This window comes from Meles meles, chromosome 19, assembly GCF_922984935.1.
Source record: "Meles meles chromosome 19, mMelMel3.1 paternal haplotype, whole genome shotgun sequence".
In the NCBI taxonomy this organism is placed as follows: Eukaryota; Metazoa; Chordata; class Mammalia; order Carnivora; family Mustelidae; genus Meles; species Meles meles.
The window spans coordinates 58,566,282-58,694,336 of record NC_060084.1 but is presented as its reverse complement, the minus strand read 5'-3'; the positions used below and the strand labels follow the sequence as shown (position 1 = coordinate 58,694,336).

The 128,055-nt window shown below is 47.7% G+C and overlaps 6 protein-coding genes and 1 pseudogene across 14 annotated transcripts; 3 read left to right on the top strand and 4 right to left on the bottom strand.

Moving 5' to 3' along the window:
* The first annotated feature begins 11,621 nt into the window (after positions 1-11,621).
* On the top strand, positions 11,622-12,744 carry LOC123930641 (vomeronasal type-1 receptor 1-like). The gene is given in 3 exon segments (XM_045986833.1): positions 11,622-12,107; positions 12,109-12,190; positions 12,407-12,744. Coding segments are annotated over 3 exon segments (888 nt in total). The 5' UTR covers positions 11,622-11,639.
* A 4,755-nt stretch (positions 12,745-17,499) lies between these two features.
* Positions 17,500-25,657, top strand: LOC123930639 (zinc finger protein 599-like). The gene is made up of 4 exons (XM_045986832.1): positions 17,500-17,570; positions 18,308-18,434; positions 22,883-22,972; positions 25,055-25,657. Exons 1-4 carry the CDS (start codon positions 17,500-17,502, stop codon positions 25,655-25,657), a joined length of 891 nt encoding a protein of 296 aa, XP_045842788.1.
* Positions 25,658-38,412: 12,755 nt separating this feature from the next.
* Positions 38,413-48,486, bottom strand: LOC123931133 (zinc finger protein 773-like). The gene is made up of 5 exons (XM_045987939.1): positions 48,370-48,486; positions 47,432-47,470; positions 45,415-45,541; positions 44,814-44,912; positions 38,413-39,641 (listed from the first exon to the last, which is right to left on the bottom strand). The coding sequence occupies exons 1-5, from the start codon at positions 48,400-48,402 to the stop codon at positions 38,545-38,547; spliced, it is 1,395 nt and encodes a 464-aa protein (XP_045843895.1). The 5' UTR covers positions 48,403-48,486; the 3' UTR covers positions 38,413-38,544.
* A 4,834-nt stretch (positions 48,487-53,320) lies between these two features.
* Positions 53,321-59,173, top strand: ZNF772 (zinc finger protein 772). 3 transcript variants are annotated; one of them, XM_045987937.1, is made up of 5 exons: positions 53,321-53,537; positions 54,156-54,194; positions 55,599-55,719; positions 56,074-56,181; positions 56,792-59,173. In XM_045987937.1, the coding sequence occupies exons 2-5, from the start codon at positions 54,162-54,164 to the stop codon at positions 57,934-57,936; spliced, it is 1,407 nt and encodes a 468-aa protein (XP_045843893.1). In that variant the 5' UTR covers positions 53,321-53,537; positions 54,156-54,161; the 3' UTR covers positions 57,937-59,173. The 3 variants fall into 3 exon arrangements, with proteins under 3 accessions (XP_045843893.1, XP_045843891.1, XP_045843894.1); XM_045987935.1 differs by having other exon boundaries at positions 55,593-55,719; XM_045987938.1 differs by lacking the exon at positions 56,074-56,181 and having other exon boundaries at positions 55,593-55,719.
* A 79-nt stretch (positions 59,174-59,252) lies between these two features.
* LOC123931989 lies at positions 59,253-59,384 on the bottom strand (annotated as a pseudogene).
* Positions 59,385-69,269: 9,885 nt separating this feature from the next.
* LOC123931130 (zinc finger protein 530-like) lies at positions 69,270-77,448 on the bottom strand. 3 transcript variants are annotated; one of them, XM_045987933.1, is made up of 4 exons: positions 77,312-77,439; positions 73,698-73,736; positions 72,570-72,696; positions 69,270-71,832 (listed from the first exon to the last, which is right to left on the bottom strand). In XM_045987933.1, the coding sequence occupies exons 2-4, from the start codon at positions 73,710-73,712 to the stop codon at positions 70,559-70,561; spliced, it is 1,416 nt and encodes a 471-aa protein (XP_045843889.1). In that variant the 5' UTR covers positions 73,713-73,736; positions 77,312-77,439; the 3' UTR covers positions 69,270-70,558. The 3 variants fall into 3 exon arrangements, with proteins under 3 accessions (XP_045843889.1, XP_045843888.1, XP_045843890.1); XM_045987932.1 differs by lacking the exon at positions 77,312-77,439 and adding an exon at positions 74,964-75,117 and having other exon boundaries at positions 73,698-74,908; XM_045987934.1 differs by lacking the exon at positions 73,698-73,736 and having other exon boundaries at positions 77,312-77,448.
* Positions 77,449-96,893: 19,445 nt separating this feature from the next.
* On the bottom strand, positions 96,894-124,771 carry LOC123931129 (zinc finger protein 548-like). Of its 5 annotated transcripts, XM_045987929.1 has the most exons (5): positions 124,515-124,771; positions 120,379-120,505; positions 104,620-104,661; positions 101,438-101,564; positions 96,894-99,853 (listed from the first exon to the last, which is right to left on the bottom strand). In XM_045987929.1, the coding sequence occupies exons 3-5, from the start codon at positions 104,638-104,640 to the stop codon at positions 98,286-98,288; spliced, it is 1,716 nt and encodes a 571-aa protein (XP_045843885.1). In that variant the 5' UTR covers positions 104,641-104,661; positions 120,379-120,505; positions 124,515-124,771; the 3' UTR covers positions 96,894-98,285. The 5 variants fall into 5 exon arrangements, with proteins under 5 accessions (XP_045843885.1, XP_045843883.1, XP_045843884.1 ...); XM_045987927.1 differs by lacking the exon at positions 120,379-120,505; XM_045987928.1 differs by lacking the exons at positions 120,379-120,505; positions 124,515-124,771 and adding an exon at positions 106,349-106,557.
* Positions 124,772-128,055: the final 3,284 nt, after the last annotated feature.

Below are 128,055 nucleotides of genomic sequence, written 5' to 3'. Positions count from 1 at the left end.
CAGGAAATCCCAAGGACTTTAGGAGATCTATGGCAAGAGTCCATGACAAAATCCCAATATATATATACATACATTTTATCACAGAGGTATATTGTCATTTCAGCCAACCATTATTTGCTTGCGTAAGTTTAATTGGCTAAAGCTACAGCGTTTTGAACTTGTACTTCCTGGGAGAGCTGAGGCACCTACGAGACCTTCATGAACCTGGGCTGCTCCACCAGCCAGGCTGGCCCTTCCTTGCTCCACGGGGAGTAGTCAGTCTGTTGAGCTCAGAGCAGAGACCCTCACTTGCCCTCACACCTCCCCTTCTCACCTCATTAGTGCTCCTTCCTCATTGCACCTTCCCCTCCCGCCCTAAAGCCCCGGACCATGGGACCCTCCCGCCTGCAGGCGCTCCGCCCGCCCTCCAACCCCAGCTCTCTGTTCCTTCCTCTCAGGGCCTATCTCAAAGAAGCGTCCAGATTTTTCCAGCCTAAACCCGAGAGCCAGGCGCGGTCCTTGGGCAGGACTCGGGCGGTCACGACACGGACATCACTGCGCCCGCTTCCGCGGAGTCCAGAGCAGAGACTGCAGCCGCCAGGGCGTCCCCTCTGCTGTCGGCGCTCGGGAACAGTGTGTCCGAAACCCAGCTCCTAAGCTCTCCCGGAAGCCTGATCCTCACACCAGCGCCTCGCCTCAGCGCGTCCAGACCCGCAGGCAGAAGGCCGACGGAGAGTCTTTCCTCCCGTCCCGCTCCAGCCACACGCGTGGCCGCGGGACACCAGCACCACCGTTCCGCGTCCTTCGCAGCCGTCTACCCCGCGCCCCAAGCCCGTTCTCCCCCGGCAGCCGCTGACCGGCCGCACAGCGCCAACCCACCCCGCGTCCCCGTTCCGTACCCCGCCGCCCCGGCTGCCCGCGGCAGACGGCAGTCGGACCCCCAGCTCTGCCGAGGCTCGTCTCACGCGCGCCCGGGGGCTTCGCACCCGCCGGCCCCTTCCTCGCGCTTCCCCCGGAGGCCAGAAATGGGCCCCTGCCCACGAACGCCCGCGTTCTGGGGAGCAGGGCCTGGCAGTGCCCAAGGAGACCCACCCCCTTGGGGCTCGGGCCGGTGAGGTCCAGAGAACACACGCTCTCACCTGAGCCGGGTACGCTAACCCGGCCGTCACCATCGTAACATGCGGGCTCAACAGGGCCAGGGGACGCTCGATAACGGCGGCAGCGGGCAGGAGGCCCGAACGCGGCTCCCCGCAGCCGCGCTCACACCGAACCTCGAACCCGCTCCCGCGCGGGGCACACGTGCCTTCTTTCTGCTCCCCTAGGTTCTAGCTCCTTCCGCCGGACGCAGACTGGGAGCAGCCTTCACAAGCTGCGGGCGGGGAGCCCCGCCCCCTGGCTTTACGCCCTCCTGGACACGCCCACTGTGCGTCCTCATTGGTCAGCGTGGTCAGGAAGCTGGGCGCACAGTCTTCTGGGTAATGTAGTTTCTCTCATCGTGGCTTGCAGCGGGGTGAGAGCTTCCGCCACAGGTGAAGGGTCTGCTGGCCCATATGGAAGGACAAAGTAAAAACACATCAAATAAGAGTCCGCAAAACCTCTTAACCTTAACATAAACTGCCAGTTATCTTATCAGCCAAACATGGGCTTATTTGGGAATAAAAGAATTGTTATCCAGGATGAACAGCTACAGCAAAACCGCCAGCAGATGGACGAAGGAGAGGAGCCCACCTTTATGGAAAAAGACGCAAGTCGGGAGGAGTGTTACAAAGTAGAAGTCCCCTGGGATAAACTGGGAGTTCCGGGTCGAGTGTCTTCTCGTTGGCTGAGTTGCCGAGCTGGGGGGTGAGCAACGCTGGCGTTCTGCCGCGGGGCGTGTAGAGCAATATGCATCTGCCAGGTCAAGGGACCCCTTCCTGTGGGGCCACGTTGAGCATCCGCGGCAGCGCCTGGGAGCGCCCGGCTGAAACCTCCTCTCTGCACTCTAGGGAGGTTTCCGTTACTAATTCTCATAGGTACGTGTGTGTAGAGGGGGATTCACTGAGCTCCTGGATCAGCAGCTGTGACTTGAGAGATCTGAGTGACTGAACGTAGATTGGTTTAGAAAGACCCTCCGCTGGTGAAGCGGGCTTACCTGTCCCGGCTACGAAGGGGGAAGGGGTCAGAGGAGGAGGGTGTCAGGGCATATGCTCCCGACATTTATACCTAATTGATTACTTAAAAACTTACACTGAAATTTTTCCTTTAAGCTTACATTTTATAATTTTTAAAACACCACTTAAGGGGCGCCTGGGTGACTCAGTGGGTTAAAGCCTCTGCCTTTGGCTAAGGTCATGATCCCGGGGTCCTGGGATTGAGCCCCGCATCCGGCTCTCTGCTCTGCAGGGAGCCTGCTCCCCCCACCCCCTGCCTGCCTCTCTGCCTACTTGTGATCTCTGTCAGATAAATAAATAAAATCTTAAAAAAAAAAAAACCCACCTAATATTGAAAAGAGAAATTTGGGACGTAGCTAATAGAGTAAAAAAATGTAACAGGGACGGGCCTGGGTGGCTCAGTGAGTTAAGCATCCAACTCTTGATCTCAGCTCAGGTCTTGATTTTGGGGTTATGAGTTGAAGCTGTTTCTTGGGCTCCCGACTGGGCATGGAGATTAGTTAAACACACACACACACACACACACACACACACACACACACACACACACACACAATAGACCTAGGACAGTGAAGTAAACTAACAAAAAGGGAAAGATTTGTGATTTTTTTGAAAGAAACATCATAAAACAAGTTTAAAGCTCTTTTAGGGTGCCTGGGTGGCTCAGTGGGTTAAGCAGCTGCCTTCAGCTCGGGTCATGATCTCAGGGTCCTGGGATCGAGTCCCACATCAGGCTCTCTGCTTGGCAGGGAGCCTGCTTCCTCCTCTCTCTCTGCCTGCCTCTGCCTGCTTGTGATCTCTCTCTGTCAAATAAATAAATAAAATCTTTTAAAAAAAATTCAAAGCTCTTTTAAAAAGATTTTATTTATTTATTTATTTATTTATTTATTTATTTGAAAGAGATCACAAGTAGTCAGAGAGGCAGGCAAAGAGAGAGGGGAAAGCAGGCTCCCTGTTGAGCAGGATCCTGGGATCATGACCTGAGCTGAAGGCAGAGGCTTTAAAGCACTGAGCCAACCAGGCACCCCAATTTAAATCTCTTTTTTAAAATAACCTTAAATCTAAAACACTTAGGTAAGAAGATGTAGTCTGGGAATTAATAAAATTTGCTCATATAAAAGTCCAAATCAGACTCCAATAAATCTGAAATTGCTGTAGTTACTGATCATTCCAGCACTTAAAGATTTCAGAAAGACAAATCCAATAAAAGATTATGATATTCCCATAATCATAGGGTGTTGGGCAACAAAGGGAGGATCCAAATTAAGTAACTCCTGCTCTTACAAAGGGCGACATGAACTTCCCCATGAAACAAGTTCTCCAGGAGCACCTCCATGGCTCAGTTGGTTAAGTGTCTGTCTTCAACTCAGGCAATGATTCCAGGGTCCTGGGATCAAGTCCTACATAAGGCTCCCTGCTCAACAGGGAGTTGGCTTCTCCCTCTCCCTCCCCCCTTCCCCCTGCTCATGCTCTCCCTCTTTCTTTCTCTTTCTCAAATAAATAAATAAAATCTTTTTTAAAAGATACAAACATTATTTTACTTGTTTTTGTTTTTTTGATTTTTTAATTTCTTTTCAGTGTAACAGTATTCATTGTTTTTGCACCACACCCAGTGCTCCATGCAATACGTGCCCTCCCTAATACCCACCACCTTGTTCCCCCAACCTCCCACCCCCCACCCCTTCAAGACTGTCAGGTTGTTTTTCAGAGTCCATAGTCTCTCATGGTTCATCTCCCCTTCCAATTTCCCTCAACTCCCTTCTCCTCTCCATCTCCTCATGTCCTCTATGTTATTTGTTATGCTCCACAAATAAGTGAAACCATATGATAATTGACTCTCTCTGCTTGACTTATTTCACTCAGCATAATCTCTTCCAGTCCCGTCCATGTTGCTACAAAAGTTGGGTATTCATCCTTTCTGGTGGAGGCATAATACTCCATCGTGTATATGGACCACATCTTCCTTAACCATTCGTCCCTTGAAGGGCATCTTGGTTCTTTCCACAGTTTGGTGACCATGGCCATTGCTACTATAAACATTGGGGTACAGATAGCCCTTCTTTTCATACATCTGTATCTTTGGGGTAAATACCCAGCAGTGCAATTACAGGGTCTAGGGAAGCTCTATTTTTAATTTCTTGAGGAATCTCCACACCATTCTCCAAAGTGGCTGCACCAACTTGCATTACCACCAACAGTGTAAGAGGGTTCCCCTTTCTCCACATCCTCTCCAACACACATTGTTTCCTGTCTTGCTAATTTGGGCCATTCTAACTGGTGTCAGGTGGTATCTCAATGTGGTTTTAATTTGAATCTCCCTGATGGCTAGTGATGATGAACATTTTTCATGTGTCTGATAGCCTTTTGTATGTCTTCATTGGAGAAGTGTCTGTTCATATCTTCTGCCCATTTTTTGATATGATTATGTTTTGTGTGTGTTGAGTTTGAAGAGTTCTTTATAGATCCTGGATATCAACCTTTTGTCTGTACTGTCATTTGCAAATATCTTCTCCCATTCCATGGGTTGCCTCTTTGTTTTGTTGACTGTTTCCTTTGCTGTGCAGAAGCTCAAAATTATTTTAATATAAGAGTTTAGGGGCGCCTGGGTGGCTCAGTCTGTTAAACCTCTGTCTTCAGCCCAGGTGGTGGTCTCAGGGTCCTGGGATTGAGCCCCGAATTGGGCTCTCTGCTTGGTGGGGAGCCTGCTTCCCCCTTTCTCTCTGCCTGCTGCTCTGCCTACTTGTGATTTTCCCTCTGTCAAATAAATAAAAATTTTTTAAAAGTTTGCAGTAATTTTTCTATGCGATTAGTGCAAGTCATGAATTTAAACAAGAAAACAGGGTGCCTGGGTGCTTCAGTTGGTTAAGGGTATGCCTTCAGCTCAGGTCATGATCTCAGAGTCCTGGGATCGAGTCCCGAATGGGGCTCCCTGCTTGGGGTGTCTGCTTCTCCCTCTTTCTCTGTCCCTCCACCCAACTTGTTCTCTTTCACATGCGTGTGTGCTCTCTCTCTCAAATAAATAAAATCTTTAAAAATTAAAAAAATAAAATCTTTAAAAAATAAAATAAGAAAAGAGTGTCTGATTGACACTCTTGGAATTGGAATTGAATTGGAATTCAAGTTCAAAAATAACAGTCATCTATAAAAGTTATAGAGAGGGCCTCCCATATTTAGATTCCTCCTGCAAGACTGGGCCGTGGTTGTGCTACAGAACATTGGAAAATGGCTGCTAAAAAATAATCGTTCAGTGCTAATATGTATCCAACTGGTTAAACTCCAGTTTTCATCTCTGCTCTTAATCATACAGAAAAATTAATTTCAGATAAGACTTCAATAGAAATATATAACTCTTGCAAGATTGTGGAAGAAAACATACTTGTAAAATTAAAGAGAAGGAGCTCTCAAGCCAAATATAAAACTTATCAAAAGATATACACAAACTATATGAAAATAACGGGCTTCCATTATTAAAAAATGACAACATAAAAACTGAAATAAGACAGGTAAGAAAATACTGACTCATCTACAAGGACACCTGGGTAGCTCAGTCAGTTAAGTGTCTGCCTTCAGCTCATGTCATGACCCCAGGGTCCTGGGATCAAGTCCCACATCGGGCTCTCTGCTCAGCGGGGAGCCTGCGTCCTCTTCTCTCTCTACCGCCTCTCTGCCTACTTGGGATCTCTGTCTGTCAAATAAATAAATAAAATCTTTAAAAAATTTTTTTGAAAAAAAAAAAAGAAAAACCAACTTCTTCTCCCAACTTCAAAGCCATTGCTATGATCCAGCTACAATCAGCCCTCCCCTGGACTGTTGTAGTAACTTCCCCTGGAGTCTCCAGATCACCTCAGGCTGCCATTCCATGACTGACTTCTGCCCCCATCCCTCAATTTTCTGTGCCCAGCAGACATAATAGAGACCTGCAATTCATTTGCTGAACACCCAACTCATTGTCATCCCTAAGTGTCTGAACACACTGGTTCCTACAGCCAAGTCACCTTTCTTTTCCTCCTCCTACTGGTTGATTATTGCCCCAGAAAGTGAATCCTACTCCCGACCCCACCTCAGCTGATGGTGTTTCCATTCTTGTGGTGCTAGACCCAAACCCTGCAGTCATCCAGCTCCCAGAGATCTAGAATCCAACCACCTCCTCCACTTCCATGGCCCCCTTTCTCGTCCAGCAACCTTCAGCACTGTTCCAGACTACTGCACTTTTCTCCTTCCTCACCCCCACAGTTGGTTCTCCATTCAGAATTTCCCAGAGGACTTGTTCATGATGAGTCAGATCACCTCCTTTTTCTGCTCCAAATCTTCTGTGGTTCCCCAGACCCTCAGAACAGAGGCCCGACTGCTTAGCCAGTAGTTCCAGTACAGGATCCTGCCCCCACTGCCCTCTCAATTCCTACCAGATATAAAGCAGACATGATTCCCTGAATACTATCCACTCAGCCTCGCCTCCAAGCCTCCAGACACTGCTCCCCATCCCAGGAACAATCTTTGGCTTCACATTGCGCTGGTCGCCAGAAATGTGGACTTTATCATATAAGCCCTGAACTGGATTCAGGATTCAGGAATCCAGGCCAAGGACAGCCTTCAAGGTCCCCACAGCAAGAAGTGCCCGCTAGAAAGGTGAAGAGGAGCCCATGAAACCACTCTCCCTCAAACAGGGACCAGGCAGGTGGGGGTCTGGGGGAGGGAGGGTCAATCACAACTTTAATCCATCTCAAATCCTTGATCTTTTTATCACCTGTACCCTGTTCTTCCTGTTTCTGTATGACCTTCTAATGCACTGTGTGACTTAGTATCACAGGTGCATTGTTCCCTTTTTCATTAACTACAGAATAAATTCCAGGATTTCTATTTATATTTTGTGTACTGATATATTCCATATGCCGAGAAATGTGCCTGAAACCCATAAACTACACAATAAATATTTGTTAAAATACTGAACAAATAAGCACCCCCACAATACCCTATTTATTCACACAACTCTGGATATACTTTCTTCCTCCATCCACACTGTTTTTCCCTGCAATTTCACTGTGCTCAGTGCTCTCAGAAATGAGAAGGAATTATCTTCTGTAAATAGAGCCCTCAAACTAAGACATTTGATCAAACTCTTTCTTTCACTAGTTAGATAAAAAGGTATTCTTCCACATTCCATTAGGACGAAATTATTTCTTTTTTTTTGAAGGTTTTATTTATTTGACAGACAGAGATCACAAGTAGGCAGAGAGGCAGGAAGAGAGATAGAGAGGAGGAAGCAGATTCTCCTCAGAGCAGAGAGCCTGGGAGGGGCTCGATCCCAGGACCCTGAGATCATGACCTGAGGTAAAGGCAGAGGCTTTAACCAACTTAGCCACCCAGGCAACCCAGGACTAAACTATTTCAAAAGTAGGTTCTCTCCATCTGTTTCTGCCACCCTTTTTTTAAAAAAGGATTTTATTTATTTATTTGACAGACAGAAATCACAAGTAGGCAGAGAGGCAGGCAGAGATAAAGGAGGAAGCGGACTCCTTGCCGAGCAGAGAGCCCGATGCCGGGCTCAATCCCAGGACCCTAGGATCATGACCTGAGCCGAAGGCAGAGGCTTTAACCCACTGAGCCACCCAGGCGCCCCACTGCCACCCTTTTTTAAACAAAAAAAATTTTGAAGATTTTATTTATTTTAGAGAGAGATCACACAATGTGGAGGGAGGGAGAGAGGGAAAAGCAGACTCCCTGCTGAGCATGTAGCCTGGTGTGGGGCTTGGTCCCAGGACCCTGAGATCAAGACCTGAGCCAAATTCAGACACTTCCCTGACTGAGCCACCCAGGGGCCTCCCCTCTGTCACTCTTAATGGATATCCTATTGGCACTTTTAATAGCTTTCAGAAGTCTTTTGAAATCCCCAATTTTTTTTTAGTTATTTTGGGATTAATTAGAATTAATCTCTACTCCCCATGCAGACACTGTCACTGCACTTACAGGTGAAATGATAATCACTTCCCGGCAAGCACATGAGATCACAGACCAAACATTTATCTCTATGTGTCCTACTGAGACACTTCACAGATGCCATGGTGGCAGTCCTTGTCCTGGGAGCAAACCCAAACTGTGCAAACAGCTTTTCTTTCCAGGTAGGTATCATATTCTTGGAAAATACCCACATCAGGAAATCCAGGATGATTCTTTTAAACATTGGCCTTCTGAGCTCGTAGCAGGGGTGGCAAATGTCTTAGGTAGATGATAGATAATAGATATACAGACCCATAAGTGACAGGTAGACAGATAGTAGATAGATGGAAAGATGATAGTTGAAAAGAGAAAAAGAGAGAGAGAAAGAAAGAGAGAGAGAGAGAGAGAAAGAAAGGGTAGATAAGATGACCAAACACATACAAAGTTTAGGAAAGGCATTTGCTGAGGAAACCAGACGCATGTCACCAGTCTCGTCAATCTGCCTCAGGGCTGCCCAACATCTCCCCTCTCTCCTCAGTTACATTGTTTTGAAACTTCTCTCAGTCGCTTCTCACAAAACACAGGGACCAGAGCAGCGTCCAGTCTCAAGGCATCAAGACACAGGCTGTGAGTAACAACCTACAGAAGGTGAGCCCCCACTCTGAGGGGACAGCTAGTGTCTGTGTGACTTTTGCTGCCGGTGTGTGCGCACATGGTTTTGTGTTCTGTTCTGTTTTGTTTTGAGCAGGGGTATGTTGTGCTAAAATGGGGTCTTCAGGGACGCCTGGGTGGCTCGGTTAAGCAGCTGCCTTCGGCTCAGGTCATGATCCCAGCGTCCTGGGATTGAGTCCCACATCGGGTTCCTTGCTCGGCAGGGAGCCTGCTTCTTCCTCTGCCTCTACCTGCCACTCTGTCTGCCTGTGCTTGCTCTCTCACTCTCTCTCTCTCTGACAAATAAATAAATAAAATCTAAAAAAAAAAGAACTGTTAAAATGGGGTCTTCAGTGACGTGTCTCTAAATTTCTGTCATCAGTGGAAGACTGCTCACCCTGTTTCTCATTTAGACCAGTGAAGGGCTCGTCTGTCTGTCGTGTACAGAAATGCAAATATTGTGTAAAGATAAATAGGGCGAAAAGCTTGTGGGGCTGTGAGTAAAAGAATAACTAGGGCTTGAAATCTCAAAGTGGATATGTTATCCTGGAATTTAAACAGTTATCAAAGTGCCTCGGTTGTCTTGTTGTCAGACTAATCTGACACTCTCTACCCTCCAAGGACTGCCCTGTGGACTGACCCATTCCTGTATTTCTCTGTCTCTTTCTCTCTCTCTGCCCATAAAATCTCTGAGCTACGGTATGATTGCACCCAGATATGCGTTCCATTTATAAGACTCTTCTTTGTCAAGCAGAAAAAATCAATAATATTCTGACCAGACACTGTCAGAAGAGCAAGAGGCAGTGAATTCAGAGCCTCCCCCAGGCTCCACAGAACCCCTACGATCGGCAGAAATAATGAGTCTTTATTGCTTTCAAATTGCTGAAGGTCCTCAGGGGCCAGTGAGATGTGTAGCTCAGCAACGTTGTAATTGTCAGGTTCTCAGTTTTGAGCAAACATTTTAAATTCCCACAGCAAATTTTATTGACACATGTTTTTATCATTACACTTCATTTTGTGATTCTTCTTGAAGATGATACCTGGTTCTTTCTTTATCCCTTCTCTTATTTTGCTTCACTTGTCCTTGTTTTGTAACTGATGTTCATTACACTAGTGATTTCCTATATTTTTCATTTCAACCTTAAATGGTGTTATAACATTATCATTTTCATATGGATATTTGTAACGAATCCATGTATGGGTAAAATTTAAGTAAATATTCACTATGAGTACTAACTCCCCCTCCCTCCCATAATCCTCAACTCTTGGAAAGAACATTACTGCTTGGGGTGCCTGGGGGGCTCAGTAGGTTAAGTGTCCACCCTCATCTCAGGTCAGGATCTCAGAGTCCTGGGATCAAGCCCCACACCGGGCTCTCTGCTCAGAGGGGAGCCTGCTTCTCCCTAGACCTCAGCCTGCCATTCCCCTTGCTGTGCTCTCTCTGTCAAAGGAATAAATAAAATCTTAAAAAAAAAGAAAGAATATATCCTGGAGAAAACTCTGTAGAATCAGTTCTGCTATGATGCAATGCTTATGCTCCTGAAAACCATCGTGATATACAGGATCCAAAATAAAATCGCAGAGCTTATTGGGACACCAGAAAATTCTATCAGTAAAATATAGAAAAGAAGGTAGAAGCCTAGTACACAGAGCAACGCAGTTTTGCACATTTTAAGTATTTAAGAAATACACAAATACTGTAATAAATATGACACTTTACTTTAAAAAGCTGAAATTTGCATGTGGATGTCAGTGTCAGAAGGATTATGACTTCTGAGTTATTGTGAAGTGGTGGAGAGCAATGGGCAAAACAGGTGAGGGTAATCAAAAGGAACAAACTTCCACTTACAAAATAAATAAGTCACGGGGGGCAGACAAACGGTATGGTAATCAGAGTTAATAATATTGTATTGTACATTGGAAAGTTGCTAAGAGAGTAGATCTCATAAGTCTCATCACAGGAAAAAAAAATTTGTAACTATGTATGGTGTCGATGTTAAGTAGACTTATTGTGATCATTTTGCAATATATACAAATATAAAATCATGATCTCACTCACCTGAAACTGACATAATGTTGTATAACAATTATACCTCAGTTTAAAAAAACCATGTAAATAAAATCAGGCAGAAAGGGGTAGCACCAGATGTGGGTGTCTGAGGCATCCTGCACAGTGACCTGAGACTGGTAGATGTTTTAACTGCTGAGGGCAGTTTTCTGTATTTATCCAGTCTTTCCAACAGATGAAAAACACCCATAAGCAGATATAAAATTTGCTTTATGCTTACAATGTTTCCTAATTTCTCAGTCATGTTGGAAAAAAGACTGAAACAATACTGACTGCCTCACTATACAGAGACCTCCTGTCTTCCTCACCACAGCTGTTGAGAACTGCGGGCAGTCGTGCCCTCACTCAGTCACCCAGAAATTTACAGGTGGGCACTGATGTTATTTCTTTTGTTTGTTTTGTTCATTTGGCAGAGTTTTCTTTCTCTTCCTTCTTTCCATTTTAATGGATTTTATTTTTTCATTGAAATATATTTGACATAACATCGTGGGAGTAAATGTGTACATGTTAATTTGATACATTTATATATTGTAATATGATTGCCATTGTAGTGATAATTAGCACCTTCATCATATTACATAATTATCCTTTCATTTTAGTTGTTGGAATAATTAAGTTATAGTCTCTCAGCAACTTTTATGATTATCAGAGGCTATTTTTAATCCATTCATCAGTGAATTGCTTTTGCATACACACCAAAAAAGCATAAAATGTTAATATCCACTTAAAGTGAGAAAATAAGTTTTAAAATAAGTGCTGAAAAATACTCTGCATAGTGTGGACAAGACATTTATTTCTGATTTTTTCCCTCTCATTTTTCTGGCTTCAATTAAAATCAGCCCCTAGATACTGATGCAATGGGTTCTGGCAAATTGGAATTGGGAATTATCTTTGTCATTCACACTGGCGTTGGGATCCTAGGAAATTCATTCCTTCTTTGTCTTTACACTTTCTCTTTGCTCACTGGACACAAGTTGAGACCTACAGACTTGATACTCAACCAACTGGTCCTAGCCTACTCCGTGGTCCTTATTTCCAAAGGAATCCCTCAAACAATGGTAGCTTTTGAATCCCAATATTTCCTGAATGACGCTACCTGTAAATTTATCTTTTATTGTTACAGAGTGAGCACTGGGGTTTCCTTCTGCACTCTCTGTCTCCTCAATGGCTACCAAGTTATTAAACTGAACCCTAGTATTTGTAGGTGGGTGGAACTCAAGATTAGATCCCCAAAGTTCATTGGCTTCTGCTGTTTCCTCTGCTGGATACTACATCTCTTGATAAATTCATTTATTCTTGTAATAATGAATGGTCCATCGAATAGCAAAAAATCTTAGTGTGAGAAATAATGGACAGTGTTCCTGGAATGAGAAATTGAGATTTAAAATATTAAATATAGTCACATATTTTTTCCCTGACTTTTTTTTTTTTTAAATTTTTTTTTTTTTTTAATTTATTTGACAGAGAGAGAGATCACAAGTAGGCAGAGAGGCAGGCAGAGAGAGAGGAAGAAGCAGGCTCCCTGCGGAGCAGAGAGCCCGATGCGGGGCTCGATCCCAGGACCCTGAGATCATGACCTGAGCCGAAGGCAGCGGCTTAATCCACTGAGCCACCCAGGCGCCCCTTTTCCCTGACTTTTTGAGTTTGGGCTTCATGGTGTGGGCTAGTGGCTCCATGATCTACATCTTGTTCAGGCACAAGCAGCGAGTACAGCACATTCACAACAGCCGCCTTGGCCCCAGAACGTCCCACGAGGCCAGAGCCACACACACCATCTTGGTTCTAGTGAGCTTCTTTGCTACTTTCTATGCTATTTTGGCGGTTTGGATGATTGTGGTTGCAAATCCAGGCCAGTGGAAAGTGAACAGCACTGTGCTCCTCTCATCCTGTTTTCCAGTACTCAGCCCCTTTGTGCTCATGGTCAAGGACACTTGAGTCTCTCAGTTCTGCTTTGTCTGTTAGGGCAAAGACAAACTGTTGTCCCAATCTGGTTTCAGTGCTATGAGTCTGTTGTAATAGCATTTACTCATTCATTTAAACACTTGTGAACCTTTTATTAACTACTGTGTGATAGAAAATTATGATATCATGGCTTATAAGGCCAGGAAAAGCCCCTTGTCTTATAACAGAGGTAAAAATGAATACCACATACTTAAGTATACAAAGATTACTTACTCTGTTAGGATCTTCAAAGGAGAAATTCAGAGAATTTTGAAATAGTGTAAAAGAGGGGCACCTGGGTGGCTCAGTCGGTTAAGCATCTGACTAAATCTCAGGCCATGATATTGGGGTCCTGGGATCAAGACCCACATGTGGGACTCCCCGCTCAGTAGGGAGCCTGCTTTTCCCTCTCCCTCCCTCTCTGCCCCTGCCCCATTCATGCACACGTGTGCGCTCTCTCCCTCAAATAAGTAAATAAAATCTCTTTTAAGAAGTTTAAAAAAGTAGGAAATTTCTAAGTTTAAGAAATTTTGAGAAATCTCTCACCTTGGGTCTTACAAAAATACATGCAAGGGTTTTTTAAACATATTTTTTAGTCATAATTGAGTCCAGTTCTTTCTGACAGAAAGAAAATCACCTGGAAAAGATCCTCTGGAGCCTCAAGGGATTGCGAGAAATCCTGCGTGTTCAGATTGTCAAGAGGTGGGGGCTCCTGGGTGGCTCAGTGGGTTAAGCGACTGCCTTGGTTCAGGTCATGATCCTGGAGTCCCGGGATCCAGTCCCACATCAGGCTCCCTGCTCAGCTGGGAGTCTGCTTCTCCCTCTGACCTTCCTCCTCCTCATGCTCTCTCTCTCTCAAATAAATAAAAGCTTAAAAAAAGTAGATTGTCAAGAGGTGGGGAGAGCAGTAGACTATGAAATTAGAAAGAATGGTGACAGAAGGTTCTGAGTGAACCCATAGGACAGGCCAAGAAACCTGAACATTTGTTTAAAAAAAAATAACAGGTCAGTATAGGAGTTCAAACTGTGGGTAAAAATTTCAGCTCTCCTTATTTAAAATTATTAATAATATATTTAATTTTAAATTTATTTCCTTAATTAATAATTCTTTAAATATTATTACAGTTTAGGTGTGCCTGGGTGGCTCAGTGGGTTAAAGCCTCTGACCTCAACTCAGGTCATGATCCCAGGGTGCTGGGATCAAGCCCTACATCGGGCTCTCTGCTCAGCAGGGAGCCTGCTTCCCCCCGCCCCCGCCTGCTTCTCTGCCTACTTGTGATCTCTGTCTGTCAAATAAACAAATAAAATCTTTAAAGAAAATAAATATTATTACAGTTTAATTGCATCAAAAAGAATAAAATACCTAGGAATACATTTGACATTAAAATCTATAAGACATTGATGAAAGAAATTGCCATATCCATTGATATACCATCTCTAATTTCAAATCATTTTATGGTGTCTATTCCCAGTGATTCCCAGTTCTTCCCTTTTCCCTTTCTCTTATTTTTGCTTTTTAAAGTTATAGTCCTATCATATATTTTTATTATATGTAGTGATTTCATAAATTTAGTTTTGTTACTGTTAAATTAAAATGACTTTTTTCCCTATAAATATTTTGAGCTGACTCATCCCTATACAATGTTAAAGTGAATATTCAGACTGACACACTATCCCTCTTCTCCTTCCTCATCTTCTCAATCCAGGGTGGGAATGCCATCTACAACTGATGAAGATTCTTCCAAAAGGTTTATAATTTAACTACAAATACTGTGCAGAGTCTCTCTTAAATCCCCTCTGCTTATCTTCCTGTTGAGAAAACTTTTCCTCTGAATTCCCCTCTCAGAATTTACTAACCATTTCCCATGAATCGCATAGGATCTCTGCCAGTGGGGTCAGTGTTTTCACCTCCATCAGCTTCCACTGAGGAAGTAACAGTGGCCCTGAGTCTTTCTTCTTCTTTCCAGCCCTTGACACAATAGCATCCCTTTCCTGATACATCACACCAAAGCTGTGATAGTCAGCCAGCGCTCAGCCCACAGGTGAAAGGGCAAGGGAAGGATCAGGGAAACGAATGGTCACATGAAAGAAATGGAGTCAATTGTGGGAATTTAAGAGGTCAGAGGTGATCACAGAATTAAGTGCTGACATCTCTTATCAGTGGCTGTCCTTGATTCAGTATATCACCCCGGGTTTGGGAATTGTATTGTGGATTTGGAAATTATTGTGCTGCCTGGACACCAGAACTGGATTTTCGAGAAAGGAAAGGAGATGGAGGATGTGTAAGTGAGGAAGGTGAATATTCAGATATCTGATACTCCTTCTACCAACCTTCAGAAGTCAGGCTGGTTTCTAACTCTGTTATACGGCAACAAAATTTTGTAGTGTAGTGACTGTAATTGGGTGTCCAGTCAACAATGAGACTATGTATCCCTGGCTCAGTTCAGTGAAAACCAGTTTATAGTCCTGGAGGTCCCTTCCAAGCCTGAGAAATTCAGCTCTCTCCCATTTAGCATATTTCTAATGTTAGGAGCTCAAGTACTAAGGAGGAAATAGAATCATTCTCTACCTAATGGTACACATTCATTCTTGTTTGTGACTTCACCTTATAGAAGAATCTCCCTTGGGCACCTGGGTGTCTCAGTCAGTTAGGTGTCTGCCTTCAGCTTGGGTCATGACCCCAGCCCCTGGGACTGAGCTGCACATCAGGCTCCCTGCTCAGCGAGGAGTCTGCTTCTCCCTCTGCCTCTCCCACAGCTTGTATTGTCTCTCTCTCTCAAATAAATAAATAAATAAATAAATAAAATCTTTAAAAAGTAAAAGAATCTCCCTGTCTCTAGGAGACCTATCTAGGGTGGGATCTTGCTTCCTCAAGAATTAAGATTTTCTTACTTCCTTTACCTGCGTTAGAGGTCTCCTTCTCTACCCTGTGCTTTCTCTGGACTTGCAATGAGCCTTCCAGGAAACATGGGCTGCAAGTTAGCAATCCATAGAGTGCTTTCCTATTCGTAACCAGCTTCAGAGTCTTATATTACTGCGCTAATAGCAATAATGATTTTCAGACCCTTCCGTATTTTAAAGACCATATTTTAAAAACTGTATATATTGTCACCCCTTTAATCTTCATTCTTACTTCGCAATCCTTGAACAGCCAAGACACTCAAACCATGTCATTTCAAAATCACCTGGGCAACTTGTTATCAACACAAATGCTTAGGTCCTTTCTTACCTCAGTCACATCAGGGCTTCTGTGTTCTTATTTCTCCAGTGATTCTGATGTACCTTCAAGTTTGAGAACACCAGCACTAGGAAGAAATGCCAAAATTAAAGAACTACCTAGTGTAAAACACAACCATTAGAGATCCACCACAGACATAAAGTCACACAACAGAGAACACCACGTCCCCTGTTCATCAGGGATTGACCAGAGAGACAGGCACTCCCCCACAAAGAGAGTCACCATCACATTCTAACCCTCCTCTAAAACTGCAGAGCTTTGTTCATATCAGGACTCATTTAGGCAAGTTTTCTTGATTTTCCTTGCTCATCTTATTATGGAAAATAACCTTTAATATCCTGGATATACTTCACATGATTAATATTTTAGGTTTTGACCACATGTGTCCTGTCTGAGGTTGGGTTTTGTAGAAGCGGAAGCTGGCACAGGGTTCAATGATGTGTGATTTATTAAGGAGAAATTATCAGGGAAAATGGAAGGGCAAGGACTGAGAATGAGGCAAGGGAAGGGGCCACACAAGGGTTTGGCCTCATCTGGCATCTACATCAACCTGATCTCCCATACAGCTCTAGAGTGTAAATGACACCACAGGTGGTCCTAGTTTGAGACATAGGAACAAGGAACACTCCTTTCGTCAAGCAGTATTTAAATACTCCCCAGCTAAACCGCTTCTGTATTTACTTTTCTTAAAACACTGGACTTAATTGCAGAAATCCATATATGAGACATTTTGCCTTGTGGTATCTCTGAACATTAATTTCCTCTTCTGTTGAGGAGTCTGGATTGCAGGCTATGAGCATTCTAGAAATCAATCTATCAGTAAATCAAAATGCTGACATTTTTTACCAAAAAAAAAAAAAAAAAAAAAGAGCTCTATATTGAAATGTCTACAGTCAGCCTCATTTGGACGTTTAATAGATTCTAAAACAAAATGTGTTCAAAAGTGAGATCATACTGTTTCCAAGCTCCTCCATCTGCACCACCACCACCACACCTCCCTATCTCAGGTAAGGACAAATCCATGCCTCCACCTGGGACACAACTCTGGAGTCCTCCTTGACTAAGCTCACACAGAAGGTGACCAGTGTAGGAGAAGCCAACTTCTGATCTGAGGACGCAGATCAGTGTAACCATGATCATGTGAAACTTCTCAGGAAAAAAAGGTCACGGGAACGCAGGGCATCTTCTCAAGGTGGGTTTTTACTGAATTGATGTTAATGCACAGCAGAGGCGGTTGGTAACATCCTGCATAACTTTTGCTGGTAGACTAAAACCGGTAGGGAGCAATTTACTTTCCACAAATGGGTTTCAGAGACAATTTCAATTTCCCCGGTAGATACAATCATTGCAATTACAGCAAACAGATGGAGATCAAGAAGACCCGCTCATCCCGGGGTTCATATGGTCACTTTCTACACACTCCAGACCATGACCGTCATGGTCACCATGCCAATGGAAAAGGAAACTTGGCAAATACCTCTCCCTTTCAAATAGACCTCAGGTGTCACACCGCTGAAAGAAACAGGTTACGCCTCGGAATGCGGAGTAAGAAATTCCCCATTGGTGAGATGGTGCTGCTCGCTGGCTGGAATAGGGATTCAGTCCGCGAGTACGCAGGCAGGGGAAAAACGGATTTTCGGAGGGAAAAGGAGACAGTGCTCTCGCCGCGTGATGTAAAGCTGTCCGAGAGTCCCCCTCTCCCCTCCAACTTGAGCCCCAGAAGCGTTTTCCCTGTCGTCCCTGACCACTACTGCATCCCACAGAACTGACTCTCCAGCTTCAGTATCCCTGGAACGGAAGAGCAGCGAAGGCCGCGGGTTAGCTCTGATCTCCGAGGGGTGGACTCTGCGTGGCGTCACCGTCCGCCGCGTCCTTTTAGGAGCCGGGCACACTTCGGGCACACACGAGACAACACATACAAGCATTCCCCCCAATCAGAGAAGCCGCGCCCCAGAAACGCGGTGGTGGCGGGTTAAGAAGCGAAGAAGCCCCGTCCCACCCCCAGAACCTGGTGACGTCATTTCCCAGAGGCCCTCAGGCCGGCGCCGCGGGTCCTGTGAGGTGATTTCTGGAAGAGCGCCCCTTGAGGCAGCAGGCGGAGCTGCGGGAACCTTATCACCCAGCAGGCTCAGCGGCAAGAGGCGGTAGCGCTGGACCAATCACAGCACAGAGCTGGGATCCCGCGCTCCGCGAGAGCTGCGAGAGCTGCGCGCGGTCCTCGTGGAGGTTGTGTTGGGCTGTCCCAGCTCTGCTCGCGAGGTCGCAGCCTCGGGACCCTCAGTGGGCTTGAGGCGGCGGGCCAGGGAAGCTTCAGAAGAGGCGTTGTGGCCCCTTGCCCTGAGGCAGGGCTGAGGGTGTGTGCGGCGGCTCAGCGGAGCCCTTGGGACCCTCCACGGCCTCCCACCTATCGCGGCATCCGGTCAGCGCACAGGGTCCCGCGGAGGCGGCAGATGAGCGGATGGACCCGGCACAGGTGAGTGGACGACCCCTCCGGCCCTGTGGACCCTCAGCGATGCAGTCCCAGCGCCTCCATATGGAGGATAGTGTTGTCTTGCGTCCCGTTGTGCCTGGGAGCCCGCCTTGTTAGGTTCCCAGCTCTGGACCAGCAGGCGTGGAGGGCTGTCCCAGGCACTTGCCCCGAGGGATGCGAACGCGGGGAAGTGGGGCCGAACTGCGCGGAATCGCCGCTCTCCATTCAGCCTGGTGGGAAGACGGCACCAAGATCGGGGGCAGGGCTGGAATGACAAGCCGAGGAACCGGGCCTCTTTGAGGTTGGCGGGAGCCCTGGAGGATTTGGAGGAGAAGAGGAATGCGATTTGGGTCAAGTATTTTTTAAAATATTTTATTTATTTATTTATTTGACAGAGAGAGAGAGAGAGAGATCACAAGTAGGCAGAGAGGCAGGCAGAGGGGGCGGGGAAGCAGCCTCCCTGCCTGAGCAGAGAGCCCGATGCGGAGCTCAATCCCAGGACCCTGAGACCACGACTGGAGCCGAAGGCAGAGGCTCAACCCACTGGCGCCCCAAAGCACTCCGCAGCCTCCCTGTCGGGAAATCGAACCCGGTCTCCCGCGTGACAGGAGGGGATACTCACCACTATAGTAACAAGGACTGGCTCTTGGGTCAAGTCTTAATAGGCTTCCTCTATATGTGGAGGGGAGAGGAGGCAGGGACGGCAGGAAGGAGGCTCCCTGCAGCCCCCACATAGTACCTGGAATGCTCTGTTCCCCATGTCACCCTCAGCCCCCTCATAGTCGCAGCGTGTGTCACAGGTGTGCAAAATGGGTTACAAAGCTGACAGCCTGGGTTCAGCTCCGAGGTCTGCCACTGCACCGTGTGGGACAGTCCGCTTCCTTGGCTGTGAATGTGCCAATTGCAGTTCTTCCCTCTGGGGTCCTGGTGACAGATGTGGGAGGCAGAGTGTGAAAGGCAGCATAGTAAATACAGGGAATGCCCAGTAAATGCTGGTCGTAGCCATTCATTTCTGTGATCTTTGGGGTCCAAGGGAGGCCTTTGCTCTGGTCTTGTCCTCTTGGCAGTGTGGGGAGAGAGAAATGCGGCTTCTCAGAATCCCCCTGTCCTGCTCCATCTGAGTGAACCGAGCTTCAGGAAAGAGCTTGTTAGCAGTGTAGAGGCTTCAGGAGCCATTCTGGCTATGCCCTTCCCAGGGCTGTGACCTTGAGTAAGTCTCATCAGTGCCTTTGTCTTCCATCTCTTGGGGTCCGTGGGAATATCAGCATTTCCTCCCTGTGGCTTGAAGGGGTCAGAGAGGGCATATGTGTGATGTGTGTCCTCCAGTGTCCAACACTGCCCTGGTAGCATCACTCTGGACACTGTTCTCAGGGAGTGGAGCCCCTTGTCGTGTGATGATCTTAGGGGCTTACCCCAGGGGAATCCTGCCCTGGGGTTTCCCCTGTCTCAGGCTTGTATGCAACAGAAGACTAGGGGAAGAAAGCCTAGGGGCAGACTCACAGTGGGAGCAGTATTTTTGGAATCACTCCTTCTCTGCTGGGATGAAAAGGGCCCTCAGGCCCTGGGAGCCAGAAAGGTTACTGGATTCATCTTTGTAATTGCCATCTGTTTATTACGAGTAAAGCGGGCTTGCCACTTAAAATGACAAGATTACTTTTCGTTTATTTTTATGTGAAGAGTAGCTGCATTAAACAGTCAGCGGTGGCAGTGCTGGGGTATGCTGTGGCTTTAAAGATTTTTTATTTGACAGACAGAGATCACAAGTAGGCAGAGAGGCAGGCAGAGAGAGAGGAGGGGAAGCAGGCTCCCTGCTGAGCAGAGAGCCCAACTCGGGGCTCGATCCCAGGACATTGAGATCATGACCTGAGCCAAAGGCAGAGGCTTTAACCCACTGAGCCACCCAGGAGCCCCCATAGTGTGGCTTTAGACATGAACACACAACAGTGCGCAGGTGTCTCCAGCATGTGCCCCCTCCCTTCTTTCCTGCCATTCCAGTGCCTGTCTGCAGGAAGGCCGTCCCCAGCTTTCGTTTTAACAAGGCCCCATCTCTTTGATCCTGTCCTTTCCTCCCTTGGCCTCAGAAATCTTAATGCCATCGGCATCATCTTGCTCAGTTATTTAGTCCTTGTTGGTGATCTTTGTCCAACGGGGGCTGTGATTGCTCTTCGCTGCTCTATCAGAGCCGTAACGGGACCTCGACAGCTAGTTGGAGAATGAGACCCCCTCAGTGGGGTCTTGTCACACTTAGAATCTACATTCGACCACCGCCCCCCTCCCTGCAGCCTGCTGCACCTGTGCCTGCAACTGCTCTGTGTCTTCCCACACGTCTTCCCTTTCCCCCATCTCACGGCCCTGCAGCTACGCCCTCCTCCACTTGCCGAGCTCTTGCTCACTTGCCAGCCTTTGCCCTGGCCGTTTCCTCCGCCCAGGACACGGTCTCTGGAGCTCAGCAGGCATCCTGGTGCATTCCTCAGGCCACTGCTCAAATCCACTTCATCTTTCCAGTTCTAGCTAAAGTGCCCCCTGAAAAATGCTCGGGAACTTGCATTTTTGTGCAGAGTTGAGCGCCAGGTTGAGCCTCCTCAAGCCAGGGTGCTTGAGCAGCAAGGAGAAAAAATAAGAATAACCAAACATGGCTATGGCTGGATTTTACTGAGCCCTTGATTTGCTTTGAGGGACAGTTACTGTGTTTCGTCTCATTCAATTCCCGTCCCTCAGGGTTAGGTGTTATTATCATCCCTGCTTTACAGAAGAGGAACTGGAGACTCAGAGACATTAAGTTACCTACCCAAGGTCACGCAGCTCTGAAGTAGTTGAACATCACATATTGTCCATTAACTACCAGAGCCTGTGTTTCCAACCACAGTGGGCTGGGGAGGCCCAAGGATGACACCTATATTAACCTTTGTGAGGTGGGCAGGGATTTCCCCTACAGGTGAGTGTGAGAACAAGGAGAGCAAGAGGAGCCTTCCCAGATTGGGAAAACTTGTGGACAGAGGCAGTGAGGAGAGTAGTTTAAGGAGGCACCAGAGGGCCTTGTGATTGCCAAGCACCCCCCTCCCATGCCACCTGCTGAGATGTGTCTTGGGAAGGGGAGCATGTCCTGTCATTTGCTGGACGTTCACCCCGCCCTCACCAGGAAACACATCACAGCCAGTCAGAGGCTGCTGCCTTTGTGGCATTGTTCTCAGCCACTTGGGTTCCCTGGTCCATATGGTGTTCGTGACTCAGAGACACATGTTGTCAGGACTCAGGAAGGGAAAACTGAGCGATAGCTCACTGCGGAATCTCCTGGGGCCTCTGAGAAGGCTGGTGGGCCCGAGTCGGGGTGGGGAGATGGCCCAGGCCCTACCGCTCCCAGGATGAGTATCACCCCCTTTTGTGCCTCTTGCATGAGGAGGGTGAGGATGGCTGCCGTCCTCTGTCCTTGTCCAAGGAAGAGTGGTCAGGGATGGCAGAAGTAGATTAACAGCAACTGTTATTAGAACTGCTTCACCTGGGGTGCCTGGGTGGCTTGGTCAGTTAAGCATCTTCCTTCGGCTCAGCTCATGACCTCAGGGCCCTGGGGTTGAGACCCACATTGAGTTCCCTGCTTGGTGGGGAGTCTGCTTCTCCCTCTCCCTCTGCCGCCTTCCACCACCTGCTCGTGCTCTCTCTCTCTCTCAAATAAATAATTTTTACTAAAAAAAAAAAAAGTGCTTCACCTACAGTAGTGGAACAGTGTCAAGGTTACTACAGACCTGGGCCAGAAGGACCTAGGTTCAAATCCTACCTCTGGGGTGTAGACTGGGAACTCTCAGGTGACTCACTGTAGCTCCCTGAGCCTAAACTCCCTGTGATGTGGAGCTGATGATGCCATTTATCTTCATGGTGATGGAAGGGTTAATAAATGTACAGAGCACTGTCATGATCCAGAGACTCGAGTGCTGGCTTTAGGAATGTTTTCCCTTGGATTCTCAAATAACCTGACAAAGTTAGAGAACTATTATACTGACAGGGGAAATCGAGGCTCAGAGAAATGAAATGGCTTCCGCAAGGTACACACCTTCAGAGCTGCAAACATTTCATCCCTTTACCAGAGCATGTGAAGCCCACAGCCCAGGGCAGGCACACAGGAAGGACCAGGGAGGTTTGGCTTGGGCTGCTGCTTTTCTGTTATTGGAATTATCATGATTATTTCCCTGTCCCTCTGATGTCCCAGACCACTTATCATCTGTCCCCATGGGCCTCGTAGGAATGTGATTGTGTCATTCTCCATTGTTTCCACCATGGAGGGCTTCTCTCTCAGCCATGTCTGCCTCCCTCTTAAGTCCAGCTCAGAGCTTAGCCTTCAAGAGGCCTCAATGATTCAGGGCTGGACCTCTGTACACCTTCACCAGACACTAAGTTGCAGGCTCTGGTCCCACCCAATAGCCATAAAGCACATAATGCTACTGTGTTTGACTTTCCAGGCATCAGTGACCTTCAAAGATGTGGTTGTCACCTTCACCTGGGAGGAATGGGAATTATTGGACCTACCCCAGAGGACACTGTACTGGAAGGTGATGAGGGAGACCTGCAGGCTCCTGGTCTCACTAGGTAAGTCTTCTCTTTGCCTCCATGCAGGGACATGCAGCCTCCTTCTTGGTTTCTTCCTGTCTTTTGAGTCCTGGCTGGTGGAGAAGGTCTTTAGAGCCACCTGCCATCCTTCCCATAGTCCCTGCCATGTTCTAGGCTGAGATGTGTCTCCTCTCCCTTTGTCTCCATTGGGAATCACTAAGATGGTAGCTATTCCCTTTCTGATTTGTCAGATTTTTCTTTATATTCCTGAAGCTAACCTTTTACTCATTCTTTGTGCTGCAGTTGTATTCTATTAGACCTTAGCTTTTTAGAAATTTTCTTTAAAGCACCTTTTGACTAAAAGAAACTCGTATTTTATTTAGTCAGATCAATTTATCTTTTATGATTACTGCTTTTCATGTCTTGCTAGGAAGTCTTTCCTTACACCAGGCTCAAGTTACATTCCTTTTTCGGTTGCTTACTAACAGAACTAACTTTGTGTATGACATACAGTAGAAATGCACTAACTTTTTCCTGCATGTGAGTTGCCAGGTTTTTAGCTCCATTTGTTATACAGCCCTTTCTTCTGCCACTGACCCACTGTGCCATGTCCGCAGGCAGTGAAAGCTGTTTGTATCCCTGAGTCTATTTCTGAGTACTGTGGTGTCCTGCTGCTAGTTTTCATTATGGCTCTGCCAGTACCATGCTGTCTCGATGTCCATACTTTCATCATAACCCTAATACTTGGAGGGCAAGCCCCATCTCATTATTCTTTTTCCAGTGACATTCTTGGCCTTTATATACTCTTGCATATAAATTCTAGAATCAGCTTGTTGAGTTTCATGGAAAATCTTGTTATCTGGACTGGTGATGAACTTACAGGTAGATTTGAGGAGAGCTGACAACCTTGTTATTAACTTCTTCATTTGCATAGCTTCTCTTTAATATCTTGAATATTTCAAATTTCTCTAGCTTTTGTCTGTGTTTTAGTCACGTAGCTTTTCCTCACACAGTAGGTTTAATATGTCGCCCTGGCAGGTCCTGCTCACCCTTTCCCTTGTAGATACTGTCCTGGGAGTGGCCGTGGCTGTACTTACTCTCACCCTTACAAACTCTGCAGTCTGCACCCTGTCTGCATCTCCAGCCACATCTCCCCGATCCTCTCATGCTCTGAAGTTCCCTCAGCATCCAAGGTTCTCTCTAGACTGCACCTTGTACATTCTGCCTCCTCTGGCTGCAGCACCCTCTCACTTTCTGTTTGTGGTAAACTCTTGCTTTGTAGGACTCAGATCTCAAGACACCTTCCAGTTGTCTTTCTCTCTCATTTGGGCTGGGTTAGACACCCCCTTCACAGTGCTCCCTGTGACATCCTTTATTAGAATAAACACAGCACATGGTGTCATCATTTACCTCCCATCTGGATAGTGAGGAAGGGATTCTTCTCTGGTCCCTACCCCAAATTCTCCCCAAGGTTGTTCCTTTAAAGATGTCAAGAATCCAAGGACCAGCAAAAAGAAAAAAAAATACAAACCTGAGTTTCAGAGATGTGAAAATCCATCAGGTATCAGTGGCCCTGTTTCCATCTTCTTTTTCCCACTGGCTTAGTGAGTTTGTTCCTTGTATATGTTGGCATTGCTAATGGGCCTCTTTTGTGCATTGGATTCCCTTCAGATGACAAAGCAAAAAGCAATACTACAGAGCATTCTGCTTCTCCACCAGCCTTGTTTGAGGGATGCTCGCCCCACAGGTTACTGACTGAGGAAGACTCCAGTGTTCCCACATTGGGAGAAGCCAGGGAACAAGAAAGACCATCAGAAAAACAGGGAGGGCACATAAGGACAGGGACAGTCCCCTACAATGAATCCCGCCCTGAAAAGGTGAACCCTGAGTGTGATGATTTGGTAACAAGTAAAAATCTGGGCAGAAATGATTTACAGGAGCAAGTCTCTCCAGGAGATGCTCTCCTGGAGTGTGAATCACAATTATCAAGGAAAGATCCCTTGATTCATGGAGGGGGGAAATCCTACAAATGCAAGGAATGTGGGAAAGAGTTTATCAAGAATCATTTCCTTCTTCAACATCAGTGGATTCACACTAGAGTAAAACCCTATAAATGCAAAAGGTGTGGGAAGGCCTTTCTCAAGAAGGCAGATCTCACTGGACACTACAGCATTCACATTAAGAAGAAGCTCTATGAGTGCATCAAGTGTGAGAAGGCCTTCAGCCGCAGGTCACACCTCACAGAACACCAGCGGGTTCACACTGGGGAGAAGCCCTATGTGTGCATCGAATGCCGGAAGGCGTTCAGCCGCAGGTCACACCTCACGGAGCACCAGCGGATTCACCGTGGAGAGAAGCCTTATGCATGCAGTGAATGTGGAAAGGCCTTTGCCCGCCACTCTGATTTTATACGGCATAATAGAACCCACACTGGAGAAAAACCCTTTGAGTGCAAAGAATGTGGGAAAGCCTTTTGTAACAGCTTTTCTGTAACTCGACACATGAGATGTCATTCTGGGGAGAAGCTCTATGAGTGCAGTGAGTGTGGAAAGACCTACAGCTACAGCTCAACCCTCACTACTCATAAAAAGATTCACAGTGGAGGAAAATCCTACAAGTGTAAGAGATGTGGGAAGGCCTTTGACCAGAAGGCAGGCCTCAGTCAACATCAGAGAACTCATACCTAGTTCTTCTTGAAGACACCTTTTTAAAGTATGGCAGTGGCAAAGTGTTTGACCGTAAGGAGAATGTTACTTGGCATCTGAGAGTTCATACCCATGGCTTCCCTGCATACTGCGTATGTTTCATACACATGCAGTTTGTGCTCCGGCTGCAATGTTACCTTTACCTGTGGCTGAGCCCTAGCACTACAGAGACTAGAGGCCAGTCTCCCAAAATGCGACATGGTTCTCAGTAGAGGGACCTTCTTTCCACGCATGAGAGTTCTTTACTGTCACATGACCTGCAAAGAGACCTGGCCTCACTTTGTCCCATAGCAGAAGCAATGTGCTTTGTAGATGAAGGGCCCTCCTCCCTCATGGTCCATTGTCTCCCCCATCTAGCTTTCTGTGTTTCCACAGGCTTGCTGTGCTCTTGCTGGTATGATGGGCAGGAGTCACGAGAACCCCATCCTTCGTGCCCATTAACCCACATGTACCTTGTGTCGTGGAAATACACGGGTGGCTGAGACATGGGCCTTGCTGTCTGGAAGGGAAGAACACATGGTAACACAGAGGGGTGGTGTAGCAATGCTGCCGCTATGACAGTAATGTGTCTGGACTCCTTATGTTGCATAATCAGGGTCAGCACTTAGGCATGGAGGACAGATGTCCATTGGGAAGAGTGGTCCAGTGGCTGAGGGCTTGGGTCCTTGGGACAGTTGGAGTTCTAGCACTTCCAAGCTGTGCCCATCACCATCTGGGTGACCTCAGTCATGTCATTTCCCCACAGGCCTTTCTTGTATAAGTGGGAAGATGTATGTTCACTGTCAAGCATGGACAGAGGAGCAGACAGTACACAAAGGGTGACAGCATGCAGACCCATATGGGATGGAGCAGCCCTGGCCATGTTCAACGATGAGGAAGAACATTTTTGGCAAAGGGAACAGCATGTGTGAAGACATTGAGGCAGGCGAGAACTGGCCTTATTAGAGGAAACAGCTGAATGCCAGTGTGTCTGGAGGAAATGAGTGGTGAGCAGTAAGATGAGAACAGGGCTTGTGGATTTTATTCTGACTGTTCTGGGAGGCTGAGGAAGGGATTCAGCAAGGAAGTAGCATGATCTTGTCTCTGAATTTACCCTTGGCTGCTGTGTGGAGGGTGGACTGAAGAGGGAAAAATTGATGTGGGGTAGAGAGATAAGGCCACTGGGTGGTCTAGGAGTACATTGTCATCGGACTGGCCCACATTGGTGGCATTGTAGTTAGTGGGTAGAAGATGACTTGAGACGTGTTAGGAGGCAGAGCCAACAAGACATGTCCATAATTGGGATGATGGGTGAGCCAGGGAATGACTTTCCCTCCTCAGTGAAGAATGAGCCCTTTGCATCCATGGGAATGTGACATGGCCTGTCCTTGTATTCTAGGTTTTCAGTCAGCACCTAGTTTGTTGATGAGCAAGTGAAGCTGAAGACTCCCTTTCTTGGCCAGAAAAAGGGAGGACTCCTTCTCCCCTTGATGGTTACATGGGCAGTGAATTTGCCATGGCTTTATTTCTCTGATGCTGTGGGGCCCTGGACCTGCTGCTACCCAGATTGGTTGAATTTGCACAGGAAGCCGTGCAGGGCTGGTGAGCACCCTTCGCAGCTGCGCTTCTTACTAGTGGCCACAACAGTGCAACTCAGGGACTTTTTGGGTTCTTGGTTTCTTCCTCTGTGAAGTGGGTGATCTAATATCCTTTGTGAGTCTCAGCTTCATTACGTATGAAACAAGAGTTTTGGCTGGCGCACCTCACCAGGTGATAATGCAGGTTAAAGGATAGTGTTGTAAAGTACCTGGTTTCCGATTTGTGGGGATTCATAAATGTTAGTTGTTGTTAAAATGATTTTCACTACGGTGTTAACCCCTTCATGCCATCCTGTTCCTTTTTTTTTTTTTTAATATTTTATTTATTTGACAGAGAGAAATCACAACTAGGCAGAGAGGCAGGCAGAGAGAGAGGAGGAAGCAGGCTCCCTGTGGAGCAGAGAGCCCGATGTGGGGCTCGATCCCAGGACCCTGGGATCATGACCTGAGCCGAAGGCAGAGGCTTTAACCCACTGAGCCACCCAGGTGCCCCCATCCTGTTCCTTTCTTATCAGTACATGTGCTGATGGGATTTGTTTGTAAAAATACACTGCAGGTCTTGATGACGTCTCAGCTGATTTTAGACCTTGCTTGATCATAGATTCTGGTGACCGTGAGCATAAGGTCTTGGTTCCCCAGCAACCAAAACTAGGACATTCTTTGCCCCAGTTTCTTTCCCTGGTAGAGATGGGGTGACTGAGGGTGCCAGAGAATGTTAATTGTTCTTTGAAGAGAAATTTGAAAACTGTCCTTGAAATTTATTAACGAAGATTAAGTATCTTGTGAAGAGGAGTTTTAACTATCAAAAGGTACTGACTGCTAATTTAATTTATTTCATACTTACCTAATGTAATATTTTACATATTTGGGTTTATATGTCCTCTTATTTTGTGGCTTTCTTTGCCTCACTTGGTCCTTAAAAAAACCTCTTACAATCCAGATTTTTTTTCTTAAATATAGTTTAAAAAGCTTATTCTGTTTGTTATTGTTTAAGCTAAAATTTATAAACACTTAAAACAGTATAGCACAGACTTATTAATGCTTTTCCTTTTTCCCAGGCAATATAAGGGACTTAGAAGATTAATATGTTCTATCTCATTATATGTGTTGAGATTATGAATCTTAATTCTATCAATCTGACTCCACAAGGAAATGTTATTCATGTTTAATTCAAATAATAGGCAGATGTACCAATCCACATATGTATTCCCCTCTTGGGTCCTCATTCCTTCTATCACTGTAAATATTTCTTTTTTTTTTTTTTAAGATTTTATTTATTTATTTGACAGAGAGAGATCACAAGTAGGCAGAGAGGCAGGTAGAGAGAGTGAGAGGGAAGCAGGCTCCCCGTGGAGCAGAGAGCCCGATGCGGGACTCTATCCCAGGACCCTGAGATCATGACCTGAGCCGAAGGCAGCGGCTTAAACCACTGAGCCACCCAGGCGCCCCTATCACTGTAAATATTTCATCTAAGATTACTTTCCATAATTCTTAAGTATAACCTGCAGGATTTTATTTTGTGTGTATTAATCTTCCATTAAGTTCCTCATTTTTGGTTTGAAATAATCTAATTTTGTATTCTTTCTTGAAATTTTGACATATATAGAACTCTAGGTTGGCATGTTTTTTTTCTTCAGCAGATCCTTGAATGGGTCCTTCCGCAGTGTCACAGAACAATAATTATATAGTGACAACAAGTAACTCACTTTGTGTATGGTCTTAAGAATAGAAGTATTAGGCATATCTGGCTGGCTCAGGGTTCTCGGTTTGAGCCCCAGCTTGGGTGATTACTTAAGATTACTTAAAATCTTAAAAAAAAAAAAAAAGAATAGAAATACTAACATTAAGAAGGAGGCATGGAGGGGCGCCTGGGTGGCTTGGTGGGTTAAAGCCTCTGCTTTAGGCTGAGGTCATGATCCCAGGGTCCTTGGATGGAGCCCCACACCTGGCTCTCTGCTTGGCAGGGAGTCTGCTTCCCCCTCTCTCTGCCTACTTACGATCTCTCTCTCTCTCTCTCTCTCTGTCAAATAAATAAATAAAATCTTAAAAAAAAAAAAAAAGAAGGAGGCATGGAGTTTTGGGTTACCACCCAAAGGGTAGTAGTGCTGAATATGTAGGAAGAATAATAAAATGGATATCTGATGAATTGTACGAGGAAGTGGGTAGATGCTCTCCAATCCGGTTTTCCCTTTATGGACACACAGCTTCATCTACATGAGCCATGTAAATGAGTTTTGGGCAATGAAATACAGGCAGAGGTTATTAGGCAATTATATCTTCATTATGCTTTCTCATTTGTGTTCCTCCACGGGATATCTTCTCCAGCGTCTGTGATTTCAGTTTGCACACACCTTCCCAGGATTTAGCTGTAGGTTCAGGCATGGACTGGGGCCCTTCTGGATGCATTTTTAACATATTCCCGTGTGAGGTTAATGCTACTGGTTTGGGAGGTACTGGATTAGAGCACCATTTCATGTTAGTACACAATGATTCTGCAAGTTACCTTTATACCGCCTATTTTTAAACCTCTTAAATATTACTTTTTGTGTAGTATTGTTAACCATAGTAATCATGCTGCACATTTCATCCCCAGGGTTTATTTATGGTTTTTAAGTATAATTTTTTCTTCAGAGTCAATTGAGGAGGCTTTCTTAAGGCCAGTAAGGAGAAGTCTCCCATTACAGCTCAACCAGGATGGGGCGTTCGCCCGAGGTGGCCCCACGGCCCCTGCGTTTGGAGTCCTAAAGCAGTACTTTGCACGGTCCCTCGCAGTGCTATGTATGACAGTACATCCACAGCAGTAGTGTGACGGCCAAGGTTGTGGGGACTGGGGAGGGCCCAGCCCAACCTGGTCACGTGCAGGACAGAAACTACATTGCCCAACAGGCTGTGCCCTGTGCGTGGCGGCCGTCAGTCGCCCAGTAACAACCCGGCAGGGAGGCGTCCCCCCATCCTGCCTCCGAGGAAGTGGGTGCGGACATTCCCATGGCGTCATAGAGGCTGGGGAGGGGGTCTGTGTCTGTTTGCTGATGGTGGGGGGAGACGGGAAGGAGAACAGGACCACCCCAACCCCCACGCTTTTGCGTGAGCTGTGCCAGCCTGGCCTCCCCCAGGCCCGCACCGGTCTCCAGCCGTCTGGCACCCGCGGCCTTGGGGGCCTTTTCCAGGAGACCGGCTGAGGCCGCGAGTGCGGTGGGCGGCGGTCATGCCCCGCCTGTGGCCCGGCACAGTGGGAGCGGACGCAACTCCAAGGGCCCCAGCGGCCCCTCCCAGCTTGCGTGGTGGGCTGGGAGCGGGTGAGTGGGTGCGGGCTGTGGGGACCCCTCGCCCTCCCGGTCCCAGAGGCCTGATATAAAGGGTCCCGTGACTTGGAGCTCCTCGCTCTCCCCTGTGCCCGCCTGAGTTTGGGCTCCTGGAGGTGAGTGGTGGTTGGCCCAAGGCCCTCATCTGAGACCAGGAGCTGGCCCTGTTCTGGAACCGCAGGATACCGAGTAATGTTTTCCCATCACTAGAGCCAGCACACACATGAGCTTGGATGTGGCGCTGGGCGGGTCATTCCGCGAACACGCGCCCGCTCGGTGTCCGATGGCTCCATGCGACCCGCTCCGTGTCTCTGACTGCTCCGTGTGAGTTCACAATTGTTCTGACTCCGTGGAAGACGCCTTTGGCAAGTTGACAGGGCGGTGTGGAATCTAGATGCCTTTGGGTGATGCGGAGTTTAACAGCATCATTTCTTACATCTGTTAGCGCAGGGCATTCTTTCACTGATTTGTAAGCTGTTGGTTTTCACAGATGCCCGAGGCAGGCTGAGAAAATTCCCATCTAACCCTCACTGCAAGATTTTATCACAGGCTGGGTTTGAGTCTGTGAAATGCTTTCACCAGTCTTCGATGGCTTTCATTTTCCTGGGAATAAGTGTAGGGGCCTGATTAGGCAGAGGAACTGTAAACCCCGGATATAGGGGCGGGCCAGGCCAGATAGCCGTATTCAGTCAGAGGGGTGTGCATATATTAACTGTGGTAGGTTGAAATCCGATTGGCCACCTGTGTGTGGGCGGGGCTCAGCCACCTCTATAAAAGATGGTCTGTGAGACTGGATAGGGGTTTTTTTGTTTTTGTTTTTTCTTTTTAGCAAGAGCCCTGCACCACCGCGAGCCGTAACATGAGCGGCGCCGCCCCGTGCACCGCCTCGTGCACCAGAGCAGCAGTTCCAGCGGCGCCTCCTTGAACTGTAACATGAGTGGCGCCGCCCCGTGCACCGCCCAGAGCAGAAGCGGTAGCGGCACCACCCGGTGCACCACCGCGAGCGGCAGCAGTAGCGGCGCCACAGCGAGCGGCATCGCCCCGTGCACCGCCCAGAGCAGCAGCGGCAGCGACGCCACAATCAGCGGCATCGCCCGTGCACCAGAGCAGAAGCGGTAGCGGCACCACCCGGTGCACCACCGCGAGCGGCAGCAGTAGCGGCGCCACAGCCAGCGGCATCGCCCGTGCACCAGAGCAGAAGCGGTAGCGGCACCACCCGGTGCACCACCGTGAGCGGCAGCAGTAGCGGCGCCATAGCGAGCGGCATCGCCCGTGCACCAGAGCAGAAGCGGTAGCGGCACCACACGGTGCACCACCGCGAGCGGCAGCAGTAGCGGCACAGCCCCGTGCAGCACCGCAAGCGGCAGCGGCGCCGCCTTGAGCTGTAACACCAGCGGCGCCGCCCCGGTGCACCACCGCGAGCAGCAGCAGTAGCGGCGCCATAGCGAGCGGCATCGCCCGTGCACCAGAGCAGAAGCGGTAGCGGCACCACCCGGTGCACCACCGCGAGCGGCAGCAGTAGCGGCGCCATAGCGAGCGGCATCGCCCGTGCACCAGAGCAGAAGCGGTAGCGGCACCACCCGGTGCACCACCGCGAGCGGCAGCAGTAGCGGCGCCATAGCGAGCGGCATCGCCCGTGCACCAGAGCAGAAGCGGTAGCGGCACCACCCGGTGCACCACCGCGAGCGGCAGCAGTAGCGGCGCCATAGCGAGCGGCATCGCCCGTGCACCAGAGCAGAAGCGGTAGCGGCACCAACCGGTGCACCACCGCGAGCGGCAGCAGTAGCGGCGCCACAGCGAGCGGCATCGCCCGTGCACCAGAGCAGAAGCGGTAGCAGCACCACACGGTGCACCACCGCGAGCGGCAGCAGTAGCGGCACCGCCCCGTGCAGCACCGCAAGCGGCAGCGGCGCCGCCTTGAGCTGTAACACCAGTGGCGCCGCCCCGGTGCACCACCGCGAGCAGCAGCAGTAGCGGCGCCATAGCGAGCGGCATCGCCCGTGCACCAGAGCAGAAGCGGTAGCGGCACCACCCGGTGCACCACCGCGAGCGGCAGCAGTAGCGGCGCCATAGCGAGCGGCATCGCCCGTGCACCAGAGCAGAAGCGGTAGCGGCACCACCCGGTGCACCACCGCAAGCGGCAGCAGTAGCGGCGCCATAACGAGCGGCATCGCCGTGCACCAGAGCAGAAGCGGTAGCAGCGCCAACTCCAGCGGCATCGCCCCATGCACCGCCAAGAGCAGCAGCGGCAGCGACGCCACAGCGAGCGGCATCGCCCCGTGCACCAGAGCAGAAGCGGTAGCAGCGCCAACTCCAGCGGCATCGCCCCGTGCACCGCCCAGAGCAGCAGCGGCAGCAGCACCACCGCGAGCAGCACCGCCCAGAGCAGCAGCGGCAGCGGCGCCACTGCGATGCCACGAGCGACGCCACCCTGAGCCAGAGTATCAGCAGCAGCACCGCCGCAAGCAGCCACGCCGCCTCAGGCAGCGCTGCCATCAGGAGCAGCCTCTCAAGAGCCAACGGTGCAGCCATGCCGGGAGTGGGTCTGTGGTACAGTGAGGGTGAGGCAGGGAGCCTCCAGGGGGGACCCCAGCGACTGGGAGGTGGTGGTCCCCAGCAAGACTCGGGCACCTACCAGTCGGTTTGGTTTCTAATGTAGTTTGGTTTCTAATGCAGTTTGGTTTCTAATGTAGTTTGGTTTCTAATGCAGTTTGGTTTCTAATGTAGTTTGGTTTCTGATGCATGGCGCGAAATAAAACTTTGCTTGATTTTCGCTTTGTGTCAGTCTCGTTCCTTTGATCATGGACCCTAACAATAAGGACTGTGTTAGACTCCATTATTAGGTCCTTCTGGCATACCTGATGAACCATACTAGGGTATGACTTACTGGGGCTTATATATATGCATGGGAGGGTTCAATTTGCTAAAATTTTGTTAAATTTTTTGACTCCATTAGTTAACATACAGTGTTATATTAGTTTCAGGTATTCAATGTTGTGATTGCACAACTACACACGTCACCAAGTGTTCATTTTAAGACATGCACTCCTTAATCCCCCTCACCTGTTGCCCCTATCCCCCACCCCCCTCCCCTCTGGTAACCATCAGTTTATTCTCTATTGTTAAGAGTCGTTTCTTGGTTGTTGTTGTTTTTTCCCTTTTGCTTGTTTCTTTCTTAAATTCCTCATACGAGGGGAGCCTGCGTGGCTTAATTGGTTAGGTGTCTGCCTTTGGCTCAGGTCATGATCCCAGGGTCCTGGGATCCAGCCCTGCATCAGGCTCCTCACTCAGCAGTCTGCTTCCTCTCCGTCTGCTCCCTCCTTGGCTTGTGCTCTTTCTTGGAGTTCTCTCTCAAATAATCTTTTTAAAAAAATTCCTCATGAGTGAAATCACATGGTAGGTCTTTTTCAGAGTGACTTATGATGCCTAGCATTATACTCTGTCTCCATCTATGTCACTGCAAATGGCAAGCTTTCTTTTTGATGGTTTAATAGTATTCCATAGCATGTACCTATACCATATTTCCTTATCCATTTTCCAACCTGCAGACAGTTGAGCTGCTTCCATATCTTTGCTATTTTAAGGAATACTGCTATAAACATTGGGGTTCATGTATCCCTTTGATACATGATACATCCCTACTGTTTTTGTATCCTTTTGGTAAATATCCAGTAGTATGATTGCTAGATGGCAAGATAGTTCAATTTTTATATTTATTTTTTTAAGGTAGTTCTATTTTTAACTTTTTGAGGAATCTCCATACTGTTCTCCACAGTGGCTGCAACAGTTTGTATTCCCACCAGTTACCTGAGAACTCCTTTCCTTCTCATCCTCTCCAGCACCTGTTGTTGCTTGTGTTGTTTAGCCATCCTGACAGGGCCAAGGTCGTATCTCATTGTAGTTTTGATTTGCTTTTCCCTGATAAGTGATGATAAGTAGCCTTTCATGTCTTTCTTGAAGATTTGTGTGCCTTCTTTAGAGAAATGTCTATTCATGTCTTCTGCCCATCTTTTAATTGGATTGTTTTCTGGGTGTTGGATTTGGTAAGTTTGTTTTATAATATTGGATACTAACCCTTTATCGGATGTCATATGCAGATATCTTCTCCCATTCTGTCAGTAGCCTTTTAGTTTTGTTGATTGTTTCTTTTGCTCTGCAGAAGCCTTTTATGTAGTTCCAGTTGTTTATTTTTGCTTTTGTTTTCCTTGTCTCAGGGGACCTACATACAAAAAAAGTTGTGTTCTCTTTATTCTTTATTAGCAGGTTTTTTTTTTTAAGATTTTATTTATTTATTTGACAGACAGAGGGTCATTTACGTTTGAAGCCATTCTTTACTCCTCCCCCCTCCACATACACATTTCAGGTGTATGTTGTCATATTTACTAGTTTTGTGTTTCCTACCCTCATACTGTCACTTTTGATCTTCCCTTTCCAAAGAGTCCCCTTTAATATTTCTTGCGTAACTGGTTTAGTGGTCATGAACTTCTTTAGTTTTTGTCTGGGAAACTCTTTCTCTCTCCTATTCTGAATGATAGTCCTGCTGGATAGAGTATTCTTGGCTGTAGATTTTTCCCATTCAGCACTTTGAATATATCCTACACACTCCTTTCTGACTTGGAAAGATACTGCTGAAAAATCCCAACAGACTTATGGGGTTGCATTAACTGTCTTCTTTTGTCTTGCCACTTTTAAAGTTTTTTGTTGTTGTTTTTTCGGGTTTTTGGTTTTTGGGTTTTTTTTTTAACCACTATATTTTGCCTTTTTAATTACAATATGCCTTGGTATGGATCTGCTTTTGCCGATTTTGTTAGGGGTTCTTTGTGCCTCTGGATGTGGATATGTTTCTTTCCTCAGATTAGGGAATTTTCTTTGTTTAAAAGATTTGAGAGATGACAAATGGGAGGAGAGGGAGAAGCAGGCTCCCCACTGACCAGGGAGCCTGATACATGTGTTGGTCCCAAGCCCCTGGGATCATGACCTGAGCCAAAGGCAAACACTTAACCGACTGAGCCACCCAGGCATCCCAGATTAGGGAATTTCCAGCTATTATCTCTTCCAATAAGTTTTCTCTCTTCTCCTCTTCTTTCCTCTCCTATAATGAGAATGTTAGTACATTTGATGGAGTTACTGAGTCTGTTCTTGTTTTGCATAATTTTTTCTTTTGTCCATTTTTATTAGTTTCCGTTACTCTTCTAGGTCATTCATTTGTTCTGCTTTTTCTAGCCTGCTGTTCATTGCATCAGGTGTGTTTCTAATTGCATTTATTGCACTCTTCATCTGATTGGTTTTTTATCACCATGCTAAGGGTCTCAGTGATTATCTTCCTCTCTTTTTGGCCCCTCATGCCTTCCGAGCTAATTGCTACAGGTATTTGTTTTCCTGTGCATTCCCTCTGTGAAAGTGTGTCTTGATCATCTCCATCAGCATGATTCTCCACCACATCAGCCATGATCCACTTCTCTCCCAAACCATGTCGCCACACTTCAAAGCTTCTTTGATGTGGCCTCTTCTCTTTTGTTGTGGAGTTTGTTCTGCCAGTCTTCAGGTTGATTTCTGGGGTATTTAGGATGATCATATTTAGTTGTATTTGTGGGATGAGGCAATCTTACAGTCTCCCTACTCTGCCACCATCACTCCACCTCCAAAAACTTTTTGTCATGGTTTTGCTGTATCTATGTTCATGTGGACATTGCTCTGTCATTTGTTTCACTATCATCCATATTTAGTGTCATGTAGTTTTGTGTTCACTTAATTAGCTGGAAAGTGTTTGAACTTTGTTTTGTAAGACTTTGTATGCAGTTGGTACTGTTTTAGCTTTAAATATTGTAGGGAAAGTTCCTACATGTTTCAGGGACAAGCCCAAGCTGAGAGTCACAGAGAAAACAGGAAGATAAGCCCTGCAACCACAAGGAACTGAAACTGTCCAACAACTTAAATGAGCAGAAAATAGAATCTGTCTTAGAGACTCCAGAAAAGAACACATCCCTGTGAACACCCTGATTTTAATTTATTGAGACCTGTCCTGTGTAGGACTTCTGACCTACAGTACTATAACAGAAAGTGTTTAAGCCACAGGTTTGTGGTAATTTGTTAGGATAGCAGTAGAAAGCTAATACATCAGCATTATTCTGTGAGCATTTATTGACTAATCCAAGACTATTTCCTAGGCTCGTGTACTTTCCTGCACAAACATGGAAACAGCCTCTAAGGAGTTCTGGTTCTTTTTACTGAAAACCTGTACCAGTAACTGGGTATGCTCACATCTACTGGAATGTCACTGCTTTCTAGGCTCTTTCAGAAGAGTTAGGAGATATGTACACACATAAGTATTTATACATACACTGAAAATCTTTAAGTACATTTAAATTTACAAAGATTTCACAAGCTTGGGGGCGCCTGGGTGGCTCAGTGGATTAAGCCGCTGCCTTCGGCTCAGGTCATGATCTCAGGGTCCTGGGATCGAGCCCCACATCGGGCTCTCTGCTCTGCAGGGAGCCTGCTTCCTCCTCTCTCTCTGCCTGCCTCTCTGCCTACTTGTGATCTCTCTCTCTGTCAAATAAATAAATAAAATCTTTAAAAAAAAAAAAAGATTTCACAAGCTTGGATAAGGACTCATAAGACGCTAGCATACTCAGATTAGGCTTTAATTTACAAGCAAAGATATAGTACCATAACAGAAAAAGAATGTAATACCAAATGTGCAGTTGCTAACAAATAAAGAAATTGAAATTTATGAAAATTAATAAATTCTGCCCTAGGAAAGAGACTGTTAAGAACTGAAATTTTTTTTTAAAGATTTTATTTATTCATTTGACAGAGAGAGATCACAAGTAGGCAGAGACAGAGAGAGAGAGGAGAAAGCAGGCTCTCTGCCGAGCAAAGAGCTGGATGCGGGACTCGATCCCAGAACCCTGAGATCATGACCTGAGCCGAAGGCAGAGGCTTAACCCACTGAGCCACCCAGGCGCCCAAGAACTGAAAATTTGTTAAAAAGGGGGAAAAAAAAGGGAAAGAAACTCAAAGGCATAGACTGTGAGAAAACACTGGTAAAGCATATACCAAATAAGGAACCTCTATGTAGATTATATCAAATCACAAAACCATAAGAAACTGACCAATTTTTCTAAAAGGAAGCAAAAAACATGACAAGATAATTCACTACAGATGTATAGGTGGCAGGTTAAGCAGAGATAGATGCTCAACACTGAGTCATTAGAGAGACAGGTCACAGCCACAAACTTACTAGAATGGCTGGAGTGAACGGCCCATGTCTTACATACAAGGATCAGCAACGATGTGAAGAAACTGGAAATCTAACACTCTGGAAGGAAATATGAAATGGCATAACCATCTAGAACACAAGCTGGCAAGTTCTCATAAAGTTAATATTTAGATCAGCTTCCTGCATGACAGTGTGTGAGGAGCTTTGCAGGCCTGCTTCCCATCAAAACTGGGGAAATGATAAAAACACAACTTAAAAGTGTCTGGAAATGGTCCTAGGGCATATAGCGAACGAGGAAGCACTTCCTCAAGGACATCTAATATTCAGTGAGAACAGCAAGAGCCAGTCACATTGAACTAAGACCATTCCCTCTCTCCCCACTGCAATGATAAAGGTGGCCACTCCATCCAGACTAGTACAGCCAAGAACACAGGGCTCCCTCTCCCTGGAGCTTCCAGGCAGAGAATTCTCTTCTCAGGAGGCAGTATGTTAGGATATTTGGATGAACAGTGTTCAGCTGCTGGCTCCCTCGTAAGGGCTACTTCCAGAGCTGCTCTCTGTTTTGTTAGGTTGACAAGGAGACTGTATGTGTACTGCACTCCTAAGGTCTCTCTCCAGTCTGAACATTCTGGTGCTCAACAAGGTTAAGCCTTTGGCTGAAGCCTTTCTTCCCATTTACTGTATACATTAGGCTTATCTGGACTGTGAAGTTTCTGTTGCTGAATCAGAGCCAACCTCTGGTTAAAGGCTTGTCCACATGAGCTGTATTCAAGACTTTTCTCCACTGTGAACTTTCTGATGTTGGAGGAGGTTGAAACGCTGGCTAAATGATTTCCCACAATTGCTGCACTCATAAGGCATTTCTCCAGTGTGAATCCTCCGGTGTTTAACGAGACTGGAGCTGTGGCGAAAAAATTTCCCACATTCCCTGCACTCATAAGGTCTTGCTCCAGTGTGAACCCTCTGATGTTTAACAAGGCTGGAATTCTCGCTAAAGAATCTTCCACATTCGTTGCACTTAAAAGGCTTTTCTCCAGTGTGAACTTTCCGATGTTGCATGAGGCTAGAGCTTTGGCTAAAAAACTTCCCACATTCGCTGCACTCATAAGGCCTTTCTCCAGTGTGAACCCTCCAGTGATTAATAAGGCTTGACTTGTGGCTATAGAATTTCCCACATTCACTGCACTTATAAGGTCTTTCTCCAGTGTGAACTCTCTGATGTTTCATGAGGCTTGAGTTAAAGCTAAAAAATTTCCCACATTCACTGCACTCGTAAGGCCTCACTCCAGTGTGAATCCTATGATGCTGAACGAGTGTGGAATTATGCCTGAAGGCTTTCCCACATTCACTGCACGTAAAAGGTTTTTCTCCAGTGTGAACTCTCTGGTGTTGAATGAGGTCAGCATTGCGGCTAAACGATTTCCCACATTCACTACACCCATAAGGCCTTTCTCCAGTGTGAACTATTTGATGTATAAAAAGGTTTGATTTATGGCTAAATAATTTCCCACATTCGCTGCATTCAAAAGGCTTTTCTCCAGTGTGTAGTCTCTGGTGCTGAACAAGTAAGTATTTCTGACCAAAGGCTTTCCCACATTCGCTGCATTTGTAATGCCTTTTCCCAGAGTGAAAGGCCTCCCCACTTTTGGTGCTCCCTTGTGGCTCTCCTCCGCCACAGGTCACCTGATGGTTGAGAAGACCAGAACTAACTGGGAAGTCCGTTCCGCCCTCCACACGATCTTCTGTTCTCAGAGGTTTCTCTCCACAGTGCCGCCTCTGGTGTTGAAGTTTTGCTCTGAGCACCCCTTCTATATAAACACTCCGCACACGAGGGGCTTCCTTGGCCTCCGCTCTACGCTGCCAACCTGAAAGCAAAGAGATGCTGATGAAGTGTCTGCAGACGTGAGTGGGAGGGCGCAGCTTGCTTACAGATGTCTCACACACCCAGTGAACAGTCCATCGTGGTGCTGGCAGAATCAGGCCCGAGGTTCAGAGTGAGGAAGGGCCCACTGTGCTGCGCCGGACCTGGCAAGCTCATGGGTTGGTGGGAGGCCTCAGGAGCAGCGAGGACACTAGAACAGAGTGCGGCTCAGGGAGGAGAGGCCGGGGCTCTGACACACTCCTCTGCAGACGGCCTTCCACAAGGCCGCTGACGACCTGGGAGCACAGTGCAGGAGGGTGTGGGCAGGCCCAGAAGACAATCAAATGCAACCAAATAGCTGGTCTTCAGGGACTATTAAGAATACGTGCACGTGCCTCATGACACATTCTCTGAAAGCTGTATTACGACCGTGAAAACCTCATATTCTGCTGCCTAAACCTCCTCACAGACAGGCCATGAACTCTGCGACCACATATACTAGTGTGATGTGGGCCCGTCACAAGTCCTCCTTCCTACCCTCCCCCTTGAGTGCGACCTAGCCCCATTCACACGCACCAGCGAAATCCCCTCACTCCTTTCTTGTGCAGCCCACCCTGACTCCTCAAGAGGGGGATCGCCACAGGTCCCCTCTACTTCCCCCCGGCCTGGCTGGGCCCGTTCCCTTGGGACTGCCTCCCAGGTGACCCCCCCCCCTTCTCAGTATGCAGGGACGGTCTCTCCAAGACCTTTGAGTACCATAAATTCTGTTATTCCTGTACCTCTCCTGTCGTGGCTGCTCCTATCTTCATGAGAGAATACAAAATGATTTACACAGCAAACAGGATGGCCTATGATGCCAGTCACAAGTGAGGGCAGAGTTAGTAAATGCCCCTTAACTGCTTGGCTTACAAACCGGCTGTCTACCTGGAAAGGCTGGGTGTCGTGCTGGCCTTCCTGTGTGCTGCTCTCGGCTGCTCTGTGCAGCCTCTCTCAGGCACCGCCAAAGCTTTCCACCCTAAACTGTGGCGCTCATTCCCCTAAAATACCCTGAGACTTCACTTCTGGCCAGCCCTGACTCAACAGGGTGCTGGTGAGGAGAGGAAGTGTTCTCCTAGTGCTCCTGTAAGAGACAGACTGGTAGCATTGGGTAAAAACAGTATGAAGGCTCCACTGGAATTGAGCGTGAGCGTGGAAGGGTAACCTCCTTGCAGCCACCAAAGAAACACAGCATATCAGTTGTTGGCTATTAGCTGATCTGTCAGCAGAGGAGGGCTGGGTAGCCCTCAGGAGAGAGAACTCCTGTGGACTCGTGGCACCAGGACTGGGAGGTTTCTCGTGTTCCCATTCTAGTCCATGTTGCCGCTCGATCCTAAGCGGGGATGTGGCATCTCAGGAAGTCTGCCATGGCATCCTGAGAGGGTCGGTGCTGCTGGTGACCCCTGTACTGTGTGTGTCACTGCTGGACCTCCCAAGCCCATGGGCATCAACAGGTCCCATCCCTGGAGATAAATGGCTCAAGTTCTTATGGCCCAGGATCCCAGCATTTCATTCTAGCACCTCTCAATAACTAGAGGAAGTTAGCCAATAATTCAAGAAAGGTAAACACCTTCGAAACCCTTCTGGGTTCTGCTTCATTCCACTGCCTATCAACTCGCCAACTCTGCTCCCAAGGTCCGAGACGGATCCCAAAAGGACATTCGGCCACCACAGCTCTTCTCAACAGTCCATCCCAGCTGAGGTCACCCTAAGAGATGGGCCACAGGAAGGATGCACCCCATGTCTTTCCAGACCCAGCAGGTCAAGAACACAAATCACAAGGAATTAGAAACTGAAACAAGTGACGTCAGAAGACTGGAAATCCAAACTACTCTGAAAGATTTCACACAAAGAGATGGGGGAAAGGCGCTCCCTGGTTACCAGGAGTGCTCAGTACGGCCCTGCAGCTCCTGCTCACAGGCGGCCGCAGAGGCGAGGCAGCTGCCAGCGTTACTGAAGAGGCCTGAGATACATACTTTACTTAAAGATCTTCTGGCCTGACAAGTTTGAATCTCACCTGGCATTTTGGCTGAAGTCACCCAAGGAGGATAGAGGACATCCCAAATGCCAGGGCAGGGGTGACAGAGGCCACAACTTTTGATGCGATTAGAAAAGCTTCAGGTGAGGAATCTGAAAGTTCTACCAGACCTCAGGATTCAGAAGCCCTGCCTTTACCGACTGGGATTTTCACGGCCTGGAGACAGGCAACAGAACCACAAGGAAGCGCTCACGCTCCTCCACAGAAACGAGGACAGTTCGGTGGGTCTGTCCCGAGTGTGTTTTCAATCCAGGGGAGGCCCATTTGTCGGAGTCTAGGAGCTGTTCTTGCAGGTGCCCTTCCCAACAGAGGGCGGCGCTGCTTAATCTCACTGACAGGCTCACACCACACAGGATGGAACTGGTTTCCCGACAGGCCGCGAGGGCTCCCCCTGACTGACACAGTCTGGCCCACCACATGGTCCTCCCCGTGTGCAGGTACCCCATCCCCACTTATGCTACTTAGTCTGCTCCTTCTTTCCCAACTTGCTGACACCCCTACTGCCTCTGGGGGACTCATGGACAACTGAGAGACCTCACGAACTAACTACTAGGCAAGCCACCCCCAAATTACAACAGCTATAGGAACTATTAGAAGAGCCTCACCCTTCTATTACCCACAGGTCTGGTGGCTCAAGGAGCCACTCCACTGGAACCACCCAAGGATGCTTCCAGCTCCAAAATCGGCAACCGCCAAGGCCAAGCCGGTGAGGGTTCAACTAGTCCTCAGGCCCCATCATACCACCCAAGGGCAATCACCCACATACAACTCAACTAATTTCCTGGAACTCTTAGACATCTCCTAACTTTATGGGCTACAAGAGCCCAAGTCACCAACATTCCAAGCAATCCATTCAGACTTAAAGGAGGTACCCCTCTCAACTACTGGGTAATGCCAATAAAACCACTCGTGCCAAAGAAACTGCACTCAACGTCAACATTGCAACGGTTCTTCTTAATTGGCTGCCTGTCACCGGAACCCCTAACGCTTTGCGTTTTCCTGTTATAGAGAGGTGCCACTGATGTCACAGACAAAGCTGGAATGAGCCAAGGTCCCTGGTGTTACCAGTCAGAATCACCAAATGGAAACCTCTGGGGCTGCCCCTGCTGCTGAAGGTAGGAAACACACCACAGTATCCCAGGACCCTGAGATCATGACCTGAGCCGAAGGCAGAGACTTAACCCACTGAGACACCCAGGTGCCCCTGTCCATAAGTAATTTAAACAGCCCAGTTACTGCCCACAGTCAGTACTATCAGGACCCAGACAGGGTCCCCCCAAAGCACCTTGTCTGCTTACACCACCTGCCTTTGTTCCCAATGTACTCACGCAGGATGGCTCCAAATTATAATCAAGTCACCCCCACGGGCTTCTTGCTTGTGCCCCCGAGCCAGCTGCACTTGACAGTTCCCCATGTTAGGTCTCTTACCCTCCTCATGCTAACTACCTCATGGGCACATTATGCTGTAAATAACAGCACCTCAGGGGCACCTGGGTGGTTCAGCCCGTTAAGCATCCGACTTCTGGTTTCAGCTCAGGTCATGATCTCAGAGTCATGGAATCGAGCCTGGTGTCTGGCTCCACGCTCAATGCAGGGTCTGCCTAAGATTGTCTTCCTTTCCGCCACTCGCGCACTCTTTCCAACAATTCAGTAAATCAGTAACAGCACCTCTGGGTTCTACTGCAGCCCAAACTCATGGGTATAGCGCTTTATATACTCTCCCCTGCTGACGCCCAGTGAGCGCATGCACCAGCAGCAGATACCCTGAGGGGCCCCACGGTTCTTTATCCGCCGAATTCTTCCCCTTGGCTATCACACCAGGAAAAACAGGCAATTTTTCATTCCCATCTCATCAGGACCCACCATACCACAGGAGACACCAGAGCTGGCCCCAGGAGAGCAGGCTTTGTCCGACGACATCACGTCATGACTGCCAACCAGCACCTCTTGGCAGCCCGCTCAAGACCATGGACAAAGGCTGCTAAATATTGTCCCTTATGCAACAAGCACGCAAATCTCTAAGCCCAGATGGTCATGGGTAACAGACCAGCTTAACTGTTTACTAGCCAGGAAAGGAGTGTTGGAGCTATTCGGGGAACCTCCTGCTGTATGTGAGTCAGTAGTTCCAGACAGCTAGAAGCAAAGCTATGAAGATTAGGCCAAGAAGTAAAAATCTTTCATAACCTCACACCAAGAGGTACATGATCTGTTTCCTTGGCTTTCTCCCCACTAAGCGCAGGCCTGCCTGTGGCCGGGGTTTCAAACCCTCATCAAAGGCCTGCTAGGACTCCTCTCAGTTGTCACCTATGTCAAAGTTTGCCTTTGATGGGTAGACCTAGCTATTGCAGTCACCTTTTACGTCCCTACAACCCAGGTGGCAAACAGTAGCCATCAGTTAGTATTGTTGAGACATCACAGCGTTCGCTGTATTGTAACCTTTTAAATTTCCTATTTTCCTGTTGCCTCAACATCCCCACAAATAGGCTGTGAGTACCCCGCCCAGGTGACCAGCTTAACCAAGTGATAAGGCTGATTCCTGTCACAAGTCCCCCTTCTTGCCCCCTCCTGTGACCTAGTGACACTCAAATGTTCCAAATGAAATCCACTCACACCAAATCTTGTGTAACCCCCCACCCCAGACCCCCAGGAAAGGCACATGCTCATAGGCCCTCACTCACTCTCTGCTCCCCACTGCCTGCCTGAGCCCACTCCCTGCCTGCTCCCTCCCCTGGGAACCACTCCCCACGCGCACCCCCAGCATGTCATGACTGTCTCTCTAGACCTGCTGAGCAGAATAAGCTTTGTTTCTCCTGAGCTGCTCCTGTGTCTCCTCTTGTGGCCGTGCCTGACTGCCCATCTCACGAAGAATACAAAGGAAGGCCACTGTTGGGGAGCACTGCAGAGGGAGCAGCAGGAAAGAGAGGTGGGGGACAGCCCTGGGTCAGAAATCAGTAGACATAGTAAATGTGCAACTGAGAAAAGATGGAAATTAGCCATGGACTGTGCCTTGGCACCAAATCATCAGGGCCAGGCAGAAGGGTTCCTGGTGTGTCCTGAGCCCATCCCCAAGTTCACACCTGCCCAGCTCCGCCCTCCAAGTACCTCTCAGCGCGGCTGCAGTTAGGACTGCACAGGGAGGCACAAAAGGTTCTCTCCACCACTCCAACTGGGTGACTGCATGAGCGCTGGAAGATGCAAGTCCTGAGGGGAGAGAACACAGGCGGGTCAAAGTGACTACCCCACGGCAGCCCGCAGGAAAGAAAACTAAGTATTACCGGAGAAAGTGGAGGAGACTCTTGCGAGAACAACCCGGGGAGGCAGTTGCCATGTTGGCGCCTCAACTGCTGGGACAGGCACATCCTGTAGGTCAGCCAGAGGAAGAAAGCAGAGCCTAGGGCATGGAGCTGCTGGGGATCTTTACGGCATCCCCAGGCCACAGGGAGGCCAACAGGCTGTGATCCGTTAGGCTGATGAAGACTCTTAATCCCCAAATCCAAATGCGGCTTTGGGGCAGCAAGTACTAGGCCGCTCAAGGAGAGAAGGGGTGGTGAACGCAGCCCAGGCTATCGCGGCACCTACTCCCACGCACAGGGCAGGAAGAAACACCCATGGTGTGGCCCTGGGAAGGCAAGACCTGCCCCTGAGGGAAAGGGGAAGAGCAGAGCCCAGCCCAGGACGCTGCAGTGGGTTGTGAGGACCTTACCCAGAGAGGCCATCAGTGCAAAGTTCTCCAGCATCACATCACGGTACAGGAGTCTCTGGGCTTCATCAAGGAGCCCCCACTCTTCCCAAGAGAAGTGGACAGCCACATCCTCAAAGGTCACGCGGTCCTGTCAAGACAGGAAGGTTGAGCTGATGTGTGGCTTCCTTTCCCGGGACTCTAGGCACCCTCACAAGCGTCCACCCTCCTCCAGAGGTCCCCACCTTAGAGGAGATACCAAGCCCTGGGGCAACTGATGGCTGCTTGCTCCTCACCATCCCAAGAGGCCCTGTGTTCAGCCCTCAGCAGTAACAGGTGCGCAGGTAAATGCCATCTGAGCTCTGGGCCTGCCAGACAATTGACCTGGGGTCTCCTAGACTGTGCGGTCCAAACACAACTAACTTTGGGCCACTGTTCTCCCTTCAGCTCCCAGTACAAGAGCCTGGAGCCATCAGTTTACACTCCCACCCAACATACATATTGCTGTACCACACCTCCCTTCACTGCCACCAGCACCCCCTACCCGACATCCTGCATCTCCCTCGCCTCACCACGTGCTAGTGTGGCACATGCCATCCAGAGGGTGCTTGGAAAATGTAATCAGAATTCCATTCTGTCCCAGAATTCCAATGACCCCGACTGCCAGAGGCAACCCCTCAGCCTGCTTTCAAGGCCTTCTTGCCTGGCCCATATCCTTGCTTCATCCTCAGCCAACAGGAACTACACAGAGATCTCAGACACCCTTGGTCCTCTTCCACTTCGGTGTTGCAAAGGTGTCCCCTCACCTGTCAGTTTCCACTGATGCTTATTCGAAGCCCAAGCCCACTCGTCTCTCCAGGGAGGCCTATAATTGTCCCAGAGGATCCCATTTTCTCTTGAGCTAATCCCCTGGTCTCAACAAGGGTCAGAACAAGAGCCTGGGGATCGCAGAGCTGAATGAATAAGCAGTGGCACCAGCCTCGCTGTCATCTCGCTGCTTTGTCTCTGTATCATCTCATGTCTGTTGGCCCTGCCAGACCCTCTTCATGCCTACACCCTGACCATAGGGACACTATTCTCCCTCCTGGGTCTTTGTGAAGCCCACTACCCCGATCCAGGTGTCCAGCAAGAGACTCAGTCCTCAGCCCCACACTCTCCTCCTTGTCACCTGAAGATGCCCCACCAAATCTGACCCCCGGCTCCGTCCCGGTCCACACACTATCCGTAGTCTGGGTGTCTCCAACCTGACCTCTTCACCTCAACTTCAGACTCATGTGTCCAGATGCCCACCCGACACATGCACTGTGGGTCTCTGAAGCATCAGTTCAACACAGCCCCAACCTGACTCCTAGTATTCCCATGGAAAATGACTCTTTGCACCAACTCTGACATGGTGGTACTTGCCTGCTTCTAGCTACTACGGCCAAACATCGCCGAGTCACTGCTCCTTCCACTTCTCTCTCCCACCCTCCACATCAAAGAGTCTGCTTGCACCTACTGAAAAAACAGATCCAGATTCCCCCACATCCCACCTCCTCCACAGCCACCACTAACACTCACTCGGACAACCGCAGCTGCCTCCGCCCCAGTTTGCTCTCTGCTCTGCAGTGGGAGCAGCTCATTAAGTCTGGACCTGTCACTTCCCTCTTCTGCTCCAAACCTTCCCTGGCTCCTACCGCTCCAGAACAGAGTCCTAGCTCCTGGCTTCCATCAGGTCTTATTTCTGTCTCCTGCTGTTTCCACCAGACATGATGGACCTAAGTTTGTGTGAGCATTCCCGGCCCAGCCTCGCCTCCAGCATCTTCTAACGTTTATCAGTGTAAATGTTAAGGTCTTACAAATGTCATGCCACTGGTTGCCAGAAGTGGGAACCAATCCCTGTAATTTCTGGTCTGGACTCAGGCCCCTGACCTTAGGTGATCATCTTCCAGGGATCTGGGATGGAAGAGTAGGGACAAGGGCAGGCAAAGAGTCATAGAATCCTGCAGCCCACGCAGGTGGGAACTGAATAGGATGAGGATTTGGGATACCCCCTACTTACCTCTGCATGGTCTGGAAGCAAATCTCCAGCAACAGGAACCTACCGAAAAGCAAAGCCATGAGAAGCAGGCAACAGTGTTGGGCCCCAAACGCCCACCCAAGCCCGTCACATCATCTGGGCCTCATCCTCAGAGATGCCCATGACCAGCTGTGTAACTTAGGATAAACATTCAACCCCCGTGTGCCTCAATGTTGTCATCTGTAAAATGGGGATAATCGTGGTGCCCACCCTGTGGGGCCATTACTGGAACTGAATTCTTTCCTAAGTAGTGACTCTTACTGTCCTCATAATAACACCTTTGTCAATATTCTCAGGGCAAATAAACGGATAGGTATTGACAATGTGTTTTGCACATGCCTTTTAACTAAAAGAATGTGATATTTATATGAAGAAAGTGTTTATTTAAACATTAACTGATAGGGGCACCTGGGTGGCTCAGTCAGCCTTTGGCTCAGGTCATGATCCTGAGCCCCACATCGGGCTCCCTGCTCTGATAGATAAGTCCGCCCCTCCACTGCCGTCGGGACGGTCCAGTTCGGGTCACAGCTCTCCAGCAGTCCGTTGTATGAGCTTCCTCCACCCTCCTTACCCCATCCCTGTGTTCCCCCAAAAGTCTCTGAAAACTGAGCAACAGATGGGAGTCATTCCTCTGTTCATAACCCTCCGTGGCCATCAGCGCCCTCGGAACGAAGGCCCGGCCGCTCGGGCTGCCTTTCCAATGTGACCGCCCCCTCTCAGGTTGTTCCGAGGACACGAGGGAGTCCCCAGCTTTAAGACTCTAGCCCGGGCCCCGTACCTGTGCCTGTAACCTCCCCACGCCCCATCACACTGGCCGACAGAAATGTGGCCGCGGACACGAGCGCCTCACCGTCCCGGACCCAGGGGGCCGCTCCCTCCGGGCTCAGCTTGCGCGGGGCGAGCCCGGTATCAGCGCCTACCTGAGCCAGGTCCCTCCGCGCGGCCGCTGCCATCGGACTCTGTGGGCGGACACCGGGAGGAGGACCAGCCCGCGCGACCCCGATCCCTCACCGCTGCCGTACCTCAGACCCGCCTCCCCTCCCGCCACCCCACCCCAGGCAGCCTCCCCAAACCTCTGATCAGAGGGAACGGCCCCCAGGAACCCCAAAACGCCCGCCCCTGAGGCCGCGCCAGAAGTCCCGCCCAGCGCGTTCCGCCGCGAGCGAACGACCGCTTTCATTGGCTGAGCTTGGGCGGCGCGGGGCGCAGCGACTTTCGGGTAATGTAGTTTCCACGGAGCCCAACGTAATGGAAGGGGAAGAACTGGCAGAGACACCTGGCGGGAGAAACCTGGATCAAGAGCTGTCCCAGATTCTCCTCCAGAGACTGTCCTACATGTAGATGTCCCTGGATTCCGGTTCCCCTGCAAAGCTAGTGCTCCTACCGTCTCTCCTTCTGAAGAACTTTAAGAGGGTATTGAGAACCACAACAAAGGGAAAGGGGTTCCTTGTACTGAACCAGTTGTACGTTACCAAATTTCCCTTGCAAGGCGATGCCCAGTGTCAGAGACAGCCGCGGTGAAGCAATGTCTGATGGACGAGAAAAGCAACGCAGTTCTGAACGTAGGCCGGGGGACAGTTGTTCATCGCAAGCGTTCGCCTTCTTGCCCCACCCCGCACATCTGTGCCCTTCCCCTTTTTAAGGGCCCAACGTGGGTGTTCAAGTAGGACAATGGGCCTCAAAACCTTAAGCCAACACGCTTTCAGTCCCAGGTTTTCCTCCTTCATCCCTTTCTCTTCCGTATTCCCACTGCCCTTTCGTCTCCACGTACAAAGCAAACCCCTGCAGGCGGAGCGGACTATAGCTGGACTATTACTGACTCCGGGAAGCGTTGGTAAAAGAAACGCCACCACTTTAGCATGTGCTCTCCTAGCACCTCCCTTGCCCCTGGCTCCATTTCTCTCCTGTCCGTCTTCATTTCCCCAAATCTTCTGTCCCTTTTATCTGTGGGCTGAGCAGTGACCAAATTCATCACTGCCTTGGAATGACTCATGAGTACAAATGATGATGTAGCATTAACTCCTTCCTGAAATTCCCTGGAAGTAGGTGTTAAGTACTAGGGAAAGTACTCTGGAAAGGAGGTGAGGAGTCAGCATTGGAGTTGAGAACATGACATGACAGAGACCCAAGTGACGTTAGTTATTTAGTTATTTAGTTTAGGCCTCGATGTAGCATGGGTTAGGGTGAAACCTAACCCAAGTGTCCACCTGACCCACAGCAAAGCCGATCCCGGAGGTCAGGTATGTCATAGAAAAATGAGAACCGCACTCTCAAACTTTGATCTTTGTAACTCTGCCCCCTTCTTTGTCTTCCTCAGAGCACTATCAAGGTTTCTACCTGAATCTCTGTCTCCCAAATTGCAATTCTAATTGCCCAAGCAAGAGTCCATTCGCTTTACTTGGCAGTGAATTCTTTCTTGGTCAACAATATATACTCCAAATTTTTCCTCTTCTAGTCTGAAAAGTATACATTCTTATTCTATTTATTATAGTTAAGCTAAAAATCACAAATATGTATGTGATACATTTGAGCTGTGAAAATTAGTAATGGGAAACTTCACTAAAATGGAGTCAGGAGGTTTCTGCAGGGGAAGTTCTGACTCCCTCCACTTGTAGTTAGTTGCAGACTCAACAGGAAGAGATGGACTTGATCTTACCTGAGCAGGACCTTGCCTATTGATACTACTCTACTACTCCTGTAAGGGCCTACTTAGCCAGACCGGGTCCATCTCGGTTGAACAGCCATTTTGTTGTTTATGCAGTAAAACTTAAACTGACCCTGCCCCCAGCCCCAGAGGAACTTACTTAGAAGCAAGTCCCAGAAACCAGTAAAATGTGGTCGACCAGTCCCTGATAACAGAGCCCCAATACACACACACCTGTGTGTGGCCAGGCTCAACCACATGGCCTTTGCTCTATAAAAGTTAGTCTGTGAGGCTGGGAGTCCCTTGCTCTCTCTGTAAGAGGCAGCCCCAAATGGTCGGTTTACGGTCGGTTTGATTCTTGATGCTTGGCGCAAAATAAAGCTTTGCTTGACCTTCGCTTTGTATCAGTCTCGCTCCTTTGATCACGGACCCTAACACTCCAGCCATAGGAAGAAATGTTTTCCTCACCCCCCCACCCCAGACAATAGCTCAGCCCATGCAAAACCACCACCCTTTGAACTACGTCTTTACTTCAATGGATGTGTAGTTCATAACAGCCTTCCCAAGTTCCCTTGCTTCTCCTTGAAAAATTCTGTCCATGGACGCCTGAGTGGCTCAGTAGGTTAAGCCTCTGCCTTTGGCTCAGGTCATGATCTCAAGGTCCTGGGACTGAGCCCCACATCAGGCTCTCTGCTCAGCAGGGAGTTGGCTCCCCCCCTCCCCGCCCCGCCTGTCTCTCTGCCTATTTGTGATCTCTCTCTCTCTGTCAAATAAATAAATAAAATCTTTAAAAAAAATTCTGTCTGTCCTTTGTTCCCCAGACTTGCCTATGGTTTTGCTGCAGCCTGTTTGTCCTGGATTGCAATTATCTTTTCCCAAATAAACCCATGTTTTGCTTGTAAAATAACTGGCAGCCTCTATAACTCTGTAAACAGAGTTACAAATACATTTACTTCCCATTTAGAAATATAAGGGATTTATTTATTTTTTTTTAAAAGATTTATTTATTTGACAGAGAGAAATCACAAGAGAGGCAGGCAGAGAGAGAGGAAGGGAAGCAGGCTCTCCGCTGAGCAGAGAGCCCGATGCGGGACTCGATCCCAGGACCCCGAGATCATGACCTGAGCTGAAGGCAGCGGCTTAACCCACTGAGCCACCCAGGTGCCCCAGAAATATAAGGGATTTAGAACATTAAGCAACTAGCCTTCTCTCAGTGAATGTTGTCTGAAGGAATGCTTGGGAATTCTGATGCTGAGAACAAAGGTAAAAGAAAAAAAAATAAATTTCCTTACAACTTAAAGCCCATTAACAAGTCCTTGAGATAGGCAGGTGACCTTCCTCTTGGAACCCAACTGCCTGATGTTAATACTTTGCTGAGGGCAAAAGGCAATCTTAGCTTAATATTATCTTGACCTCCAAGATCCTGTAAGTCTAGTTTAGCATACAAAAATACCAGGAATGTCTGGCTGGTTCAATCGATAGAGTGTGTGACTCTTGATTTGGGGGCTGTGAGTTCAAGCCCCACTTCTGGAGGTTGAATTTACTTAGGGAAAAAAATATTTGTGCTGCCCTAATATGTAAAAATTACTTTAGAAACTTTCTTTATCTCTACCCCACCAAAGATATATGTTAGCAATCATCCTTCAAGCATATGATCCACTTATATACATCTGAACGGTCTTGTGACTAAGGTTTTACTCTGCAGTAATAAATGACCTTTTCCTAATAATAGCTAGCCCTTCAAGGGATTAGTCTGTCAAGGTCCTGGAAACCTTGCTTCCAAATTCCTTAGAGACTTAGGCTATGCATAGCCCTCTCCCAACTTTAGAGTACATAATCAATTACCCCCTCACAAACCCAGTGCTGCTCCTTCTGCCCACAGGTTCTGTCTCCATGTTTTAATTTTAATCATCTTTCTGCACCAATGACGTCTCAAGAATTTTTCTCAACTTTTCACTCCAAACTCCAACATTTGCATATCAATTCCATCATTTTAATTCCATAGGGGGATATATTCACATTTACAAAATAAATGATCATCTATTTTGAAAAAAGATGTACCTCTCTCACAGTCTTGATTCCTTCTCTCATTGCAGACTTTTCATCTGGGATCGCTCTTCCTTGAACTTAAATATTTTGCTTAGAATTTTATTTTCTGTGAGTTTGTTTTCCATTACATTCCTCATTTGGGGCCTCATATAATAATAGTCTTATGTCACAAATTCTTTTTTTTTTTTAAGATTTTTTATTTATTTGACAGAGAAAGACACAGAGAGAGACGGGACAAGCAGAGGAAGTGGGAGAGGGAGAAGCAGGCTACCTGCTGAGCAGAGAGCCTGAGGCTCGATCCCAGGATCCTGGGATCATGACCTGAGCTGAAGGCAGACAGTTAACGACTGGCACCTCTGTCACAATTTCTTAAGAGACATTTTTACTGTGCATAGAAATTTAATTTCATGGTCACTTTTTTCTGCATAGAGACTGTTCTTACTGCCCTCCTGACTCCCAAACGACATTCGGTACATCGCCTTTCTTTCAGACATTTGTAACATACCTACAAGAAATTGAATACATCTCTATGTACAGACTAAGAAATATTATCTTGTAAAAAGGTGCTGCACCCGTGTTCTACACAGTCACTGATTATACACTCAGGAGGAATGACTTCTGAGGTGATCAGAGGCACAAACACTGTGCACGTGCTTGAGCGGCGTTTAATATCCCTCTTCATGTCCACCTCGCCGGGTGTCTGGAGTCTTTGCTCTTCTGTTCCTCACCCTCCATGATGAGGCTTACAAGACTAACTCCAGAGTTGCAGGCTACAAGTTTACTCGATGACAATATTTATTAGCTTCCACCTGAAAAAAATCTGAGAGAAATTAATTTTCTGGTGAGCAGTCTCTGCGTAGAGTCCTGAAATTATATCTCTAAGCATTTCTGTAAACGTGTTACAGATCACCCTTATCGGAAATATGGGAGCTGCTCCTTTAAGGGAAAGAGAAGCCCCGCCTAGTCCTCAAGGAGACGCAATTTCTAGGCGCCGCTAGCTACGTGGCTCCAGAGGCAGCGCTGACACCTCTCGCCAGTGTGGTCGCGAAGGAAACCACGTTACCCAGGAGTCTCCGCGATGCTGGGCCAATGAAGGCTGGGGAGAGGGGCATTTCCGTTGGTGCGGGAGACGTCAGGGAGGGACTTCCGTTCCCCTCTTGAGCGGACATGTTGTTTGTTTTTAGATTAACTACTGGGTTAGTTCCCAGACAGCCGTCAGGCCTGAGTGACACGAGAAGGCAAACGCGAGAGGAGGCGTTGTCTCTCCTGAACAGAGGCGGGCCTGCGGATCGGTTCCTTGCACCTGTCGACCGCTAATGACCCCCCTCCCCTTCGCGGGCCTTCCCCGGTCCGCAGGTTCCGGTGGCCGCGGCCGCGCTGACCGACCCGGCGCAGGTGGGTGCTGCGCCCTCGGGTCCTCGCGCGACCTCCGTTTCTGAACTCCGACCCTCGATGAGAGCCGTTTCAGGGCGCTGCCGCTCAGGTCCCTGTGTCTATAGACTGCAGGGGCGCCCCTGGTTGGGCCCCATTTCTGATCGCAGGTGTGGCGGGGTGTGGAGGGACGTCGCGGATAGAGGGACTAGCATATGCAAAGGTTTGGGAGGCGATACAGACGGAGCATTCGGGAAACCTGGGGCCTTGGTGTGTGAAAGGATCAGAGTGTGAGGAGGACTTAGACTTGCGGTGTCAGCCTGAGCAGCTCTAACGTCACTGTGAGCGTGCTGGGAGCTATGGAGGGTTCTAGACAGGGGGAGACGCCATCTGAAGGCTTTTAAAAGTATTTCATAGGCTGCTTGTGGAACGAACAGACAAGGTTAGGAGTTGAGGCGGCCGATGAGGCACAGAAAGACAGACCTAGTCCGAGGTAACACAGCTGTCAGGTGGCCTGAAGACCTAGGCACAAAAGGTAGGCAGTTAGCCCCGGGTATTTGCGGGGGGGGGGGGGCAGCGGTAGGGGGAAGGCATGAGCTCCTTCGTGCTTGCTTGTCTCTCACAGTCTCCCTCTTCCCACAGGTTCCGATGAACTCAGAAGTCATTATGGACCCTGTACAGGTGAGGGAAGGGTGTCTGTGCTCTCAGCCATCCGACCCCCACCCACCTGGTCTCCAGGATTTGGGTACCATACAACACTCTATTTATACTTTATCGGCTCTTGAGTCTGAGGACCCTGGAGAAGTCTCCAGCCCAGGATTTTGAGCCCAAGCCAGGGATTATAGAGAGAGCTTCTAATTTTGGGTAACTGTTGGAATAAGATGTGGAGAGTTGTTCCAGGTACAGGAACTAACATGCGTATGTATTTGGGGGAGAGATTGAGATGGAAGTTTCCAAGAAACAGCAGGTCTCGCCTGTGTGTGGTAGGAATCAGGAGCAGGTGGCCAGGATTCAGGTCTAGAGTGACCAGCTGACTAGCTAGGCCTCTGTTCTGAGAGTTGTGTAGTCATGGGGGTGTGGAGTGGGGGAGGGAGGTGGTCTGCTCCAGGTTTTAGCAGGCACCCCGTGGATGCCAAGTGGAGAACAGACTGTGTGTGGTGAGGGTAGAAGGAGCTCTGGTGTACACAGGGAGACCAGGGAGGAGGCTGCTTCAACATTTAAGGTGAGCGGCAGGAAGGGATGAGCCAGAGGGGAACTGTGTAGGTGGGAGAAGTGTTGGATCACTTTTTTTTTCATGTGAGAGAGAGAGAACCCCAAGGTTTTAGCCCATATTAGCTGGAAGGGTAGAAGCTCCGTCAGCAGAGATGGGCAGATCAGTGCTAGACATAACTCAGACTGGATATTAGGATTTTAAATTTGTTGCCCATGTGAAGAGTCTAAGGTGTTCCAGAGAACACCAAGTGGAGGCATCAGGTGAGCTGCTGGACACAGGACTGGACTTCTGTGGAGGGGTTCATGATGGAGACATCCAAAAAGTAGCAGGTGGTGTGTAGGCAGGTTTAGGAGGAAGAATGTGCCATGCGGTGCAGTTAGTGAGCCAGGAAGGTGATGGTGGAGGCCAGTGACTGGGTGGGGGGCCAGAGTTGTGAGACAGAGTAGGATCCAGAATTATGTACACGTGCAAAGTAGTGTGAACTGATGGCTCCTGGGTCTTGGTTTTGGGGGCCTAAGGGAGAAAGGTGAGCCCAACTTTGGTTGTGGGGTAGCATGATTTTCGTAGCCCCAGGACAACTGGTTGGCAGGACGTGTGGGTGGGGGATGGGGAGAGCAGAGCAGTCCTGCAGGCTGGGCCCAGAGGTTAGATGGTACCTCTCGGACCGCCTGCCTGTGGTTGCTGTGGGCAGGCACCATAACAAAGGGACAGTTAGGAGAGTGCAAACACCGTTGGCATCCACTCCCTATATTTCCTGAGTTGGGGAATTAGGTAGGAAGAAATGCAGGAGGGAGATCTATGGGGGCCTGGATGGGTGTCCTTGGGAGAGAGGCTACTCATGGACTTGGCTCTCCCCATTGTGGCAGGGACAGGTGAACTTTGAGGACGTGGCCGTGTACTTCTCCCAGGAGGAGTGGGGTCTCCTTGATGAGGCTCAGAGACGCCTGTACCACCATGTGATGCTGGAGAACTTTGCACTTACGGCCTCGCTGAGTAAGTCCCTCACACCCACCCCAGTGTCCTGTACTGGGCTCTGCTGCTCCCCTATCTCCCAAGGATAGTTCAGTCCTTCCTGTTAGCAGAGTTTGTTCTCTCCCTGCCCGGATGCCCTGTCCAGATCCGTGTGCCCGTGTCCCCCAGTTTCTGCCCTCCCTCTCTACCTGACGTCTGCAGCAGCCTGTCTGCGTCAGGAACTGCAGGACCAGAGTGGTCACCCCTGGCTGAGACCAATGAGCTATTTGTGCAAGACCCTACTTTGAGGTTATTTTATAATACTTGGTTTTCTTCTCTGAGTGGTGGGTTACCCAAACCAGTGCTGCCCATTTACCTGTCTTGTCTTCCCTTTAGGAGATGAATCTTCCATGTCCCATGGGGTTCCCTCCCTGGACCTGGGCAGCAAGCCCTGGGGATCTGACTGGGCAGACGTTACTCCAGCCAGAACCGGAGAGGCTCAGGGTGGGTGTGGCCCTGGGGAATGGGAGTGGGGAAGGATGTGATGTTGGGACTGTGTTCCTGTCATTCCCTAACCTCTCTCCCACACTTTACTTTCGCATGTACCCACTTGTCTTATGCTCTGACCTTTGGCCTCTGGCTTTCCCCACCTCTGCATCCATAGCTCACCTGTTCCTCTCCACTGCTTCCTCTGCAGTGCCCCCCAACATTGGCTTTTACTCCGTGTGTCCTGAGATGTGCATGTGCCCTAAACTGCCCTGAGATACCAGCTGCTCAGTGGTAGCTCATCAGTAGTCAGGCTGTGTAGCTCTCACCTGTCCCCCCGTGGAATGTTCTTCCTGGGCTGTACCCCACAGGCTATACCCTGTCCTCCTAGTCAAGGCCTCTTCCATTCCTTTTTACTTTCTTTTTTTCCCCCTTAGACTTTTCCGTTCTATGACCTTTAGATGCCAACTACTGCACGGGAGCCCTTTACTCAGCTTGAGCTTGGGCCTCTTCTTCTGACAGCATTCCTCTGACCTTGATCTTACTTCGGTTAGACACACATATATAATAAGGTCCCCCTTCCATCAGTGTTGATTTGTACTTGTCCTGTACATTTGTCTGCTTTCAGGTTATTGGCATGGAATGGAGGACGAGGAGATAGCTTTTGAGCAGAACAGTTCTGTGGGAGTGTCACAGGTCAGGACTCCCAAGGCAGGTCCTTCTACCCAGAAGGCCCACCTCTGTGAGACATGTGGCTTGGTCTTGAGAGACATTTTGCATGTGGCTGAGTCCCAGGGAACACACCCTGAGCAGAAATCATACATGTGTGGGGCATGTGGGAAACAATTCTGCTTCAATGCAAACCTTCACCACCAGAAGCAGCACAGTGGAGAGGAGCACTTCAGAGGGGGCAAGGTCAGCCCCTTGTTTGTAAACAGCTCCCCTGTCGAACCACTGGGGATCCCTTGTACGACAGGGAAGAGTTATAAGGACTTCCCATCTAGCTCAAATATTTTCCAGCAGCATGCTCCTCATAGTAAATGGAAGCCAAACAGTAACACCAAATGTGTGGGTGCCTTTCACAGTGGACAAAGGCATTACGAGTGCAATGAATGTGGGAAAGCCTTCAGCCGCAAAGACTCACTTGTCCAGCACCAAAGAGTCCACACTGGAGAAAGGCCTTATGAATGCAGCGAATGTGGGAAAACCTTCAGCCGCAAACCCATACTTGCTCAGCACCAGAGAATCCACACTGGAGAAATGCCGTACGAGTGTGGTATATGTGGGAAAGTTTTCAATCATAGTTCCAACCTTATTGTACACCAGAGAGTTCACACTGGAGCGAGGCCTTACAAGTGCAGTGAATGTGGGAAAGCGTATAGCCACAAATCCACACTTGTTCAGCATGAGAGTATCCATACAGGAGAAAGGCCTTATGAGTGCAGCGAATGTGGGAAGTACTTTGGTCACAAATACAGACTCATTAAACACTGGAGTGTTCATACTGGAGCAAGGCCCTACGAGTGCATTGCATGTGGGAAGTTCTTTAGCCAGAGCTCTGACCTTATTGCACACCAGAGAGTTCACAATGGTGAAAAGCCCTATGTGTGCAGTGACTGTGGAAAAGCCTTTAGCCACAAACATGTACTTGTTCAACACCACAGAATTCACACTGGAGAAAGGCCATATAAGTGCAGTGAGTGTGGGAAGGCCTTCAGGCAAAGAGCTTCCCTCATCCGACACTGGAAAGTTCACACTGGAGAAAGGCCTTAGGATGGCAGGGAGTACATGATTTCCCTGTTCCATTAGTGACTGACAGCAGAGAGAAGCTCTGAGATTAGCCTTCTTGAGTAGCCATCAGCCGGAAGTTGAACCTCATACATTTAAACATCCACCCTGAGGAGATTGTTCTGAGTGCAACGTATGTGGGAAGCTTTCTGGTGCAGTGTTGCCCTTTGTAACCTGTCTGGAAGCCTTGCCAGAATTCTGTCACTGCCCATGTCTCTGGAAAAACAGAAAATAACAGCCATGTATGGAATGGCAGAGTCCCACATTGTGCATAAGTCACCCCAACATGTTCTAATAGGCAGTCCTCTACTCCTCCTCCCTTCCCCAGAGGGAATCATCAGTACCTGGAGCCCATTAAAAATCTTCACTCCTTCCTGCCTTCTCCACCACCAGCTGGTATAAGCATGGACACGACCTAACTTGGTCACAAGGTGGCAAGCTTTGTTCTGCCGGCTGCTTGCAGAGAAGGTTTCTGTTTTTCATGGACTTGGTTGGTCTCATTTTGCACTCACGGATTTGTGTAGTCTTCAAGTCACCTACCTTAGGAGTTGTCTGTCTCATGTTCTGTTTTTGCAACAAATGACTTAGTTTTTAAACTATAATTTTGGGAATTCCGTTCACTCTGTGAACAGAATTGGATTCTGCCGCTGTGAAGGGAGGAACAGCTTTTGTGAGAGCACCAAATGTTGCATCTCAGTGGTTAGCAGAATGGCAAACAAGGAACATCTTTCATTTTAGCCTAACTTCCATTACTGCTCAAGGTCTCCTATGAAATACTGATCTTGGTGGGCCTAACCTTTTGGCCTGTATGCCAAGATTTGTGATTACGGTCACCCTGAGCACTGGGCAGTTGTGACAGCCTCTGGTGTATCTGGGGGCAGTATGAATTGGTTCCCTAGTCCCATAGTCTCTTGATGAGAACTTGACCCCTGGGACCTGACAGTGCCCCTGAAATCTATTATTTAATAGATGTCACTGTCCCCTAAAAAGACTAGATAGGAATTATAATTGGCACAGATACTGAATAATAGGGAGTTGGGAGCAAACTACAGGGAGTGTGATTCTAATAAAGGTATATCCACATGTTTCCATCACTATGGCTTTGGTACAAGGTTACAGAAATTCTCAGGATTCCCATATTTGTGTCTCTTATGGCTACAGTCACTGTCAGAGCAATCAGTCAAAGCATTTTCTGCAATAAAATGCACATATTTATAGTGTACAGTTTGATAAGTTTTGATACATGTTTGCACCTGTGAAGCCAAGTTTTCTGATGTGCTCCACAATCCCTCTGCCCGTTACCCATTCCCAGGCAACCATTCATCTTGCTTTCTGTCACAGATTTATTTGAATTTCCCAGGATTTTTTTCAATGAGCAATAATCGCACCTCAGTTAAACCTCATTGGCTACAATACTGCCACTGCGCAAAGCTCCCAGAATTTTTTTATCTGTGGAAAAATTTATGTACATGGGTAACAAATATGTACTCTTCCGTATCTGGCTTTAACTTTGAATAATTACCTTGTGATCCATCAGTGTTAGGATCAGTTCATTCCTTTGCGTTCATGCTTTTTCTCTCATTTTAGAGAAGAAGTTCCAAATCAGGTGATCCAGTAGAGGGCTCACACAAAAACAAAGCTACAGTGTGCAACCTTTTCCTGGACGTGATGTGTTAACTTTCCTGACTTATTCTGTGGGTGACACAGACTCATCCTGGTGTAAAGTGGAAAGGGATTCCAGAACAGGGATAATACAAGAAGGTAGGGGTTTCTAAGAGAATGTCTTGGATAGTGGTTACCACAATCGTAGGCTTTTTTTTTTCCTTTTGCATTTTTAATCTTTCAATGATGAATTACATTGACTAATTTTAAAAAATTAAACCAGTCTTATGAGCCCCGTTTGGTCATAATGTATTCTTTTTATGTATTGTTGTATTTATTTGCCCTTTTTTTTTTTTTTAAAGATTTTGCATCTGTGTTCATGAGAGATGTTTCTAATTTTTCTTAATGCCTGGGTTTAAGTGGTATCACCATAATGCTGGTTTTATACATTACGTTGGTTAAGTATCCCCTGATTTTTAATTTTTAAATTTCAGTTTCTGAAGAACTGGTGCTGTTTCTTCCTTGTTTTGTAGAATTCACCAGTGAAATAATTGGACCTGGACTTTATTTTATGGGAAGATCTGTAATTACAAACTTAATTTTCATAGTGGATCTAGATCTGTAGAAGTTATCTTTTTTCCCATAGAGTGAGCATTGGTGCTTTGTGTCATTCAAGGAGTTCATTTCATTTAAGTAATCAAACTTTTCAAACCATTATTATTTTAATGCCTGCAAAGTCTTTACTGATGCCACCTCTAATCCCTGTGTTAACCTTAAAGATAAAATGGGTTTATTCAGGAGTAGCTGAGATTACAATCTAGGACAAGTGAATTTTATTAAAACCATAGGCAAGTCCAGAGAACGAAGGTAAAGAACGCTTTTTTATAGAGGAAAGGGGGAAGTTGGGAAGGGCTGTAATAAACTAAAAGTCCACTGGCCTAAACTGGGGCTTGTAACTACAGTTTGTTATTAGCTGAGCTGTCACTGTCTCTAATTGGTTGGATTGTTGCCAGGGGAGGAAGAAATCTCTCCTCCTGCCAGGATAATAAAATAGTATTGGCTGGCAAGGTCCACCTCCTCCTGTCGAGTCTGCAGTTGGCAGCTAGCGCCACGCACGAGAGCACCCCCTGCTGGCCGCCTGACCTCATTCTAAATGAGGTTTCCTTCTATTTGCACATTTCCCCCTTTTGATTAAGATCTTTCTTTGAAAGCATTGCCAATCAGTAGTCAGGTTCTTTATGCCTACTGGTTTTGTCCCTCAGTACCAGGAAGGTTGTCATGTCCTATGTTGGAAGCAAAGTTGAAGTGGAAACCAGTTAACGCCACATTTGGGGAATAAGGAAGGTTAGGAGGGAGAAACTCAAGAGTCTTGAAGCATCAGGCAGCATCACCTTATTGGGTGATCATTTAAAAAGATTTAAAAAAAAGGGGGGCGCCTGGGTGGCTCAGTGGATTAAGCCGCTGCCTTCGGCTCAGGTCATGATCTCAGGGTCCTGGGATCGAGCCCCACATCGGGCTCTCTGCTCCGCAGGGAGCCTGCTTCCTCCTCTCTCTCTGCCTGCCTCTCTGCCTACTTATGATCTCTCTCTCTCTGTCAAATAAATAAATAAAATCTTGGGGAGCCTGGGTGGCTCAGTGGGTTAAAGCCTCTGCCTTCAGCTCAGGTCATGATCCCAGGGTCCTGGGATCGGGCCCCACATGGGGCTCTCTGTTCAGCAGGAAGCCTGCTTCCTCCTCTCTCTCCCTGCCTGTCTCTCTGACTAGTTACAATCTCTGTCTATCAAATAAATAAATAAAATCTTAAAAAAAAAACATAAAATCTTTAAAAAAAGATAAAAAAAAACCTCAACAGCAAAATACAAAACAGTTCTATACAAGCCAAAAGTAACAATTTCAAATTCTATGATGGTTCTTTTTATTTTTTCACTTATTTGTCAGAGAGCACAGGCACAAGCAGAGAGAGCAGAGGGGGAAGCAGGCTCCCCACTGAGCAAGGAGCCTGATGCAGGACTAGATCCCAGGACCGTGAGGTTATAACCTGAGCCCAAAGCAGATGCTTAACGAACTGAGCCACCCAGGCATCTCTGTATAATGGTTCTAAACAAGGACCCTAGGTCTGAAAGTGAAATGAAATGTTTATTGGCACTTACGCCAACATAGGGGAGAAAGGGTCTCCCTATGAAGACAAACTCAGAGTGATGTATTCCTCTTGAAAATGTTTGCTTAGAGTGACCATGAGAACAGACTACCAAATACCGCTAGAGCACAGGGGGAGGGTGAACCAAGTGTGCTTGGGAAGAGTGTGGGTATGAACACAGAGCAACAGCAGATGAACTTTTTGCAAAACAACAGAACTTCAAAGATATCTTAAAACTGTACCATTACCAAAAAACGAAACAAAACAAAAAAACAAAAAACCATACCGTTACCTCAAAAAACTATTTAGAGGGCGCCTGGGTGGCTCAGTTGGTTGAGCAACTGCCTTCGGTTCAGATCATGATCCTGGAGTCCCAGGATCAAGCCCCGCATCAGGCTCCCTGCTTGGTGGGGAGTCTGCTTCTCCCTCTAACACTCCTCTCTCTCACGCTCTTTCTCTCAAATAAATAAAATCTTTTTAAAAATATAAAAAAAATTTAGAAACAAATGTGTTCTTGCTAATACAGCCTGTGAGGTTGAAAATTCAGAGACCATGAATTTGGAGATGAATCCGAAGTCAGTCAATAGTTCAGATGAAGGAGACTTCCGAACTTTGAACCTTCCAACCTGTAAGGAAAAGCAGGTGAAAACTAACTTGTCCCAGGGTCACGAGGCTGTTTCTGAAAGGTGCGATCAAAAGATGCTCTCCTGCTTGCCAGGGCTTGGAAAATGCAGACAGGGGGACTGTCTTCCCATTCAAGAAGAAGCTACAGCGAAAAAGGTATGCATGCTTGTTTTGCACATCTTGGGAAAGCTATTATCAGACGTCTGCCTCAATTCCAAGAAATCTTTACTTTCAAGTCACCAGATGGTGTGCAGATCCAGTCAAGGTTTGGTGCTTTCTGTAGAGGTGTCACAGATACCCAAGTCTTTTCCCTGGAGTTTGGTGGCACAAGGGTTGGTTAGCAGTTCCTGACAATGGTCTTTCCAGTGAGGCTGAAGAGTCTGGAGGTGTCTTTTCCAACAGCCCAAATGTCCAGGTTGCAAAGTGTGATGCTTAGGGTCACAGGGTAGTACTCTGAGAAGATTGCTCTACCAAAACATGGTTGTCTTTCATAGAAGTAATTACGCCTCTACATAGTTTTATCAACTGTGGGTCAAAGAAGGCAGGGACCAAGTCCTGTGACTACCTCAAAGGGTAAAAGTCCATGAGTCCCCACAGGGGTGGATGTGAGGTATAGAAGACTTAACAGCCAGAGCCACAGTATTGGAGAGTCTAAAGTTTCACCAATTGAGTCTTAATAAGTGCTGCTAGTGCATTCAGAGGACTGAGGGTTTAAGATGCTGTGCACAATGAAAGTGTAAAACTGACCAAGCAGCACAGAAATGTCAAAGTATCTGACCAGTAAAATGGGTTCCCTGATCACTGGGAAGTCTGAGAGAGGTTTCCCCTAAGGGACAGAGATCTCAGGTCCTGGGATCGAGCCCCCGCATGGGGCTCTCTGCTCAGCAGGGAGCCTGCTTCCGCCTCTCTCTTTGCCTGCCTCTCTGCCTACTTGTGATCTCTGTCAAATACATAAATAAAATCTTAATATCACGCCCACTGAGTATCTAACCCAAGACTGAGCAAATTGCAATTTTTCAATGGAGACTTTATGTCCCTTTAAGGCCAAAAATTTTAACAAGTGGATGCGGCCTTCCCGTGAAGAGATTTGAGAAGGGGACAGAGAAGCAATCATCTTGCAGCCAAGTAGAGCGTGCACAGAACTTTCTGTCATCCAAATCAAGTCTGCAGTTTGTGAAAAGTAAGAGGGACTCTTGAGACCTTGTGGTATGACTGTCCGGGTGTATTTCTGTTCTTTCCCAGCAAAAACAAAATGATACTGGCTGTCCTTATCAACTGGACTACCAGAAGCGCACTGGGTAGTCACAGTGAAGCAGTTTGCTTCCTGTGGGAAGGGGCGCCAGGAGCAGGAGGTCAGGAACAACAGGGTGCTGATCAGGGACAGAACTTACTTGGTTTTCATTGCTCAGAGGTCCTGGACTAACCCCCATCCTTGGCCTTCGGGTTTTCTCACAGTTAAACCAGGAGTGTTATGGAAAATAAGGCAGGGGATAATGAGACCTTATAATCTATAATGGGCTTGATACCTTGGAAGGCTTCTTTATTCATAGGGCATTGATTATGGGAAGGGGTTTTGAATCTTGAAGGGAAGTGCACTGGACTTTGCCTGTATCTGCTGTTTTCCCATGGAGAGGATGGTAGCTCGTTCAAGAGCAAGGAATGATCAGTATCGCAAGTCAGCTAAAGTATAAAAGTATATAAAGTATAAAAGATACCAAATGGTCCTCTAGTTCTCTTGATGGGCTATTTTGATTACGACTGTAAAGTTCCAGAGTTATTCTCCCTTTTGGAGAGAGAGTGTGGCATGATACTTTTCTAAGAAACCGTGACCCAATACATGAATAGGGGCGGACTAACTACAGAGGAAATGGGCGAGTGACTCAAAAGGCCTAGGCAGAAGGGAGTAGGTACAGACACATGAACCTCCGAAGGCTGCTAGAGACCCCCACTATCTGAACTTCTCTAGTTCTCTGATGCAGGGGCAGCGTTACAGCGGGGGGTTAAACATGAGAATGTAGCTCTGGCGTCAATGACAGAGATTCACTCTCAAACCAGAACATAGTTTCTCCAAACTGATTAAGAGGGAGGATTGAGAAGAGCCCCCATAGTTTTTCAAACCCCATCACTGGGAATTTGGAAGACATTCGTAAGGTGGCTAAGGGCCGAAAGCACCTGGAGGACTCAGATTTGTTAAGTCCCCCCCCCCCCCCCGCCAAAATACCCTGGGTTTTTGCAAAAAGAGCAACTAGAGGGACTTCTGTTCAGGGAGTGTCATTTGCCAGGATCAAAAATTGAGAATTTTAGTGGTCTTTCTTTAGGTGACTCATCTGGGATGTGAATGAGCTGGTTTGCCATATTAACTCAATCGAGTGGATGGCTTTCCATTCCGTCCTAGTCTCCTAGGCCTTTCAACCAAAATAGAAAGATCCTGGTTCAATCCATTAGTACACAAAGAGTCAAATGCTACCCAGGTGGATTCAACACCTAAAGGTAGACCAGAATATTCCCAAAAGACAATTTTGTGTTGATTGTAATAGTCTTGAGCAGGTTCAGCAGGTTTCTGTGTGCAAGCCTAAATTTTGTTGCCACATGTCTGCAGGCAAAGAAGATGAGACAGAAGAGAAAAAGAGGCCTTGGGCCGTTTTGACTTCTTTTAATTGTTTGCTTCAGTTAATTGAGAAATAGTATTTTACAAAGAGGCAAACATAGAACCCTGAAAACATCTAGAAGACTTCAGATACCATTTCAAACAGGCATCCCATTCAGGGTTTTATTGTTTGTTTGTTTTAGGAACTGCAGCTTTCTAATTGAATTTTGAGTAAGTAAGTTTGGGGAGATCAAAAGTTCCCCATAATGGCCACTGAAGCTCTAAATTGCTTTTGGTTAAGTCAGTCTGCTGACTCATAAATGTGCATACGAGTGATCATAGTTTTTAAACATAAAACGAGAGTCCCAGTAGGGAGGGGTGCCCTCAAAAGCATTTTGATGACTGGGATCTCATTTCTTAGAGGTTTTTCAGAAACAGTGTTTCAGAGGCTGGTGCAGTTCCAGTGGGAACTGCCTGATGCTGAGCAGGAGCTGAGCTAAGGCTGGTGCAGTTCGAGCCAGAATAAAAAACAAAAAAAGCTGGACTGAAGGCCTACGCACTTCAAACTGGCACAGTTACGGCATGAACAGTCAGAGTTGTTGTGGTCTTCTCTGGATCCCTATTTGGTCCAACAACTCGCCTTAACTTTAAAAATAAAATTGCCACTTATTTTACCAGCCCAAAACGGGGTGGTTATTGGGAAATAGCTGAGAATTGCAATCCAGGACAAGCAAGCTTCAGCAAAACCATAGCAAGTTGAGAGAACAAAGGTGAGAAATGCCCTTTTCTTTTAAAAGAATTATTTATTTGACAGAGATCACAAGCAGGCAGAGCAGCAGGCAGAGAGAGAGAGGGGGGAAACAGGGTCCCTGCCAAGCAGAGAGCCTGATGTGGGGCTCGATCCCAGGACCCTGAGATCATGACCTGAGCCGAAGGCAGAGGCTTTAACCCACTGAGCCACCCAGGCGCCCCAGCAATACTCTTTTATAGAGGAAAAGGGAAGTCGAGAAGGCTGTTATAAACTAAAAGTCCACTGGAGTGAACGGAGTTATAAGTATAGTGGCTTCTCCTTGACTGAACTTGTCTTCATCATTGGCTGGGCTGTTGCCAAGAGAGGAAGGTCTAATTTACTCCTGGAGAATAGTGAAGTGGTATTGGCTTGCGGGGTCCGTCACTTCCTGTTGCGTCTGCAGTGGAAGAATAGTGCCATGTGTAAGGGCTCCCTCTGCTGGCCTCCGGCTCCATTCTAAATGAGGTCTCCCTTTCCTGAGTTCGCGCATTTTACACTGGTGATGTTAATACCTCACTTTTTCTTGAACACTTTCATTATCTCCTTAAAGCACTTGGTTGCACTGATTTTCCTGTTCCATTTTTTTCTAATTTGACTTTTTTTAAACTATTGCCTTTTGCTTTTGTTTTTGTTTTTTTTGTTTGTTTTTTTGTTTTTGTTTTTGGTTTTTTTTTTTTGTAATCTCTTCGCCCAATGGAGCTGGAACTCACCAGCCGGGGACCAAGGGTAGCATACTCTTCTGACTGAGCCAGCTAAGCACCCTGCCTTTTGCTTTTACTGCATTTTATTTCTTTTGCTACTTTTTAACATGGAAGCTGAGATTGTCATTGGAAATCTTTTCTTCCTAATATAGGTGCCTAATACCAAAAGTGGTCCCATAAGAACAACTTTTAGTTGTCTCCTGTAGAACTTAATATGCTATGTTTTTTAAAAGACTATATTTATTTATGTATTTGACAGAGAGAGAATGACAGCAAGAGTAGGAACACAAGACGGGGGAGTGGGAGAGGGAGAAGCAGGCAATCAGGACCCTGGGATCATGACCTGAGCTGAAGGCAGACTCTTAACAACTGAGCCACCCAGGAACCCAATACGGAATGTTTTCATTTTAAAGTCTCTCCCAGCTTCCTTTCAAATTCCTGTCACACCTGGCTCATTTTAGAACTATGTTAGAATTGTTTTATATCAAATATTTAGAATTTTCCTTAGCTTTCTTGTAATTTTTTTTTTAAGATTTTATTTATTTATTTGACAGATGGAGATCACAAGTAGGCAGAGAGGCAGATGGGGTTGGGCGGAGAGACCAGGCTCCCCGCTGAGCAGAGAGCCCGATGCGGGGCTTGATCCCAGGATCCTGGGATCATGACCTGAGCTGAAGGCAGAGGCTTAACCCACTGAGCCACCCAGGTACCCTAATTTATTTTTTTTTAAATATTGGTTTAAAGATTTTAATTATTTGAGAGAGAGAGAATGAGCAGTAGGGAGGGGCAGAGGGAGAGAGTGAAAGAGAAGCAGATTCCCGACTCAGCAGGAAGCCTGATGCAAGGCTTGATTCCAGGACCCAGAGATAATGACCTGAGCAGAAGGCAGATGCTTAATGACTGAGCCGACCAGATGCCCCCAATGCTTTTTTTTAAACTAAAGGTCACATTGATTATTTCATGTGGCTTTGAAATTATCCACAAAGGTGATCCAGAGGACGAGCTGGTAAGAGCAGCATCTTGAGAGTAAGTCTATGGTGGTAACTGTGAAACCCGCACAGTGGTTTGCCTGTGAAAGTTCCAGGCACTTTACAACACACCACCAAAACTTGCATAAGTTTAAGCAATGAGAATTCTTCATGTGTGTTTTCCTGGGTTTATTGGGTACTTTACTCAGCTTTGTGTTTTATTGTGTTTGTGGTAGCTGTAATCTGACACCTATAAACTTGTGACGTAGAACTAGAAACACCTGACTGCTCAGGAGTAAACAACCTAAGAAACCCCGGAGGAGGAGAGAAGTAGGGCTCGCCTGGGGCGGCCTCATGCTAGTGATTATCCCCACCCCTCGAGCGAAATGCAAATCACCTGAACGACAGCGAATACTCCACCCTCCACCCTCCCTGAAGCTGACTCAGTGCTTGCTGAACCCTCCAGTAGAGCCCATAACTGCCCCCTACTCCACGCCTGCCCTCTTTCTGCCATGGTTCCTTAGCAGGCATTTCCAAGTTTAAGTTTTCCGCCACTGCAGCTTGGGCTGATTTGCTCCCATCATGTGTCCTTGAGTGTTTACATTAGTATTCAAACCTGTTTGAGTCTCCACACTGACCGAAGAAGGTGTGCACCCAGCTGCCGGTTCCGACCACCATCACTGCATCATCAAACCCACAGGGACGGGCTAGGATGGGGGGCAGGGGTGGTGGTTCTCTCCCAGCCGGGTTGAAATTCAGTCCACGGAGCTTGTTGGATTGCGTGCGTGTATCCACACACCAGGCTTTTGGGTGTCCCTATGCTGTGCCTGTCTCACAAGTCTCCCTGCAGTATTTGCGCCTCTGTCCTCATACCTGCTAGCGCGCGTCAGCATCTCCCTCTGTCCTCACAAGCCCCTGGCACGAGCTGGATGTGCGGTTGTGTGTCCCACGTCTATTGTGCATCTTTTCTGGCAATGGACATGGTGTAACGCGCGTGTGTGAGTAGTCTTGTACTGGGGCGTCCGCATGCCTCAGTTTCACAAAGTGTCCCCAGGATGTGTGGTCTCCATTGCACAGCTGTCCACCTGAATTACCCATCCCCCCGCGTGAAGAAATACAGGAAGAGGTGTGTAGGTGTAAAAGCAAATTAAGAAGGAAAAGGGAGCTCTCTGTGGTACAGCAAAGGAGACTTTTTCTGCAATATTTCTATAGAGCCTTTCCTTGACAAACAAGCACAAAGAGGAATGGGGACCATGCCTATAAGACTAGAGTGGTGGTGTAGGGGCCCGGTTAGCCAGGGGGAGCCCTTTTGTTGTGGGCTTGGATTGACCCTGCCCCTCCCTGAGGAACTTGTTTGCACACCCTGGGCGGCGGGCCAGCCGGATGGAGACGTCCAATCAGTGGGGCACACATATATTTGCTGTGGTGGGTTGGAATTCTATTGGCCGCAGTATTGCTGCCCCAGCGTGACTGTGCAGCTTTCCCTGTGTGTTGCATTCTCATTGGCCACTGTGTGTGGGCTGGGCTCGGCCACCCCTACAAAGATTAGTCTGTGAGGCAGGTAGTGGAGGAGTGATACGGTCGGGGGCGTGGGGAGCCGCATCGTGGGGAGCAGCCTCCCCCGGAGCGTCATGAGCATCGCCAGGGAGCGGCCTCGCCAGGGAGCACTGCTGCTGGAGCGTCATCATCGGGAAGTGGCCTTGGTTGGGGAGCAGTGCCGCCAGGAGTGTCGTCGTCGGGTAGGGGAGCCATGGGGTAGCAGGAGTCATTGGTAGCAGGAATCGTGGGGTAGCGGGAATCCTCGGGTAAGGGAAGTAGTCGGGGTCGGTGTCCTGGTCGTCGTCGCCTCTTTGTAAGAGATGGCCATATTGTGAGGAAGACAACTGAAACCAGCCAGTGGTTTATTTTTATTGCACGAGCACAGTTTCCAACACTTTTTTCCCCTTCACTAGCACTTAGAGAGCTTACAGGTAGCAAAGTGAGCAACTCTGTAGGGGAAATGTGTAATTCTCAAGCACAGTTGATACATGACACACCTTTTTTTAAAAGAGTTCAATAAATGTGACCATTTCAACTTCATGAGGATAGACCTGGTGTGGACCAGCACATTAGAGCATGAGCTGCTGCCTCTGCCAGGTGCAGCAAGACATTCTATGAGAGGGTTTGTGTGTTCACAGTAAGCTTGTCTGTGACAGCCCCCACGCTGCAAACCAGAAAACCCTTTGTTTTTGAGGGGAAAGGGTGAACAGTGTGTCATCTCAGCAGGTTTATTTAAAGAGTCCCCTGTTCAATGCTGACTGTCCTACCCTTAGGAAGCCAACTGTAAGAGCAGGGAACATAATAGTATTTGCCACTGATGTTACAGGATGAAAATACTGGGACCCGTGGGTGGCTCTGTCCTTATGCATCTGCCTTTACCTCAGATCCTAACTCCTGACTGTGGGGTCCTGGGGCCGAAGCCTGGGGTGGGAAACCTGCTTCTCCCTTTCCCACTTACTCCTCCTCTGTCAAGAGAGAAGACAAAAATACTTTTAGGGCAGTTACCAGCTGTTGCATCTTTGTTTAGTGAATACCTTGGTCGTAACAGACATCATGAAAAGTACATTTTAAGGACACTGCAGGCAAAGTAGGAATGTGGCTGCTCGTGTGGACCGCTGGCCTGCAGTTCCCCTGGTAGGTAGGGGTGAGGTAATAGATCTATGGGTCACAAAAATCACATTCCTCTCCCTTCCTTCAGTGGTCTGGACTTCTAGTTTTGCTTTTAACTGGAGCAGTTGGCTCTCAGGGGCCTGAGAATTTCTGCAAATACCTTCTTATATACCAGCCACGATCCCAGGGACGTATCGGGCATCACAGCCCCCAGTCTCTGCTGTACTGAAAGGGGTTCCCTGATGCCTGGAGTCAGGGAGACCAGTAATACCAAAGAGGGGCATTATGTGTCCTCCACTATGAAAACAAGAGGCTGATCCAAGAAAATACAATTGTCCTCTGAGCGAGACCTCTAGACCTACAGAAAACCCCAACATTTGGATTAGAAGATTAGCCACTTATCCTAGGAGGCTGGGGGGCAAAAAAACTAGAGACCTTCAAGTGCCATGATACCATCCATCCACCCCTGCTAATGCCCACAAAGTTGGTTACACGTGCAGACATAGGTGAGGAAGTCCACCATGCAGTAGTGTTAAACAACAGCCTGGCTCATTCTCCACCTCTGTTGTAAGGCCTTTCTCCTGGATGAACTTTGTGGTGTCGAATGAGGTTAGACCTCCGGCCAAAGGCTTTGCCACATTTGGTGCACTGGTAGGGGCGGGCTGGGCTGTGCACTTGCTGGTGGTGCATCAGAGCAGATTTGAGGCTAAAGAGGTCGCCACAGCTGCTGCACTGATGAGGACTTTCCGCCGTGTGAATTTTGCGGTGCTGAGTTAGTTGTGTGCTCTGGCTAGAAAACTGTCTACCTCCACTACACTCATAGGGTTTTTGTCCGGTATGAACTCTCTGGTGTTGAGTGAGGCCAAAACTTTGGCTGAAGAGTTTCCCACAGTCGCTGCACTTGTAAGGTCTTACTCCACTGTGAACTCTCTGGTGCTTGATAAGGGTGGAGCTTTGGCTGAAGAGTTTCCCACAGTTGCTACATTCATAAGGCTTTTCACCAGTGTGAATTCTCTGGTGCTTGATGAGGCTGGGACTTTGGTTGAAGAATTTCCCACACTCACTGCACTCGTAAGGCCTTGTTCCCGTGTGCACTCTCCGGTGTTTAATAAGGTTGGAGTTGGAGGTGAAGAATTTTCCACACTCCCCACACTTGTAAGGCCGTGCACCAGTGTGAATTCTCTTGTGTTCACTAAGGCTGGAGCTCTGGCTGAAGAACTTCCCACAGTGGCCGCATTCGTAAGGCCTCTCTCCGGTGTGAATCCTCTGGTGGCGCACCAGCGTGGGTTTGTTACTGAAGGTTTTGCTGCACTCACTGCACTCATAAGGCCGCTCTCCGGTATGAACTCTCCGGTGCTGGACAAGTATGTGTTTGTAGCTGAAGGTTTTCCCACACTCGGCGCACTCGTAAGGCCGCTCTCCGGTGTGCACTCTCTGGTGCTGAGCAAGTCTGTATTTGCGACAGAAAGCTTTCCCGCAGTCACTGCACTGGTAGTGCTTTTGTCCACTGTCAAAAGGCTCCACGCAGTTGGTGGCCTTAGGGGGTGTCTCCTGGCTGTGAAGGAGCTGGTGCTGGAGAAGGCCCGAGCTAGCAGAGAAGGGCTTCCCTGACGTGTGGGTGGCACAGCTTTGCATGTTCCTTCTGAGGGGCTGCCCACTACTGTGCTGCTTTGGAAGCTGGTGAACTTCCCCCTGCATGCCACAGGCGGTCTGGCCAGGGTTTGTGTCCAGGCCACAGTCCTGGGCGGGGGCCTTCTGTGACCCTCCTCCACACACGTTCTGCTCAAAGGGTGCCACCGTCTCCACTGCTCCCTGGCTGCCATCTGTAAGCAGAGAACAGTGAGGAGCTCTGAGAGGAGGAAGCCAGCCCACCCCAAATGTGTGTGACAGTGGAATGAGTAACACCAGGGGAGCAGGGCAGGGAGGAGGTAGTTTGAAGGACAGGGCTGTGTCACAGGGAGGCCTCACCATGGCCAAGACACACGGGGGAGGAGGGGCTGTGTCCACAACTCCCTTCTGCAGAAAGGTCTTCTTGTCAGGGCCTTGTACACCCATGCTCCAGCATTAGCGGAAGGGTTCGGTAGTACATAAGCCCACAGGACACATGAAGTGTAGGCTGGTGCTGCAGAGCCTGGGGGGCAGGGGAAGGTCTTTTCTGAGAGGCAAAATGTCAAGAAGGGAGGAGCCTCTGACCTTGGCACCAAACAGTGTTGAGCCTGGGACATGACATATTTCTGGTAGAATTCCCAGCTACAAATCACGTCCTCCCCCATCTGGAATCATGTCCACTTTGTCATATATGTGGTGCTCTCCCAGCTCCAGATGGACAATATGGGATCTAGAAGATGCAGGCCTTTAAGGGAAAGACAGGACCGCTAAGTGGGCAGGACTAGTCCAAGGCAACCAACCCCAAAACCACGTCAGGAAACAAAAGCACCATGGAAACCTTTCCTCAAAGAGCTTCAGACTAGGGGGTGTTGGAGCAATTTGTGAGAGGAGGTGCAGTATGTGTGCCCCAGCCTCAGCCCCTGGACCTTGGGGTTAGGGGGAGGGGCCTTACCCAGTGAGGCAAAAAGTGCGAAGACCTCAAGCATCACATTGCGGTACAAGTGTCTCTGAGCCTTGTTAAGAAATCTCCACTCCTCCTGGGAGAAGTACACAGCCACGTCCTCAAAGGTCACAGAGCCCTGTGATGAGGGACGATAGTTACAACCAGATGCAGTCTCTCACAGCCCAGATTCACTCCCTTCCCTGCTCCTTATCTGCCCTACTTCTCCAGCCTAAGCACTGGTACCCTGGGGGAACAAAGAGACAGGTGGTCAGACACCGCCTGAGAGGCAGGACCCCCATGCCTCTCCTGCAAGACATCCGAAGAGTCCCCACAATCTTGCCTTCCACACATCACCATGCTGGGCCCAGCATTTTCTCAGACTCCTACTCACCAGATCTGGCACCTCCATGGTACATTTGATCCCCACCACTACTTGGCGCATGAAAGTGACTTTTTTTAAAGACCCGATTCATCCATTTGACAGAGAGAGGGAACAGGCTCCCCACTTGAGCAAAGAGCCTGCCATCTACCCTCCACAGCTCTCCTTCCTTGTCCCCCAATGGCAATGCCATAACCCAAACATGCCTCCTCCTGTATCAGATCCTGAGTTCTATCTTGGGATACATACCACATGCCACAGTGTGAACGATTTGAGGACTGTATGCCCAGTTGTCCATTTGTCCCCATAGTTGGGAGTCTCTGAATTATCTGAGACTCAACATGGCCAAAACCTAATTCCTTGATATTCTCAGCAAAAATATGATGGAGTCTTCTGTGACCTGGACAGCCTTACTTTAGAAAACAAATCTAGAGGCACCTGGGTGCGTCAGTGGGTTAAAGCCTCTGCCTTTAGCTCAGGTCATGATCTCAGGGCCCTGGGATCAGTGAAGTCTATTTCTCCCCCTCCTTGTGTGTTCTCTCGCTCATTCTCTCAAATCTTAACGACCTATGAGACCTAGAACACTCCTGTCAATACTGAAACCTCAGTCAACCTTTCACATCTCACCCTGCTGCTTGCCAAAAGTGGGACTCTCTCTCCATATAACCTCCCACCCGGGCTTAAGGGCTTATCTAGAGTCTCTAGACACCAAAGGCAGGAGAAGTGGCAGCAAGAGTTCCAGGACACCTGACACTCACCGGTGCAGGGTCCATAAGTGCGTCTGCTGAAAGCAGAACCTGCAGGAAGAGCAGGGCCATGTTAGTTTAATTCCCATCAAGGACACAGATAAAATGAAACACTTAATTTCAAGTAAAGATGAAAGCTGAAGGGGATAAAAAAAGTATACCAGAAAGTAGAACGTGTTATGGTTATGCCAAAAGCATGTGTGCATTCTCAGGCATGTCCTTCCAAAGTGGGAAAAGGGAGTACAGAGCCCGTCAGGGTTGGGTTGTATTTGAGTAACATCCCTTAGGTGAACAAGCAGCAAGAATAAGGGATAAGGTAAGTCCATGTTTATGTGTGGGTGTGCTTCTGATCCTTCTGTTTTATTCCTTATGATTCTGATTCTTCTTGTGCCAAAAATACATTCCTCTCTCCCTATACTTTCTGGTTGGCCCTAATAACTGTTTAGATATGTGACTCCTTAATCTTCTTTTCCAAGTTTTTCAATAAATAGAGCAGAAAAATATTGCAAATATATTCTCCCCCAGGGCAGACAACTAAACTAGTCACTGGATTGTGCCTCAAAGCTAATCTCTCCACAGAGGTTGTTGCCGGGGCTCCAGCAAAGGCGCTTTGGCCTCCTGCAGTTCAGTGCAGCTGCATTTCTGTTTCAGCTTCAGAGAAAGGAAACAAGCTAGGACCTAAGCTTTGCTCCATCCTCATTATGTAAAGTTACTTACTTTGAGGCATTACTTTCTATCCTTACAATGATTAAACTTCGGCCTATGTTAGCAAAGTAGCTTACCTGAAGTATCCTATCGTTTTCTCTTGTAGTGGTACCAGAGGATGAATCTTGTGGGTGTAGAATATAAAAGTTTATGGTAATTTTAAGTGTATGTTCACAAAGATAAAATTAGTAACATGGCACAAAGATTGATCAGGAAGTGAAAACAGTTAAGTACAGTAATTTTAATAAATCCAAATCACAACTTAAGAAAACTGCATCATTAGACAAAAAGAATCTCCAAAAAAAAGGCAGCCAAAGAAAATATACATAAAGGGTAAGATTAAAGAGAAAAGATAAATATTGACAATATTCATAAGGAGTACCTAAAACCATGTGGAGAAAAGATATCATAAAAAACTGGAGCCAGAAAACTGAAACCCAACACTACTAAAAGATTCACAACAACCAAAGCCATAACCTTTACTTAATACATGCTATTAAAGGATCCCAGGGGGTTACCTGGGTGGTTCAATCCATTAAGCATCTGACGTATTAAAGGATCCCAGGGGGTTACCTGGGTGGTTCAATCCATTAAGCATCTGACTCTTGGTTTCAGCTCATCAGCTCAGGTCATGATGTTAAGGCTGTGATATCAGTCCCACATGAGGCTGCTTGGGATTCTTCCCCTCTCCCCCTCGCGCCCCTCTCCCCCTCGCGCCCCTCTCCCCCCACTTCACATTCTCTAAAACAATTAAGTAAATAAATACATAAATCTTTTTAACAAAGGATGCCAGGATTGGAGGAAATATTCAAAGAAAAAAATAAGAGATCGAGGCAACAAAGCAGGAACAACCTGTATTTTATCATAAAAATGCATGCTTGCTGTTAGTGCTAATATAAAAGAGCTACAAATTTTTGCTAAAATACCTGAGTATGCCAAGTATTTTAGAACATACGAAGTTCTTTCTAAAGTGACAAGGTTACATAAGTAAGAATAAACATTAAACATCACTTTAGCAAGCAAGAGTAATTGTTCCAAAAAACTGGCACAGAATTAGGCTGAAAAAAAAACTAGAGCTCAAAGTGGGGCACCCATGGGTCTTGATGCCTCAGTGGTAGCACAGAGCATTAAAACAGCAGCTTATGGGGCGCCTGGGTGGCTCAGTGGATTAAGCCGCTGCCTTCAGCTCAGGTCATGATCTCGGGGTCCTGGGATCGAGCCCCGCATTGGGCTCTCTGCTCCACAGGGAGCCTGTTTCCTCCTCTCTCTCTGCCTGCCTCTCTGCCTACTTGTGATCTATCTCTCTGTCAAATAAATAAAATCTTAAAAAAAACAACAACAGCAGCTTATAAAGTGCTCTGTGAGGGAAAAGATATTTAGCCCTCCACTTAAATGATGCACACAATAAAGTAATTCCAACTGGACGGGCTCACATGGAAAGACAAAACTTACATCTCTTATGAGATTTTTTTTAAAAATAGATTTTATTTCAGAGTCATCACAAGTAGGCAGAGAGCCCGATGCAGGGCTGGATCCCAGGACCCTGAGATCATGACCTGAGCCGAAGAAAGAGGCTTAACCCACTGAGCCACCCAGGCGTCCCTTTTATGAGTTAATAAAAGAACAGATTTTTCAAACCCAAAGCATCGCAGTAAAGAATCCCAGTACATACAATAAAGGGCTCCTGCAGTCACAAAAACTGAAATGACAAGCCACAGAATTGAGCAAAAATTACACAAACTCTTGAACCCTCCATACTTGTTACAATAAATTATCTAAAACCTTAATATCTAACAAATTGAAATCGTGTATGTAAACAACTCCAGCAAGCACTTTTAAAAAATGCCAATGTCGGGGCGCCTGGGTGGCTCAGTGGATTAAGCCGCTGCCTTCGGCTCAGGTCATGATCTCAGGGTCCTGGAATCGAGCCCCACATCGGGCTCTCTGCTCCGCAGGGAGCCTGCTTCCTCCTCTCTCTCTGCCTGCCTCTCTGCCTACCTGTGATCTCTCTCTCTCTCTCTCTGTCAAATAAATAAAATAAAATCTTAAAAAAAAAATGCCAATGTCATGGTAATCGTCAAAGCAAACTCCGCAAGGCTGGCCCCAGAAGCGGCCGGGGCGCGGTGCCCGCAGAACGGTGGAGATTCGTGGATACTGTGAGCTGCTGCAGGTGTGCAGACTCGAGTCAACTCGAAAGCCAGTTTCTCGAGATCCTGTAAATGGATCGTGGACTCCCTGCGGGAATCCAGCCTTCCCAGGTGCACTAGACCGCGGTGCGCTCGCAGACCGGCAAGCGCGGCCGGAGCAGCGACGCTCGCCCGCGAGCAGGACCCCGCAGGCCCGCGCTCACAGCACACAACTGCGCGGAGAAACGGGCAGACGCAGGGGCCAGAGGGCACCGTAATCCTGTGACGTGACGCACCGCGGAAGACGTACGGAAACTACTCCGCCTCCACGACTGCCACAGATGCTTCCTGGAAACGCGCCCAGGGGGACCCACACAGCGGGCTCCGGCGCTCCCTACAGCCCACTTCTGCGCCGCGCCCGCGCGAGCGCTCCCTGGCAGCGAGCGGTCAGGCCAGCAGCGCGGCCCCCAGCCCCACCGCACGCTCTCGCCTGCGAGCGACCGAACTGGCCCCGCGGCAGCCCAGCCGGCCCGCACCGCAGCGCTCTTGCTACCGCCCGGTCGACCAACAGGCACGCGCCGTAAAACCCACCGGCCGGCTCTCCACGGGGCGCAGCGACGCCGCCAGAGTGACTGCGGCTGGTCACCTAACGGCGCACGTCCAGTCCGCACGGGTCCCTCAGGCAGGTCTTACCTCAACATCTGGAAGACCAGGCAAACGGCGGCCCCAGAACAAAAGTACGAAATTCTAACGCAGCCCGGGCTGGGTGAGGGCCCCGAGAAGCGCAGCACTCACCTGGACTGGAACCGCCACGGCGGCGGCGGGAAGGGGCGTGGCACCTCAGCCTTCAGCCCCGGCGACAGCTACGTTGAGTCTGGGAGCAGCCGGCGCAGCCCGTCTCTCTTCCCGTTACCTCAGGCCCGCCCGGCAAGCCAAGGCTTCCCACCGAAAAGGACAGAACCAGGTTTACAAGATGTCGCAGAGGCCAACGCCGGAAGGCCCGCCCAGATGCCGTCCTCGGGGCGGAAGTGCCTCTCCTTGAGTCCTCATTGGCCCAGTAAAGGGGACGCACAGCGAACTGCCTTCGGGGTAATGTAGTTCCGATGGAGCCAGAGGGTCGCCAGGGGTCTCCATTCCTGACCTCAGGGAATTGTCTGGCCACACCAAGAAAGGCGTTGGGTAGGGATATCTGCAGGCTTTGAGGAAGGGGTGGCGTGGGGCGGGGCTCCAGCTTCTTGGGTCACACCCTGATTTGCATGGAACGTAGTCTGTGCTGATCACAGAAATTGTACTGAGACAGCCGTATGATTTCAGACGTTCCCCCAAACTACAAATGGTCACTCAGACACAAAGTGCATCCACCATAACTGGGATCTAAAATACGGTCCTACTGCTTTTCAAGTACATGTTCGACTGTAACTTCATCAACTGTAGGAGTTTTTCTGTTGGAAACAAGGTACAGGGGCTCAGTCTGTTAAGCATCTAACTTTGTATCTTGGGGTCCTGGGACTGGCCTGCTTCAGACTCCCAGCTCTGGGTGGGGGGTAATCTGCATGACCCTCTCTCCCTACCCTCACTTGTGCTCACTCTCAAATCTCCACCCCCCCCACCAAAAAAAGTAGAGCTGGTGATTATATCCAACTTTCACTCCACGTATTAGATTTTTCTTGGATTCTAACACCTATCTGAAAAGAGCGGGTGACTTTATCACAATAGGGAAAGGGGGCTTATGAGACACAAAAACGGGCTGAAGAGAAACTGGACACCTCACACACAGTTAGCTGTAACGTAAAATGGTGCCAACACTACGGAAAACAGTTCCTCAAAAAAATGACCGTATTACCTTATGGTCCAGCAATTCTACTTCTTGGGGATATATGCAAAAATAATTGGAAAGCCAGGTGTTGAAGAAATCTTCTTTGAAAGTAAAGTGTTAGAAGGAATATTTGTACACTCGTGCCCATAGTAGCAATTATTCACAACAGAGGTAGAAACAAGTCATGGTTTATGAACAGATGAATGGATAGAGAGAATAAATGGATAAAGAAAATGTGCCACACACATACAATGAAATACTGTTCAACCTTAAAAGCAGAAGGAAATTCAGATTCACAAACAAGGTACAGCATGGATTGGATTCTGGGATCAAGCCCCATGTCGGGCTCCCTGCTCAGTGGAGAGCCTGCTTCTCCCTCTCCCTGCCGCTCTGCCTACTTGTGCTCTCTCTCTCTGTCAAATAAGTAAAATTTAAAAAAATACAGCATGGATGAACCCTGAGGAGGATACTATGCTATATGAAATAGAACAGTGGTTTCAAGGGATCGGGGGCAGGGGAAAATGGCGAGTTGGGTACTGGATTTAAGTTTAACAAGATGAGAAGAGTTACAGATACCCATAGTACAAGGTGAATGTACTTCACATTGCTGAACCATACCCTTAAAAACAAGATAAACTTCATGTGATATGTATTTTAGCAGAACTTTTTAAACTTTTATTTATTTGACAGAGGGAGAGTAAGAGAGGGAACCCAAGCATCGAGAGTGGGAAAGGGAGAAGCAGGTTTCCCTCTGAGCAGGGAGTCCGGTACAAGGCTTGATCCCAGGACCCTGGGATCATGAGCTGAGTGGAAGGCAACTGCTTAACAACTGAGCCACTGAGGCACGCCTTTACCACAACTTTTTTTTTTTTGAGGTATTTTTTTTTATTTGTTTATTTACAGCATAACAGTGTTCATTGTTTTGGCATCACACCCAGTGCTCCATGCAGTACGTGCCCTCCCTATTACCCACCACCTGGTTCCTCAACCTCCCCACCCCCCTCAAAACCCTCTGGTTGTTTTTCAGAGTCCATAGTCTCTCATGGTTCATCTCCCCTTCCAGTTTCCCTCAACTCCCTCTCCTCTCCATCTCCCCATGTCCTCCATATTATTTGTTATGCTCCACAAATAAGTGAGACCATATGATACTTGACTCTCTCTGCTTGACTTATTTCGCTCAGCATAATTTCTTCCAGTCCCGTCCATGTTGCTACAAAAGTTGGGTATTCATCCTTTCTGATGGAGGCATAATACTCTATCGTGTATATGGACCACATCTTCCTTATCCATTCATCCGTTGAAGGGCATCTTGGTTCTTTCCACAGTTTGGCGACCGTAGCCATTGCTGCAATAAACATTGGGGTACAAATGGCCCTTCTTTTCACTACATCTGTATCTTTGGGGTAAATACCCAGCAGTGCAATTGCAGGGTCATAGGGAAGCTCTATTTTTAATTTCTTCAGGAATCTCCACGCTGTTCTCCAAAGTGGCTGCACTAACTTGCATTCCCACCAACAGTGTAAGAGGGTTCCCCTTTCTCCACATCCTCTCCAACACACGTTGTTTCCTGTCTTGCTAATTTTGGCCATTCTAACTGGTGTCAGGTTGGTATCTCAATGTGGTTTTAATTTGAATCTCCCTGATGGCTAGTGATGATGAACATTTTTTCATGTGTCTGATAGCCATTTGTATGTCTTCATTGGAGAAGTGTCTGTTCATATCTTCTGCCCATTTTTTGATATGATTATCTGTTTTGTGTGTGTTGAGTTTGAGAAGTTCTTTATAGATCCTGGATATCAACCTTTTGTCTGTACTGTCATTTGCAAATATCTTCTCCCATTCCGTGGGTTGCCTCTTTGTTTTGTTGACTGTTTCCTTTGCTGTGCAGAAGCTTTTGATCTTGATGAAGTCCCAAAAGTTCATTTTTGCTTTTGTTTCCTTGGCCTTTGGAGACATATCTTGAAAGAAGTTGCTGTGGCTGATATCGAAGAGGTTACTGCCTATGTTCTCCTCTAGGATTCTGATAGATTCATGTCTCACGTTGAGGTCTTTTATCCATTTCGAGTTTATCTTTGTGTACGGTGGAAGAGAATGGTCGAGTTTCATTCTTCTACATATCGCTGTCCAGTTTTCCCAGCACCATTTATTGAAGAGACTGTCTTTTTTCCATTGAATATTTTTTCCTGTTTTGTCGAAGATTATTTGACCATAGAGTTGAGGGTCCATATCTGGGCTCTCCACTCTGTTCCACTGGTCTATGTGTCTGTTTTTATGCCAGTACCACGCTGTCTTGGTGATCACAGCTTTGTAGTAAAGCTTGAAATCGGGTAACGTGATGCCGCCAGTTTTGTTTTTGTTTTTCAACATTTCCTTAGCAATTCGGGGTCTCTTCTGGCTCCATACAAATTTTAGGATTATTTGCTCCAGCTCTTTGAAAAATATCGGTGGAATTTTGATCGGAATGGCATTAAAAGTATAGATTGCTCTAGGCAGTATAGACATTTTAACAATGTTTATTCTTCCAATCCAAGAGCATGGAACAGTCTTCCATCTTGTTGTGTCTTCTTCAATTTCTTTCATGAGTGTTCTGTAGTTCCTCGAGTACAGGTCCTTTACTTCTTTGGTTAGGTTTATGCCCAGGTATCTTATGGTTCTTGGTGCTATAGTAAATGGAATCGATTCTCTAATTTCCCTTTCTGTATTTTCATTGTTGGTGTATAAGAAAGCCACTGATTTCTGTACATTGACTTTGTATCCTGCCACGTTACTGAATTGCTGTATGAGTTCTAGTAGTTTGGGGGTGGAGTCTTTGGGGTTTTCCATATAAAGAATCATGTCATCTGCGAAGAGAGAGAGTTTGACTTCTTCCTTGCCAATTTGGATACCTTTTATTTCTCTTTGTTGTCTGATTGCCGTTGCTAGAACTTCTAATACTATGTTGAACAAGAGTGGTGAGAGTGGGCATCCTTGTCGTGTTCCTGATCTCAACAGGAAGGCTGCAAGCTTTTTCCCATTGAAGATGATATTTGCTGTGGGTCTTTCATAGATAGATTTTATGAAGTTCAGGAATGTTCCCTCTATCCCTATACTCTGAAGCGTTTTCATCAGGAACGGATGCTGGATTTTGTCAAATGCTTTTTCTGCATCAATTGAGAGGACCATGTGGTTCTTCTCTCTTCTCTTATTGATGTGTTCTATCACACTGATTGATTTGCGAATGTTGAACCAACCTTGCAACCCAGGGATGAATCCCACCTGGTCATGGTGGATAATCTTTTTAATGTGCTGCTGGATCCTGTTTGCTAGGATCTTGTTGAGAATCTTTGCATCCATATTCATCAGTGATATTGGTCTGAAATTCTCCTTTTTGGTAGGGTCTTTGCCTGGTTTGGGGATCAGGGTAATGCTGGCTTCATAAAAAGAGTCTGGAAGTTTTCCTTCTGCTTCAATTTTTTGGAACAGCTTCAGGAGAATTGGTGTTATTTCTTCTTTGAAAGTTTGGTAGAATTCCCCAGGGAATCCGTCAGGTCCTGGGCTCTTGTTTTTTGGGAGGTTTTTGATCACTGCTTCAATCTCATTACTAGATATCGGTCTATTCAGGTTGTCAATTTCTTCCTGGTTCAATTTTGGGAGTTTGTAGCTTTCCAGGAATGCATCCATTTCATCTAGGTTGCTTAGCTTATTGGCATATAACTGTTGGTAATAATTTCTGATGATTGTTTCTATTTCCTTGGTGTTAGTTGTGATCTCTCCCTTTTCATTCATAATTTTATTAATTTGGGCTTTCTCTCTTTTCTTTTGGATTAGTGTGGCCAGTGGTTTATCGATATTATTGATTCTTTCAAAAAACCAGCTTCTAGTTTCATTGATACGTTCTACTGTATCTCTCGTTTCTACCTCCTTGATCTCTGCTCTAATCTTGATTATTTCCCTTCTTGCATGTGGAGTTGGTTTGATTTGTTGTTGATTCTCCAGTTCTTTAAGGTGTAGAGACAGCTGGTGTATTCTGGATTTTTCAGTGTTTTTGAGGGAGGCTTGGATGGCTATGTATTTCCCCCTTAGAACCGCCTTTGCTGTATCCCATAGGTTTTGGACCGAGGTGTCTTCATTCTCATTGGTTTCCATGAATTGTTTAAGTTCGTCTTTGATCTCCTGGTTGATCCAAGCATTCTTAAGCAAGGTGGTCTTTAGCTTCCAGGTGTTTGAGTTCCTTCTGAACTTTTCCTTGTGATTGAGCTCCAGTTTCAAAGCATTGTGATCGGAGAATATGCAGGGAATAATGTCAGTCTTTTGGTATCGGTTGAGTCCTGCTTTGTGACCCAGTATGTGGTCTATTCTGGAGAAGGTTCCATGTGCACTTGAGAAGAATGAATATTCTGTTGTTTTAGGATGGAATGTTCTGTATACGTCGATGAGGTCCATCTGATCCAATGTTTCAGTCAATGCTCTTATTTCTTTATTAATTTTCTGCTTCGATGATCTGTCTATTTATGAGAGAGGCATATTAAGATCTCCTACTATTATTGTATTCGTATCAATATGACTCTTTATCTTGATTAATAGTTTTCTTATGTAATTGGGTGCTCCCATATTGGGGGCATAGATATTCACAATTGTTAGTTCGTCTTGGCGGATAGTCCCTTTAAGAATTATGTAGTGTCCTTCTGTATCTCTGACTACAGTCTTTAGTTTAAAATCTAATTTATCTGATATGAGAATCGCTACTCCGGCCTTCTTTTGAGGCCCATTGGCATGAAAGATGCTTCTCCATCCCTTCACTTTCAGTCTGGGTGTATCCTTAGGTTCAAAATGGGTCTCTTGTAGACAACATATGGATGGGTCCTGTCGTTTTATCCGATCTGCAACCCTGTGTCGTTTTATGGGCGCATTTAGGCCATTCACATTGAGAGTGATTATTGAGAGATAGGTTTTTATTGACATCGTGTTGCCTTTGAAGTCTTTCTGTCTATAGATTGTTTCTGTATTTCTGTTCAATGATATTCTTAGGATTTTTCCTCTCTTATAGGACCCCCCTTAATATTTCCTGCAGTGTCGGCTTGGTGGTTGCATAGTCTTTTAAGCCTTGCCGGTCTTGGAAACTCTTTATCTCTCCATCCATTTTAAATGTCAGTCTTGCTGGATAGAGTATTCTTGGTTGCATGTTCTTCTCATTTAGTACTCTGAATATATTTTGCCAGCCCTTCCTGGCTTTCCAGGTCTCTGTGGAAAGGTCTGACGTTATTCTAATGGGCTTTCCTCTGTATGTAAGAAGCTTCTTTGTCCTAGCTGCTTTTAAGAGGGTCTCTCTTGAAACAAAATTCCCCATTCTAACGATAAGGTGCCGTGAGGACTTTCGAGAATCTAAAATCTTGGGAGGAAATCTTTCTGCCTCTAGTACATGAACGTTGTTTCCACTCGTGAGATTGGGAAAATTTTCATAGACAACTTCTTCCACTATATCTTCTAGACTTCTTTCTTTTTCTTCCCCTTCAGGGATTCCAATAATTCTGACGTTGGAACGTTTCATGGCATCGTTTATTTCCCTGATTCTGTTTTCGTGGCTTCTGAGCTGTTTGTTCCAGGCTTCCTCCTGATCCTTTCTCTCTATCTGTTTGTCCTCCAGATCACTAATTCTATCTTCTGTCTCAGTTACCCTAGCTTTTAGAGAATTTAGATTGGATTGGAACTCGTTGAGAGCACTTTGAACATCATCCCTGGTGGCTTTCAGTTCTGCCCTAACATTGTGAACATCATCCCTGGTCGCTTTCAGTTCTGCCCTAATCAATTCTGTTTGGTCATCCATGGCTTTCTCCAACCTAGCTATTGCCTGGATAATTGTTAGTCTGAATTCCTTTTCTGACATATTGTCTATGTCGATAGCCATTAGCTCTGTTGCAAAAGGTCCATCCTCTGTATTTTTCTTCTGTTGGGTATTCCTCCTCCTAGTCATTTTGGTAAGAGATGACTAAACAGATGCAGCTGGACTTATCGATTGTGGTGCAGTCAATGTGCACCCTGGAACGCTTCTGTGCAATCAGGATTCCCCACCCAAATGAGAGAAAAACGAGAAGAAAAAGAAATAGAGAAGAAGAAAGAAAAAAAAAAGGGGGAAAGAAAAAAGGAAAAAAAAAAGAGAGAGAGAGATAGGAAAAAAAGGGAAGATAAAAGAGAAGGCTCAGCCCAAATGGGCCACAAGGTAAGATTTGTGGAGTATACAAACAAAAACAGACAGACAAAAAGAGTGATAAAAGTATATGACAAGAGAAAAAAAAATGTATATATAAGCAAAAAAAAAGGGAAGAACCTCATCAGAAAGAACCCCAAGTATAAGGTTTATATATTATCAGGACAAACACAAATTCACAGAAACACTGACAGAAGGAAAAATTGGGAGAATGGTTATAGATTCTCAGTGTGGGTGAGGAAGGTTATTTTGATTCTTCCTGAAGGTATCTTGATGTTTTTGTTAAGGGACTCAACTTTCCTAAGTTACAGGGGGATTAGAAACTGGTTTGCCTATAGGGGTAGCATTGATTGGGGAAAGGGGATTACCTTGAAGTTTAACTCTATATGTATAGTAGAAAATAAAAATTAAAAAAGAATAAACTAGACTAAACTAAGTTAAAATTAAAAAAGAATTAAAAAAATAGAAAAACAAAAAAAAAACACGGGTGTATGTATCAAAAAGTTCAGGTTAGAAGGTTATTAAAGAATTTGATGTACTGGACATCTCGGTGTGATGGTAAATAGGTTAAAAAATTATCTGTATGTATTAAAAAAAAAAAGAACCAGAATATTGGTAAAGAGTTAAAAGTAAAAGTTGTATTTATGAAGTAGTGGTGGTTGTTCTCCTGTAGTCTTTTTTTTTTTTTTCTTCCTTCCCGGTTGGTTTTCTGGGGGAGGGGCCTGCCACGTGGGTTTTCAGACAATGATGTTCCCTGAGTTAGGTCCTCCCGCTCCCCTCAAGGGGGTGAGCTCTTTTTTTTTTTTTCAGGAAACTGTTTTTTTCAGCCTTTTGTTCTCTGGGGGTTTTTATGTTCTTTCATATGCTTTCTCTCGCCTTGACAGCTTTTTGATGGTTTTTGGAGGTTTAGAGGAGAGCAAACTGCACCCCGACCTCCCTCTCAGAGAGAAGCCTCAGACTGTTTTGCAAAAGCTGCTGGCAGAGTCGGTTTTGAGTCACTGTCCCTGAGGATGCAGGAGCTCCTCGTTGTACCCAAAACCAGGGCAGCGGTGGCTGTCTGGGCAGCTCCAGACCGCCAGAGAGGTTCCGAGCAGAGATCACACACTGAGATTTTCCCGCTGTCCCGGGCTGGGAATGTCTGGTTTTACGGCTGCCGGAGCTCCAGGCTAGCGCCTATGAGCACGTATCCCAAGGGAGGGTGTGGGACGCGCGCGTTTCAGGATTGCCGTCTGGCCAGGCTCCCAGCCCCTCACGGGAGCCAGACCCAACTCGTTCTCGGGCGCGCTGGCGTTCAGGTGCACTGGCCGCTCAGGGACGGAGACCTGATTTCTCCGCCGCACTCTCTCTGGCTCCGCGCCAGGGGAGGCTGTCCTGGGTCCGGGGACTTAGGTCCCTGACCCTAACTGCCCAGGTTCCCACTATTACCCCCCCGCGATCCTTTGCTGTTTGTTTTTTGAGTGCTTTCAACCAGACTCCAAGTTAATGCTGGTCCCCAGACGCAGAGCACTCTCGTGTTGGGGTGTTACTTTCCGATCGGTCACCTCTGGTGGCTCCCTCCCCCTTTTGTTTATCTTCAGATATCAGTCGGACGTTCCCAGTCTGCTTTACCTGCCACTGGCGTCTTCTGCTCCTGTAGAGATCCAGACGTGTATAATTCTGATCTCAGGCTGATTTCATGGGTGGTCGGAGTTCTTTGGTAGGTAATCAGCTCACTTTAGGGTACAGGTTGAAATGGCGCCTCCTCCTACTTCCCCGCCATCTTGACTCCCCCCACGACAACTTTTTTAAAAAGTTATTTATTATTTTATTATTAAAAGTGCTACTTTAGAACACACTTTCAGCTGCAATCTTTCCCCTTCTGCTCTACTCATGAGTTCCCATTCTTCCCTAGATGCTGAATGAGGTGGGAGTCTTGGCTAAAGAATTTCCCACATTCCGTGCATGCATTATGTCCTTATCCAGTGTGAATTCTCTGATGCTTAATGAAAGTGGTTTGTACCTGAACACTCCCCCACGTTAGCTGCACTTGTGAAGTTTCCTCCAGCGTGCAATTTCTGGTGACTGAAGAAGTCAGACTTTCTAACAAAGGCCTTGCTATATGCTGAACTCATAAAACCTCGGCCTGGTATATTTTGATGTTAAGTCCACATTTTTATGTAAAGAATTTTGTGTAAAGAATTCCCCCACATTTTATGATGCTGAAGGAGGTGGGACTTTCTGATGAAGGCCTTCCCACATTCGTGACACAAAGGCCTCTCTCCAATGTGACTTCTCTGCTGTTTAAGGAGACGCGAGTTCTGTGTGAAAGATTTCCTGCATTCACCGCACTCCTTCTATGCTACGAACTTCCCTGTGGCTACTGAGTGTGGAGTTGTACCTACAGAGTTTCCCACATGGGCTGCACTTAAACACCCTTTCTTCACTGGGATTGCTAAAATGGTTACTGAGGAGATGCCTGGGGGCTCAGTCGTTAAATGGCTGCCTTCAGCTCAGATCATGATCTCAGGGTCCTCGGATCAAGTCCCACATCCGGCTCCTTGCTCAGCAGAGAGCCTCTGTCTCGCTCTTACTCTGCCTGCTGCTCTCCCTGCTTGTACTCTCTGTCACAATAAATGAATCTTTTAAAAAAAAAGAAAAAGAAGTCTTGATAAAATGTTTACCGAAGTTGTACCTAAAAAATGTCCCACTTCCACTACACTCTAAGGCCCTTTTGCAGTGTGACTTTCTTGGACTATAAGCGTGTCCTGTGGCTGAAGGCTTTCCCAGAGCACTGCACTTACAACCATTCTGTCTGATTTCAAAGGCCTCTCCACTCGGTGTCCCTGTGTGGCTTCAACCCACTGTGAGTGGCTGGGAGCGGGGAGGGAGAAAGACTGGGGAGCCCTCTTCATCCTCCCTCCACGCCAAGGTCTCTGCTAGATACGCTACATGGTTCAAATGAAGGGCTCCCCTCATTTTCCTTGAGGGGAAGTTTCTGTTCTGCTTCTTTTGATGCCACTGCAGTTTCCCCCACAAGTGTGCGGGCCTCGCTCAGGGCATGTTCCATCATGCTCAGCCCAGCGCAAAAGGTCTTTACAGAGCAAGCTACTTGGCTCCCAGGGCTGGGACTTCTGGGTGGGTGGGCCTGGCTTTGGAGTCCTGACCTGTGACCCTCCTACAGAATCACCTTGCTCCAAAGGGGCCTCCCCGTCCTGGGCTCCGTGCCAGCAACCTGTAAGCAGAGAAACGCTTGGAAAGTGCCAGCTGACTTCGGTGGCAGGAGGCGGCCCCCTTGGGAATGTGTCTCAGACACACCCAGGGACGAGGCCACAGGACTGCTGACAGGCGAGGGGGACTCGAGACAGGGACAGGAAGGCCTGCAGTGCGGAGCTCAGCCTGGCAAGCCCCCGTGATGGGAGAGCCCTGACTCTGGGGAAGGACACGAGGGAGAGGGAATTGTGGGGAGGACAGGCGGGCTCCCCAACCCCCTCCTCTGCAGGTGACTTTCAACAAGGCCGGAGCTGCGGGGGACCGCTGAGCACCGACACAAGACTGGGTCCAGACGCAGAAACGGGTGATTGCAACACAGTGGCCGGTGTTCAGAGTCTATCTAAGGATATGTGCAGCCCTCCAAGGAAGCAGTGGAAGGGCAAAGACGAGAGCCCAAAGTCAGAGTGGAAATACTAATGGGAAAGAAAAGGTAAAAATGAGGTGTGGCCACTGTCCTAGGCATCACACGATGGTGGACACAGGACAGAAGCTCTGCATGAGGGCCATATTCCTTTGAGCCTCTGATGTTGCAGAAGTGATGGCCCCCCTGTCTGGTACCCGGGGGCCTCCTATTGGTCAATGTGAGAAACCAGCTGGGCCTGGAAGAGGCCAGTCCAGTCCTCCGGGAAAGGCAGGGAAAGGGAATGGCCAGCACCTCACATCGACTTCCCACGTTCTAAATGTACGATGCCTTCAGAGGAAGGTCTTTAAAAAACAACCCAGTGGGCCCTACATGCGGTGACCAGATCAGTGCCTGCAGTCACTGGCACAAGCAGGCCCCAAAGTATGTTAGCAAGAGGGATGGGAAGGCCTGGGGTGCAGGCACTCCAAGCATGGACAGAGAAGCACCGACCAGGGACGGCTGAGGCAACGGCCCTGAAACCCCCAGGCCCCACCGGAGGCGCTTCTTCGGCCTGCTAGCATGCCAGTCCGCACAGAGCCCAGGCGGTACGCCGCAGATGCCACCAGCACCCGCTCTGCCCCAGTCCTGCATCAGCACACGCACGTCTCCCCGCACCGGAGAGCAGCTCTGTCACGTGTCCCCACCTAACCCTGTGTCACTTGAGCTCAGCTGCAGAGGCCTGTGTGAGGATGTGACAATCTCATAAGCAATCCTGACCTCCTCTCACCACTAGACCTTCATTCAAAGCCCCAGACAAGCAGTGCTTCCGGCTGACTGTATTTCCCTCAACGACTCTACCAGCCTGAATGAAAGGGTCCCAGCAAAGATCATCAGGAAACCTTGCTGCATCCACCGAGGGATGATGGGCCCTGTCCTGCCCTGGTGTCTGGCCTTCCCTGTGGAGGCACCTCAGCATCCACCTTATGTCCACTCAGAAGGCTTTATGACCTCCACCCTTCACCTCATAGGCGCACACCCCCAACACCACCATCCAGGTGCCCACCTGACACACAGACTCACTCCCTCCTTCCCTTCCCTTGTCCCTGGTGCGCTACCACCATAATATAAAGACACCAACCTGAACACCTCCACTGGACTCCAAATCTGGAGCTCCAACAGCCAACTGGACACATCCCACATTCACTCAAAAGACTCTGGAACATTTCTGATGTAGCCAAGAACGGATTCTTTACATTTTCTCTGAAAATCCATTCTGGCTGTGGTCATATAGTGGTTAGTACTCTGTGTTGTGAAAATCCCTTCTGGGGCACTTGGGTGGCTCAGCTGCTGAGCCTCTGCCTTCGGCTCAGGTCCTGATATCAGGGTCCTGGGATCGAGCCCCACATCAGGTTCTCTGCTCAGCAGGGAGTCTGCTTCCCCCTCTCTCTGTGCCTGCCTTTCTGCCTACTTGTGATCTATCAAATAAATAAATTAAAAAAAAAAAAAGAACAGCACCATTCCCTATAGAGGGTTACCTAAACCACTGGGGTGAAAATTAGGTGGGGGAGGAGGAGCCTGGGACATCCCCTACTCGTCGGTGCAGGGTCCAGAAACATTTCTGCCACCACCACAGGAACCTGTGGAAGGAGGGAGGCCATGAGAAATGAGAGCCGTGGCAGGATCCAACAAGCAGGTCCAGACTGAGCTCCTTGGGCCTCAATGCTGCCCCTTACTAACTGTGGGACTCTGGAAAGACTGACCCTTCTGAGTGTCAGCGCGCTTATTCCATAAAATGGGAAGAAGACTGTTTTCCATCTCGTAGGGCTGACACCGATACCGCGCCTACCTAGGACATGCTGCCGACCGGCTATCGCTAGTCCACAGCAGCCATGGTTCTCTGTTCTCAGCGCAAGTGAAGTGGTGCGGCTTTCAAAACTTGATTGTGTATTCCTCCCACTTTTTAAGGGTTTAAGAGGATGTGATACACAAAACTTATATCATAAGGCAATACTGAAAGGTAAGTTAACATTTAAACTAATCATTATTTGGATAAATTTAAGTAATTCACTGTGTTCCTTTCTAACTGCCTGCCTGTGTGTACATATTTGGAGGGTGGCTGCTTCGTGCTCAATTCGGTAACTGTCTCATGCATTCTTTTTTTCTTTTAAAGATTTTATTTATTTATTTGACAGACAGAGATCACAAGTAGACAAAGAAGCAGGCAGAGAGAAAGGAGGAAGCAGGCTCCCTGCTGAGCAGAGAGCCCGATGCGGGGCTCTGAGATCATGACCTGAACTGAAGGCAGAGGCTTTAACCCACTGAGCCACCCAGGCGCCCCCGTCTCATGCATTCTTAAGTTAAAGGGAGGCGCTGACACTACTAGTCCTTAAACTGCAGTCCTCCGAAGACAGCACGCAGGGAGCCCTTGACACAATGGTGGGTGGGAGGTGAGGCAGCAGGGCCTGGACCAGCTGCTCTAAGGAGAAACTATACCAACGCACACCTCAGTCTCCATGACAGGCCAGAGCCTTACCTCACCTAGACCTCCCTTTTCACAAACACAGGCCAGAATTCACCCCACGCCAGGACTGCTCCCCTTGGAGACAGCATCAGGGATATGTGCCCACCTGTACCCTGCCCTCTGGTTTCAGGCCTCCCGAGCCTCACTACAGAGCCCATCTGAAAGAACAACCTTCTCTAAGGGCGCCTGGGGGCTCAGTCAGTTCGGTGTCCACCTCTTAATTTTGGCTCAGGTCATGATCTCAGGGTCCTGGGATTGAGACCCACATCAGGCTCCATGCTGGGCATGAAGCCTGCTTAAGATTCTGTCTCCCCTTCCGTCCTCTAAACAAAACAAAACAAACCAAAAAACCGAACTTCAGATCGTCTTTCACTTCCCTCCTTTTACTCACAGACAGACTGGATGCAGCAAGAAATCCTACTATCTTTATGATCTAATCAAACTCCCATCACATCTGTGCTCTAGTAAATTCTCCTGGATCTATCACAGTGTCCTCCTCATGGGTCTCCCTGCCTCCATTTCCTACCCATTATTTGACCATTTTAAACTTCAAATTTGGATATGCCCCTAACATTAGGTCCCTGGAACCAATTCCAAGAAGTGTGTGTGTGTGTGTGTGTGTGTGTGTGTGTGTAGCAGGGATTAGGGGGAGGGTTCCCTGGGCTTCCTCACACAATACCAAGCAATGTAAAAGGGAAAAAAAGGATTTATTTATTTATTTATTTATTTATTTATTTGAGGGGGTGGTGAGGAGCAGAGGGAGAGAGAGTCTTAAGCAGACTGTGCAGAGCGCACAGCCTGAGGCAGGACTCGATCTTATGACCCGGAGATCAGGACCCAAGTCAAAACCAAGAGTGGGACACTTAGTCAACTCTGCCCTCCCAGAGGGGGCCCACACAAAGCAATTCTTAAAAGCCAACAAGATGTCCAAGCAGCCGATTCGATTCTGACATGATCAGGAAACAGCATCAGAATCACATCAACAGATGAATGGATAAAGAAGACGTGGTGGGTGGGTGTGTGTGTGTGTGTGTGTGTGTGTGTGTGTGTGTGTGTGTATGAATACTATGTAGCCATCAAAAGAAATCTTGCCATTTGTGACGACGTGGATGGAACTAGAGGGTATTATGCTTAGCCAAATAAGTCAATTGGAGAAAGACAACTATCATATGATCTCCCTGATATGAGGAAGGGGAGATGCAACGTGTGGGATTTGGGGGTAGGAAAAGAATAAATGAAACAAGATGGGATTGGGAGGGAGACAAACCGTAAGAGACTCTTTTTTTTTAATAAAATTTTTAAAAAAGACTTATTTGACAGGCAGAGATCACAAGTAGGCAGAGAAGCAGGCAGAGAGAGAGGAGGAAGCAGGCTCCCTGCTGAGCAGAGAGCCCGATGTGGGGCTCGATCCCAGGACCCTGGGATCATGATCTGAGCCAAAGGCAGAGGCTTTAACCCACTGAGCCACCCAGGCGCCCCCCGTAAGAGACTCTTAATCTCACAAAACAAACTGAGGGTTGCTGAGGGAAGAGGGGTAGGGAGAGGGTGGTGGGGTGATGGACATTGGGGAGGGTATGTGCTATGATGAGTGCTGTGAAGTGTGTAAACCTGGCGATCTAGACTTGTACCTCTGGGACTAATAATACATTATATGTTAATTAAAAAATAAAATAGGGGCGCCTGGGTGGCTCAGTGGATTAAGCCGCTGCCTCCTCCCTCTCTGTCTACTTGTGATTTCTCTGTCAAATAAATAAAATCTTTAAAAAAAAAAAAGATTAAAAAAAAATAAAGGCAATATAGCCACTCCTGCTTCTTTTAGTGTCTACATGGTGTGTTCTTCTCCATCCTTTTAATCTATTTAGATGTATCTTTATATTTAAATTGGGCTTCTTGGTCACCTGGGTGGCTCAATGGGTTAAAGTCTCTGCCTTCAGCTCAGGTCATGATGTGAGGGTCCTGGGATCGAGCCCCGCATCGGGCTCTCTGCTCAGCAGGGAGTCTGCTTCCCCCTCTGTATCTGCCTGCCTCTCTGCCTATTTGTGATCTCTGTCTTACAAATAAATAAAATCTTAAGAAAAAATAAAGTGGGGGCGCCTGGGTGGCTCAGTGGGCTAAAGCCTCTGCCTTCAGCTCAGGTCATGATCCCAGGGTTCTGGGATCGAGCCCCGCATCAGGCTCTCTGCTCTGCGGACAGCCTGCTTCCTCCTCTCTCTCTCTGCCTGCCTCTCTGCCTACTTGTGATTTCTCTCTGTCAAATAAATAAATAAATAATCTTAAAAAAAATAAAGTGGGCTTCTTGTAAACAACATATACTTGAGTCTTGTGTTTTGATCCACTCTAACAATCTTTCTTCAGATTGTATTTAGACATTCGAAGTAATTAATGAAATAGTTGGATTACTAATCTAGCACAGTGGTTATCATTTTCTATTCGTTACCCTTGTAATTTGTTCCTATTGTTGTCCTCAACCCTTTTCCTTCCTTTTGTAGTTTGAGCATTTTATGGATTCCATTTACTCTCCTTTTCAATGTAACAGTTATTGTTTTACTTTACTTGTTACTGTATAGGTTACAGTATATATCTACAGCTAACCCAAATCCACTTTCAAATAACACTACCATTTCACAGGTAGTGTGTGTACCTTAATATAACAAAATAATACTAATTCCTCTGTCTCTCCCTTGTGTCATTGCTGTTATTCATTTCATATGTGTGTGTGTGTGGATATATATATATATATATATATATATATATATATATATATATAATCTCCACACACATACATACTTATGTATGTATCTCACGGCCATGCCCTTCTGTGCCTGTAGGTAGTAGTGCAGCCACTGCAGCTGGGTCTCCCGGCCAGGGTAGCGGCAGTAATCCACCTCGTTCACACCTCGATTCTCCTCGGGCCACCAGCTTGTTCTGCTCCTTCTCTGCAGACAGGACCCTTATGATCGTGCAGGCAGTGCTGGACAGAAGGCAGCCTGCAAACTCGTTGAAATGGTTGCCAATGTCGAAAGCTTGGTAGTTGTAGCTGGCATACTCATAGTCAATGAACCGTACGTACATACATACTTAAGTACATACATACATACATAAGTACATACATACTTAAGTACATTATTGCTATTTTTTTTGACAAACTAACGTGTTAGATCAGTTAAGAATAAGACAAATAAGTTATTTTGCCTTCACTTTTTAAAAATATTTTTTGCAGGGCAGGTCTACTAACAACAAATTCTATCCATTTTTGTTTTTCTGAGAAATCCTTTATTTCTCTTTCACTTTTGAAAAGATAATTTCACAGGGTATAGAATTCTGGGTTGGTAGGGTTCTTCTCTCAACATTTTAAGTATTGCCCTCCACTCGTCTTGCTTGCATGGTTTCTGAAAAGTTGGATGCCGTTACCTTTGCTCTTCTAGAGGTGAAGTGTTTCCTTCCTCTGACTTCTTGCAGGATTTTTTCTTCCATCTGTGATTATCTGTAGTTTGAAAATGATATGCCTAGGTGTAGTTTTTTCTTTTAGCATCTTTCCTGCTTGGTGTTCTCTGAGCTTCTTGGATTGGTACCTGAATGTTTAAATTTGGCTACCTTTGGGAGAAATTCTCAGTCACTATTGTTTCAAAACTTTCTTCTGTTCTTTTCATTTCCTTCTGATATTATTATGTATGTTACATGTTTTCAGTTGTTACATAGTCCTTGGATTTTTTTTTTTTTTCGTATTTTCTGTCTGTTTGCTTTTCAGTTTTGACCATTTCTACTGAAATACCCTCAAGCTCATTTCTTTTCTCAGCCATGTCTGTCTGTCTAGTCTACCAACAAGCCCATCAAAGGCATTTTTCATTTTTTGTTAGTATTTTTGATGTTACTTCCCCCCTTCAGATTTTCAATCACTTTGTTTACATTAGCAATCTGTTCTTGCTGTCTACTTTAACCCTTAGAGCCCTTATCATCTTAATGACAGTTGTTTTAAATCCCTGGTCTGACAATTCCAACATCCCTGCCTGTGTGTCTGGTTCTGATGCTCTGTTTCTTCAAATTTTGGTTTTAGCCGTTTTAGTATGTGTTGTAACTTTTTCTTAACACTTGGGACATGATGCACTGGTAAAATAAACTGCTATAAATAGAAGTTTTGCAATGTGGTGGTAACTGGTGGCAAGTTATGAGAGGAAGCATACTATAGGACTAGAGTTAGGTCTGTCTTTCAGTGAGACTTTGCTTCTGGCCTACGAATTTCATACATTTTCCCTAGTTCCAGCACCGTAAGTGGGACAAGATGGCTAGAGTGGTCTGGATTTGGGTATTTCCAAGGCTCTGAAAAATCCCGTTGATTCTTCTGAGAGCAGTCCTTGTTAAGAACAGAATGTCAAGGTATTTTTCAAAATGGCTCCTTTGTCCCTCTCCCTGCACATGAGTGTTTTTCTCTGATATTGTGAGGAAAATTCCCAGACGTGTGATGATTTAGGTTCTCCTACCACAGCACTGGGGTTCATGGAGGAGGGAGGAGGGTCAGCTCCTGGGTTTCCTTCATTCTCCGTTCCTGTTGGACTAATCTGGGGAATAGCAGTTTATCTTGCCACGTCACTTGTCTTATGGACTAAGAAGAGTTGTTGATCTTCCACTATTTTCAGCTTTTTATTTGTCAGGATCGAAAGGCAGTTTCCAGCTTCTTACATGCTGGAACACAAAACAAAAGTCCCTCTCTTCTCATATTTTGTTCTAGGTTCTAACTTGTTTCTTACTAAGAATTTAGAATGTGCATGTCTATAATTATCTAAAACTAGGATCATTTAGATATTTTAAATATCTTCTCAATCACCCCAATCTTAAAATTTTGACTGATGAGCTTTATGAAGATTTTTTAAAAACTTTATTTACATTCTAGTTAACATATATAGTAACATTTTTTTCAGTAGAACTTACTGATTTATGAAACAGAAAGTGTTAAATGTAAACATAAATTTAGATAATATTTTCATTAAATACTTTGTGCCTGTTGAGATTTGACAAATGCAATCAGGGAGTGGAATCGGGAATTGTTTCCCATGTCCCACTCTCAAACTGTTTTCTTTCCATTTCCTATTCTATAATGCTTGTTACTGCACTTCCTAAATTTCTCAATGAGCCACCTGGTTTAAAAATTACATGACAAAAAGATGACCTCAAGCAATAAGAAATCCTACCAGCAGACTGCCTTTGGGCCTTGAATGTCAACACTTCCTGATTCCCAGCCTGTTGGCCTATCCTGCAGATTTTCTACTTGCCAAGCCACCACAGAGGCTTTAGATAAGTCTTTAAAGAAACACATACTCCCCTCTCTCTCTACACATACACCCTGATGGTTGTTTCTCTGAGGAACCTGTTATACCACAGAATTGAACACTTAGCAATAATAAGACGGTAATCTTTATGTGTGTTTTATACAATAACAATTTTTTTAATACCCTAAGAATTTTTATGATACACAGACATAGCTTAAAAACACTAGTAGAAAAAAAGCCAAACAAGAATTTTCTAGAAAGGTGGTTCAGATGGTTCAAAAACTTTTGAAAATGAATTCATATGAAACTGAACCTAAATTTACTTTAAACTTTACTTTCCCACTTTTTTTTCATTAAGATTTATTTATTTGAGAGAGAGAGCCACGGCAAGAGAGGGAATACAAGCAGGGCGAGTGGGAAAGGGAGAAGCAGGCTTCCCGCCGAGCAGGGAGCCTGATGCAAGGCTCAATCCCAGGATCCTGAGATCATGACCTGAGCTTAAGGCAAGCACTGAATGACTGAGCCCCGCAGGCGCCCCTCACTCTCCCATTCTAAACAACTGTGGGAGGCCGCGATAAGTCTTGAGACGAGGACCAAACCAGGCCCTGACTTGTGTCTCCTTTAATGTCCAAATGGCCTAACAAGAGGCTTAGGACGGAAAAGTTGAGTAGCACTGAGAAAGGGTCTGTGCTATGTGTTGTGCGCTCGCCAACGTGGCTTCCCACACGTTTACTAGTTAGATGAGAGCAATTTGGTTGGGGTCATAAACTCTTCACTGGTCCTTGCTGCTCCAGCACAGCTCATAGATGACTCTCAGGTTTGTTGTTACTTCTTGTATCAATACGGAACAATCGGACTAACATCAGCCATTGCCTGCAGGTGTTGATCTGAAGTGGGCAAAACAGGCCTGGTCTGGAGGGTTTTTTGTCACGTAGCAAATTCTTTTGTAACCAGTTAAAAATAGTTACTTTGGCCTCACTGCCCTGAATAAAGTCGGCTCTGTTGGACATCCTCCTCAGTGCTCCTCCTGCCCCCACCTCTTTGTCTCACAAGTCTTTTTCTTTCACCATCCTCTTACCCTCACGTTCCTGGTCGATTTGCCGCACTGGCCGCGACAACAACTCTTTCACTCAGTGATTACCACCTTTGTTGTTATAGACAATGTGGCTCTAACATGTGCCACAGAGCCTTGTTATTGAATGCCATGCTTTTGCACACACAACATGGATAATACTAAAAATACATATATGCACTTAGTGAAAACAGCTATTCAGGAGTTAACTGTAGGATTCCCTTTGTATAAAATTCTAGCAAATGCAAACTGAAGTGCCACCCAGGGCTGCAAGTGGGTAGGGCTGGGAGAGAGAGAATAGGAAAGGGGCTAATGGAAACTACAGGTCATCGTGACTCCAGTGATGCTCCCACTGTGCACACATATACAAAAATATAGTTTACACTTTTAATAAATGCAGTTTATGTCAATACCTCTGTAAAGCTGTTTAGAAGTAAAGATTGCATATAAAATCTGGATCTCCTCTCCCTCTGGAAATAATATAACATCTGGCAAAGCTGTACTGAGTCCATCAACACCCTTCCCTGTATCTTAGGTTTGTCAACTCTGATCTTCTCAAAACTGAAGGAAATGCTCAGAGAAGGAAATGCTGATAAATGGAGAAATCCAGCTAAGAAAAACAAGCCAGTCTCAAAAAGACTGATTCCACTCATATATGGTATCTGGAGCAGTCAAGTTCACAGACATGGGGTATAAAACCACAGCTGCCGGGGGTGGTCAGGAGGGGGCAGAAGGAGCTGTTCCACGGCTACAGTTTCAGTTTTGCCAGATGAAGGGAATTTTGGAAATTAGCTGCATAAATATGTGAATTTGTGGAACTACTAAACTGTGCAACTCAAAGACAGTGTAAACTGCTACATGCACTTTGCCCCAACATAAATGTGAAATGAAGAAGCGTCTTTCAGCAGGTGCCAGGAACAGGTCAGAGCAGATATTTGGCTGAAGTCTTTCCCCCTCTGCAATGCTCTCTGGCGCGGTGTGAACTTCTTGGTGCGGAACAGGTTGGAGTTTGAGATGAACAAAGGCCTCTATTTGTTGCACAAATAGGGTCTTTTTCCATCGTGAATTCTCTGATGTGTGATGAGGCTGGAGTTACGCTAAGGCTGTGCACTGACGGCCCTCAGAATGCCTTCCTCCCGTGACCTCTTGATGCCTAATGAGTGGCGAGCTATACCACAACCATGCTGCACATCCGCTGTCCTCGTAAGGCGCTCCTCCGGGTACTGAGTTTAGAGCGGTGCTTAAAGCTTCACCCTCTTCTCCGCACTCCTGAGTTTCTTTGCCAGTGGAATTCTCTGGTCAGTGGCTTCGAGTTGTATCTCAAGATTTTCCCATATTTATGGTGCTCACAGACCTGTTTTCACTGTGAATTTTCTGGTGATGAACGAGGTGGGACTTTCTAATGAAGGCCTTCTGACATTTGCTGCACTCATAGGGCCTTTCCCCAGTGTGGATTTTCTGATGCTCGACAAGTATATGCTTGTGGCTAAAGGCTTTCCCACATTCGCTGCACTCATAAGGCCTCTCTCCAGTGTGATTTCTCCAATGTTTAATAAGGTTGGAGTTATACCGGAAGAATTTCCCACAGACACTGCATTCATAAGGCCTTTCTCCAGTGTGAACTCTCTTATGTCTAATGAGTCTGCAGTGGTACCTAAAGGATTTCCCACATTCGCTGCACTCATAAGGCCTCTCTCCAGTGTGACTCTGCCAATGCTTAATGAGCTTGGACTTGTACCGAAAGAATTCGCCACATAAGCTGCACTCATAGGGCCTTTCTCCAGTGTGAACTCTTTGATGTCTAATGAGTGTGGAGGTGTACCTAAAGAACTTCCCACACTCACTGCACTCATAAGGCCTTTCTCCAGTGTGAACTCTCTGATGTTTAATGAGTGTGGAATTGTACCTAAAGAATTTTCCACATTCACTGCACTCATAAGGCTTTTCTGCAGTGTGAACTCTCTGGTGTCTAATGAATGTGGAGCTGTACCTGAAAAATTTCCCACATTTGCTGCATTCATAAGGCCTTTCTCCAGTATGAACTCTCTCGTGTCGTATCAATCGATAGTTGTACCTAAAGAATTTTCCACATTCTCTGCATTCGTAAGGCCTTTCTCCGTCGTGGATTCTCTGATGTTTCATGAAGTTAGCATTGTACTTAAAGAACTCCCCACATTTGCTACACTCATAAGGGCTTAATCCAGTGTGAACTCTCTGGTGACTAATGAGTGTGGAGTTGTACCTAAAGAATTTCCCACACTCATTGCACTTAAAAGGCCTTTCTCCAGTGTGAATTTTCTGGTGCTGAACAAGGTGAAACTTTCTAATGAAGGCCATCCCACATTTGCTGCATTCGTAAGGTCTCACTCCAGTGTGGATTTTCTGGTGCTCAGCAAGGACCTGTTTTTGGCTGAAGGCTTTCCCACACTGAGTGCACTGGTAATCATTTTGTCCAGCTTCAAAGGCCTCCCCATGCTCAGTGTCCCTGTCTGGTTTCAGCGCACGGTGAGGGGCCAGGTGCTGGAGAAGGCCTGTGCTGGCTGGGAGGTCCTCCCCGCCTTTGCTGCATGTGAAGCTACTCTCTGCCACGCGAACACTGTCGTTCACTGGAAAGGAAGGACTCCCCTCATCCCTTCTGGAAAATCTGTCTTTAATCTGCTCCTTTTGGTGCCAGTGCAGGTCTGCCCCACGAACAGATAGCTCTTGGTCAGGGTACATTCCATCATGCTCAGCCAAGCATAAAAGGTCTTTCCAGAGTGGGCCACACATCTCCCAGGGTTGAGATTTCCGGGGGGGTGCGCCTGGCGTTAAAGTCCTGACCTGTGACCCTCCTACAGAATCACCTTGCTCTGAAGGGGCCTCCTCGTCCTGGGCTCCGTGCCAGCAACCTGTAAGCAGAGAAATGCTGGTAAATTGCCCCCTGACTTTGGTGGGAGGTGGTGGCCCCATGGGGAGTATGTGTCAGACACACCCATGGTTGAGGCCACGGGACTGCTGACGGGTGAGGAGGCTCAGGACAGGGAAAGGAAGGCCTGTGGTGCAGAGCTCAGCCTGGCACGTTCCCGTGATGGGAGAGCCCTGACTCTGGGGAAGGACGCGAGGGAGGGTCCTGTTTTAGGCCATCTGGGTTGACACAACAAAATCCCACAGACTGGGAGGCTTACAAACAACAGAAATTTATTTCTCGCAGTCCGGGAGGCTGGAATTCCTAGATCAGGATGCCAGCATGGTCAGGTGAGGGCCCTCTTCCAGGCTGCCAACTTCTCACCATGTCCTCACCCAGCAGAAGGGGCTACAGGGCCCTGTGGAGTCTCCTTTACAAGAGCACTAATCCCATTCGCGGGAGCTCTGCCTTCATGACCTAAGCACACCATGAAGGCACCATCTCCCAGCACCATCACACCGGGAATGAGGTTGCAACATATGCGTGGGTGGTGGGGCACAAACACTCAAGACAGAGCAGGTGCCGTGCAGGGAGGAGATGCAGGGTTTTCGAGTCCCTGCTGTGCAAAGGGCCATAGCTGCTGGTGACTGGTGAGCCTGGTGCAGAAAACTAAACAGACTTAGAAATAATGAACCACGCGGACACACGGCAACTCCAGAACTACTTAAGGGTGCGTGTGGACCATGCCATATCCTCAGTACAGCTCAGATGTTGGCAAGCCCTGCTCAGGGAGCAGTGACACGGTCAGGGGCCAAGGCCTGCAGGTGTTAGATTGTGCTGGAAGAAGGATTCGAATTCAGAGTAGACATGAAAGTGGAGAAGAAAAGGTGGAAATGAGGTGTGGCCCTGACCTTGGCATCAATCAGTGGTGAGCAAAGGACAGGTCCACAACTCTGACAGACCCTTCCCTCACTCCCTTGCACCAGGGCCACACACTTTTGAGTGTCTCTTGCCACTAACACAGTAATGTCAGTGACACCTGAAACAGGCCAGCCCTAGATGAAAGAAAGGAAAAGGCAAGGCCAGCGTGCACCGCGAGTAACCCAACATAGGATATCCAACATCTTAAAATTACAAGAACTTCACAGGAGAGGCTATAGAAACAACCCAGTGTGCCCTCAAATTAGTAATTAGGTTGGTGCCTGAAATTTCTGGCACAGGGAGGACCCAAGAAATGTCAGCAAGAGGAATGGGGAAAGCCTGGGGCATCAGGGTTCCATGCATCTAGACAAGGTGACCCAACCACGGACAAGGGCAGTCTGAGGGATCTCCGAGACAAACTTGAACATCTCTGACTTCTGAGCCTGATCGTGCAAGTGCTCCGAGCAGTCCCCCCAGGGACGGGACTGCATCGGGAGAGTGGGTGTGGGGCACACAGCCCAGGCCTGGCACCAGTAACACAGATGCCGGGAAACCGTGACAGGAAGTAGTACCCACAGTCTCGTTGTGGAAAGGTAGAGCTGCCCCTCGACCAAAGGGGAAGAGCAGAGCCCAGTCCGGGACGTGGCGGGGGTGGTGCGGGCCTTACCCACGGAGGACAGAAGCGCGCAGGTCTCCAGCATCACGGCGTGGTACAGAAATCGCTGAGCTTCATCAAGGAGGCCCCACTCTTCTGGGGAGAAACAGATGGCCATGTCCTCCAAGACCACACGGCTCTGCCGAAGTTGGAACATCTGGTTCACGAGCAGCTTCACGTGTGAACCATGCCTCGTGCATTCTCTAGTTAGCTATTCGCCATCCGCTAATCACGCGCTAAACGAACAGCCACATGTGCTTCTCCTTCTCCCTTGCAATCCGGAGCCCACACTGAACTCGCACACCAAGCCCACACTTGCCCCGCCCGAAATCAAGCAGGACTGGGTACCAGCCAGCCAGGGATGCCCCTTCCACCCCACGTACAGGGAAATTACAGAAAATAGTCATCACCAAGCTTCTCACCCCACTCTTCCGGCATTTCTCCCAGAAAGCTCAATAAAGGCTCTGACCTTAGGCGTCCCTCTGCTGGTGTATAACGCCTCCTAACCAAGCCGGGCGCCTGGCCACGTGGCCCTGTACCCGGTGTGCTCCCACCCCCTTGAGAACCAGAGTAAGAACCTCCTTTCAGTATCGTTGGTTTCTCCATGTCGTCACTCACCCACCTCCATAAATTAAACTCCCGTGGGTGCAAGTATGGGATACACTTCTCTCGCCAGGCCCTTATGTCCTTCCCGCACACATCCCCCAGCTCGTCCTCCTCCCTGACTTCCCAGTGCGGAAGAGGTACCAGCTGCTGGTGGCACTGGTGCCTGCTCTCGCCTCGTTCCCACTGACCAGTGAGTCCGGAAGGCGATGTAAGACATGAGCAGCGAAGGGGCAGAAGAACATCATCTAGGTCTGGCCTGAGAGCCAGTTGCCCTGGGGACCCCCAGTCTTGTCTGAGAGGTGAGACTCAGATGCTCAATCCAACTCGGGACTTGTCCCTTTCCCTCAAGCACCCCAAGCCAACCACTCACACTCTGCCTCACCTACACGCCGGTCGTTGCACTCAGCCCCTCTATACAACCCTGACTCCTCCACAGTGACAACTACAGACACGCCCGGCCCACACCACTGGCATCTCCTTCACGACCTAACAGGCCAATACATCCCAGATCTGATTCAGCCCTGGCCCTGCCCCTGAACACTGGAAGTCCCCAAGGCCCCCAGCGCCAAGTCCACCCCCAAGCCCGGTTTGAAGGTCTCCCTACCAGGCCTGGCTTCCGGCGTCATTACCAGCCACCTGCCCATGTGAGGACGTTACACACTCTCGGCCCTTTCCCCTTTCTGTATCGCACCAGCTGTCCCCTAAGCAGTCAGAACCTTCCCCTCTGCTCATCTGAAGGCCAGGCACCCGCACTTCCCCATGCCCACTCCACACGAAGTCCAGCACCATGTCAGGCTGGCCAGCTTCCCCTGCAACATCTGTGCAGGTGCAGTCCGTTTCAGAAGACTTTCTCACTCCTATACCATCTCTTTCTCTCTCCCCATGTCCCCCTCTCTTGCGTGTGCGCGCGCGCACACACACACACACACACACACACACTCAGCTTCCTCAGCTTTGTGATGCCCCACCACCACCCAGGTGCCCAATCAAGACACGGTGGCTGAGTGGCTCAGTTAAGCATCTGACTCTTGGTCATGATCTCATGGGTCATGGAATCGAGGCCCTTGCTGGGCTCTGCACTCAGCAAGGAGTCTGTCTGGGATTCTCTCTCTCCCTCTGCCCCTTCCTGCACTCAGGCACTCTCTGTCAAACAAATCAATCAATCTTTTTTTTTTTTTTTTTTTAAAGATTTTATTTATTTGACAGAGATCACAAGTAGGCAGAGAGGCAGGCAGAGAGAGAGGAGGAAGCAGTCTCCCCGCTGAGCAGAGAGCCCAATGCGGGGCTCGATCCTAGGCCCCTGAGATCATAATCTGAGCCGAAGGCAGAGGCTTTAACCCACCGAACCACCCAGGCGCCCCCAATCAATCTTTTAAAAACAAACAAAACCCCCATTACTCAGACCCTTCACTCTCACTCATGCTCTTCAAATGGCGTCACCCCCGTAACCTAGAGATGCTGCCTCCTCAATCTGACCCACAGCTTCCACCCAGTCCACACCCCAGCCGCCACGGTGCGGTTGTCCCCAGCTTGACTCTATCCCCCGAACTTCAGGACTCTGTGTTCAGGTGCCTACTTGAGGGGCACCAGGGGGGTTCAGTCGGTTAAGCGTCTGCCTTCAGCTTAGGATGATCCCAGGGTCCTAGGACGGAGCCCCGTGTCAGGCTCCCTGCTCGGTGCGGAGTCAGCTTCTCCCTCCCCACTCCACATGCTCACTCTCTCTCAAATAAATATAATCTTAAAAAAAAAAAAAAAATAAAGCACCTACTTGACACCTCTCCTTGGAATCTCTGGGACTTTTGTGACAGACAGAAACTGACTCTTCATGTTCCCCCTGCAAATTCCTCATACCACTGACTTCCTCCGTTTTAGTTCAAGCATCCATCCTCCCTAACAAGGCCAAAAGCTGGGGGTGTCCCTGACTCTTCCCGCTAGCCCGCTTCCTCATCTCCCTTAGTCTCCACATCCCAAAATATGAGCAGCGCTGTTTAACACACATTCAGAAACCAACGGCTCTTCTACGTGCATGGCCACTGGTCCTGGGCAGCCGCCGCCACAACGCTCACCTGGACTGTGGCCAGCATTTCACTTACAACCCCCTCCCGGCCCGTCTGTCTTCCCCTCTGCAGCCAAAGGGAACTTGTTAAAATCTCCAACACAGCGTCCTCCTCTTCTGTTTCAAACCTTCTCTACGTCCCAGCAACCACGAATTAGAGGTCCAGAGCCCCAGCTGTCACTCAAGGTCTGACACCTGTGCACCCCTAGCCAAGCCCAACCTGGTTCCCCATTCTCACCAGCTATAAGAGACCTGCGGTTTCCTGAACATCCCAGCTAAGTCTCATCTCCAAGCATGTGAACATTCTGAATCCTGCGGCCAGGGTCGAGTGCTGCATCTTCCAACACTGGTTAGAAACAGGAACTGCTCTGCATATTATCTAAATACAAGATCCTGGGCCGGGGGAAAGCACATGGTCCTCAGACTTAAGAGAGTGAGAAGGGTAAGAGAAGCTTCAGGACACTGCCACTCTCTGAGGGCACATATATCGGTGACAACCAGGATGGCTGAAAGGTGGGAGCCCTCCACTCACCTGCACGGGGTCCATAAGCATTTCTGCCACTGCCGCGGGACCCTATGGGAGGAAGGAGATCATGAGAAATGAGTAACCACGGAAGGATGTCATGAACTGAGCTGGACCGCCACTCCTGCCCTGCCTTGGAGCAGAGTGATCTCAGCCTGGTGACCCAAGTCCAGCTCCTCCAGAAAACAGCTGCCTCTTCTCAGCCGGGTGACAACTGTTCCTGTCCAGAGGATCAACACTTTTGTATACATTTTCACTGCAAATGAAGTACTAGGGTTTTGAAATTTGAGGTCTTCATTTTTACCACTTTCTAAGATTTCAGAAGATATCATATATAAAACTTTACACTGTAAACAACAGGTAACTTAATGTCAAATCAATTATGAAGTGTTTGTATAAATTTAACTTGCGGAATAGGTTTGTTTTTGTTTACCTCTGTGTACATATTTAAAAGAATATTGGTTAATGAGTACTTAAGCCAATGCATTTTCTTACACGTTTTTAAGGTAACGAGTTGTAGAAAAAGGCTGAGTAGACAGACAAGCTACTAGTCCATACAGCAACAAGACTTGCCTGTTACATAACCCTCAGGGAGCTTGTTGGAGGCCCTCCACTGGACAGCAGCTCCACCGTCTTGCCCTGAGGCGTGAGGAAGCAGTCCCCTATCTGGGACCCTGAGGCTTCATCAGCCTGGCTGACCTTTCCTTTATTCCATTGGGAGTGGTCCTGAGGGTCAGCTGAGCCACAAGCAGTCAACACTAGCACAGAACACCAGCTCCACCTGACGGAAGTTCCTCATCCCAACACCTCCCTTCCTAAAGACACGGGGACAGACCTCTCCTACAGCACATCCGCTCTTTTTTCAAGGAAGCATCAAGGATGCGGACAACTGTCTCCCATGCCCTGCCCACCAACGCTCAGCCTCTGCCTCCCTCACCATCTAGAATCACCTTAGGCCTCGCTCCTTGATTTTGCCTTCAGGCCCCGCTCTGCCGCAGTGCACACCCTCCGCACCCTTGACAGGACAACCCCGCCTGTCCTCCAGACCGTTACCTGCAAGTACTCATGTGTATCTCCATCCGCGGTATCTCAGCATCGCCAAGTCCAAAACCAAACTCGGGATCTCCCGACTCCTACTCCCTGGGCTCGCTCCCCCGCCTCCACCCTTTAGATGTTCAGGCCAAGAAGCCTGGACATGGCCCTTCGCTCGCTACCTCTGCTCACAAGTGTGTGTGGTGCAGCCCGAGATCCCGTGGGTTCCGTTGCGGACTCCACGCAGGATCTCATCGCATCTCCCGCCGCCGCCGTCGCCCCTGGTCCAGCCGCCATCAGAACTGCGCCCGGGGACAGGGGGCTGCAGTGTGTCCTCCGCTGTCTTCGCTCCGGTCCCCGTCCTGCGCCCCCCTGCAACTTGTGACTCTGCGCAGGGCCCTCCCATCCCCGCCCCTTCCGACCTTCCGCTGACCCGGCTGCCCACGCCGCCACTGCAGGCGGCACACCGCCTCGCTCTCCGCTCCCCGCACCCGCGAGAGGCCCGGCCCCGACTCAGGAGCACCTGCCGGACCACACTCCCCGCCACGCCCCACCGCACGGACGGAGCCGGGACCGCACGCCGGGGCGCCCTCTGCTCCCGCCCCGCCGGCCCGGCTGCGGGGAGCTGCGCGGGCGCCCCTCCATCCGGCTGCAGCGCTCCGGGCGGGGGGCGGGCAGCTGGGGGCCCGGGGGTCGCAGCACCCACCTGAGCCGGCGTCATCGGCGCCGCCTCCGCCAACGACCGACGGGAAGAACGGGGCAGGGAGCGGCGGGCGACCGGGCGGGGACGGGGGGAGCCTCGCAGCAGCCTCCGCGGCGGGGACGACGCCTCTCCCCTCGTTCTCTCGCTCCGTCACCTCCGCAACCGCCAAACGCCTTGGAAGCCTTGAACTTCCGAACCCCAGATCAACCAACTGACACGGAGCGGGAACGCCGGAAGTCCCGCCCCCCGGCGCGCACGCATGCAGTCGTCGCTCTCTCAAGGCTTCATTGGCTCAGTCGCCGCCGCCGCCGCGCCCCGCAGACTTCTGGGTATCGTAGTTTCCTCTCTTAGCCGAAGGCCCCCTCTCCTACCTTCGCGGATTAAGCATGGGAGGCCTCGTTAGGGGCTCTGGGAAATGGAGTCCCGTGCCCCCCAACGGGGCGGGGTCTCGCCCGCTCTTAAAGGGGACCTACAGGATTTCTTGGAGCGCAGGCTTGGGAAGTCGCAGACGGGTCGGGGCGCGGTTGCTTCGTATGCTAAGAAGCACCGGAAGCGCCCTAAGGCCACATGTCCGAAGGGACGCACCGTATCTCGGCACCACGTCCACTCACAGCTGTCTGCGACCTTGTCGCTTTTCAAATACAATCTCTGGAGTCCGTTTTAACCTGCGGTCCGTTTGGACCAGGACGGGAAAAAAAGGCTTCCGACGGAGCTGTGGAGGGGAGACGGGGGCCGGACGACCGACCCGAAGGAGGTGGAAAGGGTGACGCTGTGCTTCTGATTCCCGGAAAACGTCCTTCCTGCACGCGGAACCACTCAGTGACGGTCTGAACCCCGCGAGTACTGTTCCCTCAAATGCCACGACTCCATAGCCGAGCTGCCAGTTCCTCTAAGGACTGGAAATCTAGGGCGCCTGGGGGGCTCGGGCATTAAGCGGCTGCCTTCGGCTCAGGTCATGATCCCGGGGTCCTCGGATGGAGCCCCGCATCCGGCTCCCTGCTCAGCGGGGAGCCTGCTTCTCCCTCTCTCTCTCTGCCTGCCCCTTGCCCTGCTTCTGAGCGCGTTCTCTCTCTCTCTAACAAATCAATCAATCAAATCTTAAAAAAGAAAAAAGAAAAAAAACTTACCAAACTCAACACCCAGAGAACAGAAGTCTCTCCAAAGACACACAAATGGCCAAGAGGTATAGGAGAAAATGCTCATGGTCCCTAATCATCAGGGAAGTGCAAATCAAAACCACAATGAGACATCACCTCACACCCAACAGGACAACTATTATCCAAAAAGCAGAACACAAGTCTTGCCAGTGATGTGAGAAACTGGACCCCTTTCACACTGTTGGTGGGAATGCAAAATCGTAGAGGGCTATAGAGCACAACAAGGACATTCCTCAAAAAAACTAGAAATAGAACTGCCATACGATGCAGTAATTCCATTTCCAGGCACACACACAAAAGGACCTGGAAGAAATATTAGCAAGTCCATGTCCACTGCGACACGATTCATGATAGCTAAGATGTGGAGACAAACTGAATGCCCATTAACAGGTGAATGGATGATGAAAACACAATATACACAAATAACAAAATATTACTCAGTTTTTAAAAAGGAAGTTTTGCAATTCATGACAACATGATAGACCCCAAGGAGATGATGCCAAGTGAAATAAGGCAGACACAGTATAAAGACGAGTATTGCATGACTCCACTTAGGTGAGGAGGAATCTAGTCAGATTCATACAGAGTGGAACGATGGTGATCAGGAGCTAGAGGGAGGGGGAAATGAGAAGTTACTAATCAACAGGCATAAAGTTTCAGTTAGGTAATACAAAATGTTATTTTAATCATTGTCTTTGCTGTTAAAAGAAATCCTACATTTCTCATGTTTAACTGTTAGTATATACTGGTTTTTATCTGTTGGAAAACATCACCAAAGAGATATGACCGCCAGTTGTTCTGTGAGCTAGACCGCGGGCACTCCAAGGTTCCTCACCCCCTCGCTGTCCTTGGAATGTGGGTCCTGCTTGTCTTTCTCCCTTCCAGAGACTGCTCCAAGGACACAGCCTTGAGATCATAATGTGGTGCTGAGAACACCTGCACAATGTATGTGACTGAACCCAGTTAAGGCCTCTTCATAAACTTCTCAGATTTGACACGTGGTGCAGGGATCCATTCCTCTTGTTGCTGCCCAAGACAAGCCTCATACTACGTTCCCTTTGCTTATTAAAACAGCCACCTACCAATCTGGACTGGCCTCTTTCTTTGGTCTCTCCCTACCCTCTGCATACAGGAGCTGGTTTCATTTTTTATTTTTTAAAAATATTTTTATTTATTTATTTGACAAAGAGAGATCACAAGTAGGCAGAGAGGCAGGCAGAGAAAGAGAGAGGAGGAAGCAGGCTCCCTGCTAAGCAGCGAGCCTGATGGGGCTCGATCCCAAGACCCTGGGATCATGACCTGAGCCAAAGGCAGAGGCTTTAACTCACTGAGCCACCCAAGTGCCCCCAGGAGCTGGTTTTAGACTACACCTGGGAAAACTCCTGAGAGAAATGTGAACTTGACTACTCATCATTTTCAATATTGAGTGAACAATTGCATACCACCCAAATACCTTTGGAAGGGTAAAGCCAACTCTTCAGAACACTCACCACAAACTGACACATGCATTTTGGCATTTGCTATTCAGTACACATGAAAACAGCATAAACTCCTTGCCTGTTGTTTCCTTTGCTGTGCAGAAACTTTTTAATTTGATGCAGTCCCACCTGTTTCCTGTGCTTTGGTGTTAATTAAAAATTCTTTTCAATACCAATGTCAGGGAGCTTTCCCTTTATGTTTTCTTCTAGCTTTACTGTTTTAGGTCTTTAATTCATCTTTTTTAAAAAGATTTTATTTATTTGAGGGCGGGGGAGAGAATGAATGAGAGAGAAAGAGAGCATGAGAGGGAAGAGATCAGAGGGAGCAGACTCCTCACCAAGCAGGGAGCCCGATGTGGGACTTTATCCCAGGACTTCAGGATCATGACCTGAACTGAAGGCAGTCGCTTAACCAACTGAGCCACCCAGGTGCCCCCTTTATTTCATCTTTAGTTGATTTTGTCTGTGGTGTAAGATATGGATCCAATTTAATTCTTTTGCATGTGGCTATCCAGTTTTTCCAACACCATATATGAAAGAGACCATCCTTTCTCCCATTGTATATTCCTGATTCCTTTGTCAAAAATTAGCTGCCTTTATATGTGTGGGTTTATTTCCGAGCTCTTTTTTTCCATTGGTCTTTGTGTCTGTTTTAGTGCCAGTACTGTACTGGTTTCATTAGTACAACTTTGTAGTGTAGCTTGAAGACAGAAAGTTTGATGCCTCCAGCTTTGTTCCCCTTGGTCAAGATGGAGCTATTCAGTGTCTTTTGTGGTTCCATATAAATTTTAGATTTTTTTTCTATTTCTGTGAAAAGCGTCACTGAAATTTTGACAGGGACTGCATTCAAATATCTGTAGATTATTTTGGGTAGAACAAACATTTCAACATTATTAATTCTTCTAGCCAATGAACATGGAATATTTTCACATTTATTTGTATCTTTGATTTTTTTATCAATGTTCTATAGCTTTAAGTGTTCAGATATTTCACCTCTTTTGTTACATGTATTCTGAACTATTCTTTCTGTCGCTATTGTCAAGCAGATTGTTTTATTAATGTCTTTTCCAGATAGTTAGTGCGTAGAAATCAAAACTGATTTTTGTGTATTGATTTTGTATTCTGAAACTTTACTGAATCTATTTACTAGTTTTTACAGTTTGTTCTGGTACAGCCTTTCACGTTTCCAATATGTAAGATCAGTTCCTCTGCAGACAGAGACATTACTTCTCCCTTTCCATTTTGGAGGCTTTTCAATTCTTTTTCTCACCCAGTTGCTCTGGCTAGGACTTCCCGTACTATGTTGAATGAAAGTGGAGAGAATGGGCACCCTTGTTCATAACCTTAGAGGAAAAGATTTTGGCTTTTCAACATTGAGTATGTTAGCTATGTGCTTTTCGATAGGCCTTTTATAAGGTATACCCCTCTACTTGTTACCAACTTTTTATCATAAAAGGATGTGGAAATTTGTCAAATGCTCTTTCGGCATTTATTGAGATGATCACATCATTTTTATCTCGTTAATGTGGAGTATTACATTTATTCTTTTGCATAAGTTGAGTCATCCTTGTAGCCCAGGGATAAAGCTGATTTCATCATAGTGTAAAACTTTTAAGTTGCTGCTGAATGTGGTTTGCTACCATTTCTTCGAGGACTTTTGCATTTATGTTCATCAGTTTCCAAATATTTAAAATTCAGAGAAAGTTCTGCCTGCACTGTTGAAATGCTATATTGTACACCCAAAACTAGTACAACACTGTATGTTAACGACACTGGAATTAAGATTTTTCAAAAATAGAAAATAAAAAAAAGTTCTGTCTGGAAGTGGAAGACGGAAGTGGGTGTTATTGGCAGAGCTGGGGTGGGAGGGCTTTATTCCTGCTTCAGCCATACACAAGGGGCAAAAACTAAGGCCTGAACTCAACTGTGGAGTTAATTTTAGAAAATACGATTTGAACCTCCCGGAATGAGTCCAACGCATTTGCTGAAACCTCAGCATCAGTTTTGCCTCAACCCGCCGTACACAGTGTTATTTGAGACAAAGCTCTCATGACCCTTACGAGGCTCTAGAGGGTAGGGGTAATTATAGCCAATCTTTTTTCTATACATACTTTCTGAATAACTGCACATATCCTATGGGTGAGTTAGTAGTTAGTTTATTTTTAAGAGTTAATAAACTTAAAAAAAAAGATTTTATTATTTGAGAGAGAGAGAGAGAGCATGGGTGGGAGGAGAGGGTAGGAGGGAGACACAGGCTCCCCACTGAGCAGGGAACCTGACACAGGACTCATCCTGGGACTCCAGGATCATGACCTGAGCTGAAGGCAGTGGCTTAACCAACTGAGCCACCCAGGCACCCCAGTAGTTAATGTTTTAAAGTAATAGCTCTCCTTTGTTCTAAGCCTTCCCTGCCTTGAAGCTCTTGGGTGAATCTGTCTGATTAGACTTTTTTTAAAGATTCATTTATTTGTTTGACAGACAGAGATCACAAGTAGGCAGAGAGGCAGGCAGGGGCGGAGGGTGGGGGGGAAGCAGGCTCCCTGCTGAGCAGAGAGCCCCATGCGGGGCTCGATCCCAGGACCCTGGGATCATGACCTGAGCTGAAGACAGAGGCTTTGACCCGCTGAGCCACCCAGGCACCCCTGTCTGATAAGATTTTCAATAAAAACCATGTCTAAACCTGTGCAGCTGCTGTTTTCCTCTGGAAGCAGTCCTGCACTTCTGCTCAGTATTGAGTCTGAGTGTTTTATTTTCAGTGCACAGCACAGTTCCCATCCTCAGCATATGGCTGGACAGATACCCCCTAGTGGACCATGACCTCATAGGATGTAGTACCTGAAGAGTAAAAGCATTATAAGTTAATTTTAAAAATTTAAAATAATTTGAGTAGGGGCGCCTGGGTGGCTCAGTGGGTTAAGCCTCTGCCTTCGGCTCAGGTCATTATCTCGGGGTCCTGGGATTGAGCCCCACCTCAGGCTCCTGGCTCAGCGGGGAGCCTGCTTCCCTCTCTCCCTCTGCCTGCCTCTCTGCCTACTTATAATCTCTGTGTGTCAAATAAATAAATAAATAAATCTTTAAAAAATAGTTTGAGTAAAATAGTTATAAAGCATGCATATGTTTTATTAAAAACTAGAAAGAACAACAGTAGAGTCATATAAGTAATGATGATTTCAACTCAAAATAACTATAAAATACAAAACGTGAAAGAGCAGGTGGGATGAATAACATAATGGATACAACTAGCTATGAATTAAAATGCTACAAATTCATTTCAGAGGATGCTTTAAAAAAATCTAAAAACATTTTTTTAAAAAAATAAGGGACATGAACATAGAACCTATGAATAAGGAAAATTTAGTGAGACTAATACTTAGAATAATCATAACTAGTCACATTAAAATAAAGCACTTTATCAGAATAAAGGAATAAAGAATAAAGAAAATCTTGCAAGCTGACATGAAAAAAACAGGCCACTTTAGAACAACAATGGGACCGAGTCATAAATTTTGATCAAACCCAGGCGATACAAGTCTAGAAAAATAGCTCATAAAAAATGAAGTGATTAAGCTTTAATTCAAGATGTTTCTGTGCAATATATTCATAGTCAAAATGTCCAAAATGAAGCTATTATGCTAAATGAAATTAGTGATAGAAGGACAAACATATGATTTCTCCTATATGAGGTTCTTAGAGTAGTCAAATTCATAGACAATAGAGATACAAAGTAGAATGGTGGTTTCTGGGGCGCCTGGGTGGCTCGGTGGGTTGAAGCCTCTGCCTTTCCCTTGGGTCATGATCCCAGGGTCCTGGGATCGAGCCCCGCATCGATCACAGCTCGGCGGGGAGCCTGCTTCCTCCTCTCTCTCTGCCTGCCTCTCTGCCTACTTGTGATCTCTGTCTGTCAAATAAATAAATAAAATCTTAAAAAAAAAAAAAAAAAGAAGCTGCCTTCCAAAATGGCTTAAGGCACATATTTAAAAAAAAAAAAAAAAAAAAAGAATGGTGGTTTCCGTGGGGCTGGGAAGATTGTGTTTAATGATACAAAAACATGTTCAGTTGGGGAAACTGAAAAAGTTCTGAAGATGGACGGCAACGTACTTAATACCACATGTGATGGTTGATTTTGTGGGTCTATGAGGCTAGACCATGGCAACCAGATATTTGGTCAGATATTATTCTGGATGTTTCTTTCAAGTGCTTTTTGAATTAACATTTAAATCAGCAGATTACCCTCCGTAATGAGGGTAGGCTTCATCCACTCAAAGGCATTAATAGACAAGCAGTAACTTGCATAAGTTAGAAGGAATTCTGTCTACTGACTGCTTTGGGTTTGCACTGAAATTCTTCCCTGAGTCTCCAGTCTGCCAGGTTACCCTGAAGATTCTGGACTTGCTTAGCTGACATAATCGTGTCACCCAATATTTTTAAAATAAATCTCTCTCTATACAGATGTGTATGCACAGACATACACCAGTTTAGTTCTGTTTTTCTGGATAATTCTAATATGCAACAGAACCAAATACTTAAAAGTGATCAAAATAATAAATTTTATATTATTTTTATCACTATAAAAATGATTATTTAAAATGTTTCTAAGAAATTTTTTTTTTTTAAGATTTTATTTATTTGACAGACAGAGATCACAAGTAGGCAGAGAGGCAGGCAGAGAGAGAGAGGAGGAAACAGGCTGTCCGCAGAGCAGAGAGCCCGATGCGGGGCTCGATCCCAGAACCTGGGATCATGACCTGAGCTGAAGGCAGAGGCTTTAACCCACTGAGCCACCCAGGCGCCCCTGTTTCTAAGAAATTTTATGATGCAAAAATATACCTTGAAAACACTATAAAAAATATTTGAGTAAAAGAAAATTCTAAAACAATGCCTGGGTGGACATTTGTGTAGAGGCAGATGGTTCATAAAGTTTTATTGGCAATCATTTCACTTTTTCACTCTTTGCTCAGTCATTGTTACACTTAAAACTACTTTTGTTGTTTATACATTCATACAGCTCTAACACTTAATACAGTCTTGCTCACTTTGGGGAGTACTGAAACTTTTTTGTTGGTATTTTTTATTATAACATTATAGCCAAATGGAGAGTCCCAATCAAATCTCTCAAATCCCATGAGACAATTCATAGTTTTGTATAATTATTCACAGCAGCCAAATTTTGATGTATTATTTTATGTCCAAAAGAGAAGTTACTTGCTGCAGTAGAACCTATTAATAGGTGAGATCAGGGGAAATTACACATGAAGATAAGAAGTGCAAAAAAGCAGCAAAGTCAGTGACATCTCACCACGCCACTGAGAAGGATTTGACTGCCTGGGAGGGGGGCAGGTCCATAAGTAAATTAATTGCTCTATTTTTGAACTTTAACATGAATCCCTAAAAATTTAGTTTAGCCTTACTAAAATATATTCTTATACAAAATTTCGTGCTAGGAAATATCTAGACAAGAACTGGACTGGAAAATAACCCAAGGGAGTCACTGCAACTGCTTCATGGTGATTTTGCTTTGCTATTTTGTGAAGATTTATATTTAAGAAAGATACCAACTTCTTCCCTAGTTGTAAATCCTGAAGGAATAAAACAAATGCCATGAAAAGACTATGGAAGAGTATATATGGAAATAGGGAAAATATATAGAATATGTGCAATATTTTCAAAACAGAATGAGATGGCAGTCCTCACACAGTGCACAGTAACACCACCAACCAGGAACTTGTTAGAAATGTGAATTCTTGGGGCGCCTGGGTAGCTGGGTGGGTTAAGCCTCTGCCTTCGACTCAGGTCACCATCTCGGGGTCCTGGAATCGAGCCCCACATCGGGATCTCTGCTCGGTGGGGAGCCTGCTTCCCCCTCTCTCTGTGCCTGCCTCTCTACCTACTTGTGATCTCTCTCTCTGTCAAATAAATAAATAAAATCTTAAAAAAAAGAAAAGTGAATTCTCAGGGACGCCTGGGTGGCTCAGTCGTTTAAGTGTCTGCTTTGGCTCAGGTCATGGTTGAGTCCCACGTTGGGCTCCTTGCTTGGTGGGGAGCCTGCTTCTCCCTCTGCCTGCTGCTCCCCATGCTTGTGCTCTCTCTGACAAATAAATAAATCAAATCGAAAAAAAGAAAAGAAACGTGAATTCTCCTACTTCTGACTCAATGAGAACCTTTGGGGGTGGAACCCAGCAGTGTGTCTTCACAGGATTCTGATAGAAGCTAAAGTTTGAGAAGCAGAGCAAAAGAAAAACAAGGATAATATAAGGCCACTGGACATAAAATATTTAAGCTTAAAATTTTGGTGCTAACACTTCAATGGATCCTGAAAATTCTGAATCACCATATGATCCTTATCTCCCAGAACAAGGCCAACTCTTTATATACCCCTCCTCCCCCAAAGTGAATGCAGGGACTGAGATATTTGCACATCAATGCTCAGAGCATTTCTGCCAGAGTATTTCTGGCAAACGCCAGAAGAGGGAAAGGATTCACGTATCTATCAACAGATGAATGGAAAATCAGAAAGTTGCAAATATATGCAATGAAATATTGTTCAGTCTTAGAAAGGAAGTCTCATATATATTATTACAACATTAATGAACCTTGCAAATATGCTTAAATGAGCCAGACACAAAAGGACAAATACTGTATGATTTCACTGACATGATGCACCTAGAGTAAGAAAATAGAAGAAGTGGAAAGTATAATACAGATTACAAAGGCTGGAGATGAGGTGAGGAACGGGGATTGTTTACTGGGCAGAGTTCCTCCTTGGAATGATGAAAAGTTCTAGAAGTAGTGGAGATGGTAACACAATATTGTGAATGTACTTAAGGTCATTTAAATTGTACACTGAAAAATGGTTAAAAGGGTAAATTTTATGTTATATATATTTTATCACATTAATAAAAAAACTGTCAGGGGCACCTGGTGGCTCAGTAGGCCGAGCGTGTGACTCCTGATTTCGGCTCAGGTCCTCATCTCAGGGTTGTAGGACTGAGCCCCCCCGCTGGGCTTCACACTCAGTAGGGAGTCTCTTTGATATTCTCTCTCTACCTCTCCAGCTGCCCCTCTCTCGGCTCTCTCTCTAAAATATATCTTTCTTTTTTTTTAATATTTTATTTATTTGACAGAGAGAAATCACAACTAGGCAGAGAGAGAGAGGAGGAAGCAGGCTCCCCGCGGAGCAGAGAGCCCGATGCGGCTCAATCCTAGGGCCCTGAGATCATGACCTGAGCTGAAGGCGTCTGCCCCCTAGGCACCCCTCTTTTTTTTTTTTTTTTCAAGATTTTATTTATTTACTTGAGACAGAGAAAGAGAGCACAAGGGGAGAGGGTCAGAGGGAGAAGCAGACTCCCTGCTGAGCAGGGAGCCCAAAGCAGGACTCAATCCTGGGACATTAGGATCATGACCTGAGCTGAAGGCAGTCACTTAACCAACTGAGCCACTCAGGTGTCCTTTCTTTTTTTCTTTAATTAATTTTGCTTATTTATTTGAGACAGAAAGAGAACAGGAGAGAGATCATGAGCAGAGGGGAGGGGCAGAGTGAGAAGCAGGTTTCCTGATGAGCAGGAGCTAAAGGCAGATGCTTAACCAACTGAGCCACCCAGGCACCCTAAAATAAATCTTAAAAAAACAAAAAACAAAAAACTGTCAAGGTTACTAAAAACAAGGAAACTGTCACAACCATTAGGAACCTAAGAAGACATGGGGGCTAAATGCAATGTGATATCCTAGAAGGAATCCCAGAACAGAAAATGGATTTTGGTAAAAACTAAGTAAATCTCAATCAAGCATGACTTCTGTTACTAATAATATATGAATATTCATTTATTAATTGAATAAAATGTACTGTATCGATATAACATGTTAACGGTTATATACTATCTTATAAATTCTGCTCTAAATCTAAAATTGTCTGAAACTGTCTACTGAAATAATTAGATAACAAAGAGTGAATAAATTTGGACACTTTGCCAAAAAAGCAATGAAGCACATAAAAAATAGTATCACATGGGGCACCTGGGTGGCTCAGTGTGGTTAAGCCTCTGCCTTCAGCTCGGGTCATGATCTCAGGGTCCTGGGATTGAGCCCTGCATCGGGCTCTCTGCTCAGCGGGGATCCTGCTTCCCCCAATCTCTCTCCCTGCCTCTGCCTGCTTGTGATCTCTGTCAAATAAATAAATAAAATCTTAAAAAAATAGTACCACGAATTATTACAGAAATGCAGATTAAGTAAGACTATGATACACTTATTTTAACTTTAAAAAGACAGGCTATACCTACTGTTGACAAAGAGGTGTTCCAAATGGAATGCTGGTAAAAAGCTGGTGGGAGGATAAAACGGCACATTCCCACTGGAAACCAATTTGACCAATTCTTATAGTTAAACATTCAGCTGTGAGCAACACCCCTTCTCAGGTATTTACGTATAACTGTCGTTCTGGTAGTAGATCAGCAAGAGAAACACACTGTGTCATACACAGCCAATGGAAGACCACTCAGTGATAAAAAGGAATGGACACAACAGGGATATATCTCAAATTAGCTATATGAGGATACACTTTAGGAGTCCATTTATGTAAAAACAGAATGAAAAGCAGCTGTGCAAAAGTAGCCTGTAGGATTCCAAGTATATAGAAAAATAAAAGAAATGCAAATTAGTGTAAAATGACATAAATCGCCAGACTCTCCCACATTCACTGTACTCATAAGGCATTTCTCCGCTGCTAAAACTTGACAGTGTTTAACGAGGCCAGAGCTGTGAGTGAAGATGTCCCCAGATTCGCAGTTCTTGTGAGGATTCTCACATCCGTGTGAACTCTCCATTGTGCAGCAAGACTGGAGTCGTAGCACAGAAACTTCCCACACCTGCTACAGTAAGAAGGCCTTTCTCCACTGTGATCGGCCTGACGTCCAGTGAGCGCGGAGCTGCAACTGAAGACCTTCCTCCGTCGCTGCACTCATCAGGCCTTTCTCCAGCATGAGTTCTCTGGTGTCGAATGAGTGTGAAGCGGTACCTAAAGAATTTCCCACATTTGTCACACTGATAAGGCCTCTCTCCAGTGTGAACTCTCTGATGAATAATGAGCGAGGAGCTGTCTATAAAGAATTTTCCACATTCTCTGCACTCAAAAGCCCTCACTCCAGTGTGGATTTTCTGGTGCTCGGCAAGTTTATGTTTGCGGCTGAAGGCTTTTCCACACTCACTGCACTTATAAGGCCTCTCTCCAGTGTGGATTTTCTGGTGTTCAACGACTTTGTCTTTGCGGCTGAAGGCTTTCCCGCATTCACTGCACTCATAAGGCTTTTCGCCACTGTGGATTTTCTGGTGCTCAGCAAGTTTATGTTTGCGGGTGAAGGTTTTCCCACATTCGCTGCACTCATGTGGCCTTTCACCAGTGTGAACTCTCTGGTGTCTAACAAGTGTGGAGCGATTCCTAAAAAATTTTCCACATTCACCACAACCATAAGGTCTTTCACCCGTGTGGATTTTCTGGTGACCAACAAGTTGGGAAAGTCTAAGGAAACCCTTCCCACGCTGGTTGCACTCAAAAAGCTTCGGCCTGCTGCGAATACCCTGGTGGTCACTGAAGCCAGGTATCTGTGTGAAGAATCTTCCACATTCTGGGTTCTCATAAAGCCGATCTTCGTCATGGCCCTTCAGGAGCTGATGGGGGTGGGACTTTCGGAGGAAGGCCCTCCCACATTCCCCGTACTCATAAAGCTTTCCTCTGCTGGGGATTTTCTCACGGTCCACAAGTATATGTTTATGGCTGAAGGTTTTCCCACACTGGGTGCACTTAAAATAATTCTGCTCATTCTGAAAGGCCTCTTCACCTCCTGTGTCCCAGTGTGGCTTTCCTACAACATGAGGAACCTGTGGCTGGAGAAGGCCTGAGCTGGCTGGGAGGTTGTTCCCACCATCTCTGCATGTAAAGGTTGTCTCTGTCATGTGACCTCTGCTGTTCTTCACAAACGGAGGCCTCCCCTCACCGCTTCTGGAAAGTTTCTCTCTAATTTGTTGCTTTTGGTGCTGCAAATGCTTTCCCCCACAAGTGTGCGGGCCTCGCTCAGGGCATGTTCCATCATGCTCAGCCCAGCGCAAAAGGTCTTTACAGAGCAAGCTACTTGGCTCCCAGGGCTGGGACTTCTGGGTGGGTGGGCCTGGCTTTGGAGTCCTGACCTGTGACCCTCCTACAGAATCACCTTGCTCCAAAGGGGCCTCCCCGTCCTGGGCTCCGTGCCAGCAACCTGTAAGCAGAGAAACGCTTGGAAAGTGCCAGCTGACTTCGGTGGCAGGAGGCGGCCCCCTTGGGAATGTGTCTCAGACACACCCAGGGACGAGGCCACAGGACTGCTGACAGGCGAGGGGGACTCGAGACAGGGACAGGAAGGCCTGCAGTGCGGAGCTCAGCCTGGCAAGCCCCCGTGATGGGAGAGCCCTGACTCTGGGGAAGGACACGAGGGAGAGGGAATTGTGGGGAGGACAGGCGGGCTCCCCAACCCCCTCCTCTGCAGGTGACTTTCAACAAGGCCGGAGCTGCGGGGGACCGCTGAGCACCGACACAAGACTGGGTCCAGACGCAGAAACGGGTGATTGCAACACAGTGGCCAGTGTTCATAGAGTATTTAAAGATATGTGCGGCCATCACAATACCTCAGGATAGGCCATATGTCAAGTGTACTGCAAAGGGACCAAAGGGAAAGGATGACAGATGGAAGCCACAAAAGCAGGGGAGCTGGGAAATGCAGGATTGGAAATGATCATGGGAAAGAAGAGGTAGAAATGAGGTATGACCACTGTCCCTAGCATCATACAGTGGGGAAACCAGCCCCGACACCACACCCATTCCCACACCCCAGCCCCCAAGCTCCAGGGCCATGTCCTACTGCCACTGATGGAGTAATGTCCACGCTGTCAGGCACCCAGGCCCCTCCCACTTCTTCAAGATGAGCACTTCTGTGGGACCTGGAAAGGGCCAACCCAGGTAAAACACAGGAAAAGGGAGTGGAAAGCATGCCCCCACAGCGATCCTTCACACAACATTCCACATTCTAAAACCAAAACAACTTCAAAGGAGGGTCTTGCAGAACCAGTGGTCTGTACAAATAGAAACCACACTGGTGGCTGAAACTGCTGGCACAGGTGGGCCCCAAGAAACGTCAGCGAGGAGGAAGAAGGCATGAAGCCAAACACCAGATCGATGACGAGCAAGATCACTGGGATTTCTCAGACAAACTCGGAGCAGAAGTGCACTGGGCCCAGACCTGGCTCCCATAAATATGTGTTGGGAATCCAGGAGGGAAGCAGTGACTGTGATGTGGGTGTGGGAACGATAGAGGTACCCCCTGGGAAAGGGAAAACCAGCGTCCAGCCCAGGACACTGGAGTGGGTGCGAGGGCCTTACCTAGCGATGACAAAAGTGCCAAGGTCTCCAGCATCACACTGTGGTACAGGCTTCTCTGAGCCTCGTCAAGGAGCCCCCACTCCTCCCGGGAGAAGTGTATGGCCACGTCTGTAAAAACCACAAGCCCCTGCCAAAATGGGGACGGTTCAACCAACACGCAGCTTCTCGCCCAGGATCTTCAGCTCTGCCCCCCACCCCCCTCCATCGCCCCCATGCCCCACCCCAACTTCCCAATGTGGAAGAGTTGCAAGGTCGGGTGGCACTGGGCCTCTCTCCCCTCACTGCCACTGATCGCCACCTCCAGAATGCGGGAGAACAAGTGGCAGAGGGCGCCGAAAGCCCCACCTAGGCTCTGGGGCTGCAGGAAGGGGGGGGGGGGGCGCTCTGCTCTATCAGTAAATTTGGCTCAGGTCCCCCAGGTCTTGCCTTCCGGACAACAAAAGCTGGACTTATCTCTCCCCCATACGGGCCACAGCCCAGGGCCTGGGGTCAGACACTCCCATGCTTGCTCGCCTGCGCCTCGCTCTTGCAGCTACGGATCTGGCCCCTCCACTTCGGCCACTCAGTGCCCAGGCCGGCCAGCCCGTTCTGCAGGCGACGCCGCAGCTGCCCAGCACGCCACTGTGCGCGTGGGGTCCGGGCAGTGGTTTGCAAATGGAATCAACAGCCGACGTGGCCCCATCCTGCCGCAGAAACCCAAGTTCCTTAGCACCAGAGACCACTAGGGTCCCTTTGTGGTTCTCCCCGCCTGGCCCTGCCACCTGTGTCACACTTGCCCTCCCAAACCTAACATCAGTACCGCACAGACTCTTGGCCCTCGGCTACTTCGCCGCCGCACACGCTGTCCTGCAGGCAGTCATGAGCAGCCTGTGTTCACCTGACCCACATCCAGAGCTCAGCGCACTGACCTCCCCACTGCGGGCCTAGCAACGCTCCTGGCCGATCCGTTTTAACCTCCTCTACCAGCCCGAGCGCAACAATCCACGTCTGACCAAGAGTCACCACGATGCTGATGAGTCCAAGGAGAGATAATGAGCCCTGCCCTGAGCTCAGTGACATCTGACCGCCTTCCTGCAGACGCTTCAACAGCTATCTCCTACCCTTGACCCTGGGAGCCTTTCAGACTCCACCCGCGCCCCTCAGAGGCACACTCCCCGCAGCCCCTGCCCCCCACTCTGGTTTCTCGCCTGCCTTTGTGACGTCCACTACCACCACCCAGGCTCCCGAAAAGGATTCAGATCTCGGCCTCCCTCTGCCCCTTCCCACCTGCACAACCTCGTGGTCCCCCCTGAAAACTGAGGCACGGCGACACTTCAGCCCACACGCCCGCCACTGTGTTGTGGTTGTCTGCAACGTGAATGCCTCCCCGCAACTCCAGACCTGCGTGTCCCTCGCCGACTGGGTACCCCTACTCGGGAGTCTCCAGAACATCTGTGACATGGGTGACAAAACCTGACCTCCTATTCCCTCTGAAAAGCCCTGTGACTACTCACTTCCCCATCTCAACCGACAGAACATCCAAACTTCCAGAGAAACCCAAAGGCCTTGGGGCTGTCCCTGACTCCCCCTCCCTTCGCACCCCAGACGCCCTCACTTGCCGCATCACTAACCGTGGGCAACTGTGCAGAAGCATCCAGAAGGCACCAGTCCTCTACCTCCCCAGCCACCACCCCCGTCCAGGCCTCAGCAGGACTCGCCTGCAGTGTTACAGGAGTTTCCTCCCACGTCACTATTCCCACCTTCACTCAGCCTCTCATCCACACTGCGGCTAGACAGAGCCCATTACGCTCTGCATGGTATCAACAGGCTCCTCTGCTCCAAATCTTCTCTAGCTCCTACTTCCTTCAGATCAGAGGCCCACGAGCCCATGCTGCAATTGTGGATCTGGCAACTGTGTACCCCTGCCCCCAACACTCCCCCTCCCACGCCATACTCTCACCACACATAAGAGCCTTGCAGTTCCCCGGGCATTCCAACTCTCACCCCGTCAACCTGAGCAATCTGGAACCTGTGCTCAGGATTCCCTTCTACATCTCACCCCGTCAGTTGCCAGAAATGGGCAATGCTCCATAGGATGCAGGGCTTAGTTCAAAACCCTGAGCTTTGGTGAAACCACAGGGACTTTAGGCCCAAGGGAGGGAGAAGACCAGGGGAACAATCTCAGGACACCACCATTCTTTATATGGGAGTGGCCCAACCACCAGGGTGACACCTGGGGTGCGTGAAGGTCTGTCACATCCTCCATTCACCCGTACAGGGTCCATAAGCATTTCTGCAAATGCCATGGGAACCTGCGGGAAGACGGAGGCCATGAGAAAGATGCAACCATTGAGGATCCTCCAGACTGAACTGGCCCACCCCTGCCCGAGCTGGAGCACAGTAATCTCTGTCTGATCACTAAGCTCTCAGCTCCGACTTCAGCGCCATCCTTCCCGCTGTGTGACTGCAGACAGACTGAGCCTCCTGAGCCTCAATTCCTTTCCTGTAAAATGGGGTTAAGGATGGTCCCCACCTCACAGAGCTGATAATAGTATTAAACATAATTGATACACACTACCTGGCAGCCATTGTTATCCGTGGGATTAGCAATTCTGTATGCTGTCAGTGCAAATAAAGAGATAGGATTTTAAAAACATGGGTCTGCACTATTTCTGCTTTTTAAAATTTTCAGAAGATGTGATATATAACATTCTACGGTTGGCAAATACCACAGATAAATTAATTTTGTAATTTTATTAAGTATTGCCATGTTTACCTTATTGAAGGAATTAACTTCTAATTGCCTCCTCATGTGTACATATATAGATGATGACTGGTTATCTGGTATCTTAGCCGATAAATGTTTCATACATACATGTGCGCGAGCGCACACGCGCGCACACACACACACACACACACACACAAAATGAGCTGTAGGGAGAGTCTGAGCAGGCAGCTCTGCTACTCTTCCCTTCTGCGAACAAGCCCACCTGCTATGTGATCCCCTGAAGGGTGCTCGCAGGACCCCTTTATTGGAGCACTCCTTCCTTCCTTTGACACTCAGAGGTGGAGGAGAAGACAGTGCCCCTGTCTGGGACCCATTTGCTCCCCAAATATGGCTATTCCTTGGTCTCATAGGGATCAGCTGACCTGCAGGGCTGAGAGCCCATACACCCATCCCCACCCAGGCCAGCAAACTTACAGCCTCCAGGCATGCTTTTGTAGACACAGGCCAGAACACCTCCTATGTCAGGTTCCCTCCTTCGCGGAGCATTAAGGATGCTGAATCCCCTACACACTCAGTCTCAGCCCTCCTGACACCACAGAGCCCATCAGCAATAACCACCTTAGGACTCGCTCCTTGAGCTTGCCTTCAGGCCCTGCTCTGCCGCAGTGCACACCCTCCGCTCGCCTGAGAGCCCAGCCCCTCGCGTCTCCAGACTGTTACCTCCAAGTACTCATGTGTATCTCCATCAGCGGTATCTCAGCATCTCCAAGTCCAAAACCAAACTCAGGATCTCCCGACTCCTGTTCCCTGGATGAACATCCCCTTAGATGTTCAGGCCAAGAAGACTGGACATGGCCCTTCGCTCGCTACCTCTACTCACAGGTGTGGGTGATGCGGCCCGAAACCCCGTGGGTTCCGTTGTGGACTCCACGCAGGATCTCATAGCATCTCCCACCGCCGCCGCCGCCCTGACGCAGCCGCCATCAGAACTGCCCCCGGGGGCGGGGGCTACAGTGTCTCCTCAGCTGTCTCCGCTCCCGTCCCCGTCCTGCTCTTTCTTGCCTTAAACTTGTGACTCTGCGCAGGGCCCTCCCATCCCCGCCCCTTCCGACCTTCCGCTGACCCGGCTGCCCACGCCGCCACGGCAGGCGGCACACCGCCTCGCCCTCCGCTCCCCGCACCCACGAGAGACCCGGTCCCCCCACCCCCGGCCCCGACTCAGGAGCACCGGCCGGGCCCTCCCCCGCCACGCCCCACCGCACGGACAGAGCCGGGACCGCACTCCGTGGCGCCCTCCGCTCCCGCCCCGCCCGCCCGGCTGTGGGGAACTATGCGGGCGCCCCTCCATCCGGCTGCAGCGCTCGGGGCGGGGGGCGGGGGGCAGGGGGCAGGGAGCGGGCGGCTGGGGGCCGGGGGTCGCAGCACCCACCTGAGCCGGCTTCATCGGCGCGGACTCCGCCAACGACCGGCGGGAAGAGCGGGGCGGGGAGCGGCGGGCGGCCGGGCGGAGACGGGAGAGCCTCGCAGCGGCCTCCGCGCTTTCCATTTACTTCAGTCGCGACTCTGGTCGCATTAAACCAGAAAAGGTCCCGAGAACAGTAGAACCGGACACTACAGGGTCGTCGCCGGAAGTCCCGCCCCCGCCCGAAGCGCAAGCAGGAACACCTGGAAGGGGGGGCTCCGTCCCCGCAGTTGCTGCCGCACGGCCTTCTGGGTAATGTAGTTTCCGCGCCGCTACTGCGCAGACGCAGGCCGTAGGTCGTTCCTGACAGAGGATAAAGGCTCGACGAAGTACGTAGAGCTCCGAGAAACGGAGTTCCGGGTTCTACAGGGGGCGGGGCTTTGCCGGTTCTTAAAGGGGCGATAGGCAGCTTTCACAGAAACGTCCGGAGACCCGTTGTTCCAGGTTCCGGGAATCGCAGCATATTTCCAAAAGCCTGCACACAGAAAGGGACACAGCACACCGTGACGTTACTCTACGCCCGAAGTAGCTCTCAGCTATCTTGTTGCTTGCCAAAGACCGGAACACTGACCCTTTGGAATCCTTTTTACAGGCTCCAATAGTTTCAATATGAAAAACTTCCAAAGGGCCGCCTGGGTGGCTCAGTGGGTTAAGCCTCTGCCTTCGGCTCAGGTCATGATCCCGGGATCTTGGGATTGAGCCCCGCATCAGGCTCCCTGCTCAGTGGGGAGCCTGCTCCCCCCCCCCCCCCCCGCCTCTCTGCCTACTTGTGATCTCTCTCTCTGTCAAATAAATAAATAAAACTTAAAAAGAAAGAAAAGGAAAACTTCCAGGGGTGCCTGTGTGGCTCATTCCTTTCTTTAAGTGTGGGGCTTTGATTTCAACTCGGGCCTTGATCTCAGGGTCATGAGATCCAGCCTTGCCTGGGGATCCATGCTCAGCGTACAGAATCTGCTTGAGATTCTCTCCCTTTGCCCCCTGACTAAATAACCAGCTAACTAACTAACTAGATGGGGGGAGGGGAAGGTGGGGTAGAAGAGAGGAAGGGCCTCCAGACAGGGCTGTGATGGGGAAATTGAAAGAGGGGTTTGAGGAGGCCCTGAAGCAGTTAGAAAGGGTGAGGATGCGCCTCTTGATTCCCACTGAAAACATTCCTTCTGTGTGGCCAGTAATGGTGTTCCAACCTAGAGAACAATACTTCAATTCACATAATATTTATTACTGTATATCTGAGATATGTCCCATGTCCTTAAGACCCTGAAACCTATCTGAAAAAAAGACTTCTCACATGCCATCTTCTACCTGAACAGTGTATGCCTTCCTGACAATTTGGTCATGTGTGCAATAGGACATCCTATCCCTGAGATAAAAGAGTTGAGTATCCATAGTCTCATCTCTTTGCTGGTTAGTGATTATCGTTTCATCTGTAACTGCAGCAACGGTGAATGCACAGAGAGTGGAGATTATCTCTGGAAAAACACTTGTGAAATTGGTATTATTGAATGCTATTAAAAATGTTTTTCAAGGAAAATGGCAAAAATTGTTCTAGAGAAATGTATCTGTGACAAGTGGGGGGAGAGTTAAGATCAGTGAAGTCTGAGCTAGAGTCACGGAGTCTAGGGAGTTAGAGAATGAAGCAGAGACTGCAACCTTGGCTTCATTCTCGGTTTGGTCCCAAAATGTGACTATTTTTTTTTTATATATATATATTTTATTTATTTGACAGAGAGAAATCACAACTAGGGAGAGAGGCAGGCAGAGAGAGAGGAGGAAGCAGGCTCCCTTCGGAGCAGAGAGCCCGATGCGGGGCTTGATCCCAGGACCCTGGATTCATGACCTGGGCGGAAGGCAGAGGCTTTAACCCACTGAGCCACCCAGGCGCCCCAATGTGACTATTTTTAATACCCGAAAATGTCGTGCAGTAAAAGCCTGTGTAGGGAGAGGAACACACAATATTTACAGAGTTGCCAGAAAGATAAGAAGGAAAAAGGAAGTTGTTCTGTTGTGTCTTTACTGATCTGTGAATGGTCAATAAGCACTTACAGAAATTAGAATAATAAACAGTCCCTTTAGAGGAACTCAAGCACATAGCAGCACATTTTGAAAGGGCTCCAGAATAAAAACAGGACAGGACCCACTCTAAATTGTGTCCCTGCAGGTCAAACAGATAATGGCCCACTTCCCAACCAACCACTTACTGACAAAGATACCTGTAGATACTGTAAATAGAAGGAACACTGGGAAAAGGATTGTGCCATCTTATAAAACAAAAACCAAGACAAAGAAAACACCTCAAGTCAGATCAATGAGGGTCCTCTGAGGAAGGAAAAAGTGCCTAATAACCAAGATGAATTAACCGATGGTCGTCCTCATCAATTCCTGATAGAGTGGGTTACTCTTTCTACATTAAAAACTGACACCATTGGGGCACCTGGGTGGCTCAGTGGGTTAAAGCCTCTGCCTTCGGCTCAGGTCATGATCTCAGGGTCCTGGGATCGAGCCCCGCATCGGGCTCTCTGCTTGTCAGGGAGCCTGCTTCCTCCTCTCTCTCTGCCTGCCTCTCTGCCTACTTGTGATCTTTGTCTGTCAGATAAATAAATAAATAATCTTTAGAAAAAAGAAAAAAGAAAAAAAAAACTGACACCATTGCTCAGTCTCTTTCTCAGAATGTAATATATTTAAAATAACAAATACATTTTCTCTATTTCAAGCTTCAATTATAACACCTGGGCCCCTGACTGAACGATTAGAAGCATTCCTCCTGCTCTGTGATACCAGTCCTGAAAATTTAATAGGGTTTTATTAAACCACATACTACCAAAGATCCTATGAGTAAATGGAGAAAGTACAAGAGAAAATTTTTAGATGTATTTTGAGCTTGATAAAAGTAAAAATGTTAATATAAAAGTCAATGTGGCACAGCAAAACTAAATGATTAGAGGTACATGTACAGTTTTAAACAGCTTATTAAAATGAAGAAAAATGTCAATAACCTAAACATCTATGTTAAAAAAAAAAAAAAGAAAATGAGACCAAACTAATTCCAAACCAAGGATAAGAAAGAAAAATGATAAAGATTAGGAAAAAAAAACCCTACTGAAATTAGAAAACAGAAACACACATGCACACACAAAACTTGATAACTAAACCACACAAAAACACTACAAGAAAGACAATTACAGGCCAGTATCCCTGATGATCACGCATGCAAAAGACTTCAACAAAATATTAGCAAACTGAATTCAACAATACATTAAAAGGGTCATAGACCACAATTAAGTGGGATTTATTCTAGGGATGCAAGGAAGGTTCAACATCAGCCAATCAATCAACATGATACACCATACTAACAAAATGAGGTATAAAAACTATATGATCATCTCAGTAGGTGCAGAAAAAGCATGTGACAAAATTCAATATCCTTTTATGACGAAAACTCTAAAAAAATGTGAATATAGAAGAAATGTACTTCAATAGAATGAAGGCCATATACGACAAACCCACAGCT

Coding starts and splice junctions, on each gene's coding strand:
- LOC123930639 (XM_045986832.1), top strand. CDS start 17,500: ATGCGGAGTAAGAAATTCCCCATTGGTGAGATGGTGCTGCTCGCTGGC. Junction 17,571..18,307: donor AATAGGGATTCAGTCCGCGA/GTACGCAGGCAG, acceptor GCCCTGAGGCAG/GGCTGAGGGTGTGTGCGGCG. Junction 22,973..25,054: donor AGAGGACACTGTACTGGAAG/GTGATGAGGGAG, acceptor CTTCAACATCAG/TGGATTCACACTAGAGTAAA.
- LOC123931133 (XM_045987939.1), bottom strand. CDS start 48,402: ATGGCAGCGGCCGCGCGGAGGGACCTGGCTCAG. Junction 47,471..48,369: donor CGCGGAGGGACCTGGCTCAG/GTAGGCGCTGAT, acceptor GCTTTTCGGTAG/GTTCCTGTTGCTGGAGATTT. Junction 39,642..44,813: donor AACTGCAGCCGCGCTGAGAG/GTACTTGGAGGG, acceptor CTTTGCTTTCAG/GTTGGCAGCGTAGAGCGGAG.
- ZNF772 (XM_045987935.1), top strand. CDS start 54,162: ATGAACTCAGAAGTCATTATGGACCCTGTACAG. Junction 54,195..55,592: donor TCATTATGGACCCTGTACAG/GTGAGGGAAGGG, acceptor CCATTGTGGCAG/GGACAGGTGAACTTTGAGGA. Junction 56,182..56,791: donor CAGAACCGGAGAGGCTCAGG/GTGGGTGTGGCC, acceptor GTCTGCTTTCAG/GTTATTGGCATGGAATGGAG.
- LOC123931130 (XM_045987932.1), bottom strand. CDS start 73,757: ATGGCCCTGCTCTTCCTGCAGGTTCTGCTTTCAGCAGACGCACTTATG. Junction 72,697..73,697: donor CACTTATGGACCCTGCACCG/GTGAGTGTCAGG, acceptor CCCTCATCACAG/GGCTCTGTGACCTTTGAGGA. Junction 71,833..72,569: donor CGCACTTTTTGCCTCACTGG/GTAAGGCCCCTC, acceptor CTCTGCTTACAG/ATGGCAGCCAGGGAGCAGTG.
- LOC123931129 (XM_045987927.1), bottom strand. CDS start 124,631: ATGGAAAGCGCGGAGGCCGCTGCGAGGCTCTCCCGTCTCCGCCCGGCC. Junction 104,662..124,514: donor CGCCGATGAAGCCGGCTCAG/GTGGGTGCTGCG, acceptor TTCCTCCCATAG/GGTCCCGCGGCAGTGGCAGA. Junction 99,854..101,437: donor CGCGCTTCTGTCCTCCGTGG/GTAAGGCCCGCA, acceptor CTCTGCTTACAG/GTTGCTGGCACGGAGCCCAG.